A 144,179-nucleotide genomic window follows, 5' to 3' on the forward strand; every position below is an offset into this window, starting at 1 on the left:
TGTTGAGCAACCACATTGACACTGGTGACTCCCCCCCTATTCGACAAAACCCCTTGGCAGGACTCCATTGGGATTCCTGCTTCATTTACCTAGACGACATGATCGTCTTTGGACGCACGTTCGAGGAGCACCTCGGTAGGTTGCGCGCTCTTTTTCTCAAAATGAGACAGGCCAACCTCAAATTAAAACCCCAGAAGTGCCATTTGTTGCAAAGATCGGTGCGGTACCTCGTGAGCAAATCCGGCATCGCGACCGATCCTGGGAAAACTGAGTGCATGCGCACATGGCCCACCCCCACGTCCATGGGCGAGGTCCACAGTTTTATCAGCTTGACTTCATATTATCGCCGATTTGTGCTGGGATTCGCCACCGTTGCCAAGCCTCTACATGCTCTCACAGCAAAGAGGCAGAAGTTTCATTGGGGGGACGAGGAGGAGGCCGCCTTTGTTGTCTTCCGGGATGGGTTGGTGCACGTCCCTCCCCTATGATACCCGGACTTCGCCCGGCCCTTCATCTTGGACATCGATGCCAGTAATACGGGCATCGGTGCTGTTCTGTCCCAGTGGCATATGGGAGCAGGGTGCTCTTGCCAGGCGAGCAGCGTTACTGTGTAACGAGGAGGGAGCTGCTCGCCATTGTTTATTTCGTGCAGCAGTATCGGCCCTATTTATATGGCTGGACTTGTGGGGTGCGCTCCGACCATGCTGCGCTCCAATACACTCTGCGCGTTGACCAGCCTTCAGGATAATTGTCTGGCTGGCTGGAGATAATCCTGGACCACTCCTTCCGGGTGTTGCATCGAATAGGGACCCTGCACACGAAAGCTGATGCGTTGTCGCGGCTTCCCCCGGGCAGCCATTGCGCCTGCCTGTTGAGTTCTCTCCGCTGTCGGTCTCCGGAGGCTCGATTGCCTGTTCCGCTGGTCGTGGCAGCCTCGACGTCCTCCTCCGAGACCCCCATCCCGTGCGATTCTGTCCTGGAGGTGTCCCGCTCTGAGTGGGGGCACCTCCAGACCGAGGACGCTTCCCTGACGAAACTGCGCCGCCGGGTTGATGGCCGTCATGACGCCGCGGGCCATCGTGATGTTGCTCCGGTCATCCTTAAAGGGGGCTTGTTGATGTGTTGGGATGGCGGGCTGCAACGGTATAATGTCGTGGTGCCCACATGCCTCAGAGGCAGGCTGGTCGTCGCCGTGCATGAACGGCTGATTCATTTAGGACGGCACAAAATGCTTGCTGCCCTCAAATTAGATTGTTTCTGGCCAGGTATGGTGGCAGATGTCACGAATATCATTAAGGGGTGTATGCAGTGTGCACGCCGGAAGCCGTCGCCTGTTAAAGGCTGCCCGCCCTTGCAATCTATAAAGGTGTCCCGCATAAATGAGCTGGTGGATCTGGACATATTGGGCACCTACCCCATTTCCGCCCGGGTGAACAAATTTTTGCTGGTCGGGGTCGAATATTTTTCCCAATGGCCTGTCACGTGGCCGCTCCCAAATCAGATGGCTACCAGCATTACTGAGGAGTTCCTGCACGGGTACATGCTGGATAAGGGGGCCCCGGAACGCCTCCTGATGGACCAGGGGAGACATTTTTCGGCGGGGTTGCTGAAAGAGGTGTGTAACTTTCTGGGTATCGAGAAGGTCCGCATATCGCCTTACCACCCACAAACAGATGGGATGGTAGAGCGGCTAAATCGGACCCTTGTCTCGATGGTCAGCCACTAGATGGTCGAATCCCAGAAGGATTGGGACCTATGCGTCCCGGGGGTGCTTGCAGCCTACAGGATGCCCCCCCCATTGACATTCAGCTCAGGGCCGGCACTTCTAAGGCCCAGGTGGTCATTCCCGAGCCGATGCGAGTTACCCTACAGCGTGTTTTGGAGGCGCGCGAGGCCTCCAGGGCCCATTCAGCTGCTATTCAGAGGGCAAACGAACGTTTGCGGGGTCGTCGGGTGGCGGGCAAGCAGTGGGTTCCTGGGGACAGGGCCTGGCTACACTGCCCGCAGGTGCCAGTCGGGACGTCCCCTAAGTTGTACAAACCTTGGCGGGGGCCAGTCGAGGTCGTGGTGGCCGACCGCCCCCAATGTGTGAAGATTCGGTTTAGTCGTTCGTCGTGGTTTATTCACTTAAACCATTCATTCCGCCCTGGTTCGTTTAATCATCCCCAATCCCTGAGGGCCACGTGTCTGGTGCGCCGGGCAAGCATGGGGACGCGCCTGCTGAGGTGCTCCCTCAGGGTGGTTCTGTGATTCCGCCCACAGGACCGGAAACAGTGACCTCACTCAAACATCTTCTTGGTTCTTTCGGTAAAGTCACGTAGAATGGAAATAATAAAATAATAAAAATAAAACATAATAAAATAATTCTCACGACGTTTCGGCATCAACGCAAGTAGCCCGTCCTCAGGTGAAGAACAGGTCTGTCGATAAGCAGAGTCTGAATGACACGTCCTGGGCTTGGAGCGTCTATTTAAGCTGGGAGGGAGGCGGAAGAGCGCCTTGACAAAATAATTTGCATATCAAGAGGAATTTTTTGCATATTTATGTGATATTACACCCTACTGCACACCACACTGCTGCATGTTCACCATACAACTACGAATTTTAGCATATTCATGGGAAATGCAGATATGCGACTAGTACTACTTGTGAAATGCGTCTAACCACCCTACTGCACACCACACTGCTGCATATTCACCATACAACTACGACACCATGTATTACCTTGTACATTGTATTAAACATTACAATGTTATACTATTTATTATTATACAATCCGCTATATACTATACCATTGACCGTAGCGTGAAAGATACTAAGAGGAAGCAGCGAAATATGTCAATGGGAGAGTGGCGAGTTTAACACGTAGGCTTTCGCGACCAATATTATTCATAATCAACGTTTTTGGGTTTAGATCGCGTTATTTATAAATGTGTCGTAACCCTCCACCACCCAACACGGCCAATCAGTAAAAAAGTGTCACGTTGACAAAAGACAAATAGTTCACTGTGTTAGCCCACCGGTGTGTTGAAGCGTGAAACCACAACATTTACAATTTGAGTACGACGTTTCGCTGGTAATTGCATCCAGCATCATCGGGTAATTCGCCAAATGGTGAAGCTCTGCTGTGTCTCCCGTTCTTATATAGAGCAGCAGTAGGGTGACTTCATCATTAACTCATTAATTCGTCAGGTGCAAAGATTTGAGGGGGGGTTATTGTAATTATATACTAGACTAGCAGGAAGTACCCGGCGTTGCCCGGGTTTTAAAAATATTTCAAAACTACTCTTAATAATGTAACTGCAGTGCGTACTGACTGTGGTGGTACCTGCTTTCACTGCACCAGTGCATACTGTGGTGGTACCTGCTATGATTACAGCAGTACATGCTGACTCTATAGCAGTATTTATGGACTGTATAGCACAAAGTACTCACCTGAGTGGCGTGGTGAGGCCTAGTCCCGTGCAGAGCCTCCGGCCTCGCCTAGATTACCCAGCCGGCCAAGGTGTCACCTTGGCAGGCTGGGGTTGGGCTGCTACCCCTGCCCCCCCACCCCCAGCCACGATCTCCTCGGCCGCTCTGCAGTAATAAATAATAAGTATAACCCGTAAAAACAAAGTTTTTCACTATAAATTCTTTATATGCGTGGCAGCGAACTTAATATAAAGGATTTAAAAATATATTCGCCTGTGAAGGATGCGGGGATCGATCCCGCGACCTTTGGCATGGGAAGCGAGGGCGCTACCAACTGCGCTACTCCGCCACGCCCTCGATGTACGGGCCAATCGCAGCGCTAGGAAAACCAAACGGACCAATCGTGTCTCGCAAATCCCTCACATTTCGTCCAATGAAACTGCGTATGGTCCGGCGACACACAGACAGACAGACACACACACAGACAGACAGACAGACAGATTTGCGATTTTATATATATAGATTAGTCATCAGGCTATTGTTACGATGCGAGTTGTAGATTAGTAATCATTTGGCATGTGTTTTATTGTGATTATGCTACATTAGTAATCAGTTAGTGTTTGTTTCCCTTATAAGGAATTGTAATGTATCTTATTTAATAATACGCTTCCAGGCCGCACTAAGCCTGTAGCTGTCTGATCGATTAAAGTTATTTCTCTTTCTCTCAATTTCAATGGATTCTCTAATTAGTCTTTGCCAGTAGTAACTAGTTTTACACAATACTTCAACGTTGTCAAAATCAATTGAGTGTCCCTGTTGGCATGCATGTTCTGCCACTGCCGACAGTTGTGTTTGCGATAGTTTAATATTTCTCTGGTGTTCTTTTAGTCTTACACTAACGTTACGCCCTGTCTGTCCAATATAGTATCTGCCACATACACAATTAATCCGATATACACCTTCTGTTGATAATTTAGGTAATTCGTCTTTAGTGCACGTTACTAGTTGTTGAATTTTGTGTACTGTACCAAATCTTACTGTAATGTTTTGCTTTTGCAAAACACGGGCTAATTTGTCAGTTACTCCTGAGATAAATTGTATTTTTATTGTTTTGATAATCTGATCGCTTTCAGCAGTGTTGCTTTGCGATCGTGATTTGGCATTTAGTGCTCTGTTAATTTGAGCATTATTGTAGCCATTCTGTCTTAGTGCTTCATTAACATGTTTAATCTCTCTAACTAGACTTTCACCATCTGACACTGTTTTAGCCCGATGTATGAGCGTCTTGATAAGAGAGGATTTCTGAGCTGGGTGATGATGTGAATCTGCATTCAGATAGGCATCAGTGTGCGTTTGCTTTCTGTAAACGCTGTGTGTTATTTTACCATTTAGGCAATGCCCAAGTAAAATATCTAGGAACGGGAGTGCGTTATTCACCTCCATTTCCATGGTGAACTGAATGGCCGGGTTTTGTGTATTGAGATGATTTAGAAAATCGTTAAGTGTATCTTTACCATGTGGCCAGACAACCAAAGTGTCAACCACATATCTAAACCAAAAGGATGGTTTTAATGTGCTCGAGGCAAGTACTCTGAGTATGCTCTGATTATGTGAGAGTGGTGGTTGGAGACTTGCTGCGGAGCAAAGAATCCATTCCCTGCGGAGAATACAAGATATATAGTCAATGCCAGTGAGTGGAACGCGGTCTGAAAGTCACTGTAAACGTGAACACAATCAGTTATGATCCGAAATGGGTTATTACGTCCTTCCAATGATTACTGAGTCAGAATCCATTTCGGATCTTAACTGATTGTGTTCACGTTTACAGTGACTTTCAGACCGCGTTCCACTCACTGGCATTGACTATATATCTTGTATTCTCCGCAGGGAATGGATTCTTTGCTCCGCTGCAAGTCTCCAATAACCACTCTCCCATTGACATATTTCGCTGCTTCCTCTTAGTATCTTTCACGCTACGGTCAATGGTATAGTATATAGCGGATTGTATAATAATAAATAGTATAAAATTGTAATGTTTAATACAATGTACAAGGTAATACATGGTGTCGTAGTTGTATGGTGAATATGCAGCAGTGTGGTTTGCAGTAGGGTGGTTAGACGCATTTCACAAGTAGTACTAGTCGCATATCTGCATTTCCCATAAATATGCTAAAATTAGTAGTTGTATGGTGAATATGCAGCAGTGTGGTGTGCAGTAGGGTGGGTAGAATAATACATAGTGTAATATCACGTAAATATGCAAAAAACTCCTCTTGATATGCCAATAATTTTGTCAAGGCGCTCTTCCTCCTCCCTCCCAGCTTAAATAGACGCTCCAAGCCCAGGACGTGTCATTCAGACTCTGTCTTATCGACAGACCTGTTCTTCACCTGAGGACGGCTACTTGCATTGATGCCGAAACGTCGTGAGAATTATTTTATTATGTTTTATTTTTATTATTTTATTATTTCCATTCTACGTGACTTTACCGAAAGAACCAAGAAGATGAATCCCTGCAGTCACGAAAGCTTCAAATCGAAACTCACCCACACAGTCGTGAGCTGCTTGTCCGGACAGCCGGAGGGGCCGCGGCCACCTACCTGTGGTGACGTTGGCCCGTCGACCTCCGGCACGTTTCGGCCAGCCTCGGACGGTGGTCCGGCCACGCGGAACCGCTCCCGCACCGCGCGCTTCAAATAACATTCTCACACGTGGTCTTTTTTAATTTTTATTGTTGCGATGCTCGCGTTGTTCTGTTGTCGTGCCCGCGCGTTGTTCGGCGGTGTGGGCAGGGCTGGGTTGGCGTGTGAGTTGTTTCTTCTAGACATAACTTCAACGAGAAGATGGATTCAAATTTAGCAATTATTGGAAGGATGTTATTAACCAGGTAAAACCTTAACTGCTTTATGGACATGTCTATCATATCTGCCGGGTACTAGTCTATTTTTCCGAGTTAATTTCCCTCCGCATCCCCAGCTCTCTCGGCCTCACACTTCCAGCCCCGCCCATCCTCGTGTCCTCTCTCTCCATAGTTATCACGCAGCGCCCCCCCTCTCTCCCTCCTTGCCCCTCCCCCCTTTCTTTTACCTATGTAGTGGTGGTATTGACGTGCGCCGACTGTGACAGTGATGGATCACGGGGCGGCGCGGGGTGCGGGGTTGGGCACGCGTTGTGGGCGTGGTGTGGACGCGCGCGCCGGGAGTGACAGATGACGGGGCGGCGCGGCGTGGGTGGTGAGGCACGATGAGATGTGGGAAAAGAGGATCGTAGCCAGCGCCCGGCGATTGGTCGAATAAGTGGGTGCTCGCAGCGACGTCCGCAGGTGGGGTATAAAGGGGGACGCGCGAGTGCACTCGGGGAGAGTTACCCAGTTGAAGACCCGAAGACGGAGCTGAAGACCTAGTGCCCCGAGACCCCTAGTCCCGCCGTCCTTGTGGGGACCGGGGCCCTGTGTGGCTCGGAGGCGAGGCTGTGGGACCCGGGGTCCGACGCCCCCGTGGGTCGGGCTGGGGACCCACAGTCGAGACGGATACCCCGGGCAGGGAGTGTCCCGAGTAGCTCAGTGGCGTTAGTCGCCGAGTAGCTAAGTGGATGTTGGTCATCCGAGTAGCTCAGTGGCGTTAGTCGCCGAGTAGCTAAGTGGGTGTTTGTCACCCGAGATACTAAGTGGATGTTGGTCATCCGAGTAGCTCAGTGGGCGTTAGTCGCCAAGTAGCTAAGTGGGTGTTTGTCACCCGAGATACTAAGTGGGTGTTTGTCACCCGAGATACTAAGTGGGTGTTTGTCACCCGAGATACAAAGTAGGTGTTAGTCACCTGTGAACGAGTTTGATAAAATAAAGAGTGTGTTACCCGTGAAGTCGTCTCCCGCCGAGTTACTACATTACAACTGGCGTCAGAAGTAAACCTGTCTTCAAGAAGTATGGACACAAGGAAGACTACCCGTACCCACGAGCGAGGTCGGGATGACGACGGCGTACCGGGGACACCGACCTCGGGAGTAGAGGACGAGGAGTTGCCGCCGATGCAGCACTTCGCGGTGATGGCCGACGCTCCGCTTGCCTCCGACACCAGCCTCCAGGACGCGCACTCCCGGTTGGCGGAGTTGCTACTCGCCGCCGCCGCTGTCTTGGCCGACATCTCCGTTCCGGCGAGCGGAAAAACGGCTGCGGGGGTCGTGGAGGAAGCGACGTTGGAGGATTCCCGCCAAAAGGCGCTTCGCGCCAAAAGTCTGGAAGTTGCCGCCGTTTTTGGGGGGCCGCCACCGATTGGCGGGAAAGACGGACGCCACGTGGCCGGACACCTCCGCGCAGCGCAGCCCACGTCATCAGCGCGCGCCGGAGCCCTCCATTTTGCGCCTGACAACCGAGCCGACATTTTACACAACTCCAGCGGAGCGCGGGAAAATCTCTCCGACGTCGACGACGATCGGGTCCTCCAGCAAAGATTGCCCGCGCTGTCGGCGTTCAAGGCGGATGGGGGCGACTGGGGAGCCTTCCAACGAAGGTTCCTCGCTCATCAGGAGATGTCGGGGTGGTCCGACACCACTGCCCTGCGTGCGTTGCCAGCGATGCTTGACGACGACGCGCTTGCAGCCTTCACATCTGCTGCAAGGTCGTCCCGCTCTACGCTCCAGGCCGCACTACACCTGATGGCGAAGGTGTTCGGGCCGCCCTCCACGTGTCGCCACCAGTTCTACGATCGGCGGAAGGTGGCTGGAGAAACGACGCTAGCCTACCGCACGGCACTACTCGCCTTGGCGGACGCAGCTTTTCCCCGCATGGATAAGGAGGGGAAGGACGCCATGGTGACGGAGCAGCTGCTGGTGTTGGCCCACGAGTTGGGGGTCCCCATCAACGTGGCGGACGAGATGGATATCTGCTCCCTGGCGATCGCCACGAGCATTCACGCGTACGAGGTCCTCAAACGCAAGCCGGGGGTCGTCTGCAAATGGGCGGGGAACGCGGCACTGGCCGCCACGATCGCCGAACCTCAGCCAGCTGCGGTGCAGGAGCAGGCCTTCGCTGCATCGCGTCCGGGGGAGTGGAGAACGGGTGGTCGTTCGCCCACACGTTCGCCCCGCAAGCTGGAGCAACCGAAACCTACGACGTCCGTCGTCTGCTACAACTGCGGCCTTCGGGGTCACGTCGCAGCCGGGTGCCGGGCCCCGCGTCAGCGCGCCACAGGACCACGTCGGGACGACGACCAGGGCCACAAGTCATCCCAACAAAACCCGGCAAGTCGCGGCACCTCACACGTTCGGTCCACAAACACGGCACATTCGGGTCGCCGCTTCGCGGTGGGGGGTTCGCGGCTGGGTGCCGGGGGTTCAATTCGGCGAGGGGGGTCCGTACGCGGCCCGCAAGCAGTCGAGTGGTCCGAATTGGCCCACAGGATCGTGGCTGCGTCGGCCGGGTCGTCCGTGGTAACGGGGTTCATTGACGGGGTTGAGGTCCGGGTGCTTGTTGACACGGGTGCGTCGGCCACCATCATCTCGGACCTTATTTATAACATTCTTCCCGTCCAAAGTAGACCCCTTCTGCCAGTAGACGTGCCATTTTATGCGGCGAATGGGGGATCCCTGGGGATCATCGGCCAGATTCGGGCGACTATTTGCATTGGTGACATTAAATTAGCGGGCCCTATTTTTGTATCATCATCGCTGGCCGTTCCCTGTTTGCTAGGTACGGACTTTTTGTCCAAAATGCCCATCAAAATTCTTATAGATCAGGCCTGCATAGAGCTTCCGTCAGGTCGGCGGGTTGCGTTCTTGTCGAGCCCTACCAAAGTGCGCACGGTTTGTGCGACGGTGCAGGCGCTGGCGACTCACACTGTACGGGTGCCCCCGGGATCGCAAATGTTAGTACCCCTTCGGTTCAGGAAGCCACTCGAGGTGGGTGCGGAGGCACAGGGGGTGCTGTTGGGGCCGTCAAACAGAGCCAGTAAGGGCCTCGACTTAGCGGTTGCTCAAACCATGGTGAGAGGGGACAGTGAGCCGTTCGTAATGGTCCTGAATACGGGGTCGCGGCCGGCCGTAATTGCGCAGGGAACGGTGCTGGCTCACGCCGCGCCGCTACCCGTTGAGGAACGGCTCGTGGCTCAAGCAGATTTCACTGTCAAGTCGCATCCTCAAAGTGATGAGGGGACTGAGTGGTTGGACTCGCTGTGTGCCGGTTCTGCTAACTTGTCCGGGGTGCAATTGGGAGCATTGAGGGGTTTGCTAATCGAGTTTGCTGACGTGTTCAGCAAACATAAGTACGATATCGGCTGCACTGACCTGTTGCGCCACCACATAGCTACAGGGGACGCGGCCCCTATTCGTCAGAATCCCTTCCGGCTCAGCCCAGCCGAGAAGGAACATGTGCAATCGGCGGTTAATGATATGTTGGTGGCCGATATCATTTCGCCCTCTTCTAGTCCGTGGGGTGCTCCTATTGTCCTAGTAAAGAAACAGGACGGGTCCTTGCGGTTTTGTGTCGATTTCCGCCGCTTAAACAAAATCTCGATGGCGGATGCGTATCCGCTCCCCAGGATGGATGAGTCGCTGGATGCCTTGGCGGGAGCGCAGTTTTTTTCCACACTCGATCTGCTTTCTGGATTTTGGCAATTGCCACTCGATAACGAGTCTAAACCTAAAACTGCTTTCCGGACACCTGGGGGCCTATTTGAATTCAACCGTTTGCCCATGGGCTTACATTCCGCTCCCGCCACGTTCCAGAGACTCATGGAATTGGTTTTGTCGGGCCTCCAATGGGATACCTGTTTGATTTATCTTGACGATATCATCGTCTTTAGTCGGACTTTCGAGGAGCACCTCCAGCGACTGAGAGCGGTGTTCCTCAGGATGCGTTCCGCTAAGCTTAAATTTAAACCGGCTAAATGTTTTCTGCTTCGGGAATCGGTCAGGTATTTGGGCCATATCGTGAGTCGTTCAGGGATCTCGACGGACCCTGCTAAGACGCATTGCGTCAGCTCATGGCCAACGCCAACCTTGGTCACGGAGGTTCGTAGTTTCATTGGTTTTGCCTCCTATTACCGTCGTTTTGTCAAGCAATTTGCCACCATAGCCAAGCCCCTGCACGCTTTGACGGCTAAGGGTGTGAGGTTTCACTGGGGGGCGGAAGAGGAGGCTGCGTTCTGCTCCCTCCGTGACGCCTTGGTGCAGGCTCCCCCCTTGTGTTACCCCGATTTCACACAACCGTTTTTGCTTGACACGGACGCCAGCAATACGGGTATCGGGGGGGTGCTCTCACAGGTGGTCGGGGGGGTTGAACGGGTGGTCGCCTACGGTAGTAGGGTTCTTTCCCCCGCAGAACAACGCTATTGCGTAACTCGTCGTGAATTGTTAGCCATTGTGTTTTTTACACAGCAATTCAGGCCGTATCTTTACGGCCGTCATTTTACGGTCCGGACGGACCATGCGGCTCTACAATACGCTATGCGCGTGGCACAGCCATCGGGCCAATTGTCCCGATGGTTGGAGGTCCTTCAAGACTACCAATTCACGACGATTTACCGCAAGGGGTTGCGACACTCAAATGCGGACGCCTTGTCGCGGTTGCCGCCGTGCACGGACTGCACATGTTTGTTGGGATCGGCGCGGTGCAAACCCCCGGTCGCCGGCACCCCGGGAGTTGCGCTCGCCGCCACTGACACCCCGGGAGAGGACGCCCCCACGGGGAGGGATTCGCTGTTGTCGTTGCCCCTCATTGAGTGGGGCCGCCTCCAGATGTCCGACAGCTCCCTACTTACGCTACGTCGGAAAGTTGGCGCTCCCGAAGAAGGGGAGGCGCGGGTCGGTTCCTGGGTGTGCAGACAGGGCCTTTTGATGAGGTGGGACAACATGTCCCGGCGTCACGTGCTCGTTGTGCCTGTTGCTATGCGGGGTAGGGTTGTTCTGGCAGCTCATGAACGGCTCATGCATCTGGGTTTTCACAAAACGCTCGCCCTAATCCAGCGAGACTATTATTGGCCGGGGATGGGTAACGACGTGGCGAATATTCTTAAGGGATGCGTAGGGTGCGCCAAAAGGAAACCGCCACCATTGGCAGCTAATCCACCGCTGCAATCCATTCAGGTTTCGCGTATAAACGAATTGGTAGCGTTGGACATCTTGGGGCCCTTTCCAGCTACACCAAGGGGAAATAGGTTCCTGCTGGTTGGCGTGGAATACTTCACCCGATGGCCTATGGCATGGCCGCTCGCCAACCAGTCGGCTGCGGCGGTGGCGGACGCCTTTGTCCAGGGTTATGTGTTGGACAAGGGCGCCCCCGAACGCTTGCTGACGGATCAAGGAAAGAATTTTTCGAGCGTTTTGTTGCGCGAGGTGTGCGACCTGTTGGGTACAAAGAAAGTGCGTACTTCCCCCTACCACCCGCAGACTGACGGGATGGTTGAGCGTCTGAACAGGACGATTACGTCTATGTTGTGCCAACAGGTCTGCGACGATCAGGTTGATTGGGACTTACAGGTGCCGGGGGTACTCGCGGCCTATCGAATGGCCCCTCATGCGGCGACGGGGTTTTCCCCATTTTTTCTTATGTATGGGCGGGAGGCCGATCCGGCCATGGACGTCCAACTGGGGATTTCCCAGCCACGTGCAAAATCTAAATTGGCAGACCACATCAAATTTAATATCGCCAAATTGACTGAAGCGCGGGAGGCGGCAAGGTTGAATTCGCGGTCGCGGCAAATTGCAAACGAGAAATTGCATGAGCGGAGGGTGCATACGCATGATTGGAAACCAGGCGATAAGGCCTGGCTGCATTGTCCACATGCACCGTTGGCTACGTCCCCCAAGTTGTTGAGACCTTGGAGGGGACCGGTGGAAATTGTGCGGGTTGCACGACCCCAGAGTATACAGATTAAATGGGGGAAACGCCGTTGGTACGTGCACCCCTCCCGACTGAAGCCCTATGCGGCACCGTGTGACCCCGTTCTGTGCCGTGACGACCGGGCGTGTGATGTGACCGTCGACTCGGGGAGGGAGGTGTCGCAGGCTGATCCTCACGTGTCTCCACCTGACCCACCCCCAGGTGCCTCGGGCTTGACGGCTGCTGACCGTCGAGAGCCTGAACCCCGGGGCACGCACGGGTCCTCGATGCCTGGCCGGTGTCTTCCTGAACCGCCGGCACCACCGGACGTTCAGCCGCGTCTGGTGCCGTACGACGGACCGGCAAGGCGGACTCGGGCTAGGTCTCAACAATTTTCATGAAGACGTTTTTTTTCTCTACACCGAGCTCGCCCGGTGTTCCCCTCTGCCGGGGTAATGTCCCGTTGTAGGGACGCTCGGAAGAAGAAGGGGACACTGCACGAGTCGAAAGAAAAAAAAAAAATTCCCATTTATTTTCCTTTTTGCATACACATTGCTATTGTCACTCGCCGGTTTGTATATATTGTTCTATTGTCGCGGTGGCATTGGTTGAGGGTTGCGGATGGTAGTGTTCGCGTCGTGTTGTGTTGTTAGGTTAGTTGTTGTTCTTGTTGTTGTGTTGTGTTACGGGGCACACAGGGGGGTTTGTATATTTTTATAGCAGCCGGGTCGGCTGCGAGCTATGTGGTAGGGGGTGATGTAGTGGTGGTATTGACGTGCGCCGACTGTGACAGTGATGGATCACGGGGCGGCGCGGGGTGCGGGGTTGGGCACGCGTTGTGGGCGTGGTGTGGACGCGCGCGCCGGGAGTGACAGATGACGGGGCGGCGCGGCGTGGGTGGTGAGGCACGATGAGATGTGGGAAAAGAGGATCGTAGCCAGCGCCCGGCGATTGGTCGAATAAGTGGGCGCTCGCAGCGACGTCCGCAGGTGGGGTATAAAGGGGGACGCGCGAGAGCACTCGGGGAGAGTTACCCAGTTGAAGACCCGAAGACGGAGCTGAAGACCTAGTGCCCCGAGACCCCTAGTCCCGCCGTCCATGTGGGGACCGGGGCCCTGTGTGGCTCGGAGGCGAGGCTGTGGGACCCGGGGTCCGACGCCCCCGTGGGTCGGGCTGGGGACCCACAGGTCGAGACGGATACCCCGGGCAGGGAGTGTCCCGAGTAGCTCAGTGGCGTTAGTCGCCGAGTAGCTAAGTGGATGTTGGTCATCCGAGTAGCTCAGTGGCGTTAGTCGCCGAGTAGCTAAGTGGGTGTTTGTCACCCGAGATACTAAGTGGATGTTGGTCATCCGAGTAGCTCAGTGGGCGTTAGTCGCCAAGTAGCTAAGTGGGTGTTTGTCACCCGAGATACTAAGTGGGTGTTTGTCACCCGAGATACTAAGTGGGTGTTTGTCACCCGAGATACAAAGTAGGTGTTAGTCACCTGTGAACGAGTTTGATAAAATAAAGAGTGTGTTACCCGTGAAGTCGTCTCCCGCCGAGTTACTACATTACACCTATATAACCTCTTGCCACGGCAGCTCTCTCTCCCACTTCAGCAATTTTTTCTTGCTGTGGTTTTCCCACCTGGAGAAAACCTACGCTTTGCATGAATGCCGAAACACTCTATCCCCGTAAAGATGGAAACAGATGGATATTCATCTTCTTGGTTCTTTCGGTAAAGTCACGTAGAAGGGAAATAATAAAATATTAGTTCTTTCGGTATATTATTTCCCTTCTACGTGACTTTACCGAAAGAACCAAGAAGATGAATCCCTGCAGTCACGAAAGCTTTAAATCGAAAGATGGATATTCATCAATTTGTTGTACTGCTTTCTCCTGGCAAGACAGACTATGGCACCTCCTCGATGCCTATGGGAAGGGAGTTGCACAACATTTGTGCAATCCATCAACCTTCTCTGCCTCCACAGTACTGGATTACAGGCGTGCATAGCCACCACCAGCCATATATACACTACTTCTATGGCAGTTATATATTGTATAATAAGGTGTAGTCACTTCCCAAGCACAGTAAAACATGTTCCATGTGTAAAACAGTTTGCACTTAATATTTGTTGTCCAGTAACCTATTTGTGCATGGTACGACAGCCATTTTAGCCAGGCAGTGGTGGCACACACATGTAGTCCAGCAATGTGGAGAGGCGAGGGTTGGTGGATCACACAAATATTGGGAACCTCTTCACGTGTGTATTGACGTTGCCATATCTTGGCTCGCCAGAGTTATCTCCGGGAACTTTGTTTTTTCCCAAGTATATAAATACTAATGAAAGGAGTTGGCCAAACACTAAAATCTAGTCACAGAACTTGGGCAATTGTTTGTGCCGATTCTGACTAACTTCCGATTTGTCTGGTTTTCCATGCCTCTGAATGTAAGGAAATTTGTGCGTGTTATAATTGTTTTACTTTATTATCTGGAGATAATATTATCTTTTTTACATACGTATGCAGCTATACCTGCGCCCGCAGTGAGTCACATATGTGAGACTGTGGCTCAGCGCTAGATCGACCAGCTCACACCTGGAAGGTCGCAAGTTCAAATCCTGGTCGGGAGTTCACTTACTCTATTATCCCTCTGGGCCATTTTGTGTGGAAGTCAACAATGGTTGTCCTATTAAAGTGGAATTGTCGCCACTTGCTCAGGGCTAAACACAGGTGATGAGCACTTCCCAACTTCTCGTAGAAGCAAGGTACCATTTTGGCTATAGAGCCATATGCAAAGAACGAAAATACTCCAATGCAAAAATACCTATCGGCGAGGGCAGTTAAATGCTTGACTTGAAAGCTAAGCGGTAAACTCACGCGACTCCTCACCCACGCTCTGGGCATCTCTGTCTCACGCACTCAACTTGTGACTGACACAAATACGCTTAGAAAGGTGGCTTGTGCAAAGAGCAAGCAGTAATAAAACTCAGATAATCATTATAAGTCCTTTCTTTGTTAATACATGGGTGTAAAGTTGTATACAAAATATATGAAAGATGTGTAAATCAACGATTTATATCACTAGTGTAATTGTTTGTCATATGACGGGTTCATAAAAATGCAATTTAATGAGAAAGAATGAAATGTAGAGATTGTATTCAATTTATTTAATAAAACATGTATCTATATATCACATTTGGTGTAAATTGACGATCATCTCCCAAAAGTTTTCCTTAAGATGAATTTTGTTGAATCGGCACTTTGATGTTGGTTGGATTTTTGCATCTTGAAAAAGCAACATGAAGTTGTCCATGGGACAAAAACAGATTCGTTGAGATGAAGTCCAACATACTCAAAACTTTGTCCTTGTGACTTATTGACAGTGAAAGCAAATGCAGGAATAATTGGAAACTGCCTTCGCTTCTAAATAAATGGTAAATTGACATCAGACGGTGCCAGATCGATTCTGGGAATGAAGGCAATATCTCCACAATTGTATTCTGAAATTATTTTTCCCACAACACAATTACAGTAAATTTCACAAATCACAAGAAGTGTGCTATTGCATCATCCTTTTTTGGGGTTGAGATTTGGAAAACAGCATTACAATGGTTCCTTTAATCAAAACCAATCCATGAGGTAGCATTCCAGATTATATTAGCGTGTGCAGAAATTCTACTGCATAATTTATGACGTCACTTGGATCAACGTCGTAGCCTACCCAGCGTTAAACATTGCATACAGAGTGGCAGGCGTTAGCCACAGATCACCAAAACCATACAGTGAGGGAAAAAAGTCTTTGATCCCCTGCTGATTTTGTACGTTTGCCAACTGACAAAGCAATTATCAGTCTATACATTTTATGGTAGGTTTATTTGAACAGTAAGAGACAGAATAACAACAACAAAATCCAGAAAAACGCATGTCAAAAATGTTATAAATTTATTTGCATTTTAATGAGGGAAATAAGTATTTGACCCCTCTGCAAAACATGACTTAGTACTTGGTGGCAAAACCCTTGTTGGCAATCACAGAGGTCAGACGTTTCTTGTAGTTGGCCACCAGATTTGCACACATCTCAGGAGGGATTTTGTCCCACTCCTCTTTGCAGATCTTCTCCAAGTCATTAAGGTTTCGAGGCTGTGGTTTGTAAATACAACTTACCAATTAGTTACTACTTCAGCACGCCGGTGTGTTGAAAAGTAAACCCACAACGTTTACAATGTGAGTACGAAGTACGAAGTTTCGCCAGTGAACTTCCTCTATTTACAAATCTTAAATAGAGGAAGTTGCAATGGATCATGATAATCTGAGAATATGCCATACCTCTTCTTGGTTGGGTTATTCACAGTAAATCAACATACATAATGTATGTACACATGATGTTGACATACCCTTTTCTGTACAGGGCCCAAACCTCAAAAACATTACCAATACTCTAATAGCTGATCTAATGTTACTATTAACATATTTCCTCGCTGGAGACTGACCATATCCTTCAAAAACCACCACACACGCCTTCCACCTCAACAATAATGTAGCAGATCCTACCCTTGATGTGGAATTCTGTGGTAGCGCTGTGTGCTATGACCCCACTCCAAAATATCTAGGGGTTATCATGGATTGAAGCCTGACCTTCAAGCCCCACATAAAACGTATCTGTGAAAAGACCAAGTCAAGAATCAACCTGCTATAGAAACTTACAGAAATAACCTGGGCTACCTCAGCTGATCTGCTGCAAACCGCCACCTAGCCCGGTTCAGGAGCTTATACAAAAACATATAGATTCACAAACAAATAACCAGAACACTCAAGCCGACACCAATCCCCTGTGCACGGTGGTCATCCGTCCAAGCACTATCCAGGCTCAAGCCTGCTTGGTTTCCGAGATCTGAAGAGATTGGACGCATTGAGGCTGATTTGGTTCGCTCTTAGCGTGTGATTAATTAATTATACATTCCACACTAACGTCCAGCCCACGACACTATAGTAAGGCCTTACTTTTAGCCGGAGTTATTTGGAGTTGAGCTCTGGGAAATATTCTCGCACCCGGCACACAACATCCAGTGCATCTCTCGCTACGGCTGCGGATACCAGTCACGTGACACCTTCTGGTCTACCAGCACTCCAGAGAATATTCATGTGGCATGCGCCACATGAATATGGAATTCCACACTACCGGGAACCGCCGCCAATAGAGGTTATGGAGGTAAAGAAGATAATGCACAACCACCAGCACTTTATTGAAGGACACATTTCAATATTTGACTGATCACAGATTCCCAAGCCACTTGGTCTCTCGCCGTGTCTATGGCGCCACCGAGTGGAGAACTATTAACACTACGGCTTATAAGCTGCGAGTGTATGGGCCATTCTAAATAGATGATGATCATTATTTAAAGCCAGATGACAGGCCACTGACATACGTTGTTCTCATGCGTAGTGAGCTGACGGTCTCAATTTCTAATGATTGGATAAAAAAAACTTAACATTAATTTTCGTTCCGCTTCATTTCGCAAAATTCCGAGATTTTAAATATTGGTTTGGCATATAACGAAAATTACTTTCATATGCAGAGCAGGTGGGGAAATGTTTTACTGTGTGAATCAGAGGTCCCTTGAAGAAATCTCAATGGTATGATATGTTTCTCCAGGCCGTTATCTACCACTAAGGGTTGCACTACTCTGCAAGAGATGCCAACGGATATTTTGCCACTATTTTCCTCTCATTCTCCCGTCCTCTTTTTATTTCCTCCTCTTCAGCCTCATTCTCGCTCCTTTGATCACAACTAGAGAATGCTACGATTACGGTCGGACACGTCGCTCACTCAGAAGGTGTGTACCCCGGTTCCTTGTGTCTCTGCACTGACAATATAAATAAAACCTCTTCTCCCCCTGCTCTGCATGGATTTCCTCCGGGATAAAAAAAACACAATGTAACTGGTATTGGCCAAACATCCCATTGCTGAAAAATGTTCTGCAAATTACTCAATCGAGATCACATATAGCAACATCGCCCACTCCTGTGAAAACCAGGCAGAACCTTAGAGAACAAAACACTTTTGAGACTCGGTGTGGCTTTCTTGGGTAAGCAAGAGTAATAATTACGACAAAAAGTGTCCATTGAGGTCAGGAATGTTCTGTCAAAAGTGGTCTTTTAATGTCAAGCGCCAATGTAAAAACGTTGCACCAACGTCAAGTGTGTGATCCAGAAGGCTGCTATATTTCTGGTACAGATCACTGCCTTCACTATAAGTCTAGCCCCCATGAGGCGCCCTCCCCGTTTATCCCGCACTCCCCTAACGTGCACGACCCCTTAGCACACACGCCTCAGACATTCACACATCCCGCACACCCTCTCTACCGTGTGTCCCCGTGCCCTTGTCACTCAAGCTGCTGGTGTCCACCTACCCGCAGTTGGCTCACGATCTGCCCGGCCTTCTCGAGCGAGATGTCTCCTCACCGGCTCAGCACCTGCTGCACTGTCTTGAGGACATTGCCCGCCATGGTGACGTCGCCGCACGTGTAGAGGTGCCCACCCCTCTCCTGCAGCATCGAGAACACCTGCGCGGCCAAGCGCTCGCGCAGGAGGTCCTGCACGTACACCTGGAGGGGGGGGGGCGATGACAGTGTGGCGGGCACAGATGCAGCCGGAACATCGGACATGAGACACGCCTGAACTCATCTAAGGCAGATTAGTGATGATGATGGTGGTTAGGATAGAGCTGCTCACATTGGGCGTGCCGTGCTCGTGTGAGCGATGGTGGTGAATGGTGCTCACCTTGGGCGTGATGGACTCACGTGAGTGATGGTAGTGATGCTGGTGATGGTGGTGATGCTGGTGATGGTGGTGATGGTGGTAATGGTGATGGTGCTCACCTTGGGGGTGCTGGGCTCGCGTGAGTACGCCGTGTGCACCTCGGAGAAGACGCCCTTGCTGCGTGCGAGCTCCGTCTCGTCACAGTAGATATGATCCACGTCTCTCTCACTGCAACCAAACAGCAGCACCATCCCACACGGATGCACACCTGTAGCACAGACAAAGATTACCATGTAGCCTCAAGAGATTGTTGTGGCAAGTGCTGTAACCGAACACCTATGAAGGCTAACACGGCACACGAGATGGTGATGTGGCTAGTACCACAGAAGGCTGCCATTATCTACACAATGCTGATGCTTACACACTGCACCAGGTGCTAATTTAAGACTGAGTCGACGTACGGGAGACTCAGTATCAGTTCAGATAATCGCCACTGACGTTGGCCATGAGCAGAAATAAAACTTGGGTCGCTGGTTTCATTACGCAGTGTGCTAATCACTGTATCACTACTCCCTGTGCACCACACACACGTGTGTGTGGATTACTAGTAGATGAGGTTGCGTGGTGGTTAAATATATTGTGTGGTAGTGGTGGTTATGGTTTTTGTTGTGGTTGAATAGTGGTTGTGTTGTAGTGTTGGTTGAGCTGGTGTTGATATGTTGTCAGGATATCCTGCACATACACCTGGGGGGTGAGTGGGTGAGAGGGGAGCATGTATGCTGGTGTGGAGGAGGTGGTGGAGGTGATGAAGACTGCTTCGTGGAGGTGGCGGTGGAGAAAATCTTGACCACATTGAAGGGGATCGTAACCCTTATTTGTCACGACACAGTATCCACATCACGAGATGCAGTATCCCTTCAGATCTCTCAGAGCAGTGCGACCTCCTCGTGTTGGAGAATGGACAACTGAAACGAATATCACAGAGCTACTTTACAAGACCCTTACAAGTGACCTCTGGTCCACACACAGACCTCTGGTCTTCATCAGCAGTAGATCATGATCCATTTAACCTCTCGATTATTAAAATGCAAGCTGCTGTGCACCTACTCGTAACTAGGGTACGCATTACTAGCCGCATCGGTTGTGTTCACTCTGACTCACACTCCCAACACGGAACTGCTACTGACATGAGTGTTAATCGGCCTAGCCAGGCAATCTCCACCGTTGCATGTCAACCAGTGGATAGCAGTAGTGTAACAGCGTGTTGCGCTACGAACACGGCGACCCGAGTTCAGTTCTCGCTCACGACCAACACCAGTGACGAATATCTGAACCAGTCGTGGGCCTCCTCTAGGTCGACTCAGGCTCAGATGCGTACCTGGTGCAGTGTGTAAACATCGTCACTAGGGAGACAAAGGCGGTCGGGTGTGATGCTGGCCACCTACCCTCTCATGTACCCTGCCGGACTTCATAGGCACTTGTAGTGCCACGGCCACGGAGCAACTCCGCAAGCGCCGCGACTCCCCCCTGCCCCCCAACCCTGAACACACGCAGCACACACACACAAAGTTAGTCCGCAGCAAGGTAAGGTAAAAACGACGAGCCTACCTTTACCCTACATTTTACCTTACCACAATACAATCACTCTACCCTTACCTTTTACCCTTTAGCAAGGTAAGGTAATAAGGTAAAAGTTAAAAAGCAAGAGCCTACCTTAACCCTACCTTTTACCCTTACCCCATACAAATGACCTGATTACAGGATTATTACCGGGGTACTACACATGAAAAGGGTTTATAACAGGTAAATACGAGGTAGAGCGCTTTATTCGTATATAATATTCTCGAATCGGGCGTTGAGGCTGTCGACGACACCGTCCTCCATAACCTCCTTTCCCCAGTCGTCTTAGTCGATGACGATCTCATCAACAACCTGATCAAGTTCGTCATTGCCGTCATCCTCGGACGAACGACGGGCAATAAGATCCTGTGCCACTCCGGCCCGGTTAGACGGGACCTTCAGGCAGCCGGCCGCGATCCACGAGTGCAAGCACGAGGACTGGATGCAGAGCGTCGATGACAGCGACTGGCGAACGCATGTGAACTCCCTCCCGGCTCCGATTTTTGCGCGTTCGCAGGGAGTTGACGTCACCGGCGCTCCCAAATAGTCGCAATAGGCAGGGAGCAGCTCTTTGCGGGGAGACCACCACTTCATTACGTCAATGAAGGCGCTGGCGGTCGTGACGCCCATGCTCAGAAAACGACCAACTTCATCGTCGTCGTCAATGGACGTTGCTGAATAGGGTGCTGAACAGCGACCCCTCCTCCATATGGGCAGCGACTGCCGTCGGCGAGATCGCGAGCACGTCCGAGTAGCGATGCTGCAGGACAGAGCGGATCGTGGCCTTTAGTGTGGCCAGCTCGTCTTGGTCTATCGTTTTCGGCAGCTGTGGATTCAAGTAGGATGCCACAATGGCGGGTTCTTGAACCTGGAAGTCGCGGTACTGCACCAGCTTGACCTTCATCCCCGTCGCGGTCAAGGACTCATCGACCGCTCTAGGAGCAGCTTCACCGCGATCGCAATGACGGATCAGGTGCTCCATCGTCACTGGCACGAGATCTAATGAAGACTTGCGGTCCGCCGACAACGAGGTCATGACCTGGCGCGGCATTCTCAGGAATGCTGTCACACCCTCGATGTTTCCCCACTGCAGTTCAGAGAAAGCACCGACGCCGATCACATCCTGGAAGCGCGCCATGATAATGTCCAATGGGACACGCTTTTTGATGGCGTCGTCTCCCATGTCAAACGTCGAATGCCACCTGGTCGGCGAGTCCTGGTGCGTCGGCTCTTTGCTGGCGAGCTTGGCGATCTCGGTCTCGCGACTGCCGGACGATCTTGCTGTGCCTGATATTGACGAGCGCCTTGCGCAGTTTGGCGTTGGTCGACTTTATCAGTTTCAGAACTTGGACGACGCCGATCTGGACCGAATATGGTGGCAAGCCCGCAACTGCTCATATCCGGCGTCCGGGTTGACCAGGGCAAACAAGGTTTTGACAGCACTGATCACATCGGAGCCATTGGTGACAGCGAGCAGCTTAGTCGAGACATTGTTCCCGAGGCTTTGGAGGTGCTCAAATACAGCGGTGCCAATGTGCTTGCCAACACCCCTTCCGGACTGCACATAGAGGATCGTCAGCAGCATGGATTTCGACGCACCAGATTTGGTGTCGATCCAGTGCACCATGACCATCCAAAATCCCTTCAGGTTGCGGTTTGATCACCCGTCGATGGCGAGCGAGATGGCAACATCCAGGTTGGAGAAGAACACCCCGACGATGGGCAGCATGATGGTGTGAAGCTTCACAATCCTGCAAATGACGGTGCGGGTCGACGGGCCCTCGTATCCCTGCGTCAATATGTGAACCAAGGTCTTGAACTTGTCGCTGTTAGCGACCCGCAAAGAGATTGCACCTTGTTAAACAAAATAAACCACCGCGTTCTCAAACTTTACCAGGAGGCGATCCAGGATTGCTGGCCGGCTCAGCGTTTGCTGCATTAGGTGGCTCACCGACGCCGACATCCCGACCTCCCTGCCTGGGGGCGAGCACGTTGTGCTTCTTGAGGTGAACTTTCCACCCCGACGCGTTCGTGTGGGAGGAAAACCACTTGCAGCAGTGCATGCACTGCCACTTTCCTTACTGCCCACAGGGATCACTCTGCATCCAATCGTGCATGTGCTCCCATGGGAACCATGCCGCTGCCTCTTTCGATTGCTGTGCGCAGCGATCCTCGACCTCATCCTCTACCTCAAGAACGTGGTCTGTCTCCATCTGGTCCGACATCAATGATTCAAATTTCAAATGAAGGCCACGGACTGCGCCACGGAGCTATTAGCGAGCGGTAAACAGGGTATTTACCGGGTAACACTTTGCGCTACCTTTACCCTACTGGGTAATTCTTCCGTGCTACCTTTACCCACCCTTTACCTTACCCCTTGGCTTGGTCGACACCTTTACCCTTTACCTTTAGCATATTACCTGGTAAAAAGGGTAAATTACCTTACCTTGCCGAGGCCTACATGTAGTGTCCCCGTGGGAGATCGCCTGGCACAATTGGTTTTCATACAAAGGGCCCCTAGGTGGGAAGTCCCGCGGTTTCCCAGTGCCAGGAGATTGGCCGACCCTCCAAGGACAAATCACATTGCGGCGCCCCTAAAATTGTCTTAAAATTGTATGGGCGCACAAAGGTTCACCGGGCCAGCAGCAATGAGTCACGCACGACATCAGGGAGAGGGCTGGGGTGAAATATTAAGTGAGCAGAGCAGACAATGACGGCGGGGGGATCCTAGCGCCACCGACCAAGTAGGCACTAACCGGGTGTGTATTCGCCAGCTGTACGCCCTCCAAGATTAAACCAGCTGAGTCAGGGATTAATGAGTACGGGCGCAGAGACAATGGGCCGAGAAATAACGTAACGTAACACTTAATGTAAGGGCAGAAAAACTTTGAAAATCACAGGTAGGTGCACGATTGGCTGCGCAGGATAACGTATCCCTGGATGTCTTTTTTTAAATCAAGGGGCATAAAAAGGCGAGCCCGAAACGATTCAGTTCAGTTCTCTCATCTCTGACCACTTGGCCGCCCAGACAGACTCCCTGCCGGCCTGCCTCCTCGAGCTGCTCGCAGCATCCGCGTGATGCCAGCGAGTGATGCTACGAGATGGGGTAGCGCATAACCACCCGCCGGTGCGCGCGTGTTCACACAGCCGCTTAGCGAGAGTCTTAGTGTGGGTGCGGGTTAGCGTATAGCCGCCCGCTGGCGCACGCATTTTCGCGCCACCGCTGTAGCGCTAGTTTACGGACGCACATTTGGATATAACTGTCCGCAGGCACACGCGCGTTCACGCAGCCCCTAGCGTTAGCTGTAGTGTGTGTTAAGAGGAAACCGCTCGCAGGTTTTAGTGTTGGTGTGTGTGCAAGTGAGGACTAACTCTGTACAGCGGTAAGCCAATAGTTCAGTCATGTCCCTCAGAGAGAGCGCTAGCGGGGGGCCGATCACCCGGTCGGCGGGGGCCCGGCGGGGGCCCGCCCCACCTACCCAGTGAGGTCAGTGGGGCGGATGCCGGCCCCCACACACTCGCTGACAGCACCTGCCCCAACAGTCTGTTAAGGCTACACGGGGGATCTTTGTCTTTGATTGTGGTTCGTGTGCTCAAACCACCCAGCTCTGCCCCTGAAGCTGCTGAAGTTGGCGACTCCTCCACCTTGCTGCTCCGGCCTCCCCACGTCGTTCGACGCACTCCTCCTTCCTGCTATCCTCTGTTCACTCGTCTGCTCGTCAAGTTGTCCCGACGAGGAGATTATTGCATCATCCTTATTATGGGCCACTCTCAATTGCGACATAGACAGCCTCACCAACAAATTCAACCACAACGATCACATGGGGGCGGCCACACAGCAGCGTCATCCCGCACGGACACACCTGCAGCAAAGACACCCCGACAATGATGTTCATCTGCAACGCACACCAACACCATCCTAATTGTGGCTGGAACTGTAGTTGTGGTTGAGTAGTGGTTGTGGTTCAACCGTAGTTGTGGTTGAGTTGTGTTTGAACTGTATTTGTGGTTTGGTGGTTGTGGTTGAACTGTAGTTGTGGTCGAGTAGTGATTGAACCATAGTTAGGACCGTCAAATGGAAGTATTACATCTAACACGTTGACGTCGAAACACCAAGCCCTAGGGACAGCTCTGACTGTAGTTGTGGTTATGATTAAACCATTGTTGTGGTTTAGTACTGGTTGAGTTGTGGTTGAACCGTAGATGTGGTTGGGTTGAGCTTGAACCGTCGTTGGGGTTGGGTTGTGATTGAAGCATAGTTTAGTTGTGGTTGAACCGTAGTTGTGGTTGCCTTGTGGATGGACCATAGTTGTGGTTGCATTGTAGTTGTGGTTGGACCGTAGTTGTGCTTGAACCGTAGTTGTGGTTGCGTGTGACTGCACCTTGGTGGTCGATTTCATGGAGCCGCTCCTGCCAGAAGCCACGGAACGGAGCGATGCTTGTTCTGGGACCAATGAGGATGCAGGGCAGGCTGGGGTCAGAGGGCTGATGGAACACCGGAGCCCTGCCACCACCATCAGACACCAAATAGTAACAACAAAAAGCAACGATAGTTCACGACAGATTATTTCTTGATTAGTTAGGCCTTTCAATTGTCTCACGAAAAAAATATCCTCCACCACCGGACATGGCCAAATAAATTGACAGGTATATAAGCGTTTAATGTGTAAATTAGCATCGTTACAGCTTACCGGAAAGCTGAGGCACAAATCTCACGACCGAATTTAGCAATTAGTTCAAATCGATGGCAATAATTCCAAGAAATTTTTATTTGGCCATGTGCAGGGTCTTACAACACAACTCAGATCGTGGCCTAACCCAAAGACAATTTCATAGACATCTGAATTACATTGCAGTTTAAACAAAAGTATCCACGTGTCTGCGTTCATGTACAGTATATTTTGCTCGGTGAGTTCAGAGCCAGGGCTGAGCCAGGACGAGCAGAAGCCGTGGAGCAGGGCCCGTGGCTATATAAGGTGCGTGTGATAATGCTGTTCGAGTCCGAACACACAACACTGAAGACTGCAGCGCCTCTGGGAGTAATGTGAGCTGGTTGTGCTTGTGGTACTGACCTCATCGTCCCCGTACTGCATGCGGCTGCTTCTGGAGTCAGCCTAGGTGGGCCGATGGAGGTTGTTGGGCAGCTTCCAAATTATCGTGGCAGTCTTTTCCAGACCAGTGATCGGCGTGACTCTGTGGTCGACTCGACATTTATTTCCATTGGCTGAGCTGGAGAACTGTACGTCTGTATGAAGAATATGGATTGGAGAACTTGGACTGTTGTACAACACAGTTATTTTATTGTTTTTACTCTCTGATGTATTTGGAAGATATAAAGTCGCTCAGGCAGTATTCCCCCACCAGGCTCATGCACCTCTCCCCTTTTGACTTTCCACAATTATCTTCAAAGGCATATAGAATGAAGAGATGGTTGAAAATTGTGCATGATGGGGGGAAATGGAGAGGGATGGACGGATTAAGGTGGTAGGAACACAGAGAAGCCCTGAGGTAAATGTAACCAGACTAGAGGTCCTCCCTGTCTGGTTTCCAGACCCAAGAGTCCTGCTTTGTGCAGACAGATTGCGCGGCCTTCCTTCATGGCTATCCAACTCCGGTGGTTTTGTGCAATGCTAGGTCTATTGAAAACAAGACCACTGTAATCACTGACTCACTCACACGTCATACACTCACTCACACTACCACTGACTTACTCACACATCATACACTGACTCACTCATCATACGCTGACTCACACATTATACACTTGTAGAGGTGGTACGTACCGGGGTGTAGCGAGCCATTATGTAGCCGGTGTCTACATCACGGTCCGTGCATGGGGTGGCTACATCGACGTCCGCATATAGCCCCGCCCCTCGGGGGCAGGGGGGTATATAGGGTGGTGCGCGAGAGAGCTCGGGGAGTTGTTGGAGCCAGTGCAGAAGGAAGATGGAGCAAGCTAGATAGGACCGTGGGACCCCTAGCCCCGCCGCCCTTATCAGGGCCGGGACTCTGTGTGGCTCAGTGGTGAGACCCTGGGAACCCCCGGCCCGACGTCCTTATCAGAGCCGGGTCCAATGGGCCAGTGGTTGGGACCCGTACCCTGGCTAGGTCGGGTCAGATAGCCTTCTCTAGGAATTACATAGCCGGAGGACCTGAGAGCGTAGCCGGTGTCAGGCACGCGTAGCCGTAGGCTGTGTTCCTAGGCTGTATAGCTGACTGTTACTGTAAAGTGTTATAAATAAATACGTGTTGCCTCCGTCAACTCGTTTCCTGCATAATTTACACCATTACAACTGGAGTCAGAAGTGAAACTGTCTTCACGTGATGGATACCAGGAAGACAATTCGTACTCACGAGCCGGGCCAGGGCGACGACCAGGAGGAGACGAGTCAACAGGCCTTGGACGGGGAACCAGAGGGGGTGCCGACGCTGCAGCACCCATCGCGGACACCTGACACACCGCTGCAGATGCGGGGTGGGCTCCAGGATGCTCACTCCCGCCTGGCTGAGTTGCTGCTCGCCGCTGCCTCCATATTGGCGGAGATTACTGCATCTGGAGGAGGGGGGCTGGTGCCCGTGGAGAGAATTGGCGCCAAGCGCCAGCTCGCACCAGCATCGCGCCGCAACACAAGGATTGGCGCCAAAATCAGGCTCCCACCACGAACACTGAAGTTGGCGCCATTTTTCCGCCCAGTTCGTTGACTGGCGAAGACCGAGAGCATCACGTGAGGGAGGGGTTCCAGTCACCGTCTCCCACGTCATCGATACGCGACAAATGTCGCCACGAACAACCCGTGGAAGGGGCCGTCATTTTCCTGGGCGATGGCGCTGCGCGGGAAAATCAACAGCCGGGAGAGGGGCAGGCATTCCAACAGCGACTGCCCACGTTGACGGCTTTTCAAGCTGAGGGATGCGACTGGGGAGCCTTTCAACGGAGGTTCCTCGCTCACCAAGAGATGTCGGGGTGGACCGATGCCGAGGCACTGCGCGCGCTACCAGCGACTCTGGATGATGACGCTCTGGCCACCTTCAGGTCGACTCCAAGGTCTGGCTGCTCCACACTCCATGCTGCGCTTCGCCTGATGGCCAGGGTCTACGGACTGCCGTCTGCCTGTCGCCACCACTTCTATGCTCGCCGTAAAGGGGAGACGGAAACTCCTCTCGCCTACCGCACTGCACTTCTGGCTCTCGCTGACGCCGCTTTTCCTCGCATGGACGAAGAGGGCAAAGACGCAATGGTCACGGAGCAGATTTTGGCATTGGCGCAGGACTTGGGTGTTCCTATTAACGCGGCAGATGAGGTAGATATATGCTCGTTGCGAGTTGCTACGAGCATTCACGCGCACGAAGTTCTTAAACGAAAACGGCCTGTCGTTGTCTGCGCCTCAGCCTCAGTTTCTGCCTCAGCCTCGGTGCCCAGCGAACCCCAAGGCGCTATATCACAGAAGGAGGTCTTCGCCACGGCACGGTCGGGGGACTGGAGGTCTGGAGGTCGTTCGCCCCTGTGAACGCCACGCAAGCTGGAGCAACCGAAATCAGCGACGGCTCTCGTCACATGTTACAACTGCGGCCTTCAAGGCCACGTTGCTTCTGGGTGCCGGGCTCCACGTCAACGCGCTACAGGTCCTCGGCTGGACGACGCCCAAGGTCCCAATTCGTCCCAACAGTCCCCGGCAAGTCGCAGCACCACACATGCTCGGCCCACTCACACGTTGCACACGAGTCACTGCGCCATGCCTGATGGGCCACGGCATTCGGGTGCCGGTTCAGTGCAGGGAGGGGGGTTCGTACGGGAGCTCGGACCAGGCCAATTGTCTGAGCCTTCCCATAGGGTGGTGGCTGCGTAGGCCGGTTCATCCGTGGTTACTGGGTCGATCGAGGGTGTTGAGATTCGGGTTTTGGTTGACACGGGGGCGTCGGCAACGATCATTTCCGACCTTATTTATAATATTCTTCCCGTTCAATGTCGACCCTTACTCCCGGTAGGCGTTCCATGTTATGCAGCGAATGGAGGATCCTTGGGTATTGTGGGTCAGATCCGGGCGGGTATTTGCATTGGGGATATTAAATTGTCGGGACCTGTCTTGGTCTCATCGTCTCTTGCGGTCCCATGTTTATTGAGAACGGATTTTCTAGCTAAAATGCCGATCAAGATCCTCATTGATCAGTGTTGCATCAAGCTCCCCTCGGGCCAAAGCATAGCATTTTTGTCCTCCCCCAGCAATCTACGCACGGCCTGTGCGACGGTGCAGGCGATGGTAACCCAGACGGTACGCGTACCCCCGGGGTCACAGATGTTAGTGCCCCTACGCTTGCGGAAATCTCTTGGGGTGGGTATGACGGAGCATGGTCTACTGTTAGGCGCGTCTAACGCAGCTGTCAGGGGTTTGGATTTGGCGGTGGCTCAGACGGTGGTGCGGGGAGACAGAGACCCCTTCATTGTGGTTTTAAATGCGAGGTCACGGGCAGCTGTGATTCCACAGGGTACCGTGCTCGCTCATGCAGCACCGGTGCCCGTGGGAGAGCCGCTGATAGCGCATGTTGATACTGCTCCGGCTCTGCATCTTAAATCGGGGGGTGATCAGGGGTGGTTGGATTCACTGTGTTCTGGAACCAGTGACGTGTCTAGTTCACAGCTAGCGGCATTACGCGCCCTGTTGCTCGAATTTTCGGACGTTTTCAGCAAGCACAAATATGATATTGGTTGCACTGACCTATTACGTCACCACATTGACACGGTTGACGCTGCCCCCATTCGGCAAAATCCCTTCTGACTGAGCCCAGCCGAGAAGGAACATGTGCAATCAGCTGTTAATGACATGCTGTCTGCCGGCATCATTTCGCCCTCATCCAGTCCATGGGGGGCTCCCATTGTGCTTGTGAAAAAACACGATGGGTCCCTGAGGTTTTGCATTGATTTCCGTCGCCTTAATAAGATCTCTGTGGCTGACGCATATCCGCTCCCCAGGATGGACGAATCCTTGGATGCTTTAGCGGGGGCACGATATTTTTCCATATTGGACCTGCTATCGGGATTCTGGCAACTACCCCTTGATGAGGTGTCGAAACCCAAGACCGCATTTCGGACACCTGTGGGCCTATTTCAGTTCAATGGGACTCCATTCAGCTCCCGCAATGTTCCAGAGGTTAATGGAATTGGTTTTGTCCGGCCTTCAATGGGATACCTGTTTAATTTCCCTGGATGACGTCATCATCTTTAGCAGAACGTTCGAGGAGCACCTCCAACGTTTGAGGGCAGTGTTCCTCAGGATGCGATCCGCCAAATTGAAGTTTAAGCCACAAAAGTGCCACTTACTCCGGGAATCGGTACGGTACTTAGGGCACATCGTCGGCCGTTCGGGTATCTCCACTGATCCCGCTAAGACACATTGTGTCAGTTCTTGGCCAACGCCATCAGCGAGGTCCGTAGTTTTATTGGGTTTGCCTCCTATTACCGGCGTTTCGTCGAACAGTTTGCCACCATAGCCAAACCCCTGCACGCCTTGACGGCAAAAGGTGTGAAGTTTTGCTGGGGGCCGGAGGAGGAAGCCGCTTTTCGCTCCCTTCGTGACGCCTTGGTGAGTGCTCCGCCCTTGTTACCCTGATTTCACCGAGCCGTTTTTGCTTGACATGGACGCCAGTAACACGGGCATTGGTGGAGTACTCTCACAGGTGATCGGGGGTGTCGAACGCGTTGTCGCCTATGGTAGCAGGGTTTTGTCGCCGGCGGAACAGAGGTACTGTGTGACCCGTCGCGAGTTACTGGCTATTGTGGTTTTCATCCAACAGTTTCGACCGTATCTCTACGGCTGACACTTCACTGTCCGTACGGACCACGCGGCGCTTCAATACGCGCTTCGCGTTGCCCAGCCATTGGGCCAGTTGTCCCGATGGTTGGAGGTTCTCCAGGACTATCAATTCACAGCTACTTACCGTAAGGGTGTCCGCCATACCAACGCGGATGCCCTGTCACTGTTGCCACCGCGTACGGAATGTGCGTGTCTTTTGGGATCTGGACGTTGCAAACCCCAGACTGTCGTCCCTCCGGCAGCTCTGGCCGCCGCGGCCAATGCACTGCGACCCGAGATTCCCTTCTCTCCGACGGGTGGGGATTCTTTGCTCAAATTGTCCCTCGTTGAGTGGGGCCACCTCCAAATGGTCGACGCGTCCCTGCTCGTGCTGCGTCGCAAGGCAAATGGTTCCGATGAGGGTGCAGCTGGCGTGGACTCATGGGTAGTGAAACAGGACCTCCTTATGAATTGGGACGGTGCGTCCCTATGCCATAGGCTTGTTGTGCCATCTGCTGTGCGGGGTAGGGTTGTTCTAGCCGCTCATGAACGACTGTTACATTTGGGATTTCACAAAACCCTTGCTCTGCTCCAGTGTGATTACTATTGGCCGGGTATGGCGAAGGATGTGTCCACCATTCTCAAAGGATGTGTGCAGTGCGCCCAACGGAAACCGCCTCCCATTGCGGCTAACCCACCATTGCAATCTATTCAGGTCTCGCGCATCAATGAACTTGTTGCGCTTGATATTTTGTGGCCCTTCCCGGTGACACCTAGAGATAACAAGTACCTGCTGGTTGGCGTGAAATATTTCACTCGATGGCCCATGGCTTGGCCACTTGCCAACCAGTTGGCAGCGGCCGTTGCCGAGGCCTTTGTCCAGGGTTATGTCTTGGACAAAGGTGCACCGGAGCGGTTGCTGACCGACCAGGGAAAAACATTTTCGGGCACTAAAAGGTGCGTACCTCCCCATACCACCCACAGACTGATGGGATGGTGGAGCGGCTCCACAGGACGATTACGTCCATGTTGTGCCATCAGGTGTGCGAAGCTCAAGTGGATTGGGACTTACAGATTCCAGGTGTCCTCGCCGCTTACAGGATGGCTCCCCACGCGGCAATGGGGTTTTCTCCCTTCTTTCTTATGTATGGCCGGGACGCTGATCCGCCCGTGGATGCCCAGTTGGGGATTTCAGAACCCCGTGCTAAGTCGAAATTGGCTGATCACATCAAAGTTAACATTTCTAAATTGGCCGAGGCACGGGAAGCAGCGACGCTGAACTCGAGATCTTTCCAGATGGCGAACGAGCGGTTGCGTGCACAGCGGATTCAGGACGGGGGCTATGCATGGCACAAGGCCTCAACACGCCTATGGTAAGTACAAAGTTCCTTGCTTCTTACACTAACAACTCAAGTCCATTGTTTACTATTGTTAAACACATTAGTTGACAAACATTACAATAATAATGTTTGTGTGCTGATAAAAAATACGCTTAATTGCTTACCATTATGAAACAAGTTCACAGATGTTACAATAATTATGTTAGTGTGAAGATAACAACTCAGGATCATTGTTTACCATTATGAAACAACTTAACATGTTGCAATAATTATGTTTGTGTACACAAAACTCTTTTTGGATTTTTGGGTTGCTCAATTTCCCCTTTTTTGCTGCGCTTTTATGACGCTGCCACGGTCTACTGCCAGTCTGTGATTTCAGTTTATTCTTCAATGCATTTCTATTGTTTCCATCACTCACGTCACGCTCTTTACTCATACGTAGTACTGCGATACTGATAGCTGTGCCATCATCGCGGATTTCTGTGCCCATCGATGTGTGTGTGTGACTCCATGTGTGTGTCTTTGAGTCCATATGTGTGTGCGTGTAGAGCCATGCGTGTCTTTAACTCCATGTGGGTGTCTTTTTGGAACGGACGTCAAAGTGTTTATGTGTGTGTGTTAGTCCATGTGTGTGTGTCAGTCGATCTGTGTGCGTGTACGTCGATGTGTATGTCAGTCCATATGTGTGTGTGTTAGTCCACATGTGTGTGTAAGTTTATACATGTGTGTGTCACTCGATGTGTGTGTGTAAGTCAATGCGTCTGTGTGTGTTAATCCATGTCTGTGTATCTAAAGTAGATATCTGTGTGTCACAGTCCATATGTGTATGTGTGTGTAGAGCTATGTGTGTCCCAGTCTATGTATGTGTAAGTTGATGTGTGTGTCTTAGTCCATATGTGTGTGTGTGTAAGTACATATGTGTGTTTACGTCAATGTGTGTTTTAGTCCACGTATTGCTGTGTGCGAGTCGGTGTGTGTGTGTGAGTCGCTGTATGTGTGTACGTCCATATATGTGCGTGCAACTCCATGTGTGTATATCTCAAGTGAATGTCTGTGTGACAGTCCACATGTGTATGTGTGTGTACGGCAATGTGTGTGTCACTCTGTGTATGTGTGTGTGTCGCTGTATGTGTGTACGTCGATATGGCTGTGTAACTCCATGTGTGCGTATCTCAAGTGCATGTCTGTGTGTGTAAGTCCATATGTGTGTGCGTCTGTAAGTCCATGTGTTTGTGTGTGTCAGTCCATATGTGTGTGTGTGTGTCTCAGTCCATGTGCGTGTGTATTAGTCGCTGTGTGTGCATGCCTCCATGTTAGTCAGTGTAACTCCATTTCTTTGCGTGTCTGTAGGTCCATGTGTGCATATTAGTCCATGCGTGTGCTTTATTGACCTGCTCAAGGCCTATGATACCATCAGTAGGCCTGGCCTCTGGGTTGCTCTTCGTGCTTTCCGAGTCCCGAACCCACTCATCACCATACTTAAGGACCTTCATGATGGTGAGCGGCCCCGCGTCTTAACTACGTGGCCGTGAGTCAGAGCCATTCCCTTTACACCTTCGGGTGCAACAGGGATGTCCTCTGGCTCCCACATTTGACCACGTAGTTCGTCGAGCCTTCAATGCCTGTACCGGAATAATTTCCATCTGCTACAGATACAATGGGAGGCTGATCGATGCCCGGGTGTGGTCAAGGGATGGCTCCCTATTGCTCAACCACGTTATGTATGCCGATGATCTGCTAATGGCTGCTCGCTCGGAGGAGGAGTTCGAGGTGCTGCTGCTGAACCTGGAGCTTGCCACCAACAGGTGGGGCCTTACCATCAGCCCAACCAAAGCTAAGCACCTGCCTGGCTATTTTGTACCATCGGACACTCCACCCCCACAACTCCCAATTGGTGATGGGGCAGTTCTGGAGACAGTGGAGAGTTTCCCTGGGCAGTGTGCTAATGACCGGCCCCGGTTTAACAGCAGAGGTCTCACTCCGAATCAGTCGAGCTGCAGTATCTTTTCGTTGGCTGCGTAACGCTGTGTGGAAGCTACCTGGTCTATCACTCCGTACGAAGCTTCAGGTCTTCTCGGCCACGGTCATTCCCTCCCTTATCTACGCTTGCGAAACTTTGACCCCCCTAATGGAACATCTTCGCCGGTTAGAAACATTTAGGCTGGCCTGCCTACGATCCATCCTGGGTTTAACCAGGCTGCATTGTGTGAGGAGCTCACAAATCCTTGAAAGATCTGGACAAAGTCCCATCGGTGACCTCCGGCAGGCAAGGCTGCGTTGCCTGAGTCATGTAGCCCGCATGGCCAACCACCGCATGCCTAAACAGCTTTTGTTCCGCTGGATCGAGGGGGCTAAACGGGCGCGGCACGGGCTGGAGAAGACATGGAGTGAGGTGCTACAGGAGGACTTGTAGCTGAGTCCACTTGCGGATGACTGGTACCAGCCGTGTCAAGATCGGCCACTGTGGAGGAGGCTCCTGAAGGACGCTACTGGCCAGTTGGAGGCAGTCACCTTCCACAACAATGGAGGGCGGAGGAGCGACGCTCACAACAATGAGCGGAGCGCCGGGTGGCTAAAGCACAGAAAGTTGCCACAGTAGGAGTAGGGGCCACAGGTGGTGCATCAGCCAGTCGTCTCAGTCAGTCGACCTGTGCCATCTGGGTTTGCCCCGTGACCTCTTGCCAGCGGCCGTTCGACACTTCACGTGGCCTCAAGGTGCACATAGCCTGGCACAAGCGTTGTTGTGACGTCACCGCCACTTAGTGGCGAATGGTGGTTGTTGTTGTTCAGTCTATGTATGTATGTATGTGTGAGTCCATTTGTGCGTGTAACTTTATGTGTGTGAATCAATGGATTTGCGTGTGTAACTACATGTGTCTGCCTTTTTTGCCCGGGCAACGCCGGGTACTAACCGCTAGTACCAAATAAATGAACTTGAACAGATCGGCTTGCGACATTGTATCTTGTATGCATCACTGAGACCTGGCTGGATGACAATGCTGGGTAAATTTTGGATTCAGCTAAACTCAGCAATGATGTGGTCAGCTTCGCCACCAACCTTGTGATCGCAAGGTTGGTGGCGAAGCTGACCACATCAAACCGAACATGGAATCCTGTTGTTATTTTTAACAATGGCTTTGACTTTTAAATCACAAATGTTCGCACCTCTGATTTGCACGGTTGGCTACGTACTCTGTGAACGAAGTCCGACATCTTACATGTGAGCCGTTGGCAATTCCTTTCTTCCATCTGAGGAATATCACCCAGATTAGAACACTTGGTTACCTCTGCTGATGTTCCCACCTTGGTTTATGTCTTCGTGACCACTCACTTTTACGACTGCAACTCACTATACCTAGGGCTACTATGGGTTTATGTCCATCGTCTGTAGCTGGTGCAGAATGAAGCAGCCAGTTTATTGACTGGTAACGTCTAGGAATAGTCACATATCCCCTGTGCACCGTGGACTGCACTGGCTGCCAGTACGATGGCATTTTATCTTCAAAGTCGGTCTCCTGACCCATAAAGTCCGACATGACCAGGAAACCTGCTATCTGAAAATATTATTTCTCCCTACTGCCCCTTTCGACTGCTTCGATTCCTCCATTAAGAATTACCAAACATCCCTAGAGTGTGACACGAAGCTACTGGGTCCTGTGCATGTTTTATGGCTCCTACCCTGTCGAATTCCCTTGTCTGATAAGGGACTGCCTGACCGCTGTTTTAAAAAAAACCCGTTAAATATACCTCTACAAACTGGCTTTCGCAGATGAAAACTAAACTGATTGTACTCAATGTATGGTTGAAGCTCAATCTAATTTACATTTTTATGAAATGGTATTAAAAATGTTAAAATATTATTTTATGTACAGGGCCTTGGTTATAAGGTGCCTTTTTAACGGAAATAAAGTTTGGCTAAAGGGTTCCCCATGTCATTGTAGGTCATTTTACCATGCTTCACGATGTCATTGCAGGTTGGTGAAAGGGGGTGCCCAGGACCGTTTTGTTACAGATGGCATAGCCGTGGCTGGGAATTCAACTCAGGAGTACAGGTTCATAGTGCAGTGCACTGTTAGATCACAAATTAAATAACGCTCAATTGTTTTGGAGTACATCTTCATTTAATAAAGCACTTGTAACAAATAACAAATGGTTGCATAAACGAACACACAGATGCCATGCACAGATATAATTTTGTAACATTTGCAAAGCAGCACAAATCCCGAGACCTGAATTTGGTCAACTCGGAGGCCTACGAATATATTTGACGCTTAAATGTTGCACTACGACCGACACAAAAATATACTGTGACAGAAACTTTGGCAAACTCCTTAAAAGTTATTTTGGATTTACAGTAGAACTTCAGTAAATGCGGTGATGTCGCGTGTCATCTGGCGAACGGAATATAGACATCCTCAAAATGTGTTGGATGGACACTGTAAAGTTTATTGAGAGTTTGTTGACAGGCTGTAGGTATAAATTGGAGACAAACTCGTGGGTTCGGGCTCATGTGAGTGGATTTGGATTTTAGAATCTCTGCCCCGACAGATTATAGGAGTGGTCACGGTAGCAGGGGGTGCAGATTATTGTCACGCTGATTTTTTGGAGTTCTGCTATATATCCATTTACAATGAAAGCCCCAACGTTACATTTTAAAATGCGACATTGTGCCAAATGTTCACAATGCAATGAAACTATTCCTGTATTTTTTATAAAAAGACAAAAATGCAAAAACAACAAACACCGTTACCAACGTGAGATTGGCCCAATTTGTTCGATGAAAAATCAAGAATTTACTGCAGACCAGGGTGACAGGTTTTCTTTTGTAACAACGAAAGTACCAAGGCAGTGAGTAAGTACATACTGCTTTGATTAATTAATGTTATATTGGGCCTCACCTGTGCCAGTAGGAGCTGGACTTTGTACAATAATTATGACAAATAACACACACCTACAAAGATAAAGATCCCCCTATAACATATACTAGACTGTTGGGGCAAGTGCTGTTAACGAGCACGTATTAAGGCCAGTGTGAACAAGGGGATGGTGTGACCACACCTTGCCTGGCCGCCTTTGTTTACCCAGTCCTGTTTATACATTGCACCAGTTACTAATTTTAACAACTTAGGGCAGCCATGGCTGAGAATAAAACTCAGGTCACCAGGTTCAGAGTGTAGTGCGCTAACCACTACACCACCGCTCCCCAAATACATCCACACATACTTGAAGGTTGATGTTCTGCAAGACTTACTAAATTGTTCACACATAAAGAAGGCATGTAATTTAGAAATGAGATAGAATTAACTCTTTATTCGTATCACTGCAACCCGGCACGAATGCAAAGTGGTAGAGGCTTCTAGCTGTGCAGGTGTATAGGCTGTGTGCTTTACAATGAAAATTATTTAGTTGCTTCAGTTCGTCGAGACAAAATAAAAGTCCACGCGTGCAGGTGGATTGAGTAAAGGGAATGTGATGGCTAAGTGCTATGGACTCACATAAACGAACACGTAAACCCAGAGACACACAAAGAGACCCATTGACTTACATAGAGACACAGTGAGAAAATGGAATGCGCTGGCAGTAGCTTCATCATCTTTCTCTAGAAGATCAGAGCACACAGCCCACCAGCTTTCTAGTAGAACTGCCCTGGTAGGAGCCCAGCACTGGTGCATTATCATCACGTGCTGGCGTCACATTCCAATAATCGGGGCACCTGCACATGTTATAACAATGAGTAAACATGAAAACCTGGACTGTGGCAATGGGATGTGAAGACTGAAGTTTGGAATGTCCCCGGGTTAGGTAGGTAGTGAGATGTTTGTGATAACAGCAGCTTCCTCTGCCCTGCTCCAGCTCCCACAGGTGATGTTCACAGGCGAAGATTCGTGTTTACGAGAAAACCCTGTGAGACACAAAGCGGCATTAGCCCCTCCGATCGTTAATTAGGTTTTTGGAATTTTGCATCAGCAAGGTTGTTTTCACGCTGCACCTGCCTGCAATGAAGCAAAGTTAGCTTGATCAAAATTCAGTCGTCATTAATTTAGCCTCTTCCAATGTGATACCCAGCTTCTGAAGGTCTTTGGTCATTGATCGCTGACAGAGAGCACCCACTCCCGTGAGTGATCTAGGCAGCTCGTCACAATTTATACATTGCTCATGGCCGAACCAAATGAACCTGCGCTTCCTTATGATAATTTTGGTGATGTGTGGTCAGTCAGTTCTTTCACTGATGGTGCCTTTAATAGCTGTATTTGCTACGTATCCTCAGCGTATTTCGGATTCAATGACTATCGAAGGCATCGAGCTTTCGCTCTCGTACTTCACCCAGTGTCCAGCCTTAAAGCATAGGCTGCAAGGCTGCAGCTGAATATGGAAGGCAGACTGCAAATGATGCAGAACCATTTACAACAAAGGAAAACTCATTAATATAATCCAGCAATTTGAGGCAATAGTGCGGGTTACGTGGATGGTGAGTTTGCCCCTGAACAGGAGTGCTCTATCCCAAGGTTGCGCAAACTTTAGTTGCAGCTGAACTTCAGAACTAGCTGGCTAGGGGGCAAATTCCCAGTTGTCTGGTGGCCCAGTCTAATCCTGCAGACAACCTGGATATATTTAAAATGTCAATTTTACATTATGCCAATTCAATATGAATACACTTCAGTATAAATGTGTGTTGCTCTGAGGTACCTACCATATTGAAAACTGGCCATTTTGGCCAACGGGGGAGATGCAAACCCAAGCCAAAAGGACTACATGAAAATGTGCAAACACGTTTTTCCTTACAGCTACTCTTCAACTTCCATCATCATCATCATCATCAGCCATGGTCAGTCCACTTGTGGATGAAAGCCTCCCCAAGTTGCTGCCACATCTCACAACCCGGCAATGTAACAATCCACCTAGCAGCTTCAGGTGAACTGATTTCATAGCTCTATCTCAGTTGTTCTTAACCTTTACTGCAGCTTGCACCCCTTTGGATTCTCAATCGTAAAAAAACATAATGTTAATAAATACATAGTCTTTGATGAAACAAAGTAGGTGTACTAATGTGCCTGTCCTTAATTTGTTATTGATGATTTACCTTCAAAAAGAATCTGGCATGTCTCGCACCCCCAAAAAGGGCATCTCGCCACTCCCAGGGGGTGCGTGCACCCCAGGTTAAGAATCACTTCTTTATCTCCTTGGTGAAATTCGTCTTGGTTTCTGTACTGTTGATTAAATACTTCTGAAGACAATCTCATGTTGGAAAGCATTACACAATTTATGAATATGCATTATTTTTCTTGTTTTATTTTGCACGGCACTCACTCCTCGTGCTCCTTGTCACTCTGCGCGATAGACGCCGATCGCAGACGTGTGGTCACTTCGAACGTGCGCAGGGTCACGCCGAAGATGTCCTCGTGGTAGCGGCCTTCGTCCTGTGGCAAGAGGGATGAGCAGCACGCGACGCCGGTCAGTGAAGTCCGCTAGCGAGCCCCAGCCATGTTTAAGATGCATTAATAATCCACACTGGTGAACTCCTCTTCTAAGATGCATTAATAAGCCACAGGGGAACTCTAGTAGCAAGCTACCTTGGCGAGCTCCAATAATAAGCTTTGTTATTATACATCGGGAAGCTCTGATGATATGCTGCATTGATGAATTCCACTGACAACATTAATTGGTAAGCCACATTTATGATCTCCGGTGGCAAGCTACATTGGTAAGCCATACTATACTGCTGCCATCTTGCTAGGACCCTATTTGGATGGGTTTGTCATGGATAAATACAGATAAAAAATACACACCACAAACATTTACACTTTCTGCATATACATTAACTTCATTATTATGTGTGTGTTTGCATAGAAAAGCTTCATTGCATCTCAACTCTTTTTCAGGAGGGTCCTGCCAAGCCTTTTACAGAAGGGTACAATGTTGCTATATATAACCCGAATCGAGTCACTTTTACACGTAGGCTTTCGCGACTAACATTATTCACGATAACTTTTTTTGGATCAGATCGCGTACTTGGAAATGTGTCGAAAACCCACCTCCACCCAACACAGCCAATTAGTAAGGTTTGTCATGTGAACAGAACGTGACACTTTGTGTATTAGATGTCTTCCTGATGATGGTTGCAATCACCAGTGAAAGATCGTATTCAAATTGTAAATGTTGTGGGTTTGCTCTCTAACACACCAGTGTGCTGAAGTAGTGATACATTGGCAGGTTTTGTTTATGTCATACACCTTACTAATTGGCTTGGTCGGACGGAGGTCGGTTTAAAACACATTTACCTTTAAATGATCTAACCTAAAAAAGTGTATTGGTCACGAAAGCCTACGTGTTAAAATGTATCAAAATTGAGTAATTTTCTGGAAATGTATCATCATTGGGATGTTTTGGCCAATACCATTTGCATTGTGTCGTTGTGTTTTGATAGGGAAGGAAACCAGGGAACAGGGAGGAAACCCATACAAAACAAGGGGAGAACATACAAACTTCGCATAGAAAGGTACCCAAGTCAGAGATCAAACCCAAGCACTTTTTGGTGTTTTGGTGAGAGACACCACTGCGCCACCCTGCTGCCCTGTGTTCACACATCCCATGCACCCCCCGCCCCCTCCCCAACGTGTGTCCCCGTGCCCTTGCCGCTCAAGCCGCTAGCGCTCACGTACCCGCAGGCGGCTCACGATCTGCCCGGCCTTCTCAAGCGAGATGTCTCCGTGCCGGCTCAGCACCTGCTGCACCGTCTTGAGGACGTCGCCCGCCATGGTGACGTCGCCGCACACGTACAGATGCCCACCCCTCTCCTGCAGCACCGAGAACACCTGGGCAGCCAAGCGCTCGCGCAGGAGGTCCTGCACGTACATCTGGGATGGGGCAGTGTGGGGGCCACAGATGCAGCCCGAACATCAGACATGAGACACGCTTGACCTCATCTAAGACAGATGAGTGATGATGATGATGATGATGGTAATGACGGTGGTGATGATGGTGGAACTCACCTTGAGCGTGCTGGACTCACGTGAGTAATGGTAGTGATGCTGGTGATGGTGGTGGTAATGGTGACTGTGCTCACCTTGGGGGTGCTGGGCTCGCGTGAGTACGCCGTGTGCACCTCGGAGAAGACGCCCTTGCTGCGTGCGAGCTCCGTCTCGTCACGGTAGATATGATCCACGTCCCTCTCCCGGCAACCAAACAGCAGCATCATCCCACACGGATGCACACCTGCAGCACAGACAAAGATTACCATGTAGCCTCAAGAGACTGTTGGGGCAATTGCGGTAACCGAGCAGCTATGAAGGCCAACACAGCACACGAGAGGATGATCTGGCCAGTACCATACAAGGCTGCCATTATCTCCCCAATGCTGATGTTTACACACTGTACCAGGTGCTCATTTAAGACTGAGTCGACGTAATGGAGACTCCGTGTCAGTTCATATAATCGCCACTGATGTTGGCCATGAGCAGGAATCAAACGTGGGTCGATGGTTTCACAGTGCAGTGCGCTAATCACTGTACCACTACTCCCTGTGCATCTCACACACACCTGTGTGTGGATTACTGGTGGCTGAAGTGGCATGGTGGTTGAGCAAAGCATGAGTTAATGTTGTGTGGTGGTTATGGTTTTTGTTGTTGTTGAATGGTGGTTGTGTTGTAGAGGTGGTTGAGCTGGTATTAATTTGTGGTTGTTGAAATCGACATTATCGGGACATCCTTAAAACTACATATTGAGCAGCACATTGCAGAGAAACATGTGGGTTTTCATGCAGGACATAGTACTATTGAGTAAGTGTTTGTATGGAGACACCTGTGGTCGTGGATGAGTTGTGAATGAGGCTGTGATTGAGTAGTGGTTGAATTGTGGTTAGGCTATGGTTGTTTTTGAGTAGTGGTTGAGTTGTGGTTGTGGTTGAACTGTAGTTACAGTTGAGTAGTGGTTGTACCAAAGTTGTGGTTGAGTAGTGGTTGAACTGTAATTGAGTTGTTGTTGAACCCTAGTTGTGGTTGTGTTGTGTTTGTGGTTAAACCATAGTTATGGTTGAGTAGTGGTTGGGTTGTGGCTTTACCGTAGTTTTGGTTGAATTGTGGTTGTGGTTGAGCCATAGACGTGGTTCAGTTGTGGTTAAACCATAGTTGTTGTTGAGTTGTGTTTGAAACAAAGTTGTGGTTGTAGTTGAACCGTATTTGTGGTTGCATTGTGGTTGTGGTTGGACCGTAGTTGTGGTTGAACTGTAGTTGTGGTTGCGTGTGACTGTGACTGCACCTCGGTGCTCGATGTCGTGCAGCCGGTCCTGCCAGAACCCACGGAATGGAGCGATGCCCGTGCCGGGACCAATCAGGATGCAGGGCAGGCTGGGGTCAGAGGGCAGGCGAAACCCCGGGGCCCTGCCACCACCAAAGCCACCACCATGATCAGGACACCAAATACAATGTCAATTACAACAAAGAACAATGAGTGATGTTTAGAATTTTTAATGGATGTCAAAATTGCATTGAATTTATCTGGGGTCACGCATTTGGGTTCATGTATCTGGGGTTGCACTTCTGGTATCACTAGGTTCGCGGATCTGGGTTCGGAGCTCACGGGCGCACGAAGCAGGGCACACTGTGCCCGGGCTCAATATGGCTGAACCAGGACGAGCAGACTCCGTGATGCAGGGGTCCATTTTCCCCTGCACATGGGGTCACAGGGGTCACGGGGTCATGGGACAAGGAGAGGGCGCACATGTTACACCACGACCTGTTGAACAACAATATCAATCGCTACCTGCCTGGGGTCATATCTAGGGTGGCGTACTCGGTTTCTACCTCACTGACTTCAACGTAAAGCAGTCAGATTGACTGATAATCCAGCACTCACGGATTTACTCCAGTTGCACACTACACTGCCGGTCAGTCACCTCCTCATTATTCTTCTATTACTACTGCCATGGTTTCCGTTCCTGTGAACTTGATACATTCGTTCCTCCACTCGTGTTCAGAACTTGGTCTACAGACGGTACTCAACAACCACACTGCAGGTCATAACATTTATCTGCTTCTTCCCTCACACTGTATTGACTTTAGAATTACATTCAATCTTTTATTTTCCCAAGTTCTGATAATAATTTAGCTCAATTCTATAAAGATGTTAACTTTTTATCAATTACAACTTTAATAGTGCTGTTGTTGCAGACCGCTAGGCGTTTTGAGCCTTTAGGCCTTTCCTGAGTAACCATGAAGAAAAAATAAAAGTTGCATTGGGTTCCGCGATGGGCACGCGTCTCACCGTCCGTGCGATAGGAGACCACAGCGATGGTGGCGTGGATCTGTCCGGGCTGCGTGCGTGGGGACGAGCTGATGGAGTAGTAGCGCGGCTGCAGCAGCGGCAGCTGAGATACGAGCAGCGAGGCGGGGACGCGCACGCCGGGGAACTCGCACAGCGCCTCCAGCACCGAGGGGTTGCCCCTCCACTTCCACTCCTCGTAGGCCTGCTGACCCTGGGGGCAGCGCAGTGGTGGCGGCTCAGTGAAGCGTCAGCCTGGCACTCAGCTCTTTTTGATGTCCCCATTCTCTGCATTATACGACGCTCCAGAAAATAAGCAAGACGCACCCCAAACTCATGGCAGGTGTCAGTAGAGTTACACCGATCTGGTCGCCGACACCCACCTACCAGACTATAAGATGCATCCCCAGCTTTTGCTTTAAAAAACAGAGCCACAAAGTGCGTGTTATGATCCGATGAATACAGTCCTATCCCAGTGCATAGCCATTTGTAAGGTACTAACCCTAATCTAATCACAACATTGAATCCTACCTTTAACTCCATGTCTCTTACCCTCGATACAACACTGGCCCTTTACCTGACTCGCAGTAACACACTGTCCATGTGTCCCTCACCTTGGCAAGGAAGTGCAGGCGCTTGCGCTCTTCCTCGTCGTCGGTGAGCCCCGCGAAGTGGAGCAGCAGCTGTGGAGACGGGGGCGTCGTGATGTCCAGGAAGTGCAAGAAAGCCTGCGCCAGCGAGCAAGGGGGCAGCCGCCCCTCAGCCTGCCACTCGCTCACCGTGCCTGCACCACACACGCAGGAATGAGGACATCTTCCCCAGCAAACCACATTCCTTACGTGGCCAACCTGGCTGCCCAAATGAGTAAATGATACAGCAGCAAGCACTCATTTAAGGCTTTGTCACATTAGAGGAGTCGCGAGACATGTTAATATACCACACATCTCTGGCAGCCTATGCTTTTCATGGCTAAGGATCTAATTCAGGTTAATGGGATCGTAGTTGTCAAACATACACACAGTTTCATACAGATATCAGGTGGGAAAGCATGGTCTGCTGCCTCATCAGCAGACCATGCTTTCCCACCTGATGACGAACGCTTTTGTTGCGCCCGAAACGTCATGATTTATTTTATTTCATACCTACGTGACTTTACCGAAAGAACCAAAGAGCATAAAAAGATACACATTTACACAGACATCTGTTTACATTAATTATGAACATGCTGTGCTCGAGGATGTACTTGCAACGCTTGGCCACTTGGTGATGCTATTGCTATTATATATGAACCATGGGCAGCTACGTTTAATGGATAGAATGCCATTCTTTTGGCTAGACTGCAGTACATCACGGCGACTTACACATCTAACAAAGTGATCTCCATAACCCTCTATTTCAGTGGTTCTCAAGCTGTGATCTGCAGACCACTGAGGGTCCACAAAACAGTGGGAAGTGGTCCACGGAACACACACATCATCTAGAAAGATGTGTGTGATTTGAGGATTCTAACAAAGTGCGAACTGGCGATATCACAACCTATCAAACTTTGGGTTGGTGTTGGGTTTATTGTCCAGGGCTCTCTATCAAAATTATTGAATGATCCCAATGGAAGTGAATGGCAGTCACTTGAACTGATGGATATGAATGTAAATGGCAGCGTGGACAGCATCACACTTCCTAAAACTTCAGCACGCTGGGAAGCAACAGCTCCATTCAGTTTTCATACCCTGAATACACACGCTTATCAGCTTCAGCTCCGTCAACAACATCACATGCTACCATAGGAGGGGTGGTGACATGGCTTAGCCGCAGTGCTATCGCTGCTTGTTGCAGAGGTTCACGGTTAAAATCCAGCGCCAACCATAATTTATTCATATTGTGAATGTATTAACCGTAAAATTAAGCATTATTTATTTTACTGTGGACGCTAAAGATCCCGTGACATTAATTTGCTAGTGTAGGCCATTGAGTGCCAGCTCCATGGTCCAAATTTGCCCAATAAAGAACGTGTCCAAAAATTACTCGATTGAAATACACAAAGCAATTACTGGCCCCAACTGCAAAAACCTGGCAGGACCCTCCTAAAAACGAGTCATTACTCATTGAGGCTTTCCTAGGTAAACAAGCACCTCCGATTAGCACGGTTGGCTACGTATGCTGCAAAATAAGTTCAACATACATACGCATACATAGAAGCATAATCAGTTGTAGATCCCTCGACACCATAACACTACCATAAGTTACAGCACTGTGGACACCATCACGCCTGCATCAGATTCAGCACCCTGGAAAGATGCCCCTTCCGCTTGAGAACCTTCCTTCAACCCAGAGAGGTGCAATCACCGAAGGGAGTGTCGTGCTCCCGGGAAACCTGCAGGAGCACGGTCTGTGTGGCAAGCAATGCGTCCTGGAGTCGCGCCAGCAGCTCGTGCACCAGCTCGTCCCGGTTGGACGGGAACACACCCAGGTGGTCGCCCGGTTCGTAGCTCAGCTCCGGGAGACCGTGCACGTCCAGGCGAATCAGCACCGTGGATCGGCTTCAGCACCATGGAGAGCGCAGCAGCAATATTTAAATCATTACACTAACTTCAACACCATCACCAACAGTGAAAATAACTCTACATGAATCAGGACTTAACTATTTTTCTAGTCTCTTTTGGTGCTGTTTCCTTCCTAATATCTCCTTACAGTGCTCTCTCCTCTCTCTGTTCACTGCAGTGTCTTGGCAGAATATAATCATAATATTTATACTAGAGGAATTCGATGAGCTACAAAGCTAATTTTCATAGATGTCCAGTCGGGGCGGGTCAGAACGTTACAACAACAAACAATACAAAAAACACGATAAGAATGCAAAGTACAGAAAAAGTGAACAAATCGCTAAAGAAAATATACAAATAAAACTAAACTATATTTTACATTAACGGGTAAAGCTCACTGAGCTATTAACTCACTGGCGGAGCCAGTGGGGGGGGGGGGTGGCACGTGCCCCCACAATGATCCGATCGAAATCCCTAATTTTGATAGGATCATTGGGGTTTATTAGTAATAAATCGGCATTTTGCCACCCCCACTGCCACTGTGTAGAATATTATTATGTGCCAGGGACTCTATGAGATGATAGGACAATAGTCTTGAGTCCATAATTGGCAATAAGTAATGGCAAAGCAGTTATAAGTGACTCACAGAATTGTGCGCACTTGCGTATACAGTGCACAACTTCCCTGAAGGAAAACACCTTCAGCGAGCGCGATGCCAATTACACACGGTTCGAATTCGACCCTCGATCGATGGCTGCGCCATCGCCGCACACGCGTCGAATAAAAAGCAAGGGACAAGCCCTTACTAACAACTATCATTTTTCATTGCTGGAGGAGTTGCCCCCCCCCCTACCTCAAAATCGTGGCTCTGCCATTGTATTAACTTATCTTTCAGAAGAGACCTGGCCACAAATGATAGCTCAACAAAGTGGCTTAGGTCGAAATTTGTAGCAGCAAAATATTCTAAATGCATGTTTCTAAATGTGGAGGGAAAAACCAGAGGACCCCGATAAATTATCCATACCACCACGGGGAGAACATGCAAACTAAAAAAATGCAGACGTCGGGGTCGCAATCGAACCCCTAACTTGCATACCAGATGAGGAAGATAACATGAGACAGCTTCCATCTCATCATGGGACCTCCTTTGCCAGTACTAAAATATGATAATAGGGTTTCCCCTTTTTTCTGGCAGCAAAACAGGTGTTAAGATGTTAAAACACCAAACTGAAACCTTTAATAAGGAATCATGTCTGCATTAACCACAATACTTGTGGTCAGAATGCAAAAAAAGTATTGTGGTTAATGTAGACATGATTCCTTGTAAAAGGTTTCAGTTTGGTGTTTTAACATCTTAACACCTCTTTTGTTGCCAGAAAAAAGGGGAAAACTTATTATCACAGCTTCCATCCCATCCAGTGCTTGTTGTTTGCAACCAGTTAAGATCATGGTCTTCCCCAACACCAACGTTGCCACTATCATCACCATCCTTTGCAGCCAGTCACCATTTTTGCTGGCCACGTGTCCAACGTGCATTAGCTCCCCCTAATAATATCGGGAAATGTGATTCTTAGCAGAATGATGCAGGTTTAAATAACTTTAAGCTCATATTCTTGATCACGACTCGGCCCAGGCTTGGCTCTGGATCAAGTGAGCCAGCTCAATGCCACGCTTAACCTGAGCAAGGTCCCAGCCAGGCTCCAGAATTTAATGAGCTGATCCAAGCCATGCCTTAGCCGCTCATTCGTCTTTGAAAGCAACTGAGTATCTCTAGCCTGAGCTGGGCTGTGTTAGAGGCCAAGTCAAAGACGAGGCGAGACTAATAATCTGGCCCTTCGTTTGTGCTGCTGTCGACCTGGAGTTGCTGCTTTGCAGATTTTCCCGGGAAATGAGCGGCGCCGAGGAAATCTTCCGCTTGTGGATCTTAAAGAGAGCTGCATGGCGAGGAGAGGGCAAAGGGTCACAGGCAATAGGTCATTGAGGCAGGGTCAAGAATAAGGCCTTGGCATGGGATCACCCACCCTGAACTAAATGAATATTTTTCGATTTAAAGCTTTCGTGACTGCAGGGATTCATCATATGCAAATTCCTTTGTCAAAGCGCCCTCCTCCTCTAACCCAGCTTAAATATACATTGCCAAGCTTGGTGGTGTTCATTCAGACGCTGTCTTTCCGACAGCCCTGTTCTTCACCTGAGGACGGCTGCTTGCGTTGTGGCCGAAACTTCGTAAGAATTGTATTTTATTATGTTAAATTTTTATTATTTAATTATTTCCCTTCTTCATGACTTTACCGAAAGAACCAAGAAGATAAATCAATATTTTACCAGTTTAACATTAAGTTAAATGGTGCAAGTTTTCTGCAATATTGTTTAATGCAAAAATCATGCAGCAATATTTAAACCCATTTAGCTATATTTACTGAGCTACAAAAATGTGGAAATTAAGATGCATTTCGATCGCGTAAATATATAAATGTCTCGTTAAAACCCGCCACCACCCGACACAGCCAACGAGTAAGGGTTGTCACGTAAACAGAACATGTCAATTCGTCACTAGTACAGCACACTGGTGTGTTGGAGAGCCAAACCACACCATTTACAATCCAAGTACGACGTTTCGCCAGTAATTACAACCAGCTTCATCAGGCGACAGCCAGAATTGTGGAGAAGTCCACTTGTTTCGTTCCTTATATAGAGGCGTAGACATATTTCTGATTGAGAGCAGGTCAAATACTTATTTCCCTCATTAAAATGCAAATACATTTATAACATTTTTGACATGCGTTTTTCTGGATTTTGTTGTTGTTATTCTGTCTCTCACTGTTCAAATAAACCTACCATTAAAATTATAGACTGATCATTTCTTTGTCAGTGGGCAAACGTACAAAATCAGCAGGGGATCAAATACTTTTCTTCCTCACTGTATATCACCACTGATCTTAGTGATGACCAGAAATAAACCCCAAGTCACGGATTTTAGTGCATTGCGTTACCGACTGCACTACTGCTCCAATGGTAACACGAATGGGCAATTACAGATTTAGAGTCCTTTTGTGGCAGGGTGGCAAAGCTGTAGCCCTTGTGCCCCACAGCAAGAACATCCTGAGTTATTTGTGTGGAGTTTGTACATTCTCCTCCTGTTCTGCATGGATCTCTTCCAGATTCTCTGGTACACTCTACAGCTAAAAATCAATCAATATAACTGGTATTGGCCAAACATTCCAATGCTGAAAAATTACTTGCAAATTACTCAATTGGAATGACAAACAGCAACATTTCCCCCTACTACAAAATATTGGCGGGACCCTACAAAACATTTCTCGAGGTTCAGTGAAGCCTTCCTGCCAATGCAGTTCGCAAGCACCTGTGATGAGGTCGGGGGCCTCGCTGGCCGGCACGAGGCGGTAACGGTCAGGGCGCCATGCACGCTCACTCCGCACCAGGGAATTCGCCACCTTGTCCATGTTCACGTCATCTCCGACGCAGAACACGTCACACGCAGCCTGAAATTCCATTGTGAAAATGGGCAACAATTCTGAAATGGATCGTTCTCCGACGTATTTTCAGCTTTACTGCATGTTGTTCGGCATGATATCCAACATTTCACTCCACCTGCTGAGAGCCATTCCTAAAGAAGCTTCCAGCACGATGAGCTTAACGTGAGCTGGGTTCATGGTGAGAGATCAGCACCTGGAAGACGCGGCGCGCCCAGGTGCGGAATGCTTCCTCCTGCCCCCCCAGCTCGTCTCCCTCCCCTATTCGCAGGATCCTCTCCCCACCCAGGTCTCCCAGCAGTGCGTCCACTGCGTGGCCAAACGCCGCAAAGTGAGGGTAGGCACGGGAGCCCAGCCCAAACACCGAGAACCTGAAAGACATCGGCACCACGGAGACACCATAGAAATATTCCGCGCATACCACAATAACCACAATTCATATTCTTTGGGTCTTTCGGTAAAGTCACGTAGATAGGCGTGACTTTACCGAAAGACCCAAAGAATATGAATTCCTGCAGTCACGAAAGCTTTAAGTCAAGATTTAACCACTATTAATTTTATAACCTTTTAAGATATAGGCTTCACAAAGTGTTTAAACTCCAACTGAATGCCCTTCTTGATGTTAAACAATGGATGAATCCATAAAGGAAGGGGGTGTGAGAGAAATGGGAAGAAAGCTCTGTTAGCCCCTGGAGCCTTACAGGAAGTGTTTTGTCCCCAACCAAGGATAGACCACGGGCTCTCAAACCATTGTGGACAGTAACTCCCACTTTAGGAATCTGTCAGGACAAACAGGCCCGATTTCCTCTACCCTTCATAGACAATCCCCCTTCTGGGGTAACCCGTCCCTTAGAATAGTGGGCAAAGGGATTAAGTTGCCACTCTGGAAAGCAGTCTTTCCTACAGATTAGAGACGCCATTACTAAATCCCCAAATAATGACCTCTCTAGCGACTATCACCCCGTAATTAAATGTCTCTCAGTAGGATGGGATAAATACAAAATGGCGGAGGCATATTGACTCCCTCACTCTGGGGAAGAACAGACCAGATTGAAAACTAAAAGGCTATGGAAAGGACAGTTGAGTTATGTTGTCCCATTCCAGAAGAGGACACAAATCTGGCACGCCCCTGCTACCGGTCCTAAGTTGCTCCCTTTTAAGGTTATTCAATACGAACGTATACATGGAACTTATCTCACCAATGAGAAGAGGGCAACGTTCTCAAACACCTCTCCAGACTGCCCTAGGTACCCACGGGGCACCACCCAGACTTACCTGCATGCCTTTTGGCCGTGCCCGGATATTACTGAATTTCACTTGGACATTGACAAGCACTTTAGTAAAATCTGCGGCACAAGCGTTAGGCCCTCGGTAGACTCCTTTCTATGGAACTTGAAACCAGTCAGACTATCATAGTCACAACACACTCTACTCCAAGCCTTTAATGTTATAGCGAGGAAAGTCATCCTAGCTGACTGGAAAGACCATGAAATATATAGAAACGATAAAACATGACATAATGGATAAAATTCAGCAAGTAAAAATACATCTCACTACTGAGAAATATTAGTAAAAACATAATTGAACAGATATGTCTTCAGGACAGTGATTGGCAGATCCTACTGAGGGTGATGAAAAGTTCCATAGATTAGGATGGTAATTCAAGTAGGTTATATCACCTTCAGTGGACATTTTGAACTAAAATCTAAATAGTCCAGCATTTTGTGAATCAACTAAACAACTTGGGTCAAAATGAGATAGGAGTTGAATAAGGTAAGAGGGGACGAACCCTTATAATTTAAAAGCAAAATTTGAAATCTACTTGAAAACAAACTCGGAGTCAAAGTAATGAGGCCATAATTGGAGTAGCATGGACATATTTCTGGCAGCAGCATTTTGTACATATTGTAGCCAGGATAATTGCTTTGTAGATATTCCAATAAGGAGAGCATTGCATTAATAGTTTTAGATTAAAGAATACAGTACACCACGGAAACTTCTAATTATTGAGCCCAGCCTGGACAAAGAAAACTTAAACTTACCAAATGCATACCATAATAGTATCTGCGCTCGATTCACAAAAGCATCGAGGATTTAAATCCAGGTCAAGGGTGTCATACGTCAAGGGTCAAAAAAGCAGGTACCACTTTCCAGCAAGTCTAAATTGGCAATTCTGTAAAAGACTGGCTGCCACCATGGAAATAATAAGTGACACTTATAAAAATGTAATGCGGGCGTAAACGGCCTCGCGGATATGACGTCACGGGGGGAGGGGTTAGGTCACGTGGGGGAGAGGGGTAAGCTCTTAAGGGCGCTAACCGGAAGAGACAGGAGGAGAGTATGGGAATAAAGACAGGAGGAGGCCACGCAGGGCAGAGGGTGGAGAGTGGCGAGATCGCCACGCAGTGGGACTCGGCACCGTCGGCCAGGGGTGTCCGGGCACGGGTGGAACGGAGAGCAGCGGTGGGGCTGCAGCGAGAGCAGCTGAGAGACTGCACAACGGGTGGAGAGGCTAAGAGGGAAGCCTGCAGCAGAGCTGCATCGGGAGTGGGAAAAGGCTACGTGAGCGACGGCAGCTATCAAGCTGCCAAGCGGAAGGCTCTGAGCGAGGGCCGTGCGGGGCAAAGTTGTAAGAACCCAAATAAAGGACAACGGAGACAGACACAGTGGAAGAGTCCTTTATTACACTGGTGTCAGAAGTGAAACGGCATGTCAAAACAGCTCAGAAGAAAGAATATTCCTGCACCATCATCTGCTACATCATCCGACGACGACGACCTTCCTCAGGCGGTGGACCTGCCTGCGATGGAGGAGGAGATCCGAGCGGGAACGAGTACGGGTCCGGGAGTACAAGATGTCGCTGCGTCGGTGGACCCGTCCACGCCGGAGGACGCGGACTTACGATGGAGGCAGATGGCGGCGCAGCTGGAGACCTTGAAAACCGTGCTGGCGCAACTGTGCGACCTCGTCACGCCGGCGACGGCGTTGGGGAGGCCCGGTGGTGATCCGCAGGCCTCGGCCTTGCCTGCGCTGCCAGCGCCATCTGCCACGCGGCACGAAGACGCCATCTTGGGCGTGGCAGGGGAAGAACGGCGGGAAGCCGCCATCTTGCGCTCTCCGCGGCGGGGAGCCGCCATCTTGGACACGTGGCGATGCGACGCCATTTTGAATATGCCGCGTGATGAGTCACCTGCTGAGGACGGCGCAGCAAGGAGTCGCAGCCGTCATCTGACAACTGTTAAAGAATTCTCCATCGGTGGCGATTGGAGTGCTTTCGCCTGCAGATTTTTGGCGGCGGTGCGCTCCGCCAGGTGGACTGACGCAGAGGCCCTGGAGGTTCTACCAACTCTTCTCGACGACGAGTCGGTGCGATTCTTCCGTTCTATAAAGGCCGAGAAAAAGAAAACGTTGAGAGGAGTTTTCGACGAGATGGCGGATGCATACGAGCCGCCGGATGATGCTCACCGCCGGTTTGTTCAACGCCAGCGAGCACCCGAGGAGTCGCCGGTGGCATACAGGGGTGCTGTCTTGGAGTGAGCCATGGCCGCATACCCGGAGACGGAGCCTGACCTACTCGAACCCCTCATTTTGGGCAAAATGCTCGAGCTGTCCCAGGATTTGGGGATCCCTATGCTGGAGTGTGGCCACGAAAAGCTGACATCCTGGGCGGCCGCAAAGTGTCTTGATGCCCAGTTTAACCTACGCCGCTGGAAGCAAGTCACGGCGTGGACGGGGGGGCCCATCATCGAGGGAGGTGCCGTGGGTTGGGATCCTAAGAAGGCGGTGTACGTTCCTGACGGGGGGGGCCCGCAGGAGCTGACAGCCGCCTCTGCTCAGTGGTCGGCCCGCGGTGGACTGGGGCCGCGATCTGCGCCGCTGACGCAGGAGCGTCGGGATGGAGGGCCTGCGGCGCGGAGCAACGACATCGAGTGCTTCCGCTGCGTTCGTAAGGGCCATTACGCCAGGGACTGCTGGGCCCATATCCCAGGTCCGCCCCAGCAGGAGGCCTCGACAGCGGACGTGCCGCGGAAGGATCCTCCAGGACAGGCAAGTCGATGCGCACCAGACACCCGGCAAGGCTTGACACCTCATTCATCACCATTGTCACGCGATCCGGGTGTTGTTAATAACGGGAGGCCATCGACTGGGCCATGTCGCTCAGTAACGCAGTGGCGTAAATTGGCACGGCGGTTCGTCGCGGCCGCTACTGGTTCGTCCACTGTACCGGGCTCTATACAGGGGGTGGACGTGCGCATTTTAGTGGACTCCGGGGCGTCCGCGACCATTATATCGGATGTAATTTTCCATCTGTTGGACATCCCACCAGAGGCCGTGCGTCCGGTTTACGATTCCTGCGTTGCGGCGAACGGGGGTAGTATGGGCATTGTGGGCCAGGTGGACGCCAATATATCTATCTGGGGAGTGTCGGCCTCGGGAATTGTGTTAATTTCGAGGTCCCTTGCGGTTCCGTGTTTGTTGGGAACTGATTTTCTGGCCAAAATGCCCATTCTAATTAGAATTAATGAAAACTGTATCGAATTACCGGGGGGTCGTAAAATTACATTTCTGCCGTCGCCTTGGGGGCGACCTGCTCCGGTCGGCCAGGTGCAGGCGCTGTCCGAGGTATCTGTTGACATTCCACCGGGCTCACAGATGCTTATCCCTTTGCGGTATCGGAAACCTCTACCTGGTCGAGAGGGAGCAACTGGAGTTTTGTTATCGCCGTCCGCTACTATAACGGGCGGATCGGCGCTCGTAGGGGCACAGACTATTATCCGGCCGGACCAGCAGCCATTTTTGCAAGTGCTTAATGGGAGTACGGAAAATGTATGTGTACCGGCTGGAACAGTTGTGGGACACGCCACCACAGCGTTTATGGCCCAGGACTATCTGGGCCGCCGGGAGATGGTTGCCGGTGTTTCGGCCTATGCGGCCCCAGATAATCGCTGGATAGCCGAATTGTGCGGAGGAAATTCTTCCCTTTCCGGGGAACAACGGTTCGCGCTTCGCGCGCTATTGTTGAATTATTCGGATGTGTTTAGCTCCGACGATCTGGACTTGGGACGCACCTCCCTGCTTTCTCATCATATTGACATGGGGGACGCTGCTCCTATTCGGTTGAACTCGCATCGGATGAGTCCGGCAGAGCGAGATCATGTTCGAGGGGCAGTGGACGACATGTTGGCTGCGGACATAATCTCTCCATCTAATAGCCCATGGGGTGCGCCTGTTGTCTTGGTTAAGAAGAAAGACGGGAAATTGCGATTTTGTGTGGATTTTCGGAAATTGAATAAAGTGTCCGTGGCAGATGCGTACCCCCTGCTGCGTATGGATGATTCCCTCGATGCCTTGTCGGGGGCGAAGTTCTTTTCGACGCTGGATCTTTCTTCGGGATTCTGGCAGCTTCCCCTCGATGAGTCCTCGCGGGAAAAGACTGCTTTCCGTACGCCGCAGAGGTTATTTCAATTTAATTGTCTTCCGATGGGGTTGAATGCTGCCCCCGCCACATTTCAGAGGTTGATGGAACTGGTATTAATGGGGTTGCAGTGGGAGACATGTCTGATATATTTAGACGATATTATCGTCTTCAGCCGCACATTTGATGAACATTTACTGAGGTTGGAGGCGGTGTTCGCCAGGATGCGTTCCGCAAAATTTAAATTCAAACCTAAGAAATGTCACCTACTGCAACGGTCCGTGCGCTATTTGGGACATATCGTTAGTGCGGACGGGGTTGCCACGGATCCGGACAAGACGGCGTGCGTCCGTGACTGGCCAACCCCGGCCACGGTGGGGGATGTGCGTCGGTTTTTGGGGTTTGCTTCATATTATCGTAGGTTTGTTCCCAATTTTGCAACGATCGCGAGGCCTCTGCACCTCCTTACGGGTAAAGGACGAAAATTTGATTGGGGACCGCCGGAGGAGGCGGCGTTTCAAGGCCTGAGCGATCGGTTGGCTACGGCGCCGACGTTGGATTATCCAGATTTTGATCACCCCTTCATTCTGGATATGGACGCGAGTGACACGGGCATTGGGGCCGTGTTGTCGCAGTCCAAAGGCGGTGTGGAGCGCGTGGTTGCGTACGGTAGCCGGGTTTTGTCTCCCGCCGAAATCCGCAACTGCGTCACTCGCCGGGAACTTTGGCTATTGTTTACTTTCTCCGCCAATTTCGACCATATCTCTACGGCCGTTCGTTTATTGTGCGCACGGATCATGCGGCCTTGCAGTATGCCCTGAAGGTGGACCAACCATCCGGCCAGCTGGCGTGGTGGTTGGACACGCTGCAGGAATTTTCCTTCCAAATTCATCATCGGAAGGGGGTGCGTCACGCGAATGCGGACGCGCTCTCTAGGTTGCCACAGCGATCCCCTTGCGCGTGCGCGTCGGGGACGCATAGGTGTGCGCCGATCCAGCATCCCCCTCAGCCTGTTGCGTTGGCGGTCGAGGTGCCTGAGGCTCCAGTGGGGCCGGGACCGGCTGATGGGGTTTTGAACCTTCCAAGGGCTGTATGGATTAGTGAACAAATGCTGGACGATTCATTGGGCACCCTGCGGAGTCGGGCTGCGAAGGAGAGTGTGGGACCGGGTTCTGGGGGAACGCCGGGAACCACTCTCCGCGATGGAATGCTGATGTGGAGGGAAGGGTTACAGGAACGCTGGCGTGTTGTTGTACCGGCATCCTTGCGGAACGAATTGATTAGGACTCTGCACTGCGACACGCTGTTACATCTGGGGGTGCAGAAGACCCTATTGACGTTGCGGCGAGATTACTTTTGGCACGGCATGACAACGGATGTCGTCGGGCACGTTCGCGCGTGTCCCGATTGTGCCCGGCGGAAGCCGCCTAAACACCCATATGTGCCGCCGATACAGTCTATTCGGGTGTCTCGAGTTAATGAGCTGGTGGCGTTAGATATTTTGGGACCCTTCCCGCCATCCGCTAAAGGTAATAAATACTTGCTAGTTGGGGTGGAGTACCTCTCCCGCTGGCCGATGGCCTGGCCCTTGCCCGACCAGTCGGCGGCGTCCATTACGGACGCCTTTCTATTCGGGTACGTTATGGACAAGGGGGCGCCGGAGAGGCTCCTCACGGATCAGGGCCGAAATTTATCTTCCAAATTGTTGGGGGAAGTGTGCGCGGCTCTGGGAACTAAAAAGATCCGGAGATCTCCCTACCACCTGCAGACAGATGGTATGGTCGAACGGCTGAATCGGACTTTGTCCGCCATGCTGTGTCACACGGTGAGTGAAAAACAAGCGGATTGGGATTTGCATATCCCTGGGGTACTCTCGGCATACTGTATGACGCCGCATGCGTCTACAGGATATTCGCCGTTTTTCCTTATGTACGGTCGCGAAAACGTGCCGCCGATGGATGTGCAGTTGGGAACAGGAGTGAGGGGACCTACTAAGCCTCTTCCTGATTACATTCAGGACACCGTTCGCCGCGTCACTGAGGCGCGGGAAGGGGCCCGCATGGCTACGGCCAAAGCCCAGGCCCGGAACGAACGGTGCACTCGACGCTCTAAGGGGAAGTGCCCCTGGAAGGTGGGGGACATGGCCTGGCTGCATTGCCCACAGGTGCGGCCAGGGACCTCCCCTAAATTACATAAACCATGGCAAGGGCCTGTTCGGCTCATCGAGGTTCCCAACCCACAGTCTGCACGCGTTCGGTTCGGATCTCGGCGTTGGTACGTTCACACGTCTCGCTTGAAACCATATGTGGCCCCTCAAACGGATGCGTCATCTCCTGATGTTGCCTTGCCGGTGTCTGTTGCTGCCGACGCACCCTTGCCTGTGCCTGTTGACCCTGCAAGAGCGCCTGTCATGCCTTTTACAGACAAGCCGGCCGTGACACTGCAGGAGACAGGGGACTCTGCTCGGGGTGGGCCTACCACGGCTGTGGGGACGCCGAGCCCCGCCGCCCTTCTGACCCCGCCGCGGACATGATTGCGGGACACCCCGGACTCTGGCCCTTCAGGGAAATGGGACCGTGGCGTTGGCGGGCCTCCAATAGCAACAGGAAGTCTTGATCCTGTCGCTCTTAAAACCCCGTCGCGTTCTCAGTCTGCAGGGGGGCCGCCGCCCGTCCGGGACGGGCCGGCGACCCGCACGCGGTCGAAGTCCCTTACTTTTCGTTGATTTATACTGTTCTTGTTGTTATTGTTATATTTATTGTATGCTTCGTTGTCCTTGCATGTCTGATGGTTGTTGGTCGCTCGCATTACTTGTTGTTGTTGTTGTTCAGCCGAGGACGGCTGGAATTTTCTCCATGGGGGAGGGTGGTGTAATGCGGGCGTAAACGGCCTCGCGGATATGACGTCACGGGGGGAGGGGTTAGGTCACGTGGGGGAGAGGGGTAAGCTCTTAAGGGCAGTAACCGGAAGAGACGGGAGGAGAGTATGGGAATAAAGACAGGAGGAGGCCACGCAGGGCAGAGGGTGGAGAGTGGCGAGATCGCCACGCGGTGGGACTCGGCACCGTCGGCCAGCGGTGTCCGGGCACGGGTGGAACGAAGAGCAGCGGTGGGGCTGCAGCGAGAGCAGCTGAGAGACTGCACAACGGGCGGAGAGGCTAAGAGGAAAGCCTGCAGCGGAGCTGCATCGGGAGCGGGGAAAGGCTACGTGAGCGACGGCAGCTGTCAAGCTGCCAAGCGGAAGGCTCTGAGCGAGGGCCGTGTGGGGCAAAGTTGTAAGAACCCAAATAAAGGACAACGGAGACAGACACAGTGGAAGAGTCCTTTATTACAAAAACATGTTTCACCCAGAGGTCGCAAGGTGCTGTACAGAGCTAAAAGCAAGTAGGTAAATAACTCACACAATTATAAAACATAATATAAGCACGCAGGCTCATGATTTCACCACGGATACAAATATACCCCCACACTCCCAAAACACATAACTAAATGAACAAGGAGAAAGGCCTTTAAGAATGTGGGATATCCAATGCTGACAGCCCAGACTGGCGAATACTTGGGCAAGGAGATACTTGAATTGCATAGCTATCCAACGTGTTTTCCGGTTGTCATGCGTATTGTTCAGCATTATACCTGCCATTTCACTCCATGTTCTAGTAGCTTCTTTAGGAACTAATACATTAATTTTGTTTGACATTGCATGGCCAATAAACGCATCTCCTACACAGGTGGATAAAATATAGTTCCACCTGTGACTGTGGAGTAGGATAAATGGATTACATAATCAACTACTCGCCCATCACGACCATTGAACAGCAGCACCAAAACGATCCACCAGCTTACAGCCAGCGATCTTGAATGGCCGAAGAACCCAGACATCGATATACATATTAGTAACATTTGCCACTGTTACAAAAGAGAGCTGCTTATTTCTGAAAAAGCTCTCAATATGTGGAGCAAATTATCGGACATCAAAACAACATGAGGTGCAATCCAAAAGCACACCAGATAACCATACGGCACAACAACTAACATCTACAAAGCGTTACACGGACTTGATGGTGACTACAAAAAAAACACAAGGATAACCAGGGGTGCGCGCAAACCAACATGCATGTCACTACCTGACATTGGCCAAGGGTCCCGCACTCTGCAGCCGCTCCCGCTCACCACCGGCAGCACCACCGCCGGTGCTGCTGCCACTGGTCTCCTGGGAGGAAGGGGGCACGTCTTTCCCTGAGGACACACTGTTAAAGCGAACCTTGTAGCTCCTGGAGGCCAACCCCGAAAGGGAAATGGTAGAGGTGGAGTGGTGATACCGCCGGTGCGAGTTAAGAGACAGGGTTAGAGGTAAGGTAAAGAAAATAGTATGGTTAGAGTTATGGGTTAGAGTTGTAAGAGTTACGATTTATAATTGTGGTCAGAGTTATTGTCGTGGTTGTGGTTCAAGTCGGGATTATAGTCATGGTGAACATGAAGGTTGATAGTGTTTGTGTAAAGGTCATGGTTAGGGTTATGAGCATAGAGTTAGTATCAGTGATGGTTATAGTCATCGTCAGGGTTAGGGTTCGCATGAGAGTTAAGGTTAGTACCCGGGTTAGTGTTAGAGTTTGGGTCAGGGATAAGATATAATTATGGTTAGGGATAATGTTAGGGTTAGTAAGGGTTAAAATTAAGGTGAAGATTAGGGTTAGGGTTTGTGTCAAGAATTTAGTTATTGTTAGCATGAAGTGTTTTGGTTCGGGATATGGTTACGGGTATTGTCAGGGTTAATGTTTTGTTGGGGGTTTGAGTCATGCTTAGAGTTATGGTGTTGTGGTTATGGTCAGATTAATGGATTAGATGTATTGGTCAGGATTATGTTGTTAGGGTTTCGGCCAGCATTACGATCAAGGGGAGGGTAAGACACACAGAAGCGTGGAGAAGTAGGCACCAGTTAAACAGAAGCAGCCCCATTGCAGTGGCAGTCACAAGCAGCAGGAGGCCAAAGAAGCAGCAGCGATTTTATTGAAAGATACGATTAAGTTCAAAGAATCACACACAAGCGACATGTGCGTAAATGTATTTACGCATGTATTTAAACATTTATGTGCATGCATGTTTACGTACATAAATGAGTGTGTATGTGCAAATGGGTTACACATGTTACACATAAAATAGTTTAGGTGTATGCACAATAAACGTGTGTGGTGTGCAGTGAATGCCGCGTGTCATTGCCAGAACAACAAATTTAAAACAGACGGACACACAGTTGTGCGGGCGTGGGGGCCATGGCAGCGTTGGATGGGGAGTGGAGCCAGGACGGGCAGCAGCGAGGGGAGGGGCGCAGAGGGGGGGTGGGAAAGAGAAAGCAGGTGCCTCGGGGTCAGCAAATACAGCACACCACTGCACCACTCACCCCAGATTGGCTTATGCGGTCAGAGAGCCAAACAAAAGATTACATGGCTTTCATGGACCGTGCTGTAGGAATAATTTTGGACTGTACTGAATCTCCAAAAATTCTAAACAAACATAAGATCCAAGTCCGATTCAGTACAATGCATAAAATCCGTGATCTGATACCATCTGTGAAGGATGTCGTTCCTGACTTACAGTATCCTGGAGTCTACAAACTAAGTTGCAGTTGTGGTGATTGCTACATTGGAGAAACGAAACGTCATGTTTCTGATCGTGTCCGCGAGCACAAGTCAGATCTGAAACACGGCAGAACTGATTCTTCGGCCGTTGCCGATCATTGCTACAACTCTGTGGGCTCTCATGAAATTGTCTTCTCCGAGACCAAGGTGCTCTGCAAATCTCCTGGCTACCATCAAAGGTTTGTACACGAAGCCATACAAATATACAAACACAGACATAATTTCAACCGTGATAATGGTTACAAACTGAGTAATCATTGGAAAGATGTGATTAACCATGCAAAAAAGATTTAACTACACTTATTTGGACCATCTTATTTGACAGACAACTATTACAGGTTATTGATAGACAGCCAGTTTTGTTTTACCAGGTTTAGTTTTTTCTTTTTTCACACTTTTGTTATGTAGGCTATGCGTAGTCACAAACCGCACCTCTCCATAACAAAGGCTCAGTCTTTTGTTATGCAGTCTATTCTTAGTCTTAAGCCTCACCTTACCATATTAATAAAAAGTGTGCCGTACTTGGCCCTTCCCCTCTTCAACCATTATTTATACGGAGTGGTAGCTCTTGTACTCTCTCATTTACTTGATACAGCTGTCGTGGCTGTGACGGTTCCACCTGAAGACGGAAGCTTGTGTTGCCTCGGAAACGTCGTGATTTTTATTTTTTATTTTTATTTTATTTTACTTTTATTAATTAAATTTAAATTTTTTTACCTACGTGACTTTACCGAAAAAACCTACGAATATTGTAATCTGATTACTTGATTTGTCATTATTTATTTAATTAAACATGCATTCAGTTGCTTTAACCTGCTGTGAGCACGCATTACCCAACCCTGCTAATGCCATCCTTTCTTCAGTTTATTTGTCTTTAGAATACTTTTGGAATTTGCGAAATGAAAGTAATCATAAATAGTAAGACGAAGGTACTCTGCAAACCCACTGGCTATCAACAAAGATTCGTTGATGCAGCCATCCATATATACTGTATAGACACAGACACAATTTAAACCGAAAAGATGGGTACAAACTGAGCAATCATTGGAAGGACGATATTAACCAGTTTAAATCAAAACTGGCTGTGATGTTTCCATCCTACCTTCCGATGTTAGCAGTTATTTCCGACTCTCTGATTTTACATTAACAGGTTTACACTAACAAAGCCGCCGTTTACATTGACATGCCAATCTCTTACATTGACATGCTAACCTTTTTCTTGGTTCTTTCGGTAAAGTCACGTAGAAGGGAAGTAATAAAATAATAAAAATTAAACATAATAAAATGATATAATAATATATTTTATTATTATTTTTAAAAAATTACCGAAAGAACCAAGAAGATGAATCCCTGCAGTCACGAAAGCTTTAAATCGAAATTTATTCACTCATTATTCATGAACTTGCTATTTGCTATTTTGGCTATCTGTGAATCGCATCTGGAACTCTACCTGACAGCATCGCAAGAGAGAAATAAAGTGATGCGATAAAGCGATCAGAGAGAATGTGATGCGAGAAAGTGATGAGATAAAGTTATGAGAAAGTGATGAGATAAAGAGATGCGAGAGATAGATAACTTATTGAAGCTTTAGAAGCATCTGCAGACGTTGCACATACAAAATTTGTATGCCAATATCTTTATCCGCAAAATTTGCTATTCATGAGCATCTCTGGAACGTATCCATCGCGAATAATGATTACAAAATACTCCAGCACACCTAAGACTTTGCCGCAGCACACAGATGTGCCGGTTGTGAAACACTGGACCAGTCTAAACATTAGCCTGTCGTTGTAACATAATTTTCAGAAAATGAAAAACATCCATTATTACAGGCACAAATTGATGCATATATGGTGAGCATTAATAATTCATATTAATCGTTACAACCATATTTTGAACTTCACATGGACACTTATAATGCCAGAAGTGAATTATTAATAAAAAGTGAAAGATCTACATTTGGGATTGGAGGGGAATGCGCAGACTGGGTTTGGCAGAGGAAACTAGTCAAGCAGCCACGAGCCCTAGCCCTAACAAACTAGCCAGACATTAGCCCTCTCATGGACCCTTAATGCTTGTGCCACTGATGAGTTCAAGTCAGGCCCCATTCCCACTTTTCATCAATGTTTCACTTTTGGTGTAAAAGAGCCAGACATCTAAAACACTGAGTTGGTATTTCCGTGGTCATGTAATGCAGACGGAGGTCTCTCCTCTCCCCCTCGAGGGGCAGGGCTTCCGCCGGCAGTTTTCATCGTAGAATTATGGCACTGGCGCTGAGACAGAATATTCATCTCTTCATAACAGTGGACCCTGGCGATGGCCACCGGTGAAAACCAGGCATAACGTAAAATCGAAAGCAAAGTATTGAACCCAGGTTGCTGCAATTCATAGTACAGTTTGCTAGGCATCACATTGACTTTCTTCTGCATTTGGTATTCATTTTAGGCATGGCTGTACAGAGGGGAGACAGGAATTAATGGTGAGCAACATTGCACTGAGCACTCACAAACACAGCCACTGGAAAAATTAGCAAATTGATTAATGAGTTACAAATAACTTGGCTATGAAAACAGCGATGAGTAATCCCCTTTAGGCTAAGGTGATGACATCTCACACGATGCGCGCGCTCGCCTCCACTTGAAATAATTACGTATGATGCCATCTCGTGATGTCCTTCGTGATATGATTGCAAATGAAAAACCTCTGAAAACAACCACATGTTGGACACATTACATAAGCCATGCATATGCATGATATTCTTTTTTGTGTTTTTGTGTCTTCCTGTAATGGCGAGGATGAACTCACTTGGGCTGTTCTTCTGCCGTCGAGTGCTGCTGCAGCATGGCCATCAGGGTGGACGAAAACCTCTGCAAGCAAGACAACAAGACATCATCCCAGTGCTGAATTACTCAATTGGGATCACACATAGCAACATCGCCCCTTACTGCAAAAAAACAATTATTAGCAGGACCCTCCTAAATAAAGTATTTAGACTCAGTGAAGCCTCCTGGGTAAACAGGAATTATATAAATGAAAAATATAATGACCACGTACCAAACCCTGGTCCCCAACCCCACCATGCTCACAGGCCAGATCAGCGGCTGGTTATGTCTGCACCCGCCAGCCCCTTCACTCCCTCAAAATATTTTGATATGGCTCATAAAGAGCAAGAAAAGGTTAAGGGGAAGCCCTGCAATTAATTGCACTTGCCACTGATGGTGAAAGGGCCTCCGCTTTAGCGAGCTCTTGACAGTATTTTTGATTAATGGGTATTTTAACCTCCTCTTGTACGCTGGACCAGATGTTTTAAAAGAGGTGGGAGTAACCACACTTTATCCCACCACATGCCAGCTGCCAAACGACTATCTGTGGTTTACCCATTCATATTGCTGGGTGCACAACATTTAAAATTCCTTGGGGATTTAACTAAATTGTTCATTGTTCAACTGCCACGCCGAGGGAGATCGATCTAGCTACCTATGGATTGCAGGTCCTCAGCGTGCTATAATCATTGCACTATGACATTAGCCGTTGTGCTTATGTAGTGAGTTCAACTGAGTCGCAGACGTACTCTTGGAGGCAACACATTTATTTAACACCAACACACGGGGTAACTGCCCCTTAACAGAATAACAACCTGTGGTGGTGACCACCAGGCTAACTACACTAATTACTACGTAACTAGCTACAACGGACCGGAGCACAGCTCGGGTCCAGGTCCACGTGTTGGAGACTCGGTAAAACGTAGAACGTAGACGAAGGTTTCATCAGGATGAACAACAACCCCGGCCCTTCTGGGGGGCCCGGATTATATTCTCTGCGGCGTGACTGGCTCCGTCCTTGGCTACGACCGCCTTCCAGAATCCTCGAGCAGGATCTGGACCCCGACCACGTGACCACCCCTCGCCCCCATTTGGGCCCCTTTGAAGACTTAACCGGTCACGTGTCCTCTCGGGTCAACCAGAGTGCCATGGCCTTTAGTAACCCCTTTCCTACAGCCGGCACCCCTACACCCTATCCTGTAGGGCTGGTACTGCACACCAAGCGTGGTGCCATCCAGCGTTATCAATCATTACACCACACGCCGTGCCTCTCTAGGGCTGGCACTAATCAGTGACATCCCGCGATGTCACTACACTTATATAAGCTGTGCTGATATTCTGCTTTTTAATTTTTGACTTAAAACTTTAGTCACTGCAGGAATTCATATTCTTTGGTTCTTTCAGTGAAGTCATGTAGATAGAAAAATAATAATAAAAATAAGGTGAATAAAAATTAAAATTATAAAAATAAAATAATAATAAAACATTAATGTACACTGTAGCCTGGTTCTTAATCGGAGTGAGTGTACTGGCAGTCTATAATGTAGACTGTAGCCTGGTTATTAAGCTAGGTGAGTGTACTGGCAATCTATAATGTAGACTGTAGCCTGGTTCTTAACCCTGGTGAGTGTACTGGCAGTCTATAATGTTGACTGTAGCCTGGTTTTTAAGCTTAACTACAGACTACAGTCTACATTATAGACGGCCAGTACGCTCACTCAGTTAATAACCATTGCTACAATCGTCATCATAGAATGCACAATTTATGTTTTTCCCCTCAACTACCCCAGCCACATAACCCTGATCCCATTCTCAAGCCCCACCTGGACCCCTCTCACCATCTTGCTCTTCCAGACAAAGATCCCCCATGTAGCCTTAGCGGACTGTTGGGGAAAGTGCTGTTAGCGAGCATGTATGAAGGCCGGCACTGCACACGAAGGGGTGGGTGGCCAGCACCATACCCGGTCACCCCTGTCTCCCGAGTGGCGATGTTTACACACCGCACTAGGTGCTCATTTGTGGCTGAGTCGACCTAGGGGAGGCCCAGGACCAGTTCAGATAATCGTCACTGGTGATAGCCGTGAGCGGGAATCGACTCCGGGTCGCCAGGTTCGTAGAGTAGCACACTAACCGCTACACTAACCGCTATACTACTGCTCCTCCAGACAGACACCCCCCCTCCCCAGCTCACCTCCCCATTCTCGGGGGGGTCCCCATTGCCGAAGGTGCTGGTGACGACCAGAACGAGCGCCTCGTGCTCCAGGTCCACCGTGTCGTAGTCTTGCATGCACACTACCTGTATAAAAAACGCACCATCATAATTAGCCATGATGAATCCACCGGGAGGCGAAGGGCTCCCCAAACCATCACAATCTCTCACGATCCTGTATGGATCCTGTAATGTAACAATAATGTTATCACTCCATCTCCATGATGAATGCCCTCTCAGGTGTTCCCTCCTTTGACTGCCACTCTGTAATTAGTCTCGACCACAGGCCACAATCCCTTCTCATGACGTGTCCTGTCCAAGCTCACTTATCTTTCCTTGCTTCTTTGCAAACTTTTTCACATTTTGTTCAGACAAAATTGTCAATGTACCTGTACACATACTTGTAATACATTTACTATGAATAACATGATGCCCTTCATAAAAAAACATATAGCCCCATGCCAAGTCTGTCATGGGGTTTGTTTGTTTTCTACCATACTTCACAAAGCTGAAAAGTGTGGGATGGGTGAAGGGGTTGTCCAGAATAGTTTCATATATAATTTCCAACTAATGTTAGCCATGGCCAGGAAACAAAATCAGGTCCGCTGGGTTCATAGAGCAGTGGGCTAACCACTGCACCACCGCTCTACCGCTAAATGAATTGCATGAATAAAAAGTCACAATATTCTTACATGACTTACATGTTTTCAAATCACACAGTCGTTGAGATGTACATTTCTGAAGAGTTTCTTTTCAAACCAAATGTTTTTTTGCGGATCATACTTTTCTAGTGATTTTAAATCATATTATTTTTTTTTATTCCAATTGTGCTATCAGCATCATGTCATGCGATGAGGCCATTCCCAATTGGAACTCTCAGACAGCAGTGCACCACCCTGTGTTAGACAACAGCCGTGAAAATATATTATATTATTTATCATGCTTGTTAATTCAGGAAAGCTTCACGGAGTCTCAAGACACTTGTTTAGAAGGGTCTTGCCAAGTTATTACAGTAGGGGGTGACGTGATATGTAATCTCAATTGATTCATGTGCAGGTAATTTCCAGCACTGCAATGTTACATTTGGGTTTTGTTACTATGGGAGGAATGCAAAAAGCTCTGAGTAACCCCATTGAGAGCATTGGGAGAACGTGCAAACTCCACACAGAAAAGCACCAGAGTCAGGAATCAAACCCAGACCCTTCTTGCTGTGAGGCCCTAGTGTTACCACTGTCACCCCACCACCAAAATATTTAATTAACATTTCTTAAAGCACTTTCATTGCCTTTCAGCTACATACATTTGAAGAACACCTATTGAGCTCACTTTCAATTACGATCTGAAATTCGCTATCGTGCCAGCTGACCCACCTTGGCATCAAACGCATGCAGAAAGATCTCGCAGAGCGTCTTGGCGTACGCCTGTGACTTCCCAGTCTCCGTGGCATACAGCACCGTGGCCTTGACGCGCCGCGCCATCGCCTGTCCCATCAGCTTTGCCGAGAATTTGACGGCCCTGGGGAGAACGGGTGAGGGGTCAGACACACAGAACACATGCTGTAGTCAGCACTGTTGGGCCAGCAGGCTGACGCAGCATTAACACTAGTTCCGCATAGGGGAAATGGCCTGGGTTTGATTGCCAACTTGGGTGCCTTTATGCATGAGTTTCCTCTAGGTCCTCCACTAGTCCTCCCCATAGCTAAAAAAACATACAATGTAACTGGTATTGGCCAAACATCCCATTGCTGTAAAAAAATATTAGAAAAATTACTCAATTGGTATGACACACAGCAACATCACCCCCGACTACAAAAACTTTGCAGGACCTTCCTGAAAAATAGTATTGAGACTGAGTGAGGTTTCTCTGAGTAAAGCACTATTATAATCATAAGTGAGGCCAGATGAAGATGATGACTAAGCCCTCCCTGCAGCAGGTGAAACCTTGTTGGTAAACAAAAGGCTGCCCCAATTTATTACCATGAATATTCATATATTCAGCTGCCTTGTACACGAATATATTTTGTATCGATCCCATCAATGTTCCAAACCTTTTTTGCTCGAATAAACATCACTTACTTGGGCAAAATTATGAACAAATTGAAAACCCAGTTAAAAGACAAAAATACAGACCCAAACTTAAATCAAACGTCTCATCTGTCATGGGACATTGCTGAAAACCAAATTCCCATCTCTATTCAACAGCTGCAGGTAACATTTTCAGCCCCTCTACACTGTGCATTCATATATGTTACAAACAGAAGAAATGTAAGCACATATACATGCAATGACATATACAAAGACAAAAATCCCCTATATCCCCTATATATATAAAAGGCAAAGTTGTGAATATGTGTGTCTGTTCAAAATGTTTAGCGTACTTCCCGACATGCAACAAACTGGACATTTGCCATGTGGGTACTTTCCAGACTGTACACCATGCAAAAATTATACAAATACACTTTTTTGGGGGGGGGGGGGGGGGAGCTCAAGTGAGCTGTGACGTCAAATCTGTCACGTGACCCGCGCATGTGGAAGCGTAACGATTATTTTAACCGGTCCTGGGCCTCCCCTAGGTCGACTCAGCCTCAAACAATTAACTGGTGTGGTGTGTGAACATCGCCACTAATCGTGTTGCTGGCCACCGACCCCCTCGTCCCCTATATAGCCTACACGACCTGGTGGGGCTAGTGCTGTTAGGGAGCATCTATTAAGGCCGGTATGCCACACGCGGAGGTCGGTGGCCGGCACCATGCCTGGCCATCTTTGTCCCCCCACAGCTGACATGTACACACCACACTAGATACTCATTTACGGCAGAGTTCACATAGGTGAGGCCAAGGACCGTTGCGACGAATCAAATTCAAATTGCCGGATACGTAGCACAGAATGCTAATCACTATGCTACCACTCCTCACAATCAGAACACACCAATGCAGACATAGGCACACATAGTCATGAACAAACACACACACACACTAAGGCCTGTATCCTTAGTCACAGCTCAGGCTTAGCTCTGGCTCAAGTGAGCCAACTCAAAGCAACGTTTAACTTGAGCCAGCTTTAAGCATGGTCCCAATCATAATCAGAACAATCCTTGAGCGGAGCCTGAGTCAAGCCATGGCCGAGCCACTCATGCAACTTTGAAAGAAACTGACTGGCTCAATTTTGAGCTGAGTCGTGTTAGAGCCCAAGCCAGAGCCAAGCCGTAACTAAAAATATGACCCAAAGCTGCAATCTTGCCATACTCAGCCAGTTTCTTGAAACTGATCACTTTCTTCTTGTTTGCTGACTTCCATGTTTTCCAGGGTGCCGGCTGGCAGAGCGGGCAATGGGGGTGGCAAGACGGTGGAGATAGGGTGAGGGGGAGGTTGGAAAGGGAATTCATAAGAAGAAGAGGGTTGAGAGGGTAACAGTGAGTAGAGGGTAAACAAAAATGTGTTATTTTTAGCCTGCATCCATATGACATGTGTTATAGAGTGTAATGCAAATACGCATTCTTAATTCAACCTAGTAGATGGTCAGGTGAACAGTGCAGATGTCTCACCTGGTAGAGGAAAGTCAAGTGAAGGATGGAGGTGTCTCACCTGGTAGAGGAAGGATGGGGAGAGCGTGTAGTTGAGCATCTCCTGGTGGAAGGCCGGCGTGAGCGAGCTGGACATGGGCGGCACGATCCACACCCAGTCGGCCGGGCAACCCCCGCGCGCCTGGTACTCATTCTCCATGTGCTTGAGGAACGACTCCGCGGCCGTGTGATGGTCCACAATGGTCACCTTGTCACTCTGGGTGGAGCACACACACGTGCAACAATATTGTTTGAATTAACACTCCATTTTATGATAACTCTATCTACAACCCTAACACTTAGGCCAAACGTGAAGTCAACGTGTTTAATTTGCTATTCTTTCTATGGTTGTTTACTGAGTAGAGGCTCCGTCTCAGAACTCCGTCTCCAAGTGGTTCTACATCACAACACTGTTTTCCAGTTGGCGTTGACATCGCTATGTATAATCCCAATTGAGTAATGTTACAGGTATTTTATTAGCATTAGGACGTTTGGTCAATACAAATAACTTTGTGTATTTTTTAGTGATGGAAGATAACCAGATCACTCAGAGGAAACCCATGTGGAACAGAGGGAGCACATGCGTACAAACTCTACACAGAAAAGAACCCGAGTTGGAAATCAAACCCAGGTGCTCCTTGTGAGGCACGAAGGATGGGAGAGTAGTAAAGGGTGACACCTGATGACAGCGTGAAACCTGATGAGACAAAACCTGGTGAGTAGTGACACCAGGTGGGTAGTGACACCAGGTGGGTAGTGACACCAGGTGGGTAGTGACACCAGGTGGGTAGTGACACCTGGTGGGTAGTGACACCAGGTGGGTAGTGACACCTGGTGGGTAGTGACACCAGGTGGGAGTGTGACACCTGGTAACTGTGCAGCACGGCGATGTTGATCTCCACGGCCGCCTGGTCCTTCCAAAGTGACGTCACGTTCCCCGTGTCCAAACCCAGCCTCTTGCCCACATCCTGGAGGCAGGCAGAGTGGAGAGTCAGGAGCGATGGGGACCATAGGGTGAGCCTGCATCTCTGGTCCACAATTAAATAACGTCCTTAACTTAAGGTGGCTGGATGGCGCAGTGATAACACTGCTGCCTTGCAGCAAGAAGGGAACTGATTTCTATTCCTGACTGGGCACCCTTCTGCGTGGAATTTATATGTTCTTGTCCTGTTCTGAATGGGTTTCCTCCGAGTTCTCTTGGTTCCTGCCACTGCTAAACAAAAACGTATAATGTAACTGGCATTTGCCAAACATCGCAATGCTGAAATGTACCTGTATATTACCGTGCTAATCGGCGGTACAGGATAACTCAATTGGGATGTTGAATCCCCATTGGAATGTTTAATCCTAATTTAGCACGGTTGGCTGTGCACGTTGCGAAAGAAGTTCAACATACACATAGCAAAGTCACGCCCTACTGCAAAAAACTTGGCAGAACCCTCCTGATAAAAAATATTGAGACTCAGTGAGGCTTTCCTGATGAAACAATCATACTATTCACTTACCTAGGAAATCCTCACTGATGTCCCAATACTTTTTCAGCATCTAAGCTCCTTTAATGAGTATTTTGTTCCATGTAGGAGACAAGGAGCAAACAATCTCACTTTTAAGCATAAGACACAACGATGACACAGTCATCTTCATAGAACATATAAGCATAAAACCGATTCTCACACGCACGATTTGATGCATATATCCTGAACCAATGGATGGAACGTGTCTGAGATTACATCCACCAGGGAGATGGAGCGATGAAGTCAGCATGTATGCAGTTGCTGGATGGATTGTTGCATCGCAGGATTGTGGGGGGTGGTGACAGCTTCGGGAAGTCTCCATCCAGCATACAAATCTATTTTTAGTCATGAATCGAATCCTTGTCCCTTTCCAAGTTTTAAGCACCATCAGCACCACAAAGCTTTAAACATGTTATGCCTGGAGTTATTAACATTTTAAGCATTACGGACACTTGTGACTGCTACACAGATAAATCAATTTCTCATAAACGGAGCTGTTTTTACAAACTCTTAAATCATTGCAAAGGTATAGACTGTGAGACACTCTCTTGATGGTGATAATGAATCACGGCGATGTGAGAGTGGAGAATGAGCAGTAATGATTTCCAAAACCCAACCACAAACAAAAATAATGTCATGCTTTAAGAAAAACTAGTAAAGTATTAAATGAAACCATAGTTAGAACATTAAAAGCAATACAGAAATTTTGGGTCAAAATGTCTCCCTGGTCAAATGAGCAATTGAGCAGGCCTTACCTCTGTATGGCATAGAATAGTAATGTGTAGTGGCATAGAATAGTAATGTAGCAGCATAGCGCTGGTTGCTGGCAGGGAAGGAGATCTGTGGCTTACGGCAGCCCTGGCGTCAGCAGGCCAGGTTATACACCAGAGGGGGGATCTAAGGGAATGGTCACAGCAGGGACACATCAAGAACACGCTGGTAGGTTCTAGAAAGGGGGCGTTGCCAGGGGTGGAGCCCGGCCACGCTGAGAGTATAAGAAGGGCCCCTGTAGGAGACCTCTGGGCTGTTGCGTGGAGTGGGATCCCCGTCATGCTGCTGAAGTCTTCGTCACCATTCTTCTCCTCGCCTTCGACGTCCTCCGCCCTGCCAACATCCGCTTCCTCAGGCCCGCAGGCAAGTCGTGATGCATCAGACACCCGGCCGCAAATGTCACATCATACATCCCCCTTGATGAGCGCGTCGGGTTCGCACACTGTCATCCCTCATCGTGTTATGGCGCATGAGCAACGGACTTCGGCGTCGAATGATTCGCCGCGGGGGGTGGGGCAGTGGAATGCGTTGGCGCACCGTGTTGTGGCGGCGGGCTCATCCACGGTAGTTGGATATGTTCAGGGGATAGATCTGAGGGTGCTGATCGACACAGGGGCGTCGGCTAGTATGATTTCTGAGCTTATTTCGAAGTCTTTGCCGCCGAGGTCCTGCTGTCTTAGCCCGGTCACTCGTGCGTGTGTCGCCGCGAATGGCGGGAGGTTGGGCATTATAGGCCAAATATTGGTGAAAGTCTGCATTGGGGACATTGAGTTGACAGGGCCGGTGTTGGTTTCTAGGACATTGGCTGTGATCTTCTCGCGAGGATACCCCTTAAGATTCTTGTTGATCAGGGTTGTATTGAATTGTCGTCGGAACGGCGGTTGGCTTTTCTGAAGTCTCCGACCCGGTAAAACGGGCCGAAGGAAACTGTTACGGTTCCTCCAGGTGCTCAGATGTTGGTGCCCTTGCGGTTGCGGAAGCAACTTGCTTTAACGGATATCGTTGAAGGGGTCCTTTTAACCCCTTCGAACAAGGCGATTCGGGGTCTCGCGTTGGTGGGGGCCCAAACTATAGTAAGAGGGGACCAGGAACCCTTTCTGCAAGTACTGAATGTCGGGCTGGGGGCTGCGGTGGTCCAAGCGGGTACAATTTTGTTCTACGCGACGGCGCTATGAAGAGGCCCGTGGGGGGCTGCAGAGGTCATTGCCATGGCGGAGCGAGGAGGCAAGTCGGATGGGGCTTGGACGCGTTGTGTGGGGAAAATTCGAAATTGTCCGGGGAACAGCAGGGCGAGTTGCATGCCTTGCTCCGAGAATTCGAGGATATTTTTAACCAGGGGAAATTTGATATTGGCCGCACGTCACTAATGCAACATCACATCAACACGGGTGCCGGCCAATGTAAACCACCAGCTGCGGAATTGCCATGTGCTGTTGTGGCCTCCATTGATGTTGCACCACCCGCAACAACTGCTCCTTGTGACAACACAATTGGTCTCACGCATGCTGAATGGAGACGCCTCCAGGTAGAGGATGCCTCCTTGTTAAAGTTGTGGCGTCACGTTGGGACGAGGGGGAGTAAAAATATGCCAGCGGAAATGTCCCTTATAAGACTCCATGACGGACTGTTGATAAGGTGGGATGAGGAACTGCAAAGTCATTGCAATTGTAGTGCCGACTGCTCTACGGGGTAAACTTACACGGGCTGTCCACGTGAAATTAATGCACCTTGGGGTACGTAAAACTTTGCCGACACTGAAGCGTGACTTCTTTTGGCCCGGGATGACGGATGATGTGTACCACATGGTCAGGGGATGCACTGACTGCGCACGCCGCAAGCCACCGCTGAGGCAGGTCCAGCTGCCGTTACAATACATTGCGGTGTCTCGTATTAATGAGCTGGTTGCTCTGGACATCCTCGGGCCATTTCCTGCCACTCAGAGGGGAAATAAATTCCTCCTCGTTGGGGTGGAATACCTGTCCCAGTGGCCGGTGGCGTGGCCTCTGCCAGATCAGTCGGCCGCATCCATTGCGGACACATTTTTACACAGGTACGTTTTGGACAAAGGGGCCCTGGAACAACTCCTTATGGACCAGGGGTGACATTTTTCTTCGAAATTGTTAAAGGAGGTGTGCGATTCCCTGGGTACAAAAACATCCAGACATCGCCCTACCATCCCCAGACGGACGGGATGGTAGAACGCTTGCACAAGACTCATACGTCCATGTTGTGCCAACAGGTTCATGAGGCACATTCCAGGTGTCCTGGCCTTATATAGGATGGCCTCTCACGCCTCAACAGGATTCTCGCCGTTTTACCTCATGTATGGGAGGGAAAGTGACCCTCCCATGGAGGCTCAGTTAGGCATAGACTTGGGCAAAAAAGTCCATTATGCCCTATTAGGCGGCTGACGGAGGCGCAGGAGGCGTCTCGAGAGAATTCGGCTAAGCGACAGACCGCGAATGAAAAACTTGTAGGGCAACGGGAGTCCGGGACCCCATGAACCGCTGGGGACAAGGCGTGGTTGCATTGTCCCCAGGTGCCCCTAGGTACGTCCCCCAAATTGCACCGGCCGTGGCAGGGCCATGTTGAGGTGATTGAAGTTAAGAAGCTGCAGTGCGTGCGTATACGGGTCGGTTGCCGGCGCTGGTTTGTGCACCCATCACGGTTGAAGCCCTATATTGCACCCTGTGTTGACAGTTCATCTCCACCTCCTGAGTGTCGGGTGTCTGACGTGTCCGACAAACCAGGGCGAGTGAGCCCGGAGGTTATGCCCAGGATTCCATTATATCACCCACAAAATGCCAGCGCCTGATGCCCGCAGATCCACCGACAGCACCTCCGAAGGACGGACCGGGGGTGACAGACCGGTTGCCATCTTCTTCCCGGCAGGGGCCGCGCCCATTAGGCCATTTCCGTATTGTCCCCGGGGTCCCCAGCACGCCAATTCCCATCCCAGCTAGGGGTCCGGCGGCGAGGACCCACTCGAAAAGTGTTTCGTTTCGATAACCCGCCCCTTTTCCATTGTTCACTTCCTTGCAGTTCGGGTTCGTTGTTGAGGGTTCTCGCCTAGAATTTGTTATTCCTCCATGTTAGCTTTGTTGCATTAGCGCATTTGTGCAGTTCCCCTCTACATAGGTGATTGATGTCAGCCGGGATGGCTGTTTTTTTTTTCACGGAGGTAGGTGATGTGGTGGCATAAAATAGTAAAGTGTAAATCTTAACTTAAAGCTTTCATAACTGCAGGAATTCATATTCTTTGGGTCTTTCGGTAAAGCCACATAGATAGAAAAATAATCAAAATGTTATTTTCTTATTATTTTTATATCTACGTGGCTTTACCGAAAGACCCAAAGAATAGTAATGTAGCAACATAGCACTGGCTGCTGGCAGGGAAGTGGTCTGCGGCTTACGGCAGCCCTGACGTCAGCAGGCCAGGTTATACACCAGAGGGGGATCTAAGGGAAAGGTCACAGAAGGGGCACACTGAGAACCCCCTGGTAGGTTCTAGAAAGGGGGGGCCGGGAGTGGAGCCCGGCCACGCTGAGAGTATAACAAGGGCCCCTGTAGGGGACCTCGGGGCTGTTGTGTGGAGTGGGATCCCCATCGTGCTGCTGAAGTCTTTGTTACCGTTCTTCTCGTCGTCTTCACCATCCTTCTTGTCATCGTCTTCACCATCTCGGGGCGTCGCCAGTCAGGCAGCCTACCAACTGTCCTGACTGAGTAATGTCGCCGACAATAGACGGACTAATTATAAAGTGTTAACCCCGATGGTGCTTGTTAATAAAAGAAGTGCCTCCAACTCTTATCGTCTCCGAGATAGTCACTACACCTCCATTTGTAGCTCTTAGCAAGTAGCGGAAATTCCACATTCTCATTGTATGGACCAGTCAAGACATAGAAACACAAGTTATATTTTTATAGGTAGGCTTTCACAACCAATATTGATTCATAATTAGTTTATTTTGGGTTAGGTTGTGTAGGTATGGCACCTGAGTACTACCTGGAAAGTAATTATGAATAATAATAATAATACAAAGAATCGTAATGATGCCAATGTAATGTGACCATTTAAATTGACACTTAACTAAAATCGTGATAACATGGAAAAAAATATCTTCAATCAACCCCATATTACTAAACTCCTCATTGTACTAACCCTCATGTAATACTAAATTGATCGGAAAGCAACATATCTTCTATGACTAATTCCTCACAGTTCTACACCCATAATGTTAATTGTATTAACCCTATTGACCATTTAATGCTGAACTAAAATCACAATAGCATTGAAACTTTTACTGCATTACTAACACAATATATAATTGTGTTAATAATATAATTAATATAATTAAGGAAAGCCTATTTTCACAACCACTAAACAGATTAACCTTATTACACAAATCTACTCTGCCAATCACAACCAATCAACCAGAAATCAAAGCTAATTGTTAAACTGGATGATTTCATGGCACCTACCTAAGGACTTAAACCGGGAAGCTCCTTTAAACAAGATTTGAGCTTTTGTTACCACCTCATGATGCTGGATGTAATGTACAACGAAACAAATATAATTGCAAAATGTGTATTGCTTTTCAACATTCCGGTTTTCTGAAAACCCAAATCAATTGCCATTTTGCCCACCTAACAAATGTATTTAATTGGCTATGTTTGGTGATAGTTCTTTTTAAAAAATGTCATACCTCCACAATCTCGCCAAAAAGACACAAATTATGGATCAAAAACACTACTGTTGAATGTTGCTCACCTTGTACTCGTTTTTTTATCAATCTCATAGGATTTATAAGCTTAGGCAACCCTTGACGGTTGACCTGGATGTGAACTGGCAATCTAATTGCGAGTAGAGTGCTTTGTTAACAATTACCACTATACTGATTTAAATTCATGATTGTTTAATGCAAGATTTCCAATAACTCCTATTGGTTTCTCCACACTAAGTGGTTGAGTTCACCAAGTGGAGCTCATGATATAGATTCATAGAACCTGCAAAAATATTCTGGACCACTCAATGTAGAGACAACCAGTGTCTTAATGCGTGGGGACTAGCTCCCACCACAGGAACGTGGAATTTCCACCAATGCCACTTAGCCAGCATTAAGCAAGCACCTGTGACAGCATGGACCCTTGTTTGATGCTGGTTGAATGGTTCCGAGGAGAGGGAACAATAAAATAGGCTCTTTGTGGATGAGGCTGAAAAGATTGTTTCATCTCAGGGCCATGAGAGATGGAAACGGCATGGGGTAGGTATCATCCAAGCATTGGATTGATAATGGATGATGATTAGTTTGTGACATTGCCCAGAGGTAACGTGTTTCCAGAGGTTGGCAGTTTGAGCCCAGCGCCCAGCACGGTTTATATTGCGGGAATATTAACCGTAAAAATATGCACTGTCTGCTTCACAGTGAACATTAAAAATCCCGTGACGAATTCAAAAAAGATTCGGCCATGTGTGGCAGCGTCATGATCCGTATTTGATAAATTACTCACAATTTATTTAACTGGGACAAAAATAGTAACATTTACTCCTCCCAATGCCCACATTCTGGCCTCTGCTGCGTGCTCATTGTGCCTTGCAGGGACAGGTGCCTACAAGTGCCCCCTCCCAATCATGCATAGAATTTCCATGAGTCGTGCCTGAACTAAGCCATGCATGTATGAATGTTGAACTTCTTTCGCACCGTACGTAGCCAACTGCGTTAATTGGAGATGCGGGGGAAGGACAACAGACTATCACCGAGCTGCTCATGCATGTTTGAAAGCAACTGAACAGCTCAAGCCTGAGCTGAGCCGTATTAGAGGCCATGGTAGAGCCGAACCGCCACTAAATATACGGCCCTAAGTGATGATAAAGCAGGTGCCTGGCACAACACCCAGTTACCTGGATCACGTTGAGTCGGCCAGTGTCGCAGAAGTCCCTTAGCCCGATCTCGGTGCCCATGTACCAGCCGTTAAAGGGACACGCGGTGAACTCCAGGCCGCCCACCTCCAGGGCCATGTTGGCCACAGCTGGCACCGCATACCAGCGCAGACCCATATCCACAAACCAGTCATACCTGCCAGAGAGTACGGAGAGGTCAAGAGGTTGTGAGAGGTCTAGAAGATCACAGTGAGATCAAAAGGAAGTTGTCAGATGAAGGTCACAGGTCAAGGTCATGAGGAGATCACAGGGCAGTCACATGCAAGTCAAAAGGTCATTGCCAGGTTAGGTTATCCGGTTATGTGGAGGCCAATGTAAAGTTAATGGAAGGACAAGAGGTCATGGGGAATTCATAGAGAGGTCAACAGGAAGTCAATGTTAAGGTCATACAGAAGCCATGGGAAGATGAGGCTTATTTAACAAGTGAAATATTTAAACTAAGATCGTTGTTATGAATCGTTAAAGTTTCATTTTTGTAAAACTTTGCTAACCTCCATAAATATTTTAAGGGGGCAACTCAATCCATTTCATTGTGCTACAACATTCGGGCTGTTAAACTGGCTCCAATGAGATGGCATTTGTCAATATTTAATCATGTATTCACGAGCAGAGGTTTGTACGCATGATATCGACGTGTGTGCCACCCCAGGCCTAGTTTTTGTACAGCCCTTTGTCAATCCACTGCTGAATGTGGGCCACCCTTCAGTGGATGAGGATTATTTGACCATACTTCACCATGCTTGTCAGCATGAATTTATCAAGGCAGGGAGCATAGGAGTACTATACAGTATAATGGATTTTGGCGCACTGCCCTCTGCTCGACAGCCTATAACGCCTAGTATACGCTGTGGCCATCCATCCAAGCACTATCCAGGCTCAAATCTGCTGAGCTTCCGAGATCTGACAAGACCAGGCGTACTTCGGGTGATTTGGTTACAGGCAAGTTATTGCTCTGATGTGTAAATTTGATTCTGTCTGCTTTTATACAGAAAATACAACATCCCTAAACCAGTTTTCGTGACTGCAGGACTAACTTCTTGGCTCTTTCGGTAAAGTCACGTAGGAATAAAATTAATTAGGTAATAAAATACGACGTTTCTATTGCAACACAAGCAATCATCATCAGGTGCAAATGATAAGAGAAAAACCTAGTAAACTTAGAAATATAATGCAATACAACACAGGGTGGTCGGCTAACATAACAGTCAAGTTTAAACCACCTCTACGGGAAGGATTTAAGTTAGTTTTCTCTCTCTCCCTGTGTCTCTGTGTTGTCTCTCTCTGCTTATGTGTCTGTCCATGTTCCTCCGTGTCTGTGTTTTGTCTCTCTCTCAAATGTAGCACTCTTTGGAAGGACGTAATCAACCAGGTAGGGTATTGACTGTTATATTAGCCGACTCTATGTGTTGTATTGCATTATATTTCTAAGTTTACTAGGTTTTTTTTCTCTTCTCATTCATTTGTACCTGATGATGAATGCTTGTTTTGCAATCGAAACGTCGTATTCTATTATTTAATTATTTTTCTTTCTATGTGCCTTTACCGAAAGATCTAAAAAGTTATCCCTAAACCAATTACGAGAAAACTCGCCAAAGCTTGTCAGTACCAATTTAGAGTTCTGTGTAGTTTTGTGGCAAAATTAGCAAGAATAAACCGTCAAAAAGCAAGTTTATTATTTTAAAAAAAAACATAATTATTCTGTATCAGTATGATTAACGCACTTGCATTACAACACAAGCAAGTTGGTTGGTGTTGGAGCCTAACGTACATGTCCATGAGCAAACACATATATTTGTGAATGGGGTCCAGTGCTCTTACCAATAACACCTGCTAATCCAGCAGCATTTGTTTAACAAGCTTGGCTGTTGATGAGACCCAGAGGGTCAAAACAAGTTCAGTTTGCTTCCTTAAATTAACGCTTTTGGATAATATTAATCTGAAAAGTAATACTGATCTACAAATGTTTTATTTATATGTGGAGATACAGAAGGGGTTCTGCTTATATTTTGTTGAACCCACATTTTTACAAAGTTGGATCTCCTAGTGGTGATTGGCACAGTTACGGCTACGTACGGTGCAAAATAAGCTCAACATTCATACATAGTTAGTTGTATTGAATTTCATGTTTTTACGTATGATTGCAGGTACAGACGTACAGGTCGGACATGTATTTCCAACAATGATAATAAGCGCCGTGCACAGACTCCATTGTTATCTTAATTTTAATATGGGGACGTACTCTGTCTCGACATGTGCTCAGTGGGATATATTGTGCAGGTGGTACAAAGGGGTCCAGGTGCCAGTCTACACAGGAAGGGGTGGGGGGGCAGGAGAAAGGACCCTCCATTTCAGTCCTTATGCCAGGGCCCCATGACAACCAAGCTACTGATTTTCATGTTCTAGAAGAGCCCACAATATGCATTTGTAGAGGTATTACGTAACGGGGTGTGGCGAGCTGTTACGTTGGGGGTGTCTACATCAACGTCCGCAAACGGTCACCACCCTGGGGGGCTGTGTGGAGGCTGTGGCTGGGATCCCACACAGCCCCGCCCCTCGGGGGGGGGGGTTAGGTATATAAGGCGGTGAGAGAGAGAGAGCTCTAGGCAGTCGTCGGAGTCAGAAGACGATGAAGAGCCAGTGAAGATTGAAGACCGACTAGCCTAGCCCTGGGACTACCCTGTCTAGCAGTTCTTATAAGAGCCGAGCAGGGCAAGCCAGGGGCGACCTCAGAGAGCGAGGTCTGGGTCCCTGTGAGGGCCAGACTCGAGTGGCTGAGGGTCGGGCCTGAGCCGAAGCTGGGCCAGGTCAGTTAGCCTCCTTTAGGATGGTCTGAGATAGAGGGGTGTAGTAGGAGCTAACGAGGAACGTTAGCTGAGGAACACATCCTCTAGTAGAATCGGGTGAAGGGGCCGTTACCCCTTCAAGTGTGAGGGTTCGCTACGTGCTGTATCGTAGCTCCTGTTAATAAATACGTGTTGCCTCCATCGACGTCTCCTGCACTACTTACGCTCACTACACATTGGCCACCAACTCCTCTATTCTCAAACCTTATCACCTCGCGTCACAGTCACGGATGTGAGACCTGCTGGGGTTTTGGGTGCCTTTGCTATATTTATTTGTGTATCATCTATGAACTGACTGATCCTAACCATCATCATCAGCCAAGATTAATCCACTGCTGGATGAAGACCCAGGCGCCAAACCAAGAAGAGGAGGACAAATTGGACAGGAGTGCCAATGCCAACTGTGCTACGCCACTGCCTCTATGCCCAATGCCTCCCCCCCACCACCAGACTTTCAACCCCTCTCCATCCCGAACTGAGCTGACATCATCGTATTTTCTCATCAAACTTCGGTGACTAAGCCCATAGCTGACCACACGTGGTCGGTAGGCAGCCCTCGCAAATCACATTAGCGGAGTCGTGCTCGGAATGGAAATGCATGCATGCGAATGAGAGGGGGTCATGTGGGGTGCAACTGGAAAGGGTGACCCCTCCAAATTGATTTGTGTGTGTTCTGTCCTTTGGAAAAGTGTGCAGCCGGTGGTAAAAAACAAATCAAAGGAACGAAGGTATATGCGCGTTGCACATTGGTCCCGGCAGGGTCAAGCAATGAGCCTAAGCAAACTGTGTCACTCGAATTTTATCATTCTCCAATTGTTGTGTTCGTATATGTGTATACAGCATACATACACACAACCAATATATACACACACACATTTACACACACCCCGCATGGGGACAGAGGAACATATACACGCAAAGACAAAGATCCCCATATAGCCTTAACAGACTGTTGGAACAAGTACTGTAAGCGAGCACACATGAAGGTCGGCAAGGGCACACGAGGGAGTGGGTGGCCAGTACCACAATATTAATAATAAACGTATTAAAAAGTCAGGCCTAAATTACAAACAAAGGGGAATGGCCCATGCTTGACCCATGCTCTGGCAGTTGGTGAGGTGATGATTAAAAACAGTCAGGTGATACAGTAGTTCATTGTCTAATGAAGCTCAAAGCAGTTTGAGTAAAACATCGGATTTGATGTAAAATTCGGTTATGAAAAAGTCTCAAGCCATCGGTGAGATTCATTGGTCAGAATTGGATAAATACATTGGCACGAATAAATGACATATTTGTAAACGTGACAATCTTGTTGAATGCTGGAAGGTTAATGATCAGAATTAACATAAAACTACCACGTGGCCTAACCCGAAAAAAAAATATGCATCATCACCAAATAATTTGTGAAATGCAAACCGCATCACCAGTAACTTTGTATGGTTTATTTTTATCTATGAGAAAAGAATCTGAAAACTCGGAGGAAAGCCATGCAGAACAGGGGGATAACCTATAAACTCATACACAAAACCCAAGCTGGGAATCGAACACAGGACCTTTTTGTTGTGATCCCCAATTGTTACCACTGCAACACCCTGCTGTCCTATATAGAAATATACAGTACATTTACATGTCATAATCAACGTTTTTGGGTTTAGATCGCGTTATTTATAAATGTGTCGTAACCCTCCACCACCCGACACGGCCAATCAGTAAAAAAGTGTCACGTTGACAAAAAACAAATAGTTCACTGCTTTAGCCCACCGGTGTGTTGAAGAGTGAAACCACAACATTTACAATTTTTGAGTACGACGTTCGCTGGTAATTGCATCCAGCATCATCGGGCAATTCGCCAGAATGGAGGGTTACGACACATTTATAAATAACGCGATCTAAACCCAAAAACGTTGATTATGAATAATATTGGTCGCGAAAGCCTACGTGTTAAACTGACATTTACATGTGTCTGAACTGGTACTGGTCAGTAAACTGAAGCTTGGTGAAGTATGATAAAAAAAAAACATTATGATCAAAAGGCGAGGGCGACGGAAAATCAAATATTAAAAGATCCCCTGTACAGCCTTAACAGATTGTTGGGGCAAGTGCTATTAGCGAGCACCTATTAAGTCCAGAACGGTACACGAGGGGGTGGGTGGCCAGCATCACGCCCGACCGCCTTTGTCTCCCTAGTGGCAATGTTTACATACCAAACCAGGTACTTATTTCAGGCTGAGTCGACCTAGGGAAGGTCCAGCACCAGTTCAAATAATCGTTACTAGTGTTGGCCGTGAGCGGAAATCGAACTCGGGTCGCTGGGTTCATAGCGCAGTGCGCTAACCACTACACTGCCGCTCCCCATACATATGCCCACTCACACACCTTCACGTTCAATGTACCTCCTGCTTCTCCTACGATTCGGTGTCACGGCGGGAGGTCGTGGGTTTAGATGTGTGCATGCGTCAATGTGGCTCCACATTATTACATTTGGATGCAATAAATTATCTTCTTGGTTCTTTCGGTAAAGTCACGTAGAAGGGAAGTAATAAAATAATAAAAATAAAACATAATAAAACAATTCTCACGACGTTTCGGCCACAACGCAAGCAGCCATCCTCAGGCGAAGAATGAAACACCCCAAGCTTGGAGCGTATATTTAAGCTGGGTTAGAGGGGGGGGAGGTGGGAAGAAGAGCGCCTAAACAAAATAATTTGCATATCAAGAGGAATTCAGCATATGGAAAATGCGTAGGAGGTGGGCGGGGGGGGTTCCAAATCAATACTATGCCCGTGCATTATGCAGGATTAGCAGCATCAAAGGGGGGGGGGGAAGGGGGGGAGCATTAACAAAGGAAAGGAATGTTAATAGTATGTAGCTGTAGTTACTAAACAACCACGTAAAAAACTACAGTATAAACTGCATGACAAACTAAAGTATAAACTACATAGCATCATCAGTAAACTTACTATACTCTACAATAAGCTGAGTTACTAACAGTAAGTAATACATGAAAAATTCTACGTTGTAAAAAATTATATAATATGCTTCCATCTAAACTTTATTCTCATACATCACACGCGTCTATACCGTACTATATACTTCCATAGGCAAAACCAACATTAAATTACATACTGTATTGCTATAAACCACCCTATACCTTATACATTTTTAATATAACACTATGTATTATTCTACCCACCCTAATGTGTATCAAAATGGTTTATTACGTCCTTCCAGTGATTGCTAAGCCAGAATCCATCTTCTCGGTTAAAATTGTCTCTGTGTTTGTAAATGTGGATCGCCTCATGTACGAATCTCTCATGATAGCCAGATGGCTTGCAGAGAACCTCTGTCTTGGAGAAGTCAATGTCATGTGAGCCCACTGAGTTGTAACAGTGATCTGCCACGGCTGAGGTGTTTGTCCTACAGTGTTTCAGGTCAGCTTTATGTTCACGGATGCGGTCCGAGACATGTCGTTTGGTTTCCCCAATGTAACTGCTACCACAGAGGCAACTTAGTTTGTAGACACCAGGGTACTGTATGTCTGGAACCACATCTTTTACAGACGGTACCAGATCACGGATTTTATGTACTGTGTTGAATCGGACCTGGATCTTGTGTTTAATCAGGATTTTGGAGATCTTTTTTGTGACCCCAGCAATGTAGGGTAAGGTGATGGTCTTGAAAGGCTCCTCAACAGGATCCTTCTTGGTGGTTGGAGTGATGGCTTTGCGGATTGTGTAGTCGGAGTAACCATCCGCAAAGCCATCACTCCAACCACCAAGAAGGATCCTGTTGAGGAGCCTTTCAAGACCATCACCTTACCCTACATTGCTGGGGTCACAAAAAAGATCTCCAAAATCCTGATTAAACACAAGATCCAGGTCCGATTCAACACAGTACATAAAATCCGTGATCTGGTACCGTCTGTAAAAGATGTGGTTCCAGACATACAGTACCCTGGTGTCTACAAACTAAGTTGCCTCTGTGGTAGCAGTTACATTGGGGAAACCAAACGACATGTCTCGGACCGCATCCGTGAACATAAAGCTGACCTGAAACACTGTAGGACAAACACCTCAGCCGTGGCAGATCACTGTTACAACTCAGTGGGCTCACATGACATTGACTTCTCCAAGACAGAGGTTCTCTGCAAGCCATCTGGCTATCATGAGAGATTCGTACATGAGGCGATCCACATTTACAAACACAGAGACAATTTTAACCGAGAAGATGGATTCTGGCTTAGCAATCACTGGAAGGACGTAATAAACCATTTTGATACACATTAGGGTGGGTAGAATAATACATAGTGTTATATTAAAAATGTATAAGGTATAGGGTGGTTTATAGCAATACAGTATGTAATTTAATGTTGGTTTTGCCTATGGAAGTATATAGTACGGTATAGACGCGTGTGATGTAAGAGAATAAAGTTTAGATGGAAGCATATTATATAATTTTTTACAACGTAGAATTTTTCATGTATTACTTACTGTTAGTAACTCAGCTTATTGTAGAGTATAGTAAGTTTACTGATGATGCTATGTAGTTTATACTTTAGTTTGTCATGCAGTTTATACTGTAGTTTTTTACGTGGTTGTTTAGTAACTACAGCTACATACTATTAACATTCCTTTCCTTTGTTAATGCTCCCCCCCTTCCCCCCCCCCCTTTGATGCTGCTAATCCTGCATAATGCACGGGCATAGTATTGATTTGGAACCCCCCCCGCCCACCTCCTACGCATTTTCCATATGCTGAATTCCTCTTGATATGCAAATTATTTTGTTTAGGTGCTCTTCTTCCCACCTCCCCCCCCTCTAACCCAGCTTAAATATACGCTCCAAGCTTGGGGTGTTTCATTCTTCGCCTGAGGATGGCTGCTTGCGTTGTGGCCGAAACGTCGTGAGAATTGTTTTATTATGTTTTATTTTTATTATTTTATTACTTCCCTTCTACGTGACTTTACCGAAAGAACCAAGAAGATGAATCCCTGCAGTCACGAAAGCTTTAAATCGAAATGCAATAAATTAGTTTTATGGATCAGGCTGACTCGCATCCGGCTTGATCTATAAACCATTCTCTTGCAGTGGAGTTAAGAGTCCACATTGGGGGGGTCCAAGTGATGCACGGGCGACATCGTGGCACAGTGGTAACACTTATGCCTCACAGCAAGATTTGCCTGATTCCTGACTCGGGCACCTTTCTGCGTGGAGTTTGTATGTTCTTCCACAATGTTCTGCATGGATTTCCTCTGGGTTTTCTAATTTACTCCCATAGCTAAAAAAACCAATGTAACTTGTATTGGCAATACATCCAAATGCTTAAACATGTCTTGAAAATTACTCCATTTTGGCGTATACACAGTAACATCGCTGCCTACTGTGAACACTTGGCAGGAACTTCCTGAAAACAGACTTCAGACTTAGTGAGCTTTTCCTGGGTAAACATGTATAATTTAGTTTTAAATACACGGTTAGGGAGAGGGATATCGCACTGCAGACCACATGACTCCATAGTCTACAGTCTGACTGCTGCATGATTAGTAAAATGTGTTTTTCGATATGTACAGGAGACCATTGAATATCGCAGGAGTTACGTTCTGAGAAAGTTCCACAAAAACCAAAATCGCGATTTTCAATACTAAAGGCTTTCTTAAATAATGGGGTTAGGTATATGGCAAGAAAATCTAGATACATCACAATTTAAATAAGTACTGTACTGTATGCCAAATAAACTAAACACTAAATCATGAAAAAATAAGAATAGGCTTTACCCTTTCTGGCAATAAAGCAGGTGTTATAATGTTTAAACAACAAATAAATATCTATTGCAAGGCATCAAATTTGCATTAACCACATATACTTGTGGCAAAACATGCAAACATGCTCTGATAATATATGCATCGTCTTTGAAAGACCTATATAAGAGAAAGCCTTCTTTATGGCCTTGTCTCACCAATGTTAGACTAGAGAAGGTATCAAAGTGTAATAAAGGACTCGATCCTGGGTCTGTCTCCGTTGTCCTTTATTTGGGTTCTTACACTTGTCCCACACGACCCTCGCTCAGAGTCTCCCCCGCTTGGCAGCTCGACCTCTGCCTTCGCTCCCGTAGCCTTTCGCGCTCCTGCAGCTCCGCTGCAGGTCCCCCTTGTGCAGCCCTCCGGCTGCTCTCACAGCAGCTCCACCGCTGCTCCCCGTTCCTCCGTGCTCGGTCACCGCTGGCTGGCGGTGCCGAGTCTTACCGTGTGTGGCGATCTCGCCACTCTCCAACGTTCGCCCTGCGTGGCCTCTGTGGCGATCTCGCCACTCTCTGTCTCTATCCCCAACTCTCTCTTCCACCCCGCTGGCTGGCGCCGTCATGAGCCCCTCAGCCACCAGGCTGAGGCACGGCGACCACCCAACATGGTCTCCACTCTTCACTCCCCCGACTGACCCAGATGTCTTCCTGTCTCCCCGCTATAACATCTCCCCCCACGTGACCCTGACTCCTCCCTCTCGGATCGTCACATCCGACCCGCCCATTTACGCCCGCATTACAAAAGTATTAAAAATAGCTCAGATTAAGCAGTTATATCTACAGGACTTTTTTGGCAAAAAGGGACGGGCAATGGTGTAGCAGTTAGCACACTGCGCTACACACCCGGCGATCCAAGTTCGATTCCTACTCACGGCCAACACCAGTGACGATTATATGAACCAGTCCTGGGCCTCCCCTAGGTCGACTCAGCCTCAATTGAGTACCTGGTGCGGTGTGTAAACATCGCCACTGAGGATACAAAGGCGTCACTGGTGTTGGCCGTGATCGGGAATTGAACTCGAATCGCTGTGTTTGTAGAGCAGCACACTAACCGCTACACTACTATTCCCCTCACACTCACTTCCACACACATAGGCTGACTCATTACATCTCGCGGAGGATCGCTCTGCTGAACAAAATAGTTCTGCAGTTCAGTTTGTAATTGCGAGTTCCTGTTTTAAGTTAATGTTAAAAAATCGTGGAAGCTGGTTCGTAAGTGCGGGTGTTCGTAAGTCAGGTATTCGTAAGTTGAGGACTATCTGTATATTTGTATGTGTGCATGTGTGTGCATATATCTGTGTGTATGTGTATGTATGCGATTAGCACAGTTGGCTATGTACAGTGTGAAAGAAGTTCAACATACATGCATGCATGTGGATGATCTGATGATCGCCCACTCTGAGGAGGAGTTGGAGGTGCTACTGCTGAACCTGGAGCATACTACAAAGTGATGGGGCCTTAACATCAGCCGCACAAAAACGAAGCACCTGCCTGGGTATTTTATGTTATCAAATGCTCCCCTCCATCAATCCCCATGAATGATGGTGCAGTTGTAGAGAGAGTGGAAAAGTTTTCGTTCTTGGGCAGTGTGCTTTTGACCAGCTCTGGTTTCGCAGCCGAGGTCTCACTCTGAATCAGTCGGGCGACATTATCTTTTCATCAGCTGCATAACGCTGTGTGGAAGCTGCCTGGCCTGTCGCTCCATGCAAAGCTATTTTGTGTTCTCTAAAGGAACATCTGTGCCAGTTAGAAACATTGAGGCTGGCCTGCCAACAATCCATCTCGGGTTCAACCAGGCTGGATTGTGTGAGGAGCTCACAAATCTTTTGAAAGATCTGGACATATTTCCATCAGTGAGCTCCTCCAGCAGGCAAAGCTGCGTTGGCTGGGTCATGTAGCCTGCATGCCCAGCCATCGTATGCCCAAACAGCTTATGTCTTGTCAGATAGAGGGGGATAATCGGGCACGACATAGGCTGTATAAGAGATGGACTGATGCGGTACAGAAGGATGTGGAGCTGAGTGGACTTGGGGATGACTGGTAGCAGCGGTGTCAAGATCGCCCTCTATAGAGGAGGCTCGTGAAGGACGCCACTGGGCAGTTGGAGACAGTCGCCCTCCAACAAAAACGGAGGGCAGAGGAGCGACGCTCACAATAACAAGCGGAGCACCGGGCGGATAAAATATAGCAAGTTGGCAAAGTAGCGGGCGCAGTCAGTCAACCCATGATCTCCTGTCAGCGAGCCTTCGACACTTCACATAGTCTCAGAGTGCACGTGGCCTGGCACAAGCGTCATGGTGATGTTACCGCCACTTTATGGCAATTGATGGCTGGTGATGTTGTTGCATCTGTGTTGTCCTTACTTGGGGTGTCGGATGGGCACCTCCAGCAACAGCTCAGGTGGCAGCACAAAGAGTTCGGGCTCCCCGTTCCCCTGCAGCACCATGGGCAGCACGTCGAAGCGTGTACGGGGGGGCTGCCAGCCCAGCTCCACACACAGCTGAAGGATAGCACAAATGCGTGCACACAGGATGGCACGGAGGCACAGTCACACAGGGACACGTGGACCAAGGAAATGGGGACATGAGGCATGGAGACAAAGGAACGACGGGATGCGGGGGTGCACAGGAATGGGAACATGAGGGCAGAGAAACACGGAGACACGAGGACATGGGAACACGGGGGCACAGTGACACAGTAACATATATACGACACGGGGAAACAGCCCCCCCCCGCACCCTCCCATGCCCCCACCTCTGTGAACTCCACGTAAGCCGGGTCCCCCAGGACAGAGCCATCGGGCTGCCTGTAGCCCGCGTAGCTGATCAGCTGCGAATTCCACACGCGGAAGTCGTGCTGCCCGTCCATGCGCTGCCGGAACACCGTGATGGCAGAGCTGGTGGTGAAGAGATGTGCTGTTAGCGAGCGCCTGTTAAGGTGTTAGGGTATCACGGCAAGCTTGAGAGAGGGCGGTGGTGTTGGTTCAGCACCACACACGCTTGACCACCTTTGTATTAAAACTATGGACCGTAAGAGGTGGTGGCGGCTTTGAATGTGACTGGTGACGATAAAAATGGAGCAAGAGTCATGATCTCGCAATGTGACTTACTTAATTTACATCAGTAAAAAAGGTAATGGTGTAGCCCTGCAATTTCCTTGTCACGCCAATGGTGGAAAGGTTCTCCAAAAGAGGGAGCTCTGGAGAACCCCTCTCGAGTATTTTAGGCCTACTCTTCCATGCTAGATAGACATTTGGAACATGACCTGCCGATTGACGAACTGTGGTGAACTCATTTATTCTGCCGCGGGGACAGAGGTGGTGGCAGTGGGGCTTTAATTTACTTTTCTGTTGCATCAACTGCCACACCAAGACATTGAACCAGCGACCACTGGATTGCAAACTCCAGTGTGCTCACCTTGACATCACGACAGCATCCCTTTAAATTAGTCATTCGTATTTAAGAGCAATGGACATTTAAAAGAATACACCATGTCAGGTCTCAGAAACGATTACACATTGAGGTGCTCACGGTGCTGTAAATAAGAACAATTAAAGATACTGTCTATTAACAAAAAAACACATTTGAATAGGATGTTAAATGTTTGATGGGAAAATGATATAATTATGAGATTAGAATTGCTCATTGAACGAATTTAATAATAGTGGGAGATGATTTGGATGCAAAGGTCAGATACAAATCGCCCGTCTTTGTGTGAGAGCGAATTAAATGATCATGGACATACATTTACATTCACTCTTTAATTTTTTGGAGGCATGGTGGCGCAGTGGTAACACTTGTGCCTTCCAGGAAACGAATCATTAGTTCAATCCATAATAGTTTTTTTGGGTTAGATCGCAAAAGCACAATACTATTATGGTTTGTAATCCCTCCTCCACCGAATACAGCCAAAAAAATGTAGTTGTAATGTGAACACGTAATTTTATTGTTTCAATACACCAGAATGTTAAAATATAATCCACACATTTAACAATTTACTGTAAAAAAATAACACATTTGAATAACATGTTGTTCGTACCTACTTATTAAATGTGTGGATTACTCTTCGTTATAGCATTGTACGATAATAATGGCGCTAATACAAATTTTACCAAATTAATATTGTTCCATGTGCGAGCTGGCAAACTGGATCCAGTGAAAATATGAGTAAGTTGATGAGCAGGCGAAGAGATAGGGAGTGGAGCAAGTGAACGTGTCAGCAAGTGAACATGTGAGCTGGTAAACAGGCAAACCGGTGAGCAAGTGAACAAGTGGGAAAATAAACAGATACGTTGGTAAGCAGGTGGATAGGTGAACAGGTAAAAGTGTGATCAAAAAGTGGTGAACAATCAAAAACTCACACAGGTAGTAGCTGCATGAAATGCTCACCGTATATTGCCCCGGTTAGTTGCATACTTGATGTGGTTGCAGATATAAGTGAACATGTCACTTGCCGTGTTGCAGTGTCTCGCGTCAAACAGCTGCCGGCACAGCGAGAATTTGTATGAGTTCAAGATGCTGAAACATTGACAGAGGGGTCACGGTGTGGTGGTGGCAGCTGTCACTGGAGTACACATACAAGTTAGAGTTAAGGTTAATCCACTGCTGGATGAGGGCCTACCCACGCTGTGCAGACTGTGCGGGTTAGTTTGACTATACACTGGCCAGTGCAGCTTATAGCTGGGAAGCCACCGATAAAAGTCCTGCTATACATAGTGGTCACCAGCACAAGTAATGTCCAGGCTGTACCTGCTTAGCTTCCAAGATCTGACGAGATCGGCACGTTCAGGGAGAGTTGGTCACAGCCGTTATCCTGGTATTATCAATTAAATTGTGAATATGAAAAATCCTCCATAACCTGTAATTAATTTAATCCGTTTATTCATTCATTAACTCATACATTTGTAATTGCACTGTCGGTTATTCTCAATTACTTTGAAAATTATTTTATTTTTGTCCATTTTGAGTGACTGAGTCAACCAGGACAAATTCAGATAAATAGCAAAGCCTAACCTGTGCCACACTAAATGACACACTTTGCGGCCACGTGGAGTGAAGTATGTTCTCTGGAAGGTCACGAGACAGACCCAGGTGTCATGGTTTAAATGACTGAGATGACTGCTAGATGCCACCACCTGTGGTTCCCAGTGTTAACTTACTGTGATAACAAACACAAAGATCCCCTTATAGTCTGTTCAGTTCTTGGGACAAGCACTGTTAGCAAGCACATATGAATACCAGTATAGCACACAATATGGTGGTGTGGCCAGGACCAGGCCTGGCCGCCTTTGTTTCCCCAGTGCTGATGTTTACATATCCACCTAGATACTCATTTAAGGCTGAGTCAACCTATGAGAGGCCAGGACTAGTTCAGATATTCACCACTGGTGTTGGTTGTGTGCGGGAATCAAACTCAAGTAGGCAGGTTCATAGTGCAGCATGTTAACCACGCTATCTATGGTGCCACCACTCGACCCATGGTACACAAAAATCCCCCATACAGCCTTTAATAGAATCTTAATTTTGGAGCTTTCGTGACTGCAGGAATTATTCTTTGGTTCTTTCGGTAAAGTCACGTATAAAGATAAAATAATAATATTATTTAATTTATTATTTTATCTTTATACGTGACTTTACCGAAAGAACCAAAGAAGCCTTTAATAGACTTTTGGGGAACGTGCAGTTAGCGGGCACCTATAAAGGCCGGCACGGCAAATGGCGGGATGGTGTGGTCAGGACCACGCCTGGTCACCTTTGTCTCCCTGATGATGTTGAAGTCAGGAAGACCCACCATTGGTTCGGGAATCAAACTCGGGTCACCGGTTTCGTAGCGCAGTGAGATAACCACAACACTGCCGCTTTCTCACAATCACCTGCCATTCCCTTGCATTCACTCTCTCATTCTCACAGTCACCTGCAGTTTGGACCACTGGATGCGGCCGATGCACCTGGCTGCGTTGCGCCACGCGGTCTTGGCCCCGTAGATGAGCTCAGTGTCTGTGAGAGAATAGGTACCACTCTCCTCCACCGCTCGTGCCACCTCCATCAGTCGCTCCGTGTGTGCATCGGAGTCCTGCCTGCGCAGGGAACATGGCACCCGGGAGAAAACCACGACTCTTGTGGGGTTCGACATCCAGAGCTGAGGAATACCCTTGTTCAGACACAGTGGGCAAAGCTCGCAGGTGAATGAATACATAAATGAATGAAAGCGTGGGCATGCGTACGATGAGTGTGTGCACAAACGAGTTACAATATGAGTGAATGAGTGCGTGAGTGGGGTAGGAGTGAAATCAATGAATAAATAAATGAGTAAACAAGTAATTGCTGACAGACCGTTTGATGGAGGAGTAGTATTGAGTGATGAATTTCTGCGCCTCCTCCAGTAGCTCCGCGCGTGGTTTGGGGGAGGCCCTGCTGGGGCACGCAAGCTCCTCGGGGGACATGATGGAGCCTTTGCATATTCCTCCCATGCAGCTGACGGGCTGTGGGGGTGAAGATGGTGATCAGGGCGGAACGGAGCTGTACCGGCTGTGCAGGGTGTGCAGGGTATGCAGGGTGTGCAGGGTGTGAATGTATGTTAAACTTCTTTTGCACCGTACGCCGCCAACCGTGGTAATGCGAGGTGCGGGGGAAGGAAAACAAACTAAACACAAAAAGCAGTTCTAAAAAAAATAGTTTTCAATCTATATGATTTTAAATTGAATAGCTCCCAATTGCTGCCTTATATGTGTGCAGGATGTGAAGGGTGTCTGGGGTGTGCAGAGTGTGTAGGGTTTTCGAGGTATGCAGGGTGTCTGGAGTGTGTGAGATGTGCAGGGTGTGCAGGATGTGCAGTGTGTGCAGTGACTGCAGTGTGTGCAGGGTGTGTAGGGAACCTTATTCCCTTGCAGGTGCAGGGTATCTCGGAACTCGTGTCCCGTCTCTATATTTCGCAGATTCACGAAGCGCGCCCTGCGGGACACGGCACTGTGAGGGCACAAGCTGGGCGCCACTCCCTGCACACACACAGATATACACACATAATATACACTGGCGAGCGTGGAGAGGTATTACCAAATAACACCTACAATCAGCACAGCATGGGACGGTTCTCATCCAGCAGTGGATTAATAATAATCATGCCGTTTTTAACGAGCACAATAATTTACAGACATAATTGACTGTGACTGAGGCCCGAAGCCAAGCTCAGTTTCACTTGAAAGCTAGGCGAAAGAGGTGGGCCTTTTAAGTGTCTCATAAAAGTGTAATAAAGCTCTTTGAGACGACTTCTGGAATCCGTCTTTTATTCACTTTAGGTTACAGTTACTTCACGCTGCTGATAGGCAACGTGAAGGGAACAGATAGACCGAGAGAGACGCACTGCCACGTGGCAGCTCAGAGCCCCGCTCCCGCGTGGCCCCTTCCTCCGTTTGTTCCCGTTCTGACCACGTGTCGTTCCTCTCTACCCCTATTTAATACCCGGGTCACGTGGTACGCTTCAGCCAATCCTCGTTAGCCTGCATCGAATCTTCCAGGCTCCCTCGTCAGCTCCCGGGACCACGCCCCTGACTCATCTCCCCATTAGCTGAGGCCAAAGCCAGCAGAACCAATCTCCATAGCTGTCACCTCTCCATCACGTCAGGGCCATGCCCCAAGGCTTCCCCCCCATTGGCTGTAAACCAGGACCGGCAGAGCCAATCACCATGACGAGTTGTGATACGTCAGTGAGCCGGATATAGCCTCATATTACATCACCCCCCCCCCCCCCCCCGGTGTAAAAAGTCAGCCATCTCGGCTGGGAAAAGGGTGACAAGCCGAATCCAATTTAGATAATTATTAGGGCGTTTGAGACGCATTGACAAGGTAAGGGGGGGGAATAGGCGTCTACGCGTCAAGGAATTCAACCATTAACAACAGACATACATTAGGGCGCCCCTGTAGCGCAGTAACAACAGGGTAACAGACCGCAAGGCAATCATTACTAACGAAACGGAATAAATTTCGACCACGTACGCGACACAGGGCCCTCTTCGTTCATGGTCGCCTCGCTGCCCGATCTGCAGGAGGTGGTTGCCGTGGAGAAGAAAAAGAAGAATGTTCGGTTTCGGTCGTATCTGGGATAGGTCCCGTTGGAGGAGAGACGTCGGGGGTCTCGTTGTCCCTCAAAACCTGTTCATCTGCCGGGTGTCCGATTTGTGCCGACTCGGCCGAGGGTGTCGTGGATCCGCGCCCGGTGGAGGAGATGGAAGTCGACTCGACGGAAGCGGAGAAGGCAGAGGTCGGCAGCGGCAATCGCGGGCGAAATGGCCCCGTCGGCCACACTTGAAGCACGTGGCCGTCGTCGCCCGGCGGTGGCTTGTCCCGGGCCCTGCACGTGGTCGACCCGTATCATCCCGCTGGTCACGCAGCCGGCGTCTCGGGACCCAGCGCGGAACAGCAGCCACCACCTCGTCGTCGCCGGAGTCATCGGAGCAGTGGACGACCCGCCGTGGAGACCACCCCAATGGTGGACCGTCTATTTGGGGGTTCCCCGTCCATGCCGCCATCTGATCCCAGTGCTTCAGATTGAACTTAGCGTCCAAGCAGCGCGCCACCCATCACGACGTGAGCGGTTCATGGCCGCATACCGGCAGCGAGATGTTCAGTTCATGAGATAGCTCAAGCATTCGGGAAAGGATGAGAGGATCCAGGAGATCAGCCGTCGAGTCGGGGTAGGCGGCCATGGCCAACGCTAACAGCGCCCCCCGGTAGGCCAAGGGCGATTCCTCTGATCCTCGACGACGTGACATAAATTTTCTGGTAGCCACCGTCGGCGGGTCGTAAAACTCCGCCATCTCTGTGAAAGCATCACGAAGTGTCTTCTTCTTGGTCGCCGGGATGGATCAGAAGACCGCCAGGGAGACATCATCCAGCAGCGTGGGCAGCGCCTCCAGTGCCTCCGTCCATCAAACGGATCTAAAGGCCGACTCGAAGCGCCACGTGAAGGCACTCCAATCGCCCCCGGCGATAAATTCCTTAATTTGAGGAAGACGATGTCCGCGGTGAATGGCCGACGCCTCGAGTGTCTCTATTCCCGCTTCCCGCGTTCTTCGTGTCTCCGTCAAAATGGTGTCCGGCGGCCGCATGGCGACAGCCCCGTCCAAGATGGCGTCCGGGGGCTCCATCACAGCCGCCCCGTCCAAGATGAAAGCCTCTCCCCGCGCGGCAGGAGCAAAGGCGGACGTCGATTCCCGCTGAAAATCTTGGTCCTCGGCACTCGGCTGAAACCCCGGCGGCCGACCCAGAGCCGTTGAGGATGCGACCGCCGTCACCAGACTCAGCAAAATCGCGTGGAGTGACTCGATCTGCTCCGCCATTAGCCGCCATCCTTCGTCCGCATTTGAGGCCGTCGCTTCTGCAGCCTGTCGGCGATGAGCGGCGCCGAGGAGAGCAGCAGCCGGAGGCAGAGGAGCCGTAGCTCCCAGCAGTTCGTCCTCGTCCGTCTCAACTTCTTCCTCCGACGGAGGGTCCGGTGGGTTCTTCTTTCTGAGGTGCTTGGACATCTTGAAAGATCGTCCAAACGGTCCCAGAAGAGACTTCTGACACCAATGTAATAAAGCTCTTTGAGACGACTTCTGGAATCCGTCTTTTATTCACTTTAGGTTACAGTTACTTTACGCTGCTGATAGGCAATGTGAAGGGAACAGATAGACCGAGAGAGACGCACTGCCACGTGGCAGCTCGGAGCCCCGCTCCCACGTGGCCCCTCCCTCCGTTTGTTCCCGTTCTGACCACGTGTCGTTCCTCTCTACCCCTATTTAATACCCGGGTCACGTGGTACGCTTCAGCCAATCCTTGTTAGCCTGCATCGAATCTTCCAGGCTCCCTCGTCAGCTCCCGGGACCACGCCCCTGACCCCATTGGCTGAGGCCAAAGCCAGCAGAACCAATCTCCATAGCTGTCACCTCTCCATCACGTCAGGGCCATGCCCCCAGGCTTCCCCCCCATTGGCTGTAAACCAGCACCGGCAGAGCCAATCACCATGACGAGTTGTGATACGTCAGTGAGCCGGATATAGCCTCATATTACAAAAGTATGTGCAGATTGAATGTTGTGATTGTAAAGCAAGATGATAGCATTCCAGTTGGTGAGGGTTGCCATGTAGAAACGATGTCCGGCAGTTGACGGTCGTTGTCCTCGGTGTAGAAAGGAAGGAGGTTGTGATTTGTGGGAGGAGAGTTCTACCGTGAACTGCAGTGCAGCATGACAGGAGCGAAGAGTGATCAGGTGGACTACTGAAAGCAAGGGAGCCGTTGACCCTGCTGGCGATGGGAAGCCAGTGGAGGGAGCAGAGGGAGTCGAGGGAATCCAGCCGAGGATGATGGACACCAAGGAGGACGCAGGCGAGATTGTTTTGCAACCATTGGGAGTTTCTTGAGGGTACTCGATGACGGAATTGGAGTAATCGTGGCAAGGCCCAATTACACTGTAGACGAGGGTGTAGGTGATTTCAGTGGTAATGAGTGGACGTTGATGACATTGTTGGAGTGCGACTGCCTCCAACAGCACAGTAGTGTCCTTCACGAGCCTCCCCCACAGAGGCCACAAGTCTATGTCCTCCCTTACCACATCAGCCCATCTCTTCTCTAGCCCATCCTGCGCCTATTTAGCCCCCTCTATTCGGCCAAACTAAAATGCTTAAATATGCAGTGGCTGGGCATGCAGGCTACATCACCTAGCCAACTCAATCTTGTCTGACGAGTGAGCTTAACGATGGGACTGTGTCCAGATCTTTTAAGGTTCTGTGAGCTCTTCATACAATCCAACCTGTAAAACCCAGGATAAGTCAGACCAGCCTGAATGTTTCAAACTGGTGTAGATGTTCAATTAGAGGGATCCACATTTCACAAGCATAGAGAAGAGAGGGCATAACTGTGGCCAAGAAGACCCAAAGCTTCGTGAGGAGCAACAGGCCAGGTAGCTTCCACACAGCATTATCCATCTGATGAAATAATAATGGATCTCGACTCAAGAGTCAGACCTCTGCTACCAGACCAGAGCTGGTCATAATCACACTACCCACCGGTGCACACACACCCACTCTCTTCTCATGTACATACTCAAAGATACACAAAAACTCAAACGTAACAAGACAAACATCCCTGTATTACCTGTGTAGTAAGTACTCGGGAGGCTTGACGACGGGATCGGAGGCACACTTATTTATTAACACAACTTGTATACAGTTAGCGAGTATACACAGGACCTAAGGGGTAACGTCCCCTTACTCGGCTAACAGGGAGACACAACATCTAAGCCCCGCTAACCTAAGCCCAAGTCCTCCACTAGGGAGCTAAGGGAGGCTACCTGTCCCAGCCCTGGTCAAGCTGGGATCCGGCCCCCTGAGTCCCCAGACCTGCTCGTCAGTCTGGGTTCTCGGGGCCACGCCACCGGCTTGCCCTGGTCAGCCCTTACAAGGACAGCGAGCCAGGGAAGCTCCGGGGCCTATTCTAGCTGGTCTTCCGTCTTCGCTGGTTAAAGCTGATACTCGACCTCGAGCCCTCCGGCTCACCACCTTTTATAGTACTCGGCCCCCCGGGAGGGGCCCGTGGGGGATGCAGGTGCGGACGTCGGTGCGAGCACCTCCTATGTGTACGGCCCTAACCACGCCCCTTGTGTTTGTTGGCCATCCGCTCCCATACACAATTACACCTCTACATCTGCATAGACTGTTGGGACAAGTGCTGATAGTGAGCAATTATGAAGGGAATCTAACTCCGGTTAATGGGTTTGTAGCATAGTGCGTGAATTAACATGCCACTGCTCCCCAAAAAGACATGCATACAATGAATTTATAGTCACTTGCAAGCCGGAGGCATCAACAATGATAATTAAGGAAAGTATAATTTTAAAAAAGAATACAAAATTCGCCGTGTGTTAATCTGCCTATAACCTATGAACTTTAGTTAATGGAGGTTTGCATACTTTATCATTATGGTTGTTTACCCAGGAAACCCTCACTGAGTCTCGATTCTTGCAGAAGTGACCGATGTTGCAATGCGTATCCAAATTGTACATCTTCAGCATTGGGATGTTTAGCCAAAACTAGTTCAAAAGTACTTTTTTTTACCAATGGATAAAAACCGGAGGAGCCAGAGAAAACCTATGTAGAACTGGAGGATAACATGAAGCTCCACACAGCAAAAATCTCCCGAGTCTGAAATCGAATCCAGGCGCTTCTTTCTGTGGGGCACAAATGTTAATCTGCACCAACCTGCTGCTCCCAGGCTATATGAGAGTCGTCGTCTGTCTGGAGTCCCGGGTGGTGGGGATAGGGGTTACCTGCGAGGGTCGTGAGCTCTTAGTCTCCATCGTCTTCCCTTGGCTGAGTGGACACAGAGAGAGGGGACATGAGGGAGTAAAAATATAGCACACGTATAGACCACACTAAACGTACAGAGACAAAGATCTCCCGTATAGCCAAGTTTAACAGGTTGTCGGGACAAGTACTGTCAGTGAGCGCTTACAAAGGCCGATATGGCACACGATGGGGTGGGTGGCCAGAACCACGCCTGGCCGCCTTTGTCTCCCTTATGGCAACGTTTAAACACCGCACCAGGTACTCATGTGAAGCTGAGTCGACCTAGGGGAGACCGAGGATCAGTTCAGATGATCGTCACGGGTGTTGGCCGTGAGCAGAAATCGAAAGCCGGGTTTGTAGCGCAGCGTAGCGTTAACCGCTACACTACACAACACTAAACCAAATCTAGAACTAAACCAGGGGTCGGAAAACGGCAGCTCCAGAGCCGCATGCGGCTCTTTAAGGACTGCTTCATGACGTTATTTATTAAGGACTATCTCATATTCACATTAGTTTTTTTTACTAATTCGAAAACAATGGCTCCTCTTGTTCTTTTTGGTTGCCGACCCCTGCACTAAACATAATTCACCCCACACACCACATTCGATATACCATACAGATACGATACAGCAGTTCGGATACATTACGCCAGCATTACACACCACAGTAAAACTACACAAATCAGATACATTACACCATTACTACTATAATGAGCCAAGAATGCCTGTTTGTGTGTAAAGCGCGTGACGTCACTCCACATGCCGCAACCCCCCCCCCACCTCATTAATATTCATGAGCGGGTGGATTTTTACACTCACGCAGAAGGTCGAGTGGAAATATATTTTTTCGCAAATTCGCTTTAAGTTGGACGTTTCTTTATTGAAAGTAAATCTAATAAATAATTCTACGCAGCAACAAAGTGGATTTTGTGTCTTTATTTATTTATTCAACACTTGAGACAAAAGTTAAGTCTAATTTATGCTTCTACATTATGGTAAAATAAACATTTATTGGTGATTTTGCAGATATTGTATCTTATTCCAATTTATTTCAACCCCAGCGACCGAAAGCAGAAGAGAATAAAGTATCAGAGCAGTGAATTTGAATAAATTGAAGGTCAGTTATATACAGTGCTACAGTGACATGAAGTGAGGTGTTTTATGACGTAGTTTTGTGCAAGAATCACTGCCATTAATACAGTACTCCAGTGAAATGCAGTCAAGTGTTTGATGACATATGTGGTGCCACAGCAACGGAGCAACTCCGCCGGTGCTGCTATCCCCTCGCACCCCTCCACACGAACGCACGCACACCCCCACTAAACACACACATGCACCCACGTAGGGTCTCGTGGGGGGTCACCTGGTACCATGGGTTTTTACCCGAGGGGCCCTAGCGGGGATGTCCCACGGTTTCCCAGTGCCAGGAGATTGGCTGACCCCCCCCCCCCAAGCCAAATTGCATTGCGGCCCCCGTGAATTGGCTTAAAGTTGTATGGGCACGACGAAGCTCAGCGAGCGAACCGCAATGAGAACACTCACAGCACAGAGAGATAGGGCCTCGGGGGCAAACACCCAGCAAGCAGCGCATAAGAGGAGGTGGGAGGGAAATTCCTGGACTGACTGACGCTATGGACCCGGGACGACCGCCCCGATCAAACCGATTGATTCCGGGGTGGGGAGGACTGGCGCGTAGACAATGGATCAAGGCGTAATGGAAAGCGACGCTCCAAGTAGGGGCGGGGCATCGGTTGAAAATCAATAAGTAGGCGCCCGACTGGCCGCGCAGGATAACACCACATGACCCTGGATTTTTGGATTCCGAGGGCATGAGAGGGAGGGAAAAAAACGTTGGGCAGTTCTCCTCCAGCCGTTCAGCTACCCGGTCGGACTCCCAGCCGCGCGAAGCGTCCGAGGGACGCTGGCGAGTGCTGCTACGACTGAACCCCAGACAGAGACCTCTCGTACCCTCGTCCCTCCGATTCCCACCGCGAAGTGAGAAGTAGAGTAAGAGTCCACCCAGGGATTGAATAGGAATAGGCTGGGCGCTGCTCGCTGAGAATTTTGCTCCGGGCCAATGCAGGGTTTTTTTATCGACGCGCCATTAATAAACTTGAGCACAGAGCACCGACGCCACGTGATTTCTGTGTGTGTGGGGAGAGCGTAGTTGTGAGTATGTGCGTGCGTGTCAAGCGCCCATGTATTCCATCATAAACGGTCGCTGACACTCGTGTGCGTGTTTACACAGCGCGTTTTACGCAGTGTGTTTACATAGCGACGATCGCATTAACGGTGGGGCGTGCGTATATTATCAGCAATACGGCCGTCGTTGTGCCCGAGTGCTTATGCCCGCGTGCGTGTTTGTACAGCGGATTAAGGCTGACCCAACAGGAGGGGGGCATGTGCATATTCATACGGCTATTTTTATTTTTAGCACAAGCCGTGGTGAGCGAAGGTGCGCCTACGCAGGCACACGCGAGCACGCAGCCACCTCTGCATTAGTGGTGGTGTACGTGGGATAACTCCGGACGGTGGTGAGCCAGCCACTTAGCCATGTCCCTCAGAGAGGACACTGGTGCGGGGGGGGGGCGATCATCCCATCGGCGGCAGCCCGGCGAGAAGTGGCCGAGGAGGAGGGGGGAGAGGAGAAGGGGGGCGTCAGCCCCCACACATACTTTTGTGCCATTAAATTTACACAAGATACAATTATACTCTGCTCAATTTTTTCGTAAATATTACAGCTTCCGTCCTAGGTCGGGCAAACAAGCTAGTATCAGATAAACACAGATACACCACCACAGGACACATCGCAAACATGCCACACCAGGCATATACATCAAGCACTGCGGGTGACTGGAAGGGAGAGATAAACTCACATCCTCCCGTGATATTTTATACCCTCTTCCTCGCTCCACCTCTTCTCCTCTTATCAGTATCACCCCATTTCTCCCCGGTCCCCGATGGTCGGTCCCCTTATCGCCGTATGTCACCGCACATCACATTATGTCATCGCCACATCACCTTATGTCACCGGCACATCATACCCACGCTCCCCTTGCCCCGACAACTCCCGCCCGTTATCCAAAAGCAAAAATGTATCCTCCTCACCCTCCTCTGTTTCCCCGCTCCCCTCAGCCGGGAGCCCTTTTGGGTCACTACAATCGTTACCTGAGAATTGAGTTCATCGGCCTGTAGGCTTTACAGACCTAAATAATCCAGCAACCTAAGTATCATTAGCAAAGATGGGAAGGTGAATTATTCCGCCCTAGTACAGTATTTATTGTATTACTTGATTGTTCATGGTGTTTGTATTAATACAAGCGTAAATGTATAGCAAACCATTTCCTCTCGCAAGGTTTAGCTATCGCGGTTTTGCGCCAAATTTATTGAGGTACAGTTTGCCTTTGGCGGTTGACAGCCACATTTCCTGTAAGCTTTATACCTGTGCCGCTATACATTTACCGCAAGGGTTTGCTATACGTAAAATGTTTCATTCACTTTAAATTAAAATATTTTATTTACAGTACTTGGTAAAGCCCAATGAACTATTAGCTATTTTTCAGAAGCGACCTGGCCACAAATTATATCTTGAAGTGGCTAATCATCTGGAAATTTATAGCAGCCAAATAATCTAAACGCATGTTTCTAGTTTTGCAGAGAAAACCGGAAGACCAAGAGAACAATCCACGCGACCACGGGGAGACACCGCGAACTCCAAATATACAGTAGGCGTCGGGATCGAACCCACGTCCTCCTGTATACCAGGCGAGGTAGATAATATCTCGCCACCACGGTGCCCCAAAGCTAACAAAACGAAGCAATAAACACTGAACAACAGTATTTTATGTTATACCTACGTGACTTTACCGAAAGAACCAGAGTACTGAACAGCATTTATTAATCTTCTTGGTTCTTTCGGTAAAGTCACGTAGAAGGAGAATAATAAAATAATAAAAATAAAACATAATAAAATAATTCTCACGACGTTTCGGCCATAACGCAAGCAGCCATCTTCAGGTGGAGAACAGGTCTGTCGAGGGACGGCTGCTTGCGTTGTGGCCGAAACGTCGTGAAAAATGTTTTATTATGTTTTATTTTTATTATTTTCCTTCTACGTGACTTTACCGAAAGAACCAAGAAGATGAATCCCTGCAGTCACGAAAGCTTTAAATCGAGCATTTATTAACTTCTTGGTTCTTTCGGTAAAGTCACGTAGAAGGGAAATAATAAAATAATAAAAATAAATCATAATAAAAAAAACATAATAAAATGTGTTATTTTTATTATTTTATTATTTCCCTTCTACGTGACTTTACGGAAAGAACCAATAAGATGAATCCCTGCAGTCACGAAAGCTTTAAATCGAGCATTTATCAACTTTATAATTATGCTCAAGTTAACGCTTCGGTAAACTCCTTGAACAGGGCCGGCCCGAGGCATAAGCGAACTAAGCGGCTGCTTGGGGCCCCCTGGCCACCAGGGGGCCCCCGAATCGTTTTTTTTTCCTGAACTTCCCCAAACTATGATGACTGCCTTTGAGCTTCTCACATACCTCTCACAAAATGAGATGTGTGAGCTTTACCCAAATCTTTGGGTAGCTCTCAGGATAGCCTGCACTCTGCCTGTGTCAGTTGCCTCAGCAGAGAGGAGCTTTTCCAAGCTCAAATTGATAAAAACATATTTGAGATCATCAATGGCCCAGGAAAGACTAAGTGGACTTGCAGTCATTAGTATTAATAACAAAGTTGGCCAAGCAATACCATACAATGATGTCATTAGTGACTTTGCCTCCAGAAAAGCTAGGAAGGAACGATTTTGAGGTCATTGTTGTACAGTTGACATTGTTGAACCCTTGCTGTTCTTATGTTTGCTTTCATTATTTAAGTATCTTTTTTTTTGTAACATTCTATTTTTGATTAGATTAATGTTTGTCTATTTTGGTTTTATTTAAAAGATTGCACATTTAATGCACATTTGCAAATAATTTATTTAATATGTTTTTTGTGACCGTTTGTATTCAGAAGTTTTAATAAAAGAGTGAAGTATTTTAAGTGTTGTTTTTATTTTTTATTAATACATAACCTCACTGTATTCGTTTATAATATTCGCTATAACATTATAGTGTGACATTTGTGTCAATAATCTTCTAGCACAGATGAGTCTGCGTGGTGGGAGGGGGGCCCCCAAATCAAATTCTGCTTAGGGCCCCCAAGAGGCTCGGGCCGGCACTGACTCCTTGAATCACATTTTACTGTGACATTCGAAAGGAAAATGTTTACTGCAAAAATTTACCTCTGTCGATGCCTGCTTCTCTCTCTGAGTCTCAGGGAATGCCTCAGTGAGTGAAGTATCTCAGTGAGTGTCTTATAGTGAGTGAAATGTATCAGTGTCTGTGAGTGAAGTGAGTGTCTCAGTGAGTGAAATGTCTCTGTCTCAGTGAGTGTATGAGTGAATGCAGTGTCTCAGCGAATGTCTCAGCGAATGTCTCGGTGTGTCTCACCAGTATCTTGAGGCGAGTAACAAGCTCTACGCACGAGTTGTCACTGACGGACCACGGCAAAATGAGCCTTCGAGTTGTCCTCTCTCGCCGTACTGGTTAAATGGGCGAGGGATCGTGGCCAATTAAACGGGTCACTCCAAAATCTGGAAGGCGCAGGGTTTTTTTCATGTACTCTACATAACCGGTTAAACCGGTAATTTAATAATTGTATGGTTCGACTCTGCCTGCAGCACCATCCTGAAAAAACGTATCAGCGAGGCTTCCCAAGGTAAAATTAATATTTATTCAGTGTCTATAGCACAATTAGACACTATCGCGGGCGCTTTGTATTCAACTGTGATTATTTTAATTAATTTGCCAATCTGATATTGGATGAAGGCTGTCTCACGTCGTGTCGGCCGTGGGGTAATTTGACCATACTTCACCAAGCTGGTCCGTGCGGGTTGGTGAAGGCGACGGATTGACAGCGGCGGAGCACAGAGGAACGGTACAGCGCACTGCCTCTGCCTGCCACGACGTCTGATGACGCCGGTTTCATTCGTACGGTGGTCGCCCCATCCATACACCATCCAGGCACAAACCCTTGCTTAGCTTGCGGGACCTGACGAGGAAGAGCTTCGTTGAGCATTGAATGTTGATGCTTTTGTTGGCGATTGGACAAATCACGACTAGGTTCCTATCTGAACAGATGCCCGAGATCCATATCTGATTCTGATGATGATTATTATGACTGCAACGATGTTGCTGCTGCTGATGTTGTTCAAGATTGTCATAACGATGCTGATGATTACGATGACCACAGCGATACTACTGAAAACGATGATAGCGATGGTGCATTCAAAGGCCCGGTATCTCACACAATCGATATTTCACAACAAGGATAAAGACACAGATCCCCCGTATAGCCGATGACAGACACTTGGGGCAAGTGCACCTATGAAGGCTGGCACGGCACACGAGGGGGGGGGGGGGGGTGGGTGACCAACAACACGTCCGGACGCCTTTGTCTCCCCAGTGCTGATGTTCACACACCGCTCCAGGTACTAATTCAAGGCTGAGTCGACCGCGAGGAGGTCCAGGACTGGTTGAAATATTCGCCATTGTCATTGGTCGTGAGCGGGATTGGAGCACAGCGTAGCGCTCACCCCCACACGACTCAACAATAAACCTGGGGCCGTCAACTTGCAGCTCCGGAGCCGCATACGGCTCTTTAAGGACTGCTTCGTGATGTTATTTATTAAGTAATGTAGGGTGGTTTTTTTACTAAATTCGAAAAAAATGTCTCTTCTCGTTATTTTGGTTGCCGGCCCTTGCACTACACGTACTCTACCCCATACACCACCACATTCGATACACCATACAGATACGAAACAGTTCAGATACCTTATGCCAGGCATGTCCAAAGTCCGGCCCGCGGGCCAATTACGGCCCGCGGTCAGATTTCATACGGCCCGCAGCTTCGGTCTTATAATGTGTTATTCATGGCTCGCTATCTCTTGTCAGAATAAATAAATCATAAAACTTCCTCCTTCCGCCACACGGTGGCAGCACCATTCTAATGCCCTCTGGCTTTGCATACGTGCCGCGAACCCTTCTCGAATTATTTCTGCCATGGCGACTGCAAAAAAAAAAGAGAAAAGTTGACAGTGATGGCCGCCGCTTTCAGGAGCGGTGGGGATTACAATACTTCTTCACTGGAAATCGAGGCAATTGTGTTTGTCTAATTTGTAAAGAGACGGATGCCTTGTTTAAGGATTTCAACGTAAAGAGACACTACAAAACTAAACATGCTACAACATACGACAAGCTAACAGGGAGTGACCGCGCTGAAAAAGTGAAGCAACTCCGTGCTGCTCTGGCATCGCAACAGTGATTCTTCACGCGGGCCTGTGAGTCAAAGGAAAACATCACCAAAGCCAGCTACGAAGTGGCCATGTTAATAGCTAAACATGGCAAACCTTTTACTGAATGTGCATTTATCAAAGACTGTGTCATTAAAATGGTGGAGAACATTTGCCCCGAGAAGAAGCAAGAATTTATGAATGTTTGCCTGGCACGCAACACTGTGGCACGGAGAGTTGAGGACATATCATCAGATATTCCGAGACAACTGAGGGACAGGGGAGTGGCTTTTGATTATTTCTCATCAGCCTGCGATGAAAGCACCGATGCATCTGACACTGCACAACTACTTGTTTTTTTAAGGCAGAGTTGATGACAACCTGAACGTGACAGAGGAGCTGCTTGACCTCAAAAGCCTTAATGGGCAAACCAGAGGAACAGATTTTTTTTTCGTTTCTGTTTGTGAAGCTTTTGATTATATGAAACTACCATGGAGTAAAGTTTCTGCGATCATTACCGATGGTGCACCTGCCATGGCTAGTGAGCGAAGTGGATTGTCCACACTGATCTGCAAAAAAGTCAGCGAAGAAGCAGGCAACGCTTTTAAACTTCACTGTATCATTCACCAGCAGGCTCTCTGCGCCAAACATCTCAAATTTGACGATGTTATGAAACCAGTGGCAAAGGCAATCAATTATATTCGCTCTAAAGCTCTATACCACTGACAGTTTCAGCAGTTCTTGCGTGACATCCAGGCTGAATACGGTGACGTAATATATCACAACGATGTGAGGTGGCTAAGTCGGGGGTCCGCACTGCAGCGATTTTTCTCTCTCAAAGAGGAAATTGGACATTTTTTGGGTGAGAAGGGACAAACAAAGGAAGAACTGTCCGATCCTGTATTGTTGGCAAATCTGGCTTTTTTGGTTGACATAACAAAGCATCTGAATGCGCTGAATGTTAATCTTCAAGGAAAAGATGCAGTGGTGAGCCAGCTATATGCTCACATCAAGGCCTTTGGAACCAAACTGCAACTTTTCCAAAGACACTTGTCCCAAACAGAGCCCTGCACCGCGCACTTCCCAGCTTTGAAAGAGGTCATTGACAGTTTCCCACAGGACAACATCGGTGCGCAAATGAAGAGTTATGCAACAGCTATCGCAACTCTTTCTGTGGAATTTAACAAACGCTTTCGGGACTTTGCAGTTATTGAAAAGGACATGTTGCTTTTCTCTTCTCCCTTCTCCGTGGACCCTGATGATGCTCCTCCACAGCTGCAGCTGGAGCTCATTGAGCTGCAGTGTGACGATGAGTGCCGCGGAAAACACCAGCAGTGTTCTCTTGTTGACTTTTACCGGCAGCTGGACAAAAGCAGGTTTCCATAAATGCGGTCATTCGCTAAGAAAATGCTGAGCTTATTCGGCTCCACATATTTGTGTGAGCAAACATTCTCAGTCATGAACTTAAATAAGAACCGATTGAGGTCAAGGATGAGTAACTCCCACTTACGTGGCATTTTACGCATCTCAACCACTGCCCTCAAGCCAGACCTGGTCTCTTTACTGAAATCTATATCTCAGTATCAACCTTCTCATTAGTATCAGAAAGTTATCTGTTCCTTGATCAATCTGAAATTGAGTGTTTTGAACGGTAACATCTGTCACTATTAACAGTGAAAAGCCTAAAGAACACTAATGCACTTGGACTTATGGCACTTGTTTTATTAAACTCTTGAATAAGATTTGGTTATAACTGTTGATGTTATGTACCTGTAGATGTGACACAAACTATTGCTTTCTGAAAGATCTTGTAAAAGGCAAGGGCAAAATTCACTCATTTGAAAGTTTAATGATAACAGACCAACTTTGCATTACTCATAACTCCTGTTTAAAATGTTCATGAGGTAAAGATATTTAACTCATGGAAATTTAAGGTATTCTTTACAGTTTGTTCAATGTTATCTGACTGAATGAAAGGCAGAATTGTGTTTTTAGAGTTGTTCACGTCTGCCTGAGTGACTTATATTTGGTTACATTGTCATTTGAAAAATAAAGGTAGTTGTGACAATGAAAATTGTTTTATAACAGTGTGTGTTTTCACGTAACTTTTGTGGTAAAAAAATGTCAGAAGGAACTATTGGCCCCCAGGCATCTTCACTTTGTCAAATTTGGCCTTCTTTGCAAAAAGTTTGGACACCCCTGCCTTACGCCATCGTTACATACCAGAGTAAAAGCACACAAACCGCATTACACCATACCAGATTAACCGCACCTTACACGTACACCACAACATAGACACACCACCACACAGACACATCGCAAACATTCCACACCAGGCATAAACATCACTCATCACAAATATATATAACTACCACTGAATGACCGCATTCCTGGGATTTTTAACTCCAGCCATTATCAATCAATCACGAGTTGGACAGTCACATTTAGTGCATGTGAATCTTGCAGATGACCGTAAGGCAGAGATAGCAATGCCACTTAGGGGCCGTCCATAAATGACGTCACGCGATTTTGGACGATTTTTGACCCCCCCCCCCACCTTCGTCACACGGTGTCACAAAAATCAGACCCCCCCTCAAATATGACATCACAAAGCTCTGCCCCCCCCCCCCCCAACTATATTTCCATTTTGAAAATAAAACATGCTTCAAATCGCTTTAAACTATTGTCATAACGTATAAAAAAAGATTGTTAAAAATGTTTTTTTTTTATTTTCAATGATAGAATATAATATTGTCACCAGTATGACATACGTATACCAAGTTTGCAGTCGATACGACATTGGGAAGTGAGTAAAAATTGAGTTACAATATTTGAGGATACGACAACAGACAGAGTGAGTTTATCAAAAGCGTGTAAAATAATGTTTTCAAATATATGTTTTAGATTTTTTTTATGATAGAATATAGTCTTGTCATCAGTATGACATAAGCATACCAAGTTTGCAGTCGATAGCACATTGGGAAGTGGGTAAAAATTGAGTTATAAGATTTTTTGAGGATACGACAACATACAGAGTGAGTTAAATAAAAGCGTGTAAATAAAAACATTTATTAAAAAGTCTATTTAATTAGGTAGAACGTGTTATCTATATTTATTTAAAGTTGCGCATTTTTATGTGACGTCACACATCGTCACAAATATCTGACCCCCCCCACCGGTGCGTGTCGTCTTTTATGGAAGGCCCCTTATCTAACAACTACATTCTACAGTCATCTTTTATACCCTCTTCCTCGCTCCACCTCTTATCCTCTCGTCAGTATTACCCAATTTCTCCCCGGTCCCCGATGGACTGTCCCATATCGCTGTATGTCAATGTCGCATCACCTAACGTTACCACCACATCACCTTATGTCACCGCCACACCATACCTGTAGTCCCCTTGCTCGACATCTCCCGCCCATTTTCCAATTGCATAAATGTCTCCTCCTCACCCTCCTGTTACCCTGCTCCCCTCAGCCAGTAGCCCTATTGGCACTACAATTGTTACCTGATAATTGAGTCCATCGCCCTGCATATAGGCTTTGTAGACCAAAATAATCCAGCAAATTGTGTTTAAGCAAGCAAACTCTGGACCGGATTCGACCTGCCAAGTCTCATCAGTAGACATGAGAAGGTGAATTATTCCCCCCTAGTACAGTATGTATAGATGTGTGAGATACACTGTACCATAATCGCGGGAAAATTGGCGGGAAGATACGAGGATTTTTTTCCCGACAATTTTGCTCAAGCAAAATATCTTGAGTGCAAATACAACAGTGATATTTAATTTAAGGGGCCGCACGTAGCATTACATAAGACAATAATTAAATTAAAGATTATAGCGACCTTGATATATGCTGTGCAATGTTCATTGTATTACTTGATAGCTCATGGTGTTTGTATTAATACAAGTGTAATACGAGAGTTCATCGATGAGCGCCGATCAATGGATAGGCTCCGCCGCTTGGGCCATCACCCAATTAGAGGGATGGGCTGAGGTTAGGGGCGGAGCTTAAAAGGCTCGGGGGAAGTAACCATCTCGAAGTTTCGTGAGGGGGCGTGACTGTAGGCGGGGATTGGTTACGGTTTTGTGTGGATTTTCGTAAATTGAATAAGGTATCCGTGGCAGATGCGTACCCCCTGCCACGGATGGACGACTCCCTGGATGCCCTGTCAGGAGCAAAAAAAAATTCCACCCTCGATCTCTCGGCAGGATTTTGGCAGCTGCCCCTCGACGAGGCGTCGCGACCTAAGACAGCATTTCGTACGCCACAGGGCCTATTTTAATTTAATTGCCTTCCCATGGGGCTGAATGCTGCCCCCACCACGTTCCTGATGGAGCTGGTATTGGCGAGACTGCAATGGGACACGTGTCTCATATATTTGGATGACGTGATTGTGTTTAGTCGCACGTTTGAAGAACACCTCCAATGCTTGAAGGTTGTTTTTGACAAAATGCGGTCTGCTAATCTGAAATTCAAACCTAAGAAGTGTCATCTTCTGCAACAATCTATGCGTTATTTGGGTCACATTGTGAGCTCCGACGGCATCGCCATGGACCCGGACAAAACCTTTTGTGTCCATGATTGGCCGACCCCCCACCTCCGTGGGTGAGATACGGCGGTTCTTCGGGTTCGCGTCCTACTACCGTCGCTTCGTTCCACATTTTGCTACCATTGCTAGACCCCTGCACGTATTAACGGGTAAGAATCAGAAGTTTGGATGGGGACCCGAGGAGGAGTTGGCTTTTCGAACCCTCCGGGATCGGTTGGCGTCCGCGCCGACGCTTGATTATCCCGACTTTTCACTGCCCTTTATTCTGGACACGGATGCCAGTGATACGGGCATTGGCATTGTGCTGTCCCAATGCAAAAACGGCGTGGAACGGGTCATGGCGTATGGTAGCAGGGTTCTCTCTCCGGCAGAGACTCGTTACTGTGTTACGTGCAGGGAGCTTCTGGCGATCGTGCATTTCGTTCGCCAATCTCGGCCCTAATTGGATGGTAGGAAATTTCTTGTATGCACCAACCACGTTGCTCTGCAATTCTCGTTAAAGATTGAACAACCATCGGGCCAGCTTTCACGTTGGCTCGAAACGTTGCAGGAGTTCTCGTTTGAGATACACTACCGTAAGGGTACTCGCCATGGACCTGCGGACGCGCTCTCCAGGTTGGCCGGGGGCTCCCCTTATGCATGCGCATCCGGCACTAACTGGTGCACGATTCTTCCTCGGGCCCCTCGGCCGGTCATGTCCGCGGGGGTGGACTCCGTGGAACGTTCCGCGGACTGCGCAGAGCCATGGCCAGCCGACGGTGTGTTGAACCTGCCACGGTCGGTGTGGATACATGGGTAGTTATTGGATGACTCTCTGGTTTCATTACGGACTCGGGGGGTCCTGGGCATGGACGGAGTCCGCGAGGCTGCCTTTCGTGGGGGCCTATTGATGTGGAAAGATGACATGCTGGGCCAGTGGCGCCTGGTGGTTCCCGTTACGCTTCGACAGGAACTGATTCGGACACTGCACGCTGACAAGTTGTTGCACCTCGGCGTGCAGAAAACACTTTTCACAATGCAAAGGGATTATTTTTGGCCTGGCATGACGGCTGATGTCGCCAGGGCCATCCAGACGTGTCCTGAATGTGCTCGGAGAAAACCCCCACGCTCAAAATATAGTCCATCCTTGCAATCATTTAAGGTTACTCGAATTAATGAGCTTGTAGCTCTTGATATCCTCGGGCCGTTTCCTTTTTCAGCCAGGGGCAACAAATTTATATTGGTTGGGGTGAAGTATTTTTTGCGTTGGCCGATGGCTTGGGCCTTGCCCGATCAGTCGGCGATTCAATTCGCTGGGTCACGGAAGCGTGGGAGGCGGCGAGACTTGTTACGGCGAGGACCCAGGCCCGTAACGAGCGGTGCGCTCGTCGAGCGCGACGTGAGATGCCATGGGTCGTGGGCGACCGGGCCTGGATCCACTGTCCCCAGGTACCGGCGGGTACCTCTCCCAAATTGCATAGGCCATGGCAGGGGCCTGTTGAGTTGATCGAGGTACGGAGCCCTCAATGTGTACGTATTCAGTCGGGTTCACGCCGCTGGTTCGTCCACACTTCACGGTTGAAACCTTTCTTTGCGCCGCGCGTCTCTCCCTCATCCCCATTAACTACCCTGCCGGGGTCTGATGCACCCGATGGGCCGCCTGGGTTGCCGGTTGATCCCCAGAAGGGGTCTGGTTTGCCTTCCACAGACCCACAGACACTGAACGCCCCGGATGCTGCGGATGATCCTGCTCTGGCGGGATCTTCTTCCGCCAAGTCGGACGCTCCACGCCCCATTCTCCCGTCTTCTGCGACATCGGGACTGGCGGCGCGTCGCCCTGTGGCAGGGGATGGCCCTGCGTCGCATACACGCTCGAAATCTGTTCCCTTTCGTTAATAACTGTTATACCCTCTTGCATTACATGTTCATATGCATCTTATCGATACTGTTGTGAATTACTTGTTTTCTTACTGCCTTGCCTTGTGCGGTTGTGGGGCGCCTTTTTATTGTTCTTGTTGTTGCATTGTCTTCATGCTCTACGGCTCTCGTAATGTTGTTGCTTGTTTTAGCCGGGACGGCTAGTCCTGTTACACCGGGGGGGGGGGGGGGGGGTGATGTAATACGAGAGTTCATCGATCATCGATGAGCGCCGATCAGTGGATAGGCTCCGCCGCTTGGGCCATCACCCAATTAGAGGGATGGGCCGAGGTTAGGGGCAGAGCTCAAAAGGCTCGGGGGAAGTAACCATCTCGAAGGTTCGTAAGGGGACGTGGCTGTAGGCGGGGATTGGTGACGTAGGCCAGGGTATATAATGGGAAGCGGAAGAGAGCTCGAGGTCAGTGTGTGGAGTCAGAGAACGGGACCAGGTCGCTCGCCTCCGGGACGCCAGCGGCCACGTGGCGGGCCGGAGGCTTTCTCCCAGCGCACCGCCTGTCAGCAGCGTGCGGGAGCAGGAGAGGTTGAGAGAGAGAGGAGACGCGAGTAACCACCAGCCGTGCGGAACGGAGTGCAGCCATGCCAGAGAGAGAGAGAGCGGAGCTGTCGAGCTGTGAAAGAAATAATAAAGACGAAAACACAAGCCCAGATCGTCGTCGCAGTGGTTTATTTCACAAGTGTAGGGAACTGTAAAGATAAAGTGTGTACATGTTAAGACAATTAATAACAGATGGTAAAAGGGCACTGGATAGATAATTAATTAAATATCCATGTTGAGTTGATTGGGAACAGGTAGCCGAGGGGCTCAGTAGAGGGGACAGTGAAATGTACACGTTGAGATAATTGAAGACATGTGCCACAGTGACGTGGAGGGCACTGTCCGATTAGGGGCGGGCCGAGAAGGTATAAAGCAGCGTGAGGCCCGGAGTCTGGGCACTTGCCCGGGACCAACAAGATACAAGGTGGAAGACATCGGGGTTGACTGTTCATGGAACAACAAGGTGGAAACCATTGGGGCTGACTGTTCGCGGAGCTGTATATACGTTATTCTTTAGAAAATAAAGAATTCATCTTTTTAGGATTGACGTCTTCATACACTAGTGGCAGCGGTGGGATTCTGTATATGGTATCCTGAAGAGGAGCTCAATTAGAAGAAGAGACGTCATCCCTAAGTGCCCCAGGTTCTCGAGACCCGGAGACCAGCAGAAGCTGGACTCCACTAGCGACTACATTCCCGAAGGAGGTGGAGGCCCGACTGCAGACTAGATAACTAGAAACGCTGCGCCAGGAGGGCTCCCACGATGGCTGGAAGCAATTAGCTGAGGTGGACCACCTTACCTCATCAATCGATTAGCTGCTGACGGTGAGCCGACATCGCCGGGCTAGAGCCGCCGCCACCCCTCGCAGCACGGTGGGTCGAGATTCCAGAGCAGCTGGCTCTCCTCACAGCACAGCAAGCTGAGGCTGATCAACTTGCCCGGCCATTGTTGCTGACTGCACCGCTGACCGGAGCCACCCTGCTCACACGGGGGCTGCTTCCAGCGGTGCCGCAAGCTGATGCTGTACCGCCAAAGCTACTACCCCGGCAGCTTTCTGAACCAACCCGGGGACCGACAGAGTAAATACGCAGGCTGGGACCCATTAAGAAATTCATGGCCAGCGGAGGCAACTGGGCGGCCTTTTGAGGCGACGATCAAAGTCAGCGGGTGGAACGAAGAGGAGGCCCTCTGACCATTACCTACGGTGCTCGACGATGGAGCCAGGCAACAATTTTCGAACGGGCGGAAAAAAGACAACGAACCGCCGATGGCATACCGTAGCGCCCTTTTGGCGCTCGCTAAGGTGGCATTCCCAAGGATGGACGAGGTGCCCAGGGACGTGCTGGTGGCGGACCGAATACGGGGCCTCATGTAGAGAAGTGGCCTTGTACTATCCATTGTGCCAGAGAGCGACCGGACGTTGTGGTTCACGAAGTGCCTCCAAGCACATTAAGAAGCAGGAGCGCCGACCCAGATGGTGACAGAGACATCTGAGAACGCAGGAGCAAGAGAACAAACAGAACGACCAGGAGCAGCGACGTCGTCAGCCACCACCGGCTACAGCATGAGCAGCGATCTACAAGTGATCTTGGATCAGATGGCAGCAGCCATCCGTGAAATTAACAACCGATGGCGTGATCGACAGCAGCAGCGACCATGGCAGATCTGCGGAGGAACACAGGATAGATCCGAGATAAACTGCTACCACTGTGGAAAGCTGGGCCACATCGCAAAAGTATGCTGGGGTGAAGTCAACTCGACACAAGCAAGTCATCTCCAATCAACAATGTGGGACTTCACAAGAAAGAATCTGGCTAGTCGCAGCACCATGGGCACCTGGCCAGACCATACACACACCTCATCATCAAACCCCTCATCGCCATTATCAGCTGCACACCACTCAATCGCAGCGACCCAGTGCGACACGGCGGGGTAAAATTGCCCAACATCAAATCATAATGGAAAAGGCTAGCAAGACAGGTTTTAGCAGCAGCCACAGGGACGTCGGTGCTAGCAGGAGCGATAAGGGGAAATCCCGTTTAGGTGTTGATGGACACAGGGGCATCAGTCACCATTATATCCGTGCTCGTGTTTGACATGCTACTTAAGGCTCGCCATCGCCTAGAACTGGTATACAGTAAATTAGTTGTGGTAAATCGGGGGTAACTTGGGAATTGTCGGGAAAGTGAAGATGGAAATCCGCTTTTGGAGAAATGTGTATATTAGGCCCGGTCTCTTCCTCGCTAGCAGTGCCATGTTTATTGAGAACTGATTATGTAGGTCGGTTACCCATTAAAAAACAAATTGACCAGGACTGAATAGACACCGTCGGGAAGACAAATGTATGTTTTGTAGTTAGGCACGGATACCGGGAAAAGCCAGAGTCCATGCCCTGGTAAACTAATCGATGGCACAAATGTTAATTCCATTGCGCTATCACTCGCCGCTAATTACATAATGCGGGGATGCACTGATTATAGTATCACCACTGGGGCCAACTGTTAGTATTCATTAGTGGCAGCGGAAACCATTTTTAGAAGGAAGCAAACATTGTGCCTACAGGTTCTAAACACATCTGAGCGGGCGGTTACACTACGAGAAGGGACAGTGATAGCCCAGATCTCCCCCGCAGGAAAAATACAGAAAGATAAAGTAGTAGTGGGGATACAAGAAGTGAAGGATGGGGTATGGTCCCCCTTTGGTGGATGACATCGCTCAGCGGAACCCTGAATTGACTCAAGGGCAAATACATCGACAGCAACGTTTCCTACAGTAATTCGAGGATGTTTTCCGTAAAGGCCCATATGATCTAGGGTGCACCGATTTGATGCAGTACAATATTAAAACGGGGAGTACTTAACCCGTATGGCAGAACTCGTATAGTGTAGGGCCAGCAGAGAAAGAGCAGATCCGTCGAGCTACATACGGGATGCTATAAGTGGAGATAATCTTTCCATCAACCAGACCCTAGGGAGCACTGATGGTGCTAGTTAAGAAGCTAAATGGCTCCAAGAGTTTTTGTGTGGATTTTCAGCACCTAAGTAAAGTTACAATAGCAGATGCATATTCCCTGCAGCGTATTCCTGATTAAATTAGATGAGTTGGCGGTAGCGAAAATTTTCACTACGGGGAAGTTTTAAGCTTATCTTTTTTCTCTCTCTCTGGTTTTTTGTTTTCTCTCTCTGCCTGTGTCCTCTCTTTGGAATTTTCACACTTAAATTCTAACTTAGCAATCTTTGAAATACGTAATCAACCAGGCTATGCGTTAATTGTGTGTTGACCGACTCTCTGTGTTGCATTACATTACATTTCGATATTTTTCTAGGTTATTTAATTTGAGTGTGTCTTTCTCCTAATTTTCAAGCTTGCGTACCGTACCACGTCGTCGTCCACTCATTGACATGCTAATTTTTTCTCTGCCCCCTCCCTCTCTCCGCCCCCGCCCCCTCTCTATATTTAAGGCCTCGTCACAGAGACGATCTCTCTCTCTTTGTGCCGATACGTGTTCTCTCTCTGTGTATCTTTGTGATATCTGTCTGCTTATATGTCTGTCTATAGTTTTCTGGTTAGATTTTTGTTGCTATTTCTTTCATACCTGATGATGATTGCTTGTGTTGCAATCGAAACGTCGTAGTATGCTATTATTTAATTTATTATTTTATCTTTATACGTGACTTTACCGAAAGAACCAAAGAATAATACACTACACTATTTTACACTACACTAGATACTACGATACTATAGACTACTATATACTACACTATACACTGCTATCCTATTAAACAATACACTACTATACACTACACTATTTTACGCTATCCTATTATACACTACACTATACACTGGTATAAACTATGCAATACACTATTATAAACTTTGCTACACAATTCTGAACACTACACAATACACAAATATACCCGAAACACTACTATAGACTCCTATCCACTCTACTATAATACACTACACTATACACTGGTATACACTACACAATATACTACCATACACTAAACTACTATACACCACAGAATACACTATACTATACACTTCTATACAACACACTACTATACACTACACTATCCACTACACTATACGTTACCATACAATACACTACTATACACTACAACCAAAGAGTAAAGGTGGAACACGCTACAGGAAAATTACTGTAGTGAATAAAGAGAGCTGTTTAGAGACACGTGATTATACCCTATGGTAAGCGAAGGGGGGAGGAGCACCAATTGGGTCGAGTCTCAAAAGAAAGCCGTCCCTTGGTGTGGACCAATCAGTTTCAAGGACAATGCATATATTATCATAGTATGTTTTTTTGTTTGCATTTTGACTGCAAGTATTGTGGTTAATGCAGACATGAATCCTTGTAAAAATGTTTCAGTTTTGTTGCCAGAAAAAAGGGGGAAACCCCTATAATTATATTTTGGTACTGGCAAAGGAGGTCTAATGATGTAGATGCTCACCCCGAGCCCTCATTACTTTGATAGTGCATTGTCTTTGAGCTGTATGCCTTTTGGCGTCCTTTGGTCGAGCACCAATTGGGTCGAGGCTCAAAATAAAGCCGTCCCTTGGTGTGGACCAATCCGTTTCAAGAACAATGCATATATTATCATAGTATGTTTTTTTTTGCATTTTGACTGCAAGTATTGTGGTTAATGCAGACATGAATCCTCGTAAAAAGGTTTCAGTTTTGTTGCCATAAAAAAGGGGAAAACGCCTATTATATGAATGGGGAGGAGTCAAGAAGTCAGGGGGGGGTGGGTGAGGGATTATCTGATTAACAGATAATATCAGGGTAAGTGTAAGAGCAGTGAGGCAGCCATGTCGGACCGAGCATTGGGGTGCGGATTCTATAGAAGCTTCTGGGCTCCTGGGCATAATGCTATGGGGTGGAGAGGGCGAGTATTGGGGCACTATTAAAACACTGTACGTCAAATTTCTGACTGATGGTAGTGCATAAAACTGGGAGTAAAAAGAATGGAAATATGGATATGACTGTAAAACTATGAAGTAGATAAAGTTTAACTTGGTTAATTACATCCTTCCAATGATTGCTCAATTTGAATCCATCCTCTCGGTTGAAGTTATGTCTATGTTTGCATATCTGGATGGCTTCATGGACAAATCTTTGGTAGTATCCAGGAGGCTTGCAGAGTACCTTGGTATCAGAAAACACAATGTCATGGGAACCAGCAGTATTATAACAGTGGTCAGCTACGGCCGAATAATTCGTCCTGCCGTGCTTCAAATCCGACTTGTGCTCGCGAATGCGGTCAGAAATATGTCGTTTCGTTTCCCCGATATAACAATCACCACAGGTGCAACTCAGTTTGTAGACACCGGGGGTACTGTAAGTCAGGAATGACATCCTTTACGGATGGGATCAGATCACGGATCTTGTGTACTGTACTGAATCGGACCTGGATCTTGTGTTTGTTTAGAATTTTGGAAATCTTTTTGGTAACGCCTGCTATGTATGGCAACGTAATGATTTTGATCGGAGTCTCAGGGGGCTGTTTCTCCACGGTGGCCTACACCGACTTCGGTACAGAAGGTGCGGCGATCACCTGAGGTTTGTTTCGTATTATCGCCGATTTGTACCCCGATTCAATACAATAGCGGAACCTTAGGGGCGGGTCAGAGAGGGTATACAGTGAGGGAAAAAGAGTATTTGATCGCCTGCTGATTTTGTACGTTTGCCCACTGACAAAGAAATGATCAGTCTATAATTTTAATGATAGGTATATTTGAACAGTGAGAGACGGATTAACAACAAAAAATCCAGAAAAACGCATGTCAAAAATGTTATGAATTGATTTGCATTTTAATGAGGGAAATAAGTATTTGTCTTCTCTGCAAAACATGACTTAGTACTTGGTCGCAAAACCCTTGTTGGCAATCACAGAGGTCAGACGTTTCTTGTAGTTGGCCACCAGGTTTGCACACATCTCAGGAGGGATTTTGTCCCACTCCTCTTTGCAGATCTTCTCCAAGTCATTAAGGTTTTGAGGCTGACGTTTGGCAACTCGAACCTTCAGCTCCCTCCATAGATTGTCTATGGGATTAAGGTCTGGAGACTGGCTAGGCCACTCCAGGACCTTAATGTGCTTCTTCTTGAGCCACTCCTTTGTTGCCTTGGCCGTGTGTTTTGGGTCATTGTCATGCTGGAATACCCATCCACGATCCATTTTCAATGCCCTGGCTGAGGGAAGGAGGTTCTCATCCAAGATTTGACGGTACATGGCTCCGTCCATCGTCCCTTTGATGCGGTGAAGTTGTCCTGTCCCCTTAGCATAAAAACACCCCCAAAGCATACTGTTTGTGTAGGTCTACAATCTTGTCCCTGACATCCTTGGATAGCTCTTTAGTTTTGGCCATGGTGGAGAGTTTGGAATCTGATTGATTGATTGCTTCTGTGAACAGGTGTCTTTTATACAGGTGTAGGACTTGAAATGACACGCGCCACGCGTTTGGTTGCGATGCGAGCGTGCAGCGGACAGTGGGGGCAACTGAGGATATACAGTTGTTGTTGCGCCAATTAAGGGGTGAGGTCATTAAGAGATGCCACAGGTGTTAAGGGTAACTGAGGACGCAGGCCGGTGATTGGTCGAGAGGGTGAGTGGTTGATGACTGGCGTCGGGGTGGCGACGATAACAGGATCACGTGAGGCTGGGGGCCTGGGGGCGAGTAGCGAAGCGGGGGATGACATAAATAATTGGGGCTGATTGGTTCGGGGATAAAGGCAGTGAGCGTATGGAGATACGGGAGTCATTGTTAGTGTTGGAGTCGCAGTTGGAGTTAGAGTTGGAGTGGGTGTCTGGGACAAGAGTGTATAGTATAGGGTAGCAGTGGACAAGAGTGTATAGTATAAGGTAGCAGTGGACAAGAGTGTATAGTATAAGGTAGCAGTGGGCAAGAGTGTATAGTATAAGGTAGCAGTGGATAAGAGTGTATAGTATAAGGTAGCAGTGGACAAGGAGAATACAGTATACGGTAGCAGTGGATATAGAGAGTACGGACAGCGTAGCAACAACGGAGCGAGTACAGCGTAGCGAAGCAGCGGAGTAACGGACCTTGGTGGAGAGTAGGGGTCGGCACGGTTTGAACCGACTCAAACTGGTTTCAAATTGAGCAATCCAAACCAAACCAGCGACGACTGAACCAAACCAAACCAAAACCAAACCAAACTAAGCTAAACCAAACCTCTTAAGTTGGCTTGAACCAAACTAGTTTGAGCCGGTTCCACCCTGTCCGAGCCAAACCGAGTCGGTTTTCGTAGCCCCAAACCAAACCGAACCAGTTCAAACAGAGCCAAACCAAACCGATTTGGTTCGGTTCAAACCGCGGTTTGGTGGTTTGAGCCAAACCGTGCCGACCCCTAGTGGAGAGAGAGAGCGAGCGAAGCAGCAGAGCGAGCGAACGGAGGGACATCGAGTGGGGCTGATGGAGAATTGTACATTTAAGAGTATGAAGGAACATTGAACGATGCTGTCGGAGATGTGAACTATATGCGAAATAAAAGGAACGAGAAAGACAAAGAAGTTGTCGCGTCAGTAAGAGTCCTACACAGGTAACAAGCTGAGATTAGGAGCACTCCCTTTAAGAGTGTGCTCCTAATCCCAGCTCGTTACCTGTATAAAAGACCCCTGGGAGCCAGAAATCTTTCTGATTGAGAGGGGGTCAAATACTTATTTCCCTCATTAAAATGCAAATCAATTTATCATTTTTGACATGCGTTTTTCTGGATGTTGTTGTTGTTATTCTGTCTCTCACTGTTCTAATAAACCTACCATTAAAATGATAGACTGATCATTTCTTTGGCAGTGGGCAAACATACAAAATCAGCAGGGGATCAAATACTTTTTTCCCTCATTGTATAAGTAGAGCGAGGCCCGCAGTCTGGGAGCTTGCCCAGGACCAACAAGCTACAAGGTGGAAGACATCGGGGCTGACTGTTCGCGGAGCTGTATATACATTATTCTTGAGAAAAATGGATGCCTCCAATGACCTTCTTTACACAAGCATAAGAGTACAGCAAACCATTCCCTCTCGCAAGGTTTAGCTATCGTGGTTTTGTGCCAAATGTATTGAAGCACAGTTCGACTTTGGTGGTTGACAGCCAGATTCCTGTAGGCATCTAAACTGTGCTGCTCGAGATGATGATGCTGCCACAGAAGAACACACGTGGCGTCATCTCGTCACCATATTGCCTGCTAGGGGTCGGCACGGTTTGGCTCAAACCACCAAACCGCGGTTTGAACCGAACCAAATCGGTTTGGTTTGGCTCTGTTTGAACTGGTTCGGTTTGGTTTGGGGCTACGAAAACCGACTCGGTTTGGCTTGGACAGGGTGGAACCGGCTCAAACTAGTTTGGTTCAAGCCAACTTAAGAGGTTTGGTTTAGCTTAGTTTGGTTTGGTTTTGGTTTGGTTTGGTTCAGTCGTCGCTGGTTTGGTTTGGATTGCTCAATTTGAAACCAGTTTGAGTCGGTTCAAACCGTGCCGACCCCTATTGCCTGCCAAGCGGCCCATCGTGGGTTCCAGGCTATGCGGTGTTCCCGGCCTCCAGCGAGGAGGAGGCAGTTGGGTACAGCCGCACCATTTGTCTACGCGGCTACTAACGTGTATAGTATAGTACGCTCCGTTATTTTTTGTCATTTTATCCATTTACCATACAAGTTGTACTTAACGCTAGAAAATATTAACCCTATTTTAGATTCAAAATAGTTACTGTTGAATGTTTGGGTTGATGTTTGGTGTGAACCAAACCCTTGTTTTTCCAATGGGCTTTGAGTCTGCGAATCGCGGATTTGCCGATTGCGGCTATTTTAAAGAATGTAACCCCTGCGATGGGCAAGGGTGTGTTGTACATAAAATTATGCATTCACCATAAACTCAATATTTTACTTACTAGGAAAAGCCCACTGAGCTATCAGCTCTTTTTCAGAAACGACCTGGCCACAAATGATAGCTTGACAAAGTGACTTATATAGAAATGTATGGCAGCCAAACACTCTAAACGCATATTTACACATTTGGAGGGATAAATGGAGAACCCAGAGAAAAATCCACGTGACCAAGAGGAGAGACATCGCAAACTCCAAATATACAGCAGGCGTCATGGTCGGGATCAACCCCATGAACTCCTGCACACAAGCGAGGAAGAGAACATCTCTCCACCACGGCGCCCCAAAGCCATAGAACGAAGTAATAAACACTGCACAGCATTTATCAACTATACGTTAACCCCTTGAATTACATTTTACTGTGATATTCGAATGTAAACTATATTTGCTGTTAAAATTGACGTGTCGATGCGTGCGTCTCTTTCTCCGAGTCTCAGGGAGTGTCTGTATCAGTGAAGTGCGTGTATCTGTGAGTGCAGTGTCTCATTGACTGTCTCGGTGTGTCTCACCAGTATCTTGAGGCGAGTACCAGGCTCCGCGCACGAATTGTCACTGACGGACCACGGCAAAATGAGCCCTCGAGTTGTCCTCTCGCGCCGTACTGGTCAACTGGGCGAGGGATCGATCGTGGCCAATTAAACGGGTCACTCCAAAACCGAGAAGACGCGGTTCATTTCATGTACTCTACATAACCGGTTAAACCGGTAATTTAATTATTTCATGGTTCGACTCTGGATGCAGCACCAGCCTGAAAAAAATATCAGCGAAGCTTTCCAAGGTAAATTTCATTTTTATTATTGTCTATAGCACAATTAGGCACTATCACAGCGCTATGTGTTCAACTGATTATTTTGCCAATCTGATATCAACGATTGTGTCGGTCGTGAGGTTATTTCACCAAACGTCACTACGCTGGGCAGTGCGGGTTGGTGAATGCAGACAGCGGCAGTGCAGGTGTAGGGGTGTTAGAGAGAGAGCCGTTATGCATGGCAGCTTATGGGAAACAAACACAGTGGGCGGGGCTACGTGAGTGCACGGGGGGGGTGCTCTCAACGACGTCCGCACCAGGCAGCCCGGGGCCCCACCCCTCAGCGGGGGTTGAGTATAAAGGGGGATGTGTCAGAGGGCTCGGGGCAGAATGTTAAAGCTAAACCAGTGAAGACCGAAGATCGTCTAGCTAGAGCCCTGGACTCCCCTGGGACGCCGCCCTTGTCAGGGCCGCGCAGGACCGAGCCAGCGGCGTGGTCCCGAGAACCAGAGCTAGTGCTCTGGGACTCCGGGTACCGTAGCCCGACTTACCAGTGTCGGGCCAGACAGCCTCCCCTAGCCCGTTAGTGGAGGACTAGGAGGTAGGTCAGAGATAGCTAGCAGTGTATTCCCAGCTAGCCGGGTGAGGGGGCCGATACCCCCTCCAGTATTGTATGTCCGCGGTTGTGACAACTGTTGCGGAATAAATACGTGTGCCTCAACCCCGGGTGTCCAAGAGTCCTCAACGTTATTACATCTGGTGTCAGAAGTAAAAATCTATGAACATGGACACGCGCCGGTCAGCTCGGGTCAGGATACCGGGGGCGGAGGACACCGCTGCAGTCGGAGAGCCCGGGACGGGTGAAGAGAGCACGGAGCAGTCGGGGCCAGATACGGCTACGCCGCAGCAACAGGAGGGTGGAGAGGTGTCGGCAGAGGGGCTGAGGCAGGCGCACGCCAAGCTGATGGAGCTGCTGCACGCCGCTGCCAGCATGCTGGACCACATCACTCAGCTGGGGGCTGCTGGACCGCCACGGGGCGACGAAAGCCGACGACCACAGCGCCTTCCCGCCATTTCGGCGGAACACCAATTTGAAAATCCCGCCATCACCGCAGCTGCAGTTGAGGGCGTGGCCGGCCTGAGCATCGCGTCCAACGGCGGGCATACAGTACCTGCCGCGTCATCGCCAACGGACGGGACGTCACCACGGGTGCGACCGGCGATGCCATCGGTCGTGCGCGCCGAAGCAGAGCCGGGTGAGGGGGACGAGGAAGGGCGACCTTCTGCGGCAGCCGCTGCGCTACATCAGCGACTGCCTCCACTCAAAGAATTTGTGGGCGAGGAAGGCGACTGGGGCGGCTTTCAGCGGCGCTTCCTCGCTCACCAGGAAATGGCGAAGTGGACGGACGCCGAGGCTCTCCGCTTGCTGCCAGCACTCCTCGACAGCGACGCCCTCGCCACTTTAACATCGGCACCGAAGGAGAGGCGCTCTACGCTGCAGACGGCGATGCAGGTGCTGGCTGCAGTTTACGGTCCGCCGTCAGACTGTCGCCAACTCTTCTACGATCGCCAGCGAGGGGCAAAGGAGTCGCCTCTGGCGTACCGCACAAGCCTCCTGGCACTGGCAAAGGCGGCCTTTCCACGGATGGACAACGAAGGTGTCGACGCCATGGTTACAGAGAAGATACTCCTGCTGGCGGACGACTTGGAGATCGTCATCGTCGCACAGGACGACGCGGAGATGTGCTCCCTCCAAGCAGCACGACTCCTCCACGCAAACCTGCTCGCGCAACGACGCAAGGCCAGCAAGGCGGCGAGCGGGTGTACCGTGGCCGCAGCCACCCTCCCGGCGGAGGAGATCTGTGCCATCGACCATCAACGGCGGCAGGGAGCGGGAGTACGGGCGGACCGGGGCGGCTCGAGCCATCCCGATCATCCGTCGTCGTGACCAGCGCTCCCGCGCTGCTACAACTGCGGCATCCGGGGCCATGTCGCCTCGGGGTGCCGCTCTCCTCGGCAGCGCGGGACGACACCTCGACAAGACGCCGGCCCTCTTCCCAAGCTCCATCATCATAACCCGGCGAGTCGCGGCACCTCACATGTTTGGCCCACGCACACACCCGCCACACACTCATACACCGCACCGATTGGGGGGCCAATATCACGCACCATCGCACCAACACGCACCGCTCTGGGTACTCAGATTGAACCCAGCCAGTGGTCCGTGTTGGCCCATCGTGTTGTAGCCACGTCGTCGGGGTTGTCGGCCGTTGTGGGGCACATCGACGGGGTCGAGGTGCGCATCCTGGTCGATACGGGAGCATCGGCAACCATTATTTCGGAGTTAATTTACAATATTCTCCCTGCCCAGAGCCGTCCTTTGATGCCTGTTAACGTGCCATTCTTTGCTGCTAACGGGGGCTCACTTGGCATCATCGGACAGATTCGAGCCCTAACTTGTATCGGGGATATTAAATTGTCTGGGCCGATTTTTGTTTCCTCCTCGCTGGCGGTTCCGTGCCTGCTGGGGACGGACTTCCTGGCCAAAATGCCGATTAGGATATTAATCGACCAGGGATGCATTGAGCTCCCGTCGGGCCGACGCATGGCGTTTCTGCCATCCCCCGGTACGAGTCGGATGGCGTTCGCAATGGTGCCGGCGTTTGTAGATAGAACGGTGCGCGTTCCTCCGGGGGCACAAATGTTGGTTCCTTTGAAACTTCGGCGGCCCTTCGCTAAGGGCATTGGGGCCCAAGGGGTTCTGCTGGGGCTATCTAGGGCCAGGGTTAGTGGACCTCATTTACTTCCGGCCCAGACCATAGTAAGAGGGGACGGAGACCCCTTCATCGCGGTCCTCAATGTGGGCTCGCAGACGGTGGTGGTCCCGCAGGGGACCGTGCTTGCTCACGCGACGCCGGTGCCCTCTGAGGAACCCGTCGCGAATCACGTGAGTGCTGTCCCTGCGCCGCGACCACATTCGGACAGCGATGAAGGGTGGCTCGAGGCGCTTTGTGCGGGATCGACGGACCTGTCAAATTCAGAGCGTCAACAGCTTAAAACGCTACTGCGGGAATTTTCCGACGTTTTCAGTCGGGACAAATACGATTTGGGTTGCACCCATCTGCTGCGTCACCATATTGATACGGGTGACAGCGCGCCAATACGCCAGAATCCGTTTCGGTTAAGTCCCGCCGAAAAGGACCATGTCAAATTGGCTATTGATGACATGTTAGCCGCCGACATCATTTCTCCTTCCACCAGCCCTTGGGGAGCGCTGATCGTCCTGGTTAAAAAGCAGGACGGCTCGTTGCGGTTTTGCGTTGATTTTCGGCGCCTTAACAAAATTTCGGTTGCCGACGCATACCCGCTCCCACGGATGGACGAATCGCTGGACGCCTTGGCGGGAGCGCGATTCTTCTCCACATTGGATTTACTTTCGGGATTCTGGCAGCTTCCTCTGGTCGATGATTCAAAGCCTAAAACTGCTTTCCGTACACCGCACGGCCTGTTCCAATTCAACCGGTTGCCGATGGGACTCCACTCAGTGCCGGCAACTTTCCAGCGTTTGATGGAATTGGTTTTGGCTGGATTGCAATGAGATTCGTGCCTGATTTATTTGGATGACGTTATCGTCTTTAGTAAAACTTTTGACGAACATCTCCAGAGGTTGCGGGCGGTTTTCCTAAAGATGCGGGCTGCTAATTTGAAATTCAAACCCCAAAAATGTCATCTGTTACGCGATTCGGTGCGTTATTTGGGACACATCGTGGGGCACTCAGGTATTGCTACCGATCCCGCCAAAACGCAGTGCATCAGCTCCTGGCCGACTCCCACCTCGGTGGGAGAGGTCAGGAGTTTTATTGGCTTTGCGTCGTATTACCAACGTTTCGTCGCAGATTTTGCGACGATTGCGAAACCCCTACACGCTTTAACATCAAAAGGGGTTTGGTTCCACTGGGGTCAGGAGGAGGAGGCTGCTTTCTGCTCCCTTCGGGACGCCCTGGTAAAAGCTCCTCCCTTGAGTTACCCCGATTTTTCTAAGCCTTTTTTGCTCGACACCGATGCGAGCAACACAGGTATTGGGGGCGTGCTTTCCCAGGTGGTTGACGGCGTGGAACGGGTGGTTGCGTACGGCAGTCGGGTGTTGTCTCCGGCGGAGCAAAGATATTGTGTCACCCGTCGGGAACTGTTGGCAATTGTCTATTTCATCCAACAGTATTGCCCATATCTGTACGGTCGGCATTTCACCGTCCGCACAGATCATGCGGCACTGCAGTACGCCCTGCGAGTTCAACAGCCATCGGGACAATTGTCCCGATGGTTGGAGATCCTCCAGGATTTTGATTTTGAAACCACCTACCGTAAGGGCGTTCGCCACACAAATGCTGACTCTCTGTCGCGCATGCCAACCACCTCCGAATGTGCATGCCTCCTGGGGTCGGGACGTTGCAGTCCAGCAGGGGACATACCGGTTCCGGTCCTGGCGGCCGCCGGCCACGACGAAACATTGGTTCCAAATTCAATCGCACAACAGGGAAAAGATTCCCTGTTGGGGATGCCCGTCAATGAATGGGGGCGCCTCCAGATGGAGGATACCTCTCTCCTCGGGTTGCGTCGTCGCGTCGGCTGTGCTGGGCAGGGCAGGGGTGATGCCGACGCATGGGAATTGGTGCATGGTCTGCTGATGCACTGGGACGGAAAATCCCATCGACATCGGCTGGTGGTCCCTTCGGGGTTGCGGGGCAAGGCGGTGTGGGCCGCACATGAGCGCCTCCTACACCTGGGGACCCAAAAGACCCTCGCCTTACTCCAACTCGATTATTTTTGGCCAGGCATGACGAAGGATGTCGGGGATTTACTGGGGTCATGCCCTCGGTGCGCGCAACGAAAACCGCCAGCACGTGTGTCTAACCCACCCTTGCAGTCAATCAAAGTGTCCAGAGTTAACAAACTCGTCGCGCTGGATATTTTGGGCCCATTCCCCGCCACACCCAGGGGCAATAGATATTTGTTAACTGGTGTGGAGTATTTTACACGCTGGCCTCTGGCCTGGCCCCTTGCCAACCAGTCGGCAGCAGCCATCGTGGAGGCCTTTGTTCAGGGTTATGTCCTGGACAAAGGTGCTCCGGAGCGGCTGCTGACCGACCAGGGCAAAAATTTTTCCGGTAAATTGCTCAAAGAAGTCTGTGAGCTCCTGGGCACGAAGAAAATTCGTACCTCCCCGTATCACCCGCAGACTGACGGGATGGTCGAGCGTCTGCATCGGACCATCGCGTCAATGTTGTCACAGCAAGTGTCGGACTCACAGACCGATTGGGACTTGCAAATTCAAGGGGTATTGGCGGCGTACCGGATGGCCCCCCACGCAGCTACGGGATTTTCACCCTTCTACCTCATGTACGGCCGCGAACCTGACCCGCCTGTTCGTGCCCAGCTGCAGATCCCCGCGCCTCAGGGAAAAACTAAATTGGCTGACCATGTAAAATTTAATTTGGCCAAATTGACAGAGGCACGGGATGCTGCCATGCAAAACTCTGACCTCCGTCAGAAAGCGAATGAGCGGCTCAGACTGGGTCGGGCGCACATGCTGCAGTGGAAGCCGGGGGACAAGGCATGGCTGCACTGTCCCCAGGTGCCACTCGCAACCTCCTCTAAGCTGGTGCGGCCGTGGCGGGGCCCTGTGGAGGTGGTCGAGGTTTTGCGACCGCAGTGCGTGCGCATCAAATGGGGGAAGCGGCGGTGGTTCGTCCACCCCTCTAGATTAAAACCCTTCGTTGCGGTACACATCCCCACTTCACACACGCGTGGCCAAACATGTGGGGGGTCGACCGACTCACTGGGTCCGTCTCCGTCGCGCTCACCTAACGCCTTGCCGGCTGTGCCACCTCCAGGTGCATCAGGAATGACGGGCTCACGCCCGATCACCCCTCCTGGGGATGCCAAGGGTCACGCGGCGTCGGATGAGGACTCACTCCGAGACGGACAGTTGCCACCTGACGGTCCACCACCCGGGGTTACCCCGTGTGAGGGGCCCGCTGCACGGACACGCACTAAAATGCGCAGACTGTTGTGAGGCCGGAAGATGTGTACATAGGTTGTGTTCATTGCGTGTTGTGTGTGTGGTGGGTTCCCTGCAAATTGTGAATAGACTGTTTTTACGGAATTCGTATTTAATCGGGGGGGTGCGTCGGGTTGTTTTCTCTTCTTGCTGTTGCGTTCTTGTTGTGTTGTTCTTGTTATTGTTGAAAAATAGTGAGGCACACGCGCGGTCAGGGGGTAAATGCGCTTTTATTGTCGTTTTTTTTGTATGTTGGCAGCCGGGACGGCTGCAAGCTATGCGGGGGGGGGGGGGTGATGTAGGGGTGTTAGAGAGAGAGCCGTTATGCATGGCAGCTCATGGGAAACAAACACAGTGGTCGGGGCTACGTGAGTGCACGGGGGGGGTGCTCTCAACGACGTCCGCACCAGGCAGCCCGGGGCCCCACCCCTCAGCGGGGGTTGAGTATAAAGGGGGATGTGTCAGAGGGCTCGGGGCAGAATGTTAAAGCTAAACCAGTGAAGACCGAAGATCGTCTAGCTAGAGCCCTGGACTCCCCTGGGACGCCGCCCTTGTCAGGGCCGCGCAGGACCGAGCCAGCGGCGTGGTCCCGAGAACCAGAGCTAGTGCTCTGGGACTCCGGGTACCGTAGCCCGACTTACCAGTGTCGGGCCAGACAGCCTCCCCTAGCCAGTTAGTGGAGGACTAGGAGGTAGGTCAGAGATAGCTAGCAGTGTATTCCCAGCTAGCCGGGTGAGGGGGCCGATACCCCCTCCAGTATTGTATGTCCGCGGTTGTGACAACCCCGGGTGTCCAAGAGTCCTCAACGTTATTACACAGGTAAGGCCCACTGAGCTTTATAGCTCTTTTTAAGAAACGACCTGGCCACAAATTATAGGTCAACGAAGTGTGAAATTTTTTAGCAGAAAAGCCCACGCGACCACGGGGAGAGCATGCAAACTCCAAATATACAGGCATCGTCGGGGTCGAACCCACGACCTCCTGCATAGCAGGCGAGATTTTTGACATATCGCCACTGGCGCCAGATACGGTACAGTGCAATGCCCTCTTCCGCCCACAGCGCCTATAACACCGGTCCCATGCATATGGTGGTGGTCCATCCTAACACGATCCAGGCACAACCCTTGCTGAGCAGGACGTGGCGAGGAGGGGGGCTCGTGGTTCACTCGGGGACCATTGAATGTTGATTCATCACGATGTTGATTCATCACGATGTTGATTCAATGATCAACGATTGGACTAATTGGGCTGATCTTGAGACCCCGATGATTGATATTTAACACCGTAAATAGATTACATGTGTTTATTACTCTAGGACTAGGTCCATATCTTCCCCGGTCGTGATGTCCAAGATCCGTCTGCTTCTGATGATGATTATTATGACTGCAACGATGTTGCTGCTGCTTAAACATGATGTTGTTCATGATTGTCATAACGATGCTGATGATTACGATGACTACAGCGATGCTGCTGACAACGATGAGAGCGATCGTGCATTCCAAGGCGCGGTATCTCACACAATCGATATTTCACAACAAGGATAAAGACACAGATCCCCCGTATAGCCGTTGACAGACACTTGGGGCAAGTGCACCTATGAAGGCTGGCGCGGGGGGTGGGGTAACTAGCACCACGCCTGGCCGCCTTTGTCTCCCCAGTGTTGATGTTCACACACCGCACCAGGTACTAATTCAAGGCTGAGTCGACCTAGGGGTGGTCCAGGACTGGTTAAAATATTCGCCACTGATATTGGTCGTGAGCGGGAATTTAACTCTGGTCGCTGGGTTCGTACACATACACAGAAAGACGTGCACACAGACACGAAACAAAGATAAACATCACCCATTGAAGGTACAGATACTACAATATAAGTGAAAGTCCACACACTTACATGTACACAAACACAGTGTGAGATTTCCCAGCGGAAAAGCGTTCGCCGCTTATGTCAGATGTCTCGCGGTTCAGTGACGAAAGGCCGCCCTGGTTAATACTGCAGGTGTATTAACCCTGAAATATGCGCCGTCTGCTTCACAGTGAATTGGTCCAAATTAGATAAATTAGCAAAATCACCCGAAAACGACATTGGAATTACACAGAACAATCATCCCCTGTCCGGTTAAACCACTGCAGACTGTGTCTGTGCAAGACAAGCAGCGGTTTTCTGCGTTATAGCCTTGCGCGACAGGAATGGCGCGAATTTAAAATATACGAAATTATTATTACTTTTTTATTACATTTACAAAAACAAAGATCCCCAGTTTTAGCCTCAACAGACTATTGCGGAAGTGTTGTTAGCGAGCACCGACTAAGGCCAGAACGGCACACGAGGATGTGGGTTTGCCCATTAGCAACCACACCCGGCCGCCTTCGTCTCACACAAACGCGTGCGCGCACTCACGCGGCGTCGCTGCTGGCGTGGAGGTGTTGCTGCTGTTGCTGCTCCTGTCCCGGCAGCTGCTCACTCGCGGGTCGGGGAGGCACGGGGCCCCGCGGGGTCCCCCTGAGTCCCGCGCGCTCCCCCGGGGCTGGACGCCCCGAGCACATTGACACCAGGGCCTCCTTCACCCCGCCGCCTGCAGGGGTCGCGTCGGGGCCCTGAGGGGTCCCTCCCGCGGGGGAGCTTGCCGACTGACCCATCTCGCTTTGCCTCCTCGACGCTCCTGCAGATGATGATGCTGGTGGTGGTGGTAATGGTTGATGTGATGATGAGGGTGGTGGCACTGCTGGTGATTCTGCTGCTGCTAATGGTGCTGATTATTGGGATGATAAAGCTGGTGGTGGAGAAATCGTTAGTGATATTAAAGGTGCTGGTGTTGACGGAGGTGGTGGTGCTGGTATTGATGATGTAAATGCTGCTGTCGGTGATTATGATGGAGCTGAAGGTTAAGCTGGTGCTGCTGCTGATGCTAGTGCTGCTGATGATGGTGCTGTTCGTGCTATTGCTGCCAATTACGGTTATTCGCTGTATCTGCTGATGCTGATTATGCTAATGATGATTATGATAATAGTCACTGCTGATGAGTCAAAGATTGCTGCTGATGATGAATCCGTCACTGATAGTGCCGCTGCCTTAACTGATGATGTTGCTACTTTTTGCTCTTGCGGCTGATTATTTTAATTCTGCTGCTGATGATGTTTCTTCTCTTGTTGCTCCTGCTGTTGTCCCTGCCGATGTGACTTCTGGTGTTGCTGCTACTGTTTAATCCCTTCGCCTAGCTCTGATCTCTCTGATCGCCGGGACCGGCTCTGCTCAAAACGCGCTGGTCGCATGCATGGACCTACACGTCAACTTCAGCCTCACGCGTGGGAGGAAGGAACGGGGAGGGAGGCAGCAGGGAGGAGGGAGCAAGAGAGAGGAGAGTACATTCACTGGTATAGAGCAGGGGAGAACAGGGACGGTGAGAGAGAGTAAGGCGATGGGAGGCAAAGGCTGTAGAAAAAAGGGAGAATGAGCAGCGGAGGAGGAGAGGAATCATGTGGATATGAGAAGCTTTGTTGGTCGTGCCTGCGAATGTAAATGACAGCACAGTGCGCTAACCATTGCGCCACCGCTCCCCTCACATGCTTCAGTGACTTCACAGGATAAACGCCTCATTCCCATGCACAGGTACTGTTTTACGGGGAAAATATCTCATTCAAATAACGCAGGGACCTTTGGGTTACGAATTATTAATACACAAATGCCTGGCTCTTGTGTCCATCCCCTGCTGGATGAGGCCCCCCCACCGCGCCGTTGCGGGTTGTGGGTTTTTTTACCATACTTCACTCAGGTGTTGAAAGCATTGAGCGTATACGTGGAAGCATAAGTACAGTACAACAATTGATTTTGCTGCAATGTCCTCGGCGTAGGTCCGCAACCTGTAACACCTATTCCAGGATTTGGTCAATCATTTCATTATTTATTACATTGGTAAATCATTAACATCACTTATTGCATCAACGCATATCATCTGTTTATTATAAAGCTGAGCCAGAGCGCTGGGTTCATTGTATTCTGTTACCGCGCAGTGGCAAGCGGACTGCACTTTTGAGTTCGATTCTCGACGAGGGCTAACATCGGTGGAAAATTAAATCTGAGCAAGTCCTCTTCGTCAACCCGCAGTGGCCAAGAGGAAGAGAAGACCTAACGGGCCAGATGGTGGGATGAGGCTGTCAGGCAAGCTCATGTAGATCACTGGGCATCTATTGTGCAGCAGCTGCGGGGTCTCGGTAGAAATTTGCAGGTAGCGAGGTGTGGTGGTGGTGGTGGTGGCATCACGGCCTTGGCCACGATGACTTCTAGATCTGATTGCTGCAATATGGGATGAATGAACCCCGCACGAAGTCTTGGACTCGGGCATTGAGCCGGGTGTTTTGGCAGGCACCCTGCAACATGTGCAGACAGCAAGGCGTAGATAAGCCCACGATACAATGGCTCCCTTCAACCAATACATATTGGATGTCGTGAAGGGAATCTCGAGTAATGAGAAGACATAACCGAGAGGTAGTGCGATTGCCACTGGTCAAATATGTTCGCGGCTCAAACCCTGCGGCCACCCCGGTCAATAGAGCTAGTGTATGGACCGAAAAAAATACGTGCCATCTTCACAGTGGACTTTATAAATCCCAGGACGTTTGAAGAAGACTAAGCCGGTTGTGCTGCCTCATGCTCTACATTTTATAAACGACTCTAAAATTATTTAACTGGGAAGCTACATTGCACCCTACTAACGCCCACTTTCTGGGCAGTGCTGCTTGTACATTGTGCCGCGTAGGAACAGCTGCCTCCGGGTGTCCCCTGCTGCAGGGCGCCTCGAGATGCACTGCATGGGAGGGGTTAATATATATGTTGTTTATACGTTACAAAAAGTACATAGACCATCAGCCATGATCAACCAACTGCAAGACGAAGGCTTGCCCAAGCCGTCGCTATCTCACGCGATTCTGCGATGTAACACTCCACCCAGCACCTGCACACAAACTGTTTTCGTTGCTTCATCTCGGTGTAAGTCCTCTCGCACGCGTTCAATTCCTTGGTTGCTGCTCCGTCATTATTCTTGAACATCGGCCACGTCCCTTTTAGCAATCACGTGCCCTCTGCCGAGGCCCACTCACTTTTCATGGTTTGGACGCTCCCTCTACCTTGCGTGTGTTCTCTAATCCACGTGCTCCTTCCTTCTCTCAGTATAATTCCCAGCGTGCGCCTCTCCGTTCTTCTCTGTGCACGTCTCAGTTTTTTGTTCAATATTTTTCGTTCATGATGACGGTGTTTCTTAACCGTGTGTGACTACCAGGCGGCACCATGCACTGATTGAAAACTCTCTCTCCTCGGCCACATCGCTGTGTACATTCTCATTGTGGGGTTCGGTTTCCCAAAAGTATTCCACCCTGTTCTCTTTCGCCTCTTTATTTCATCGTGTTGATTCCTGTCCGCCTTCAATAAACGCCATTGGTGCACATAGTTTGCTGTGTTTTTCGGGTAGGACTATTCAAATATCGATGGCCACGTGTTAACCCGAATCCAGGTCGCCCCGGGTTCACAGCGTAATGTGTCAATCGCTGCTCCACTTCGCGAGCAGTTAATGGCAGTTGTATTCTGGACATGCAGACACCCGCCATAGGAAAGTGGAATTTTCACCGGCTAAGGACCGTTATCGGAGATGAGCAACGTCCCATCGCTCGTTTCGAGGACGGAAATGCTACGGGGCAGCGGTAACACTTGTGCTTCACCAGCAAGTAAAGTCTGGGTTTGATACCCGAACAATGTATATTCCCCGTCTGTTCTGCGTGGGTTTTCTCTGGGTTCTCCAATTTCCTCCCATAGCTAAAACATGACAATGTAACTGGTATTGGGCGAATGTTATAATTTTGAAAATGTCCCTACAATTTACTCGTTAAATTTTACAAACAGCAGCAGCAACATCATGCCCCTCCTGCGAAAACTTGGCAGGACTCTCGTGAAGAATAGTTTTGAGACTCAGTGCTGCTTTCCTGGGTCAACAAGCGGAATAATAATGATGATGATGATATTTTAGGGTAAAAGAGAACGGATCTCGCAGAAGGAGGGGAGCTATGGCGAGGCATGGACCTCTATCAGCTGTGAGGACATCTCCAGCTTAAAACCATGGGGCGAATCCCCAGACACGTAATGTAAGGAGCCACCTCGGGTTCGGGGCAAACGGGGTTGGGTGTGATGTTCATTCGAGACTTACATACACCTCCAGACTTGACCCGGATCACTCTCGCGATTGAGGCTGCCCTGGTCTCCTGAGTTCTCAGGAGAAGAGGTCAGACGAGTCTAGGTGGAGAGTGGGTAAAGAAACGAGAGATGAGAGAGAAAGAAGATTGATGACGGGAAGCGAAGGGGATGTGAGAGCGGAGGCGAGGGGAGAAGATGAGAGACCAAATCAGCAAAAGGGAGATGAGGTGAGGGAAAATGCTGAGAGGGGAGATGAGGGGAGAGGGCGGAGAGGACGCGAGTCGGGTTTCTCCCTCTCGGGGCAGTGATGCCAAAGACATTCCTGCGACTGATATCAAGTGGATCCATCAGCGAGCAAAGGACACAACGACACATGTGTAGTGGTGATACGCGCTGGGTGTGTACGTCATGTGCCAGCGCGTATGTACGTGTGTGTGTGGTGACGCGCGCTGACGGGGAGGAGCAGGCGTCAGTGCGCGGGTGGGGGTAGTGCTGCTGATTGGCTGTGTGCCGGTGACGCGCTGAGAGGGAGTGATCGGGTGGCAGCGCGGTGTGATTGGTCGAGGAGTGGAAACACGCGCTGGGCGGAAACGGATCGTAGAGATAGCGCGTGGTGATTGGGTAACTGAGGAGCAGTGCCGACGTTGAGGTCCGCATCCGCTCCGTCTCCCGGGAGGAAGAGATATATAAGATGATGCACAGAGGAGTAGAGGGCAGAAGTGGAACCATCTAAGAATGAAGACGAAGGTGCAGAGATAGAGCCCGGAGAGGAGAGTAATGGAGAGGAGAGGAGAGTAATGGAGAGTAGAGGAGAGTAAGGTATAAGTGTGTAGCCAGAGAGAGAGAACGGTCTACACGAGCTGAGTAATGTATAGTGTGTAGCCAGAGAGAGAGAAAGGTCTACACGAGCTGAGCGATGTATAGTGTGTAGCCAGAGAGAGAGAAAGGTCTACACGAGCCGAGTATGCATACGGTGTAGCCAGAGAGAGAGAAAGGTCTACACGAGCCGAGTATGCATACGGTGTAGCCAGAGAGCGATGTAAAGTCTACACGAGACGAGTAAAGAGTGTAGCAGAGGCGTAAGGTCTACACGCGACGAGTGAAGAGTGTAGCAGAGGCGCAGAGTCTACACGAGACGAGAGAAGAGTGTAGCCGAGGCGCGGAGTCTACACGAGGCACAGAGAGCCAGCAGCACAGAATCTACGAGAGTCGAGAGAAGCGTAAGGCGGAGAGAAGAGGTCACGAGTTGTACCGTTGTATGGTGACCGCATTGTGAAGAAGAGAGGCCACGCGTTGTATCGTTACAAGTCAGGATTTAATAAAAGAAGTGTGTTCCCGTCAAGGAGTTTCCTGCCGTCATTTTCCAATACTTCATCTGGCGTCAGAAGTGAAACGGGCTTCCAAGCATGGAGACAAGGAAGACCCGTAGGACCCAAGGGATTGACCGCGAGGAAAACCTGGACGACTCGGGGCCGCTGGTGGCGGGGGGCGAGGAGGAAGACTTGCCCACGCTACAGGATCCGTCGACGGCGCCGGCCGAGCGACCGGGGACCGAGGCCGTGCTTCGTGAGGCGCACTCCCGACTGGCGGAGCTGCTGCTCGCCGCCGCGTCCATCTTGGCGGAGATCAGCTCGTCGGGAGGAGCGGGGACGGTGGGGGACATTTTACAAGGTCGCCCCGCAGATTCCCGCCAAAACGAATGGGGGATTCCCGCCATTGCGCCTGGGCCTACTTTTGGCGGGAACGGCAAGCGCCACGTGGTGGTGGGTTCCCAAGCGCGCGCATCGACGTCATCAGCGCGCGAGGGGGTCCGCCATTTTACGTCTGCCGCTGGAGCCGCCATCTTACACACCGACGGAGAGGCGGAGAGGAACCACGAGGCGGATGACTTCATTTTTCAGCAGCGTCTGCCCACGTTGTCAGCCTTCAAGGCGGAAGGCGGAGACTGGGGCAAATTTCAGCGAAGGTTTTTGGCGCATCAAGAGATGTCAGCGTGGTCCGATGCTACGGCGCTGCGGGCGTTGCCTGCCCTGCTGGACGACGACGCGCTCGCGGCCTTCAGGTCTGCACGGAAGTCGGACCGCTCCACGCTGAAGGATGCGCTGGGTTTGTTGGCCAGGGTCTACGGACCTCCCTCGGCGTGCCGCCATCATTTCTACGCAAGACGGAAAGCGGCCACGGAGACCGCGCTGGCCTATCGCACGGCGTTGCTGGCTCTTGCTGATGCTGCGTTCCCTCGGATGGACGAGGAGGGCCAAGACGCGATGGTTTTGGAGCAGCTGCTTAAGTTGGCGCAGGACCTGGGGGTCCCTATCAACACAGCTGACGAGATTGATATTTCTTCTTTGAGAGTCGCCACGAGTATTCAAGCGCACGAGGCCCTACAACGGAAACAAGGAGTTGGTTGCAACGCTGCTGTCGTCGCAGCTCCGGGTTCGGTGGTCACCGAACCCCAAGTCGTCAGCCCACGAGAGGAGGCGTTCGCCACGGGACGACCAGGGGACTGGAGGCCGGGGGCTCGGTCGCCTCTGCGATCGGGCCGAAAGTCGGAGCAACCAAGATATACTCCGACCCTCGTCACGTGCTATAACTGCGGCCTCCGGGGCCACGTGGCGTCCGGGTGCCGCGCTCCGCGTCAGCGCGCCATGGGTGCTCGGCTGGACGACGACCGAGATCCCAAGTCATCTCTACAATCCCCGGCAAGTCGCGGCACCTCACACGCTCGGCCTGTTTATTCGGCACACATGGGACGCCGCGTTGCGGCGGAGGAGGGCCGGTTAAGGTTCGGGGATTCGGTTCGGCGAGGGGGGTTCGGCCGGGACCAGGGAGACATTGAATGGGCGGAATTGGGGCATAGAATTGTGGCTGCTTCGGCGGGTTCGTCCGTTGTTACGGGATCTATTGATGGGGTCGAGATTAGGGTGTTAGTGGACACGGGGGCATCGGCAACTATTATATCGGACCTCATTTATGATATTCTCCCAGTCCAATGTCGTCCGCTGCTTCCAGTGGATGTGCCATTTTACGCCGCTAATGGGGGATCGTTGGGCATTATCGGTCAAATTAGGGCGTCCATTTGCATTGGAAATATCAAATTGTCGGGACCCGTTTTCGTTTCGTCTTCTTTGGCGGTTCCGTGTCTTTTGGGCACTGATTTTTTGGCTAAAATGCCCATTAAAATTCTTATCGATCAACGATGCATTGAACTGCCATCGGGTCGCCGGATTGCATTTTTGACGAGCCCTACTGACATTCGGACGGCGTGCGCTACGATACAAGCGGTGGCGACACAGACCGTGCATGTGCCCCCGGGTTCACAGATGTTGATTCCCCTCCGGTTGCGGAAACCATGGGTGAGGGAGGCTTCGGAACAAAGTATGCTTTTGGGTCCTTCTAACAAGGCTGTCGGGGGTCTTGATTTATCGGTGGCTCACACTTTGGTGCGGGCTGACAGGGATCCGTTTGTGATGGTTTTGAACGCGGGGTCGCGGCCAGCTGTCATTCCACAGGGCACCGTGCTGGCTCACGCGGCGCGGGTCCCTGTGGATGATGGGTTGGTTGCGCAGATGGGCTCGAGCCCCGCGCGGAACGTTGAGCCAAGGGAAGACCTTGAGTGGGTCCATTCGCTATGCGCCGCCTCGGACGATTTGTCGGCGGCGCAGTTGGGTGCGCTGCGCGAGTTGCTCATAGAATTCTCTGATGTGTTCAGTAAACATGAGTATGACATTGGGTGCACGGATTTGTTGCACCACCACATTGAAACGGGCGATGCGGCGCCGGTCAAGCTAAATCCCTTCCGACTGAGTCCCGTGGAGAAGGAACATGTTCAGTCGGCTGTTAACGAAATGCTAGAAGCCGATATTATTTCGCCCTCCTCTAGCCCGTGGGGAGCGCCTATTGTGCTGGTTAAGAAGCAGGACGGGTCCCTGCGATTCTGCGTTGATTTCCGTCGCCTGAATAAGATCTCTGTGGCTGACGCGTATCCGCTCCCCAGGATGGATGAGTCCCTCGATGCATTGTCTGGTGCGCGATATTTTTCGACTCTTGATTTGTTATCGGGGTTTTGGCAGTTGCCGCTCGACGAAGAGTCGAAACCTAAGACAGCATTTCGGACTCCAGGGGGGCTGTTCCAGTTTAACCGGTTACCCATGGGACTTCACTCCTCTCCAGCGACGTTTCAGCGACTTATGGAGTTGGTTTTGTCGGGCTTGCAGTGGGATACATGCTTGATTTATATGGACGATGTCATTGTTTTCAGTAAAACGTTTGAAGAACACCTCCAGCGATTGAGAGGGGTGTTCTTGCGAATGCGATCGGCTAAGCTGAAATTTAAACCGGCCAAATGTCACCTCCTTCGGAAGTCGGTTAGATACTTGGGTCACATTGTCGATTCTTCGGGGATCTCCACCGATCCCGCGAAGACGGATTGTGTCGGTTCGTGGCCGACACCTACGTCCGTTTCCGACGTGCGTAGTTTCATCGGGTTTGCTTCTTATTATCGGCGGTTCGTTGAGCACTTCGCCACTATTGCAAAACCCTTGCACGCTCTAACGGCGAAGGGAGTGAAGTTCAAATGGGGACCGGAGGAGGAGGCCGCGTTTCGCTCCCTCCGGGACGCCTTGGTGGGTGCCCCACCCTTGTGTTATCCCGATTTTGCGAGTCCCTTTTTGCTGGACACGGATGCTAGCAACACGGGCATTGGGGGGGTGCTATCCCAAGTCGTTGGGGGTGTCGAAAGAGTTGTCGCCTACGGTAGTAGGGTGTTGTCTCCGGCGGAGCAGCGCTACTGCGTCACCCGTCGCGAGCTGCTTGCCATTGTCTTTTTTGTGCAGCAGTTTAGGCCATATCTCTATGGTCGTCACTTTACGGTCCGAACGGACCACGCGGCGCTACAGTATTCATTGAGGGTCGCCCAACCCTCGGGCCAGTTGTCGCGTTGGTTGGAAGTCCTCCAGGACTATCAGTTTACGACTACGTACCGTAAAGGGTTGCGACACACAAATGCCGATTGCTTGTCGCGGTTGTTGCCTTGTGATGAATGCGCGTGTTTGTCGGGATCGGCGCGCTGTAAACCGACGCTTGCGGGGGAGATGGGGGCACTGGCTGCGACAGCGGGCGCACCGATCGTGGATGATTCCACTGCCTCTCAGGGTCGGGACTCGCTGCTCTCGTTGTCGCTCAGCGAATGGGGCCGTCTCCAGATGGCGGACAGCTCGCTGCTAGCATTGCGCCGCAAGGTTGGGGGTCCCGAGGGGGACCAGGAGCGTACCGGCTCCTATGTACTTGAGCAGGGCATGTTATTGAGATGGGACAGTTTGTCCCGGCGGAACGCACTCGTGGTGCCTTCCGCTGTAAGGGGGAGGGTTGTCTTGGCGGCACACGAACGCCTCTTGCACTTGGGAGTTAACAAGACGCTTGCCCTGCTTCAGCGTGACTATTACTGGCCGGGAATGGGAAGTGATGTGGTAAATATTCTGAAGGGGTGCGTTGAGTGCGCCAGGCGTAAACCACCGCCCGTGGCAGCTAATCCACCGCTGCAATCTATTCAGGTCTCGCGTACTAACGAGCTCGTTGCACTCGATATTTTGGGGCCCTTCCCAGTCATGCCGAGAGGGAATAAATATTTGTTAGTGGGGGTCGAATACTTTACCCGATGGCCTATGGCGTGGCCTCTCGCTAACCAGTCGGCAGCGGCTGTGACGGACGCCTTCGTCCAGGGCTATGTCCTGGACAAGGGGGCTCCCGAACGCCTGCTGACCGACCAAGGTAAAAATTTTTCGAGTAAATTGTTGCAAGAGGTGTGCGATCTGTTGGGTACCAAGAAGGTGCGTACCTCCCCGTACCACCCGCAGACAGACGGGATGGTGGAGAGACTCCACAAAACTTTGACTTCCATGCTGTGCCAGCAGGTGTGCGAGGCACATGTAGATTGGGACCTGCAGGTCCCGGGAGTCCTTGCCGCGTATAGAATGGCCCCCCATGCAGCTACGGGGTTTTCCCCATTCTATTTGATGTACGGTCGGGAAGCTGACCCGCCAATGGAAACGCAACTTGGCCTGTCCGCTCCACGAACTAATTCTAAATTGGCAGAACATATTAAGTTTAATATTCACAAGCTGACAGAGGCGAGGGAGGCCGCACGGCTTAATTCGCGGGCTCGCCAAATTGCTAATGAACGGTTGCGGGCACGGAAGGTGTCCGGGCACGATTGGAAACCAGGTGACAGGGCCTGGCTGCATTGCCCTCAGGCACCCTTGGCTACGTCGCCTAAATTGTTGAGACCGTGGAGGGGACCCGTGGAGGTCGTGCGCGTTGCACGACCCCAGTGCGTTCAGATAAAGTGGGGAAAGCGCCGTTGGTACGTTCACCCCTCCCGACTGAAACCGTTCTCGCCTCCATATGGCCTCCCCTTGTGTCGTCATGGCCGAGCGTGTGACGTGACCGGCGACCCACAGGGGGAAATGTCTCTGCCTGATCCACGCGTATTTTCGCCTGATCTGCTCCCAGGTGTCTCGGATCTGACAGCTGCCGACCACCGGCGGCCGGATCTCCGCGGCGGGGCCGGCCCTTTCAGGCCCGTTCCGCGCCGTCTGGAGCAGCCGGAACCGTCGGACGGTCGTCAGTGTCCTGCCCCATACGACGGACCAGCCAGACGGACTCGCGCCAAGTCGTGCTACTTTGCGCGACCCGCCTCGTGAGGAGTCGGGGCTGTTGGTGCGCCTCGTCACTGCGTGTAGTCGCAGGGGCGCGGGGCGCGTTCGTTTTCTGGAATTTGCTTGTATTGTGTTGTTGTTGACTTTTCGTGTTCGTTGTCAATTTGTACATAGTTGTTCTTGTTGTTGTTGTTCTTGTTGTTATGTTACGGGGCACACTGGGGGGTTACGGGGTTTTTTTTTGGTTGGTTGTCATCTTATCGTAGCGGTTGGTTGTTGTTAGCAGCCGGGCCGGCTGCGAGCTATGTGGGAGGGGGTGATGTAGTGGTGATACGCGCTGGGTGTGTACGTCATGTGCCAGCGCGTATGTACGTGTGTGTGTGGTGACGCGCGCTGACGGGGAGGAGCAGGCGTCAGTGCGCGGGTGGGGGTAGTGCTGCTGATTGGCTGTGTGCCGGTGACGCGCTGAGAGGGAGTGATCGGGTGGCAGCGCGGTGTGATTGGTCGAGGAGTGGAAACACGCGCTGGGCGGAAACGGATCGTAGAGATAGCGCGTGGTGATTGGGTAACTGAGGAGTGGTGCCGACGTTGAGGTCCGCATCCGCTCCGTCTCCCGGGAGGAAGAGATATATAAGATGATGCACAGAGGAGTAGAGGGCAGAAGTGGAACCATCTAAGAATGAAGACGAAGGTGCAGAGATAGAGCCCGGAGAGGAGAGTAATGGAGAGGAGAGGAGAGTAATGGAGAGTAGAGGAGAGTAAGGTATAAGTGTGTAGCCAGAGAGAGAGAACGGTCTACACGAGCTGAGTAATGTATAGTGTGTAGCCAGAGAGAGAGAAAGGTCTACACGAGCTGAGCGATGTATAGTGTGTAGCCAGAGAGAGAGAAAGGTCTACACGAGCCGAGTATGCATACGGTGTAGCCAGAGAGAGAGAAAGGTCTACACGAGCCGAGTATGCATACGGTGTAGCCAGAGAGAGATGTAAAGTCTACACGAGACGAGTAAAGAGTGTAGCAGAGGCGTAAGGTCTACACGCGATGAGTGAAGAGTGTAGCAGAGGCGCAGAGTCTACACGAGACGAGAGAAGAGTGTAGCCGAGGCGCGGAGTCTACACGAGGCACAGAGAGCCAGCAGCACAGAATCTACGAGAGTCGAGAGAAGCGTAAGGCGGAGAGAAGAGGTCACGAGTTGTACCGTTGTATGGTGACCGCATTGTGAAGAAGAGAGGCCACGCGTTGTATCGTTACAAGTCAGGATTTAATAAAAGAAGTGTGTTCCCGTCAAGGAGTTTCCTGCCGTCATTTTCCAATACTTCACATGTGTAACAGGTTCCGGAGACACTTGTAGAGGTAACTTCTTTATTACAATACAACACTCCAACAGTCCAACAGTCCTGATACTCTGTTACAGCCTAGGTACACAGCCTAGCTACACAGCCTAGATACTCTACTCTGGCTACGCTCCGGAACTCGCCCTCACAAGGTCGTAGAGTCGGGAGTTCCAGAGTCCCAGCGCTGGCTCTCACAGCATCCCAGGGTCTTCAGATGGCTGGTCGTGGGTCTTGGGTCTTGAGTTACAACTGGGCCCCGATCGTCCAGGGAGCTCTCCTTTTATGCCTGGTACAACGAGGGGTGGGGCCGTGTGCGCCCCCAGATATCCCACAGAGCACACACAGCCCCCCCCTTTGGCGGCGCCAAGGGGATTAAGCGTCTGGACCCCCTGGGAACTCAACGCCTGGCGCCCAGAGGCTTAAGCGTCTGGACCCACCTGGGAACCCAGAGCCCCCAGCAGCCCCTCCCTTCTTATGTCACTACATTACCCCCCTCTACGTAGCCTCCAGCCGACCCGGCTGTCAAAAAAAATACAATTGTACAAGAAATTATTTGTTAACCATCAGAATGAGTGTGTGACAAATCAAGAAAAAAAAATGAGAAGAAAGCGCCTCTCCCCCTCCTGTGGTCACCGATGCAGAACAACACTGTATAAACACATATATGCAGGATGAACGCACGCCCCAATCACCCACTATACATGATGGAAAGGTGAGTGGCGTCGCGTTGGGACGAGAGTTCGTGGGCGGGGGTCATGAAAATCGTTTGAGTTTTGAGCGAGTCCGAGTGGCAGGTCCATCGGTCGCGACGGAGGCGGGAGGGGACCGACGACCCGCTGTTGCGCTTGTGTCCTGGGTCGCTGATCCCGCGGGCAAGCTTGTTCCCGCTGGGTCGGCCGTGGTGGATTTCATTCCCAAGGCACCTGAGGGCGGGGCAGCGGGACCTGCCCGAGAGTTAGAAGCAGCATCATCGCGGCGCGACTCGTCAGACATGTCGCGCTCTCGGCCCCGGAGATGTGAAGGAGGTGTGTAGGGTTGAATGTAAGGTTTTAGACGTGACGGGTGCACGAACCAACGTCGCTTGCCATGCTGGATCCTGACACACTGCGGGCGGAGAACGCGAATAATAACAACCGGCCCTCTCCAAGGCTTAAGCAGTTTTGAGGAAGTAGCCAATGGTACCTGCGGGCAGTGGAGCCAGGCGCGGTCCCCTTCTACCCAAACGTGGCGGGATGTGCGGAGATTCTGCAACCGCTCGTTGGCAAGCTGACGGGCTTCTGAGTTATTTTGAGCAGCCTCCCGGGCATCTACGAGACGACGCACATTAGCACGGATGTGGTCGGCAATCTTAGCCTTAGGTGCGGGCTGTTTAATGTGCAATTGTACGTCGATTGGGGGGCAAACCTCCCTACCATACATAAGATAGAATGGCGAGTACCCCGTGGCAGCATGGGGCGCCATTCTATAGGCGGCCAAGACACCAGGTATGTGGAGATCCCAATCAGTCTGTGACTCAGACACCTGGTGGCTTAGCATGGAGGTAAGTGTCCTATGTAATCGCTCGACCATACCGTCAGTCTGGGGGTGATATGGCGAGGTGCGAATTTTGTGTGTCCCTAGCAGGTTGCACACATCCCGCAACAGGGTGGAAGAGAAATTTTTCCCTTGGTCGGTCAGCAGGCGTTCGGGAGCACCCTTGTCCAGGACGTAGCCCTGGAAAAAGGCCTCTGTAATGGCTGCTGCAGACTGGTTGGGGAGTGGCCAGGCCATGGCCCATCGGGTAAAATATTCGACCCCAACCAAAAGGTACTTATTACCCCGAGGAGTAGCGGGAAACGGACCCAAAATATCCAATGCGACGATCTCATTGACCCGGGAAACTTTAATGGATTGGAGCGGCGGGCAGGACGGCCTAGCAGGTGGTTTCCGCCGTGCACATTCTGTGCAACCTTGCACAAGGTCAGCCACATCGTTTGCCATGCCCGGCCAGAAAAATTCCAATTGGATTTTAGCTAGTGTTTTCTGAACACCCAAGTGCAAGAGGCGACTGTGGGTTTCCCACACAAGTCGCCCCCGCAGGGAGGTGGGCACCACCAATGTGTGGGATTGGGACCCCCCATCCCAAT

The 144,179-nt window shown here is 49.6% G+C and overlaps 1 protein-coding gene and 1 long non-coding RNA gene across 3 annotated transcripts; one reads left to right on the forward strand and one right to left on the reverse strand.

The window, feature by feature from the left end:
• Positions 1–35,817: 35,817 nt before the first annotated feature.
• Positions 35,818–103,430, reverse strand: LOC144730848 (nitric oxide synthase 1-like). Of its 2 annotated transcripts, none has more exons than XM_078611624.1 (28): positions 103,327–103,430; positions 97,809–97,851; positions 92,384–92,503; positions 91,842–91,990; positions 91,423–91,585; positions 89,898–89,989; positions 88,264–88,405; positions 87,873–88,009; positions 76,833–77,007; positions 69,515–69,616; positions 68,671–68,865; positions 68,332–68,399; positions 66,458–66,602; positions 65,070–65,174; positions 62,862–62,923; positions 58,545–58,667; positions 49,202–49,376; positions 48,876–49,014; positions 47,367–47,445; positions 45,315–45,508; positions 43,586–43,755; positions 42,975–43,185; positions 42,291–42,378; positions 41,970–42,091; positions 40,780–40,928; positions 40,376–40,570; positions 39,024–39,133; positions 35,818–37,617 (listed from the first exon to the last, which is right to left on the reverse strand). In XM_078611624.1, the coding sequence occupies exons 2-28, from the start codon at positions 97,836–97,838 to the stop codon at positions 37,605–37,607; spliced, it is 3,453 nt and encodes a 1,150-aa protein (XP_078467750.1). In that variant the 5' UTR covers positions 97,839–97,851; positions 103,327–103,430; the 3' UTR covers positions 35,818–37,604. The 2 variants fall into 2 exon arrangements, with proteins under 2 accessions (XP_078467750.1, XP_078467748.1); XM_078611622.1 differs by having other exon boundaries at positions 58,545–58,691.
• On the forward strand, positions 39,079–40,439 carry LOC144730850 (uncharacterized). The gene is made up of 3 exons (XR_013587869.1): positions 39,079–39,167; positions 40,141–40,212; positions 40,358–40,439. It is a non-coding gene; the product is annotated as an uncharacterized LOC144730850 (long non-coding RNA).
• Positions 103,431–144,179: the final 40,749 nt, after the last annotated feature.

Source organism: Lampetra planeri, chromosome 37 (assembly GCF_965212315.1).
Source record: "Lampetra planeri chromosome 37, kcLamPlan1.2.h2, whole genome shotgun sequence".
In the NCBI taxonomy this organism is placed as follows: domain Eukaryota; kingdom Metazoa; phylum Chordata; class Hyperoartia; order Petromyzontiformes; family Petromyzontidae; genus Lampetra; species Lampetra planeri.

Coding starts and splice junctions, on each gene's coding strand:
- LOC144730848 (XM_078611622.1), bottom strand. CDS start 97,838: ATGGAGACTAAGAGCTCACGACCCTCGCAG. Junction 92,504..97,808: donor AGAGCTCACGACCCTCGCAG/GTAACCCCTATC, acceptor GTGTGTGTGCAG/GGAGTGGCGCCCAGCTTGTG. Junction 88,406..89,897: donor ACTAACCGGGGCAATATACG/GTGAGCATTTCA, acceptor CTTCACCACCAG/CTCTGCCATCACGGTGTTCC.